This window comes from Passer domesticus, chromosome 6 (genome assembly GCF_036417665.1).
Source record: "Passer domesticus isolate bPasDom1 chromosome 6, bPasDom1.hap1, whole genome shotgun sequence".
Classification (NCBI taxonomy): Eukaryota; Metazoa; Chordata; class Aves; order Passeriformes; family Passeridae; genus Passer; species Passer domesticus.
In genome coordinates, this window is record NC_087479.1 from 13,045,051 (window position 1) to 13,189,229 (window position 144,179).

The following is a 144,179-nucleotide window of genomic DNA, read 5'->3' on the forward strand; positions in this document are numbered from 1 at the left end:
GGTGGAGTGGCTGCTGTCAAGCCCTCAAATGTTTAACTGATTGCACTTGTCAAAGAGCTGTAGGATAGATCTGAGGGGAGAGTTTGGCCTTTAGTGTTGCTGCTTTTCATCCCATAATTTTGAGAGTGTTCTTTGTGCCTTGTTTACTGCAGAATATGATTAGATTTTAATTTAACAGGCAAGGAATGTGTCTTTCATGTGGCAAGTCAGAACGGCCTTGGAGCTTTATAGTTGGGAATGGGGGGATGGGGCTGGCGCTCATTGTGAAGCACTGGAGAGTCCTGCTATATTGCTCATCTTAAGATGCTGTTTATAAATAGGTCCCACTTGTCTGGACCATAATGATTTCAATCATTTGTGCTGTATAAATAAACAGGGCATTGTGAGCTTACTTGTTCAGGAATTGTCCCTGGCTTTAGTTTTGGCCACAGACTCCCAGAGGCCTGCAATCAATCTAAGCTGGAGGATTGAAAAAAAAGTCCATTTGTGATCTGAAGCCACCAGGGGAGAAGGGAGGGCCAGTGGGTCTGGAAGGGGAAGCAGAAGAGCAGGAACGAAGGATCTTCCATGGGGTTCTGTGAAAGGACAGCCTGGGAGAGCCTGTGGCCAGCCTGCCGTGAGCATGAGGCTGTCCAAGGGATGCAAAATGGGCTCTTCATGGTCTGGTGGAACACAGGCAGGCCGGCAGGGAAGAACACCGCTCCCACCCAATGTGGTGTGATAGCACTAGAGGACAAGCAAGGACTGTGGCATGTCCTGTCTGGAAGGGATTGAGTGTGCCAGCCAAGAGGCAGATTGGAAAGGGCAGCACTGACTCCCTGCAGGCTGTGCCTACCCACCCTGTGCTCCGTTTGCTTCCATGGGTTCCTCCATGTGCATGAACTACTCAGCCAAGCTCCCCTCTCAGTCCCTCAGCCTTGCAGCCTAGTTTTCTTGCTTTGGACATTCAGACTTCCAAGAAGTAAGGCTTGTCTTAGGAAACATAGGAAATAAAACAGTAGAGTTTTCCTTGATGACAGTCAATACTTTGCAGGTTTCTGCTGATGGACAATGTACTTCTATTTTCTTACACAGCACTAGAGATGCGCAATCAATTTAGTAGTCCTGTCAGCAAATCCTGCCCTTCCTGTGTAAGCATTGCATATTTGAGGAGGAGCTGTGGTAGTTCCATGTTCAGAACTGCTCATGAGGAGACAGACATGAGGTTCTCCTGAATTTACCAGTTCTTTCCTAAATTTTTGGCTTTTTGAACCTCCAGTCCTTGAGTATCAACTTCCTACAGCCTTTGGTATTTGCCTGTTTGCACCTTGACTATCACCTTCCTGTCTTTAAACATCCAATGCAGCATGATGGAGAAGGAATGGAGAGGACCCAGCAGAGCATGGAACTCCAGTCCTCATGCTCCTCATTCCTCCAAGTCCTACATGGGTTTTCTCGGTTGATTCCACAGCCCTGCCAAAAGCAGGGGGATGAACTTACCAATTAAGAAAAGCAGAAAAATAATTGAGAAAATAAGTAAAAATTGTTCTAGGACCAGGCAGGAAGCTGGAATTGATGCCATCTGGTCTATACAGTTATCATGTCTAGCAGACAAAATTTAATAGCTGATTAAGAATTCATTAGAAATCGTTTCTTTATCTTCCTGATATAAAAATAAAAATCCTCACAACTAAGTGAAGTTTTCTTAGTTTTTTCCCCATATTGTTTTCAATATCACTAAGTACCTGGAAACTTGAAGAAAAGTACAGAGTAGGAGAAACAAAGCCTTGTTTTTGAATGTTCCAGGTATAGCAATCTTCAATTTACCTTCCAAATTCTGCATACTTTATATTGAGAATAAGATTGTCTTTCTTTCCCCTCTTAACTCAGTTCAGAAAATATTAAATGCCCTGCATCTCCTTTTGAATTCCTGTCTTGACAAGGATGAACCTCTAAATACTTCATTTGCATTGGTATGTCTTAAGATTTCCTTTTGTCCTGAATATGGTTGCTTGAAAGGTTAATGAATTATAACTAAAAGGTTGTCATTTGGAAAATTTTGTTTTAAATTAGCAAAATTAAAGAAATGGGTCCTTTTTTTGTGTGTGTATAAAGCAATTATTGCTCTTTCCATTTAACAATTTGGCTTTCATTTTCAGAATCATAAAAAATGATTGAAGTGATGGTTTCTTTTTAACATGTAAACTGTTTAATGCCAGAAGTTCTGAGAAATTAGATTTGCTTTTCCTATTCACAGGTATAAAAGGAATTATGTCTGCTTATGTTATTTTGCGTTTTTTTTTCTATTTTTTCCAACTCCATTTTATTCTACTTTTCAAATGTTATGTTTCCTCTACTGTTTACAAGTGAGAAAGAAAATCACTACAATTATTTTTAGTGAAACAAATAGAGGGAGTGAAGAAGTTCAGATGAAAAGTTATATTTGTAAAGGCAGAATAGAAAAACAATTCACATTAATTCAAAGCAGAGTCTCTTTATTGGATTATAGGCTGATTGTGTTTACAAATACACTGCCAAGAGGGTTTTAATTTTGGGGCAATTTCATTGTTCATAGATATATATCTATATATAGATATATATCTATGAAATTATGTGGTTATGTGTTTTAAATGAGATACAGCTCCTTACTGCTTAATGTAATATATGCTTCTATTTTATGACATAGTGCAAAAGCAGAGCAATTTCAGAACAACTTAGTTGAAATACCATCATAAATGAAAGATGTAAACAATGTTATGTTTATAGACACAGTTTAAATTCAAATTCATTCGAACTTGGTGATCTCTTTATTTAACAAGGATGGACTTTATTATGAAAGTACAATCAAGCCATAATACTTCCCCTTTGATTTCAGGCTTTGCAGCATTTACTACAGCAAGGTAAACACAAGAGTTTACATCCTCAGGCAGACCAGAGCTTCATCTAGTTCAATATTCTTTCCCAAAGAGGAGTCAATAGCAGATGTCCAGAGGAAAACACAAGGAAACTAGTAAATATAAAATTATTTTATTCCCAGTCTCTACCTTCCCATGTGATTATTTTCTCTCAGTCTACCCTGCATCATGAATGAGTGTAGGTATTATATATATAAAAATGTGGGGTTATTCCCATTTTATGGAGCGATAATTTGATGTATGGAATGGTATCTGCAACTTTCAAGTTTCAGTGTTGCAATAGAAACATCTGACCTGGCTTTTAACAAATCTGTGGTTGTTGGAAAAGTCTATGGCACTGTTTCTCCCCACACAATATTTGGTGGGTTTTATCCAGACTTGCAAAAACAAGATTGTTTTGTTTAAATGACCATGTTTACCTTGAGCCAAGTTGCCCTGGATCAGGAAGTAGATTTCAGAGAAGTGTACCCTTGGAGGAATCAGATCAACTGTAGGGAACATTAAAAGCAATGATCCCTTGTAACTTAGTAAATTTTATCAAATGGTAAGAGAATAGACATGTATGAAAATCTTAGCCTGCAGGAAAAATGAATGTGTTGAGAACTTTTACAGACAGCATCTAAAGGCATTTAATATGTTCATGGACTGGAGTAAAAACCTTGCATGTAAATATATTATTGGGATTGTTTAAAACCATATGTGGATAAAATCATTCTCTAAATAAAGCTGAACTGAAATCTTGGGTCTGAGTGCCTGGAACCCTACAATGGGGAAAAACACCAAATCCACATCTATGTTTTTCATGTGTATATCCATTACTCTCATTAGTTCAAGTTTCACTGTTGATAAAGTCAATTTTTAAAAAAATTTCTACATAGGTTATGATAAAATGGAATTGATATTATATAGAGCTTTTTTTTTTGGCTGTGCTATGGTCTTTGCTAATGTTTCCTATTATTTCTGATATAATAACAATAATAATAATAATAGTGGTTAACACAACTGTAAAGCTTACTGACAAGGTAAGTTAAAAAAATCATTGCAATTACTCTGAGTCTGTTTTCAACTTCTTTTGAATTCTAAATTTGAAAAGTGCTTATGCAGTTTAGCACCTTTCCTACTTCTTCCTTCAAATCTAACTTGGGTACTTTTTGACCTAATACTCTGGTCATGCATGACATCACAATCTGTTACCATGGAAAGGACTATACTATCAAACAAGTAAGGTGGCCAAAGAAGAAAGATAGAGATTTCATAGGAAAAATCCATTAATACTTAAATACAGTTCAATGGGAAATATCATACTATCTTCACCCAAATCAATTACATAATTTAAAAAGGAGCCACTCAAGTCGGCTGAGCTCTTATCTCCTCTCAGAATCCTCCAGTTCCAGAGGTAATTTAAGTTTTAAAAAAGATGTTTATATATATAAACAAACCGCAAACTGTGCTTGCTATGCAATCCAGTGCAATCCACTGAGTCTCTTTGTATTCAGATTGAAATGTGAGAATTTGATACTTTTGCAACAATCCTAAACCTACCATAGATTTCCTGAGTGATGTAAGCGCTCTGTAAAATGGTAGGCTTGCTGATAGCAAAGACTAAAGTTGGTGCTTAAGAATTATTTGCTGCGTACAGAGCTGGGTTTAGGCTTGCAGCACTGCACCCCTCCAGAGGAAGTTGTGGGACCAAAAATAGGTCAGTTCTGCAGTGAAGAAAAAGAGAGAAATGAGGCACCAAGAGGAGTCACACAAGGTCAGATCCACCGCTCCTTCTGCTGCCAGGGGATCAGATGTCTTGGGGCAATGATTTGTGCCTCTGGGAGAGCTCCCACCTGCCCCCCTCACCTGTGTACCATGAACCTTGAGGCAGCTGCAGCAGTGTGTCTGGTTTTCTGAGGCTGTGGTATAAACAAAAGAAATAGCAGAGCCATAGCTGGATTTCCTTTCTTAAAATTTGCTGTCCAAGTTAGTTGCTTGTTTTGGTTATGCCTAGAGCTGATCCTGTCTGCATAGCAATTACCCTTTATTATGCCTTTGAAATTAGGCAATGGTAGGATACAGCAGAAAGTAACGCTGCTTTAATGGTTGAAAAGCTTTTATGGACCATAGGTGTGGCTGTTTGTTTGTGTTTATGTTCCTAATTTGTAGTTTGCAACCTCACTGAGGTACTAGACCTCAATGAGCACTGAGCCGTAAAGAAAGGTTTTCTTTCCCATTTGTTGAAGTTCTATAACAAAAAAAAAAAGGTGAAAATTCTTTAAAGAGAAAAAATACTTTATCTTCTTTGATTTTATCACACTCAGAATGGTTATCTTTGAACACTATCAAACAACATGCATCAGGCCTGCAAATGGCTGACAGGATTTTCTTCAGGCTTTCAGAGAATTCTTTCTCATGAAGCATAAGAATGAGAAGATTTCAGCATCAAAGACTCAAAAAAAATAAGGTCTCCCTGAAGGCCAAGTATTGTTACTAATTTTTTTTTTCAGTAGCATTAATGAAGCTCAGTTTATCAAGATTTGGACACTCTGTTAGGCAACTGCCCCTTACACATTAAATTAGCAATCCCCTATATTTTCTTTATGTAATCATTTGTGCAGCTGGTGTAACTAGACCCTGCCTGCTGTTGGCAAGGATGAAAAATACATCACTACTTCTATCTCCAAGGTAAATTATTCTTCAGGGAAGTGTGCCTCTAGGGAATATTTTCTTAGGAGACCCATGAACAATGAGAGATTTTCCACAGGGAATGCCTTCAGGGTAAAGTGTACTTCAAAGGGAGAGATCCAAGATGAAATGAGACTCTTCAAAGGCCAGCTCCACTTCCCCTCTCAACAAGACAAATGACTTCAAAGGGGAACCCACCAAGGTTGTAAATAACTTTTCCCCATAATACAAAAACTTCATTGAAGGCAAGTTCTCCCAGTAATGTGATATTTTTAAAGAAATCACCCAAAGCCAGGTGAGGTCTAAATGCATCCAATGACCATCAGTATAAAACATTTCTATTCTTCAAGTGAATGTATGACCATCTAGAGATCTTAGGGAATTGAAATGTTCACTATTTGTTTCCTTCACACTTATATAAAGTTATAGCAGGCTTTAAAGCTTATAGGTCTGATGGCCCAAGGAACCATGGAAGTCTAACAACAGCATGAGGGACCCTAGGGACCATTTCTATTCAGTGCAATTTTTCAAGTTAGTAACAGTTACCAAAAGTTAGTGAGGAACAATACCCTTTTTTTACACAGGACATTGCATTTCACAGGAACTGACTGAAGTGTCTCAGACTCAAAACTATACTAAAGCAGAATCAATTAAAGGTAAATTTTCTTTGATCTTTCACTCAACTGATATCTTATGGCGAGGCAATGTCTTCAGGTGCCTTTGTACAGAAAGTGAATTTAAAATGTCATCAGAATCATAGCAAGATTGAATAATTCTGATTGGAAGGTAGTCTCTAGTCCTGCTAAAAAGAGGGCCATTGAATTCAGACCAGTTTTCTCAGGACTTTGTCCATCTTATCCATGAAAACCTCGAGGGATGGAGCTGTGTTTCAATCTCTGTTGACTCTTTTTCATTCTGCTGTGCCCTGCTGTGAAGAATCTGGCTCCATCTTCCAACAACCTTCACAGTGGGATTAGTTCCCTCTTACATCATCGTTTCTCCAGGCTACACAGCAGCACTGGTGGAAGAAGAAGAGAAAACAACAGCAACAGAGACCCAAAATAACCCTTGTCATTAGCATTACAGAGAGTCCTGAGAGAAGAAAACAGCTACTGAACCCATTGCCAGTGAGAAAAAAGGTAGAGGAGGTCCAGCTAAAGAATCTCTCAGGGTAAAATCCAGTTAAATGTCATAATAAACCTGAAAATAATCCTCTGATCAAGCCACAGAAAGATAAATAAAACCCTACTAATGTTTGTCTACCCCTAGAGATCTACTGTACAAGAAGTTAATGCTGACTTCACCAGATATATCATGGAGAAACAATCCCCTACTACTCACAGCCACACACATATATATGCACTCTAATGGAAAGGAGCCATACACAGTGGCACCAGACTATTGATATTTCTACCCTATTGTTTAAGTAATGTACAACATTTAATATGTCAAATGGCATGACCGTTAAAAAAACAACTAATTACTAGGTACTCTTCTCACAAATCAATGATGTCATTTAGAATTGGCCTGGACAAAACAATGGCTGTTGTATACATTAAGAGGCAATGCTGCACTTAATGCTCGAGGTCTGGAAGAGTCTCAGAGGCTGTCCTTCTGTGATCCCTAGCCTGCCTGACTAGCTTGAGGAAAAGAAATAATTATGATTGCACCATGTGCATGTATGATCAGTATATCAGGACATTTAAATCATGCTGGCTAAACTCAAGCAAGGGCAGGAGAAAAGATCTCAAGTATACCAAAGGTTCTTTTGGATTTTATGAAAACTGATAGATGTGCAGAGTAGAAAAGTTACTAACATTCTCAAACCTCCCTGAGGAAAGAACCACTGTGTGGATTAACCACTGGCTGAGTTCAGAGAGTCCACTCTGGATCTCCAGATCTAGCTACAGATTTGGAGATATGTTCTGTGGCTCACATGAAGGAAGTTGTTAATTCATTGACTCCAGTCTGTATACTTATTCAGCTGAAAAAGTTCTGGCTGGAAGGACAATGCATTGTGATGCAGTAAGTATCTGTCACAAATGTTTGAATCCAAATATTGTCTATTTTTACAAAAGCTCATCAGTTCTCTGACACAATTAGCTTTTAATCCTTTGTGTGGCTCTTTATGAAACCATCCATAAAAATACCACTCCAGAGCCAAACTTCAAGTCCCTTCCTCCCTTCCCTAAATAGGAAGGTTGACTTTTGGAAGGAAAAGCTTCAGTGCAGTTTAATCATGAAGCTCTCCAAGTCTTGCTCTTAAATGCAGCTGAACTGTCAAACAGACGTTTTCCCATAAATTGTCTGTGCCCAACAAACTTGATCACACAAACAGGTAAAGTGGAGCAATGTTATGACTGAATACAAAATAGTTCTCATCAAAGGCTTCATGCTGATTTTAATGAGGGGTGTATGGTGTGTGCCCAATCCCAGATGACAGTGCACCCTGCAAAACTTTGCAAGGTGGGCGTGGCTTTTCCTACATGTGCCTTTTGGTACCATTTAATCAGAGAGAGTGATAAGCAAATATTAATCAGAAATAAGGAGACAGAACAACAACAACAAAAAAACCATGAGGAACATGGCTGTACTTTAGTCATGTATCCCCTACTGGATTTTGCTTTGTGTCTGGAACAGAGTGTGGTGCCCATGAAAAAGCATAATGGCTTCCTTCATCTAATCCAAAACCTAAGACTTGGGTTTTGGATTTGGCCATTAGGTCATTTCAGGCACCAGTTGTGAGGTGAGGGTGTGAAGTGACCCAGGGTCCCCAGGCAGGTGCAAAGGAGAGCTGCTTTATTCCAAAAACCAGCCTTTTAAAGCCATTAGCCAGTTATCAGTTACATACTTTCAAATAATAACAAATATAATTAAACCAACACGCAATGGTTATGTACCATGTTCTACCCCTAATTTAGCTGAGTCTCTCTCCCATAGTCCTCTTCTTACCAAGCTGAAATAACAGGCCTGAACCATGATTTTACAAGGCCTCTTTTTTATAAAGCCTTACTTATCTGTAACAGTTCATACAGAAAATTTCACTTTTCAGAATTGTGAGCTCTCCTACCACACCCTGGAATGGTAAGTAAGCAGTAAACTCAGCTGGACTTTCTCAGGTTCACCAAGCAATAAATTCTGTGCATGTATAAATATACATTTCATTTAAATATCATGGTGTCAAATCTTTGAGAAAACTCTTACTGAAATTATCAAAAAAGGGTTGGTTTTTAAAAATTTTTAAAATCAGTTTTTCAAATTTTTTGTCCAGCACAAGGTTTTATTTAGACATCCAGGTTAAAACTGCCTTTTTTTTTTTTTCAGCATGGCTGGAATTATTATCATGAATCTTAATTTAGAAAGCACTTAGTACTTACTGTTGTAATGAAACAAAATAATCACAAGAATCAGAATTTATAATAATGGGTCAAGATACCTAAATTAGAATATGAATAGCTTTATTGCTTATGGATTTCCTTAAAATTTCATCGGCTGTTTATGGACATTAAATGGAACAATTGTTAATAAACAGAATGCTAAAACCTGAAAGCTTTGCCTGAACTTTATTTATGGCATGCATTGTAAAAATTGAAAAATATTCACAGCAATAATAAATCTAAGAGGAAACTTTGACTATTATGTTTTCATCATTACTCTCGCTCCTCTGAAGTTTTATACCCAAAAGGTATCTAACTAATAATCAGGTATTATTTTTCACATTCAGACACTTATAAAAGACAGAAAATAAATGAAATTAGCTCAAAAATGGGAAAAAACCCTACTGCTGCAATACCAGCAGTGAATTACCATTACAATCTGTCCAGCAAGTTGAAAGCTGTGAAATTACCTCCAGAAAACTTGTGAGTTTGATGCAAAGGCCTCTGGCAAAACCCCCCATATTTTGTGTAGTTTATTACAATTGTGACCACATCTGGTGGACTTCATCTCCCTGTGCACCTGAAACCTCCTGCTGTGTGTCACCACCAGCTTAGAGCACACAGGTTTCATCCCCCATGGGGCACCTCTGGGCAATCCACACTCTGCTGGCACACAGCACTCAGCTGCGCAGTTCATAGCCTGCCTGATGGATTCAGGATCTGGGGTTGCACAAAGGTCTGAGAGCAACCCGTCAGAGGGATCCCTGTCTGAAATCATGGAGATTTTACTTTCTGAGCCCTGTAGAGAGTTTCAAAGTACTAAAGAGCTTTTGCTGTATGTTACTCGAATACAGAACGCTTTGGCAGTGTTACAGAGAGTTTTGGCTGAGTGGGTTCTGAGCTTGTGACAAACTGGGTACCAAGAAAAGACTTTATGCTATGTAATGCATTTTCTGCTAGAATCCAATTTTTTTTTTCCATACAGCAGCAGAGTGACTGTCACGTGGCTGAACAGAGGTCGAACACATCACTTACATACTGTTTAAAAATTATGTTTATTCCCTACTGGTACTCACTTCTATTTCCTCAAAATAAATCCCTTGAAAAATCAAACCTCTAAACTGATTTAAAAATAATAAGAGTAGCTATTAATGAACACATTATTTATTTTTAATTTCTTACCTTGTTTTTTTAATTTTGCATAATAAGTGGGTAATATTTTCAAGTTTTCAAAATAATGAAAACAGATTCTCACCTGATGTCTTGATTAAATGCAGCAAACTCCTAAGGAAAACATATAAAAATCTGATATTGTACAGCTTGTGATGTGATAATGACCTTGTGATTGCTTGAGTGTGTGGAGGACGCAAAAGGGGATTCAGAAAGGTTGCAGGAACTATTGTGTACTTCACAGTTTTAGTATGCATACTACTTCCTTGGTACTGAAGTACCACAAGATGACCTTTACCACATGCAAGAGGAACAAAAGAAAAGTATTTGTTGCTGAGAATTCATGCTGGGGCCAACTGCAAGCAAAAAAAGCATACATGTAGTATTAATAATAAAAAGCATATTTTAGTGATAAATAATATTTAGTGACTCCTAAGATGCACTGTCAGAAAACTATACCTATCACTGAAGTGCAGGTGAACCTATGTGAGCATGGTAGCCTCTGAGTAACAAATTCCCGCATTAAGTTCAGGAAGATGTGAAAGATACACCCGGATTAAATAATTGCATCTTTGTTCACTCATTTCCCATGCTAATTTGGCTGCAAGGCTGAGTGGGGTGGGAAAGCTATAAAATGTAAACCAGCAATGAAGAATGTCCAATGCCCCGCCGTGGTCAGGATGAAGGAACCGCAGATCGTGGACACATTGCCAGGGCCCTCAGAGAAACATCTTGCCCATCTCAGCATGAAGGTATAAACCACCACGAACTGAAAAGCAGCCAAACATTTTGCAGTGCTTTGGCTTCTCCTTGGATTCTCCTCTCCACTTACAGGCCAAGCCCTAGCCTACTTAGTTTCCAAAACCTCACATTATCAAAGCCCGAGGCTGTAGGGCTGCAGTGGATCCTGGGAAACTTGTTTCAGCAAATCTAAAGTCAAAAGCTGACCACATCTTGGACAGGACAGAGCACTGCCTGGCTAACAGATGTAGTCCATGAACATTGGCTGAGGTTTTGGTATAACCATGTGTAATATCTGACATGTTCCTGTTTTCTGTTTCACAGAGTGTCTGTGGAACTGGAATATTTAGTGTGAAAGGTTTTGCTATGTTTCTTTTTGTTGCCTGTGTCTGAAAAATGTTTAGATTAATTTGAGTGTTCATAGGAGTTGGTTTGTCTGTTCTAGAAGCAGCAAGGGACATGAAAATTCCTAAGCTCTTGTGTCTAACTGGGATTTTTGTACCAGGTAAATCAGGTGACAGTATTTTAGTTACACAACTGAATTAAATGGAAGACATTTGGTTTTTTGCATAGATGTACATGCAAATACACCAAAGTATATTTTGGCAAATCTGTATCAACTGACCTGTATATACAAGTAAAAAAGGCTTCTCCTTCCATTTTTGATTCCTCTGTCTATCAATTTACCTCAGAATAGCTTTCATTGTTTTGCAAAAATTATGTTTTAACAAAGCATTTTCACAGATGCTTAACTTGAAAGATGTAGGACTTGGTCACTAAATCAAAGCTGTAGCGTTCAAGTATTTCACTAAATTGATGGATGAAGAAGGAGATTTGAGCAGGCCTGCCTCAGTCCAACAATTTTTTTGTTTCCCAGAGATGAGTGTGGAGATGGTAATCAAAGAGCAGCAGTGTAAGTTTATATATATATATATATATATATATATATATATATATATATATATATATATATAAAACCTAAACAACAGGAGGTCTCAAGTGAAACAATATCAAATACTAATATTCAATTGTGCTAATATACAATACATAGAATTATGTAAGGTCCCAATCAACTCACTGGAAGGGCTTACAAGTGATTCATGCACTCTGGGTTAAATGTGTGGTAGTAATACCAACAAGATATCCTCAAGAGGTCAAAACAAGACCAAAGTTTACTGGCACACTTTAGAAAAATTATGGAACTTAGGCAAAAGGTTTAGTACAACATCCAATCAACATAAAACACTTTTCACAGCATTAACTCAGACCATTTAACTTAGCAAATTTTAAACTCATTTGATCTTAAGTTACATCTTAAAATGTTCAAAGAAGAGGGAATTAGAAAAAGAAGAAAGATGTAAAAGATATAGAAAACCACACATATAGTTACCAGCTCCTGGGTTCCAGCACTACCCAGCCAAGAATTCCAAGAGGAGATTGGGTTAAGAGGGATGCTGACTGCTGCTCAACCCTAAATACCCCTAAGCCTCCATGGGCCCTCCTCCCAGGTGGGACTTCCAGTCATTTGGCCACTCAGGAGCTGCATAAGGAACTCCAGAGAGGGAGTGTGGGGCATTTCCTGAGATTTGCCAATGATTGGCAGCACTGCCAGGCTGGCATACTGGCTCTAGAGGGGTGTGGGGCAGTTCGCTGGCTTTGCAGGGCAAGGTATGACCTCAGCACTCTCCCACAAGTATCCCAAAATGTCTCAAGACCTTAATCCTTCCAGACTTTGACAACATATTTATACAAGGCATACCTTTGAATGTTAAGTCAGTGAGAGATTGGTTCCATTCTTACAACCAGCAAAAAAGGAAGAGTATTGCTCTCAGTAATATCATACAATCTATTGTAATCTAAGTCAGGTAAACATTCAAAAATGTCCTGCCTCATAGCTTGTCAAACAATTCCATTTGTTTTTTGAACATACTGCCTTGAAATCCAACAAAAGCATGATTTTCAGGGCACTACTTCAGGGACTTACATGGGGTAACTCTAGATTAATTCCTTTGAGAACGAAATAGATTAGAGAAAATACAGTTTGTCTAAAAATTGTATTTACATGTTTTCCTTTTGTGTTAGGATAGACTGTGTTTTCCATGGAATAGTATCGTGGCCCCACTAAAAGTCATTAAGGACTTGAGGTTAGGAGAGGTCAGCAAGCATGCTCAGTACTGTAATTGACTTGCTGGTGAGTGAGCAGAGGATATCAGATTATTAAAGTACTGGGGTATCTCTCTCATGAGGAAAGGCTGAGGGAGCTGTTCAGGCTCGAGTTGGCTGAGAGGGGACTCATCAATGTCTATAAGTAAGTGGAGGGAGGGTGCCAAGAAGACAGAGCCAGGCTCTTCTTGGTGGTGCCAGGCAGTAGGACAAGAAGCAGCGGGCAGAAACTGATGCTGGGAAATTCCACCTGAACATGAGGAAGAACATCTTTACTGTGCAAAGATCACGCACTGGAACAGAATGTCCAGAGAAATTGTGGAGTCTCCCTCACTGGAGATACTCCAGAAGTGTCTGGATGTAATCCTGTGCCATGTGCTCTATGATGACTGCTTGAGCAGGGAGCTTGGACCAGATGACCCAATGTGCTCTCTTCCAACCTGATCCATTCTGTCATTCTGTAAAGCAATAAATATGAAAGTATAAAATTATATATTTTTTAATAATTTCATTTGAAGCATTCTGGCCCTGATTCTGGTAGGATAGACACTGGTGTATCAGTCTGTGAGTGTAAATCTCTTGGCTTCAGATACTGATTGAAATGAGTACTTGAAGAAGTCTTTTGACTGGAATTTTGCATGGGGGTATATATGACAGGCTGAAAACCTTTCTTAAAACTACAGAAAACAGAGAATTAGAAAAATAGACAAAGACAGAGAAATAAAGCAGAAAAGGCACAGGAAAAATGTATGTGAGAAAGGAGGAAAAGTGAGCTAACTGTGGTGTGTAAAACAAAAGAGAAAAGATCAGAATGTACCAGAGTCAATGGAAAAGGGAATAAGTCTGGATAGATGGCAGGAAGCCTGAGGGAGGCCTGAAGAAAAAAAACTACAAGAAAAGAATATAAAAAAAAAAAAAGGAGGGGCTGAAAGAGAGGAGAAATGTAGGACTAGAGATGATAAAGCTTATGAACTCAACAAAGAGAAAATTTTTATTTTGTTTTTTGCGTTTGGGTATTTTCATATATTCATGCCTCTACTTAACAGAGGCAAAATGTTTTTTAACGTATGGGTGTGACGTTTTTAACATTTGTTATTCTCTGTTTGAAAACCCATGAGTCTGGCTCTTGGTAAAAGACTCTCCAAGTACTTTTGGAACTAAATTTTGCTTTCAAGACCTGTACTTTCCAGGGTAGAAAAACAGTTGGGAATCTTTGTAATCTGGCTTCATGAAAACATGATCTGCAAAAAAATGGACAGAGAACTGCATCAACACATGAATACCCATGCATGTACACAGTTGTTTTCTTCAGACAGCAAGAATACAGTGCTTAAGTGGTCTTGGTAACAATTGAAATTAATTTAGCCAGGTTTAATAAGGTACTGACAACTGATTTTGTTACAAATAAATATTTAAAGAACAATTTTCATAGACAATCAAAGCTTAGGCAAAACATCATTTCAATATGCCAAAATTCCTTTCATTTCTCTATCTCTCGTTTCCCCCCTTGGCCTTCCATCAGTGGCTACCTATTAAAGATAAAATGGTTGTAATCTTTATTATAATAGATCCCTCTGCATGTTCATTGTAAGTGGGCCTAATCCTCTGCTTTTCTTATTGCATTGCAATATCCTACTATAGGAATGGAAGAGATGATACAAAGGATTATGAGTCCTGAGTATGAAAAAGGAAGACCAGAGTGAAAGTTACTCTTTCCACACAAGTACTTAATAAACATTCAGGTTTCATACATGGGCTGATAGGGAAGAAAAAAAGCCACATGAAATGAGCCTCTTTAGCACAATGTTTTCTATTGCACTTTTACTGGAATCAAAAGTTAATTAAAATACATACACACAAAATAGCCTACTTTTGAGTTCTAACTATGAGACAAGGCCATACTGTATGCATACAAACTGCAAGAAATAATTTATAGGACAAATTCCCCACAAGACCATTCAGGGAAGGGAAAAAAAAAACTAAAAGAAAGAGGGAGAAAAAAAGACCTGGCTCTTGACACTAAAGGCTTAACATCAAATGCGGCCAGAAATCCATTTTCACAGTTTTATTGCCCATTCTGGACGCTTCATTTCAAAGGGAAAGAATTTGAATTCAGACACATAAAATTCCCTTTGTTCTCTTGCCCTCCAGCCTTTGGTGCCAGTGTGGACGGTCCTATAGGGAGAGGTTGAGATCAAAAAAAAATTTGCAGCTCAGATACCTGGCCCCAAATGATGCCCCTTGGCATTCTTAATTAAATCAGCTTTGCAATAGATTGACAATGCACTGTCAATTGTAATCATTTATATTAGCAAACTGAATATTTTTAACACTTTGAAAATAACAGAAGTTCCACAGACCTGGGGAAAAAAATGTTATAAAATTGTACCACATGATGATTACATATAGTGCATTGGATTGTAGGTCACATAACACCTTATCTTAACATTGAATAAAGCTGGTGTGATTTTCCATATCTTTCCCCATCTGAAAGGGCACTCCCACTTAGGTTAATCTGTGTTGTTTTTCTGTGAGATTCAAAACAGAACTTGAGTGTAGTCTAAGGGGGTAGGAGAAGGGGACAATGCTGCCAATGGAGGGAACCTTTGTTATAGAGAAAGGGCCTGATCCAGAGTCCTCTGCACTGGAGGGAGTTATTCCTGCTGATCTCTGTAGGCTTTGGACCAGTACCTGCAGAGATTATTTTCACTGAGAGTTCTGAGGTACTTTTGATATTAAAATCGACACAGGCATATTTTTAAAAGGAAGATATCTCCTTTGCTAGCAAATGGCATCCCTTCTTGTACGGATGAATAAGGTACTTTCTGCTTTCTACAGTGTTATTTCTTTATGTTTTAGCCTCATGGTTCTTTCAATTCCACTTAATTTGGAATAGATACACATCAGCTCTCAGTCTTCAGAGTATAAATTGATCACTTGGAGAGGTCAGGAAGGCATTTTTTCCTCTCCACATATAGCGCTGCACAAGAGATTAGAGGTCTGTGTAACAATGCCTGCATTTCCACTTTCTGTGGAGTTTATAGCTACTTTTTTCTTTCTTCTCTTTGGAACCCACTGACTCTGATATTCATTTCACTACAGTGGATTAGGCATGACTTTTGCTTCAAACATTCATGTAAGTTGATTCTGATTTTCCTGTATGAAATACATTTCTACAATTGGATGTTAGCATTGGATAGCAGTGGACTTGCATTTTAGCAATGTTTGGTGACAGTTAATGGACATTTCTCCACCAAACCTACAGACACAGAAAATTTGTAATTGCTTATTGGACTGACTTATAGAGACACTGTTGCTGTAGCAGTTAAATAGAAGCTTTTTGCTAACCTTGAAAAACATTATTTACCATAAACTGTCCATGGAGTAAGGAAGTTTAATTTTTTATGAGATTAAAAAAAGTTGTTCTAACTCAGATATACTGATCAAGTGTTAGAAATTTCACCATAATTAGAACACTTTTCTAAGCCTTACATCTTTGAATTTCAAACTCAGTTGGGAGATTTTGATATTTCTCTCAAGTGAACCATTCTCAAGTTCTTGAGCATTAAGGACCTCACAGACATTCTAATAATTCATTTGTCCAGAAAGAGGAGGTAATCTTAAAAGACAAGAAAGAAGCTGAAAAAAAATAATTCTGAACTGACCTGAATTGTGGAAGAACCAGGACCTGAAACTTGAGAACTGGCCTTCAGAATGACCTGCCATAGGTCCCTCAGAAAGTATTCTTGTGAACTGAGATCAAGAGTTTTCAAGTAAGGATCTATTCACCAAGCATTATACAGAAAAGAAAGTGGCATCTCATTTGGTGAGGTCCCTTTTGAAGCATGTCTTGAATGTCAGATTGAACTGCAGCTGGAAGTGAACAGGGGGAGATTTTAAATTCATATATTCTGCAATATTTTATGTCACCATGGTTCCAAGAAGGTGGAACATGCTGGCATTTGCAACAGATTCCAAATAAATTCAAAATTTACCTCAATACAGTAGTTGATCACTAGTAGACATCTCCTGACATGATTTAGACATTACCATAATATCAAGTACAGATCTGTGATTTTATTTCTGTGCTCATAAAAACATTCTGAAATTCTTCTCCTTCACATTTTCTTTTCCAATTCTATTTTTATCATAAAATGTTCTTATCTTTCACTTCTCTTTCTTTATACTACATTTTTTCTTCTTCTTCCTAAGAATCTATATATTCAATATAGAATATTGAATATATACATGATATGATATGATTGATATGATATGATATGATGATATAGAGCTAGCTGTTCCCTCTAAACATTCTTTGTGAGGGCAGTGGTTGATCTCTGCAGAGTATTCCCCCTCTGTTCTTTCACCAGCCTTAAATCCCTGAGCAATACCAAGCTTGTATGTTGGGCTGCCCTCTGATTTTAGTATCAGTGGACATTGCCAGGATTTTGCTTTTAGAAGTTCTTTCTGGTTCTTAGATAATTTTTATTTCCCTATTCTAGAATTTCTTCAACCAGAATATACCCTTCTTCCAAATCAGCAGTGTTTGCCAATAGAGAACTTCTGTTTAGCTCTGGGAACTTGCTGAAGTGAGAACTAGTCTCCTTTTATATTTAAACAATAACTTTCCAGCTACAAGAAAACTGAGGAGCCCATTATGTGTCTGGTAGTCCAAACAGCCATTAACTTTGTGACACATACCAAAGTGGAGGAGATGGCAAATCCTCAATGGCATCTGGTCTCTTTCCCCAGGTTACACAAGGCAGAAATCAAGCAGGTTTTGGTTAATTTCTTGGTACCTTTTGAAATCCAATTAAAATTATTCGTGAATTTATAATTCATTATTTGTAGATAATTTTTATGCTTATTTTTGCGCACTCTGTGAAGGATTAGTGACTGTTGACATAATTAAGCCCAGTGAATAATCAATACCTGTAACTTCTAAGTGTCAAGAAATCAGGCTGCTGCAATGAATTAAAAGTATTGTACCCTGGAATCATACTAAATACACTTAATTTGGGCAGATGTTTTCAACTGGGAAAGTTAAGGACAGATTTTTGTAGATAATTTCATTGTAGAATAAAAAAAAATCTAACATCTGAAAACTTAAAATATTTTTACATTTATGGTTCAATATTTGCAAATCCTTGAATTTCAGGTAAAAATATTGAGATTTTGGCTGACCCCATTTGGAAAAAAATACCAAAACCACAAAAACCAAAGTACAATAAAACCCCCAGTAACAAACTATAAAAATATCTGCCATCATCCACTACCCATTGCAAGCAAAATCTTTATTAAAGTCTATACAACAAAAAATGCTAAAATACATCCTGGAACAGGACAGCTAACTTTATTTTAATTTTTTTTCTTTCCTGTTCCAAGTGGATATCTGTGAAGATTTATTTCCTATGTAGATCCCAAGGTAATTTAGAATGATAAATTTCTCAGAGACGACTCTCTGCAGCCTTAGTGAAAATGTATGCCTGCAGCTAATTTTCTCCAACAAGTCTGACTTTTCCTTTTCCAGTTGTATTGGCTTTTGAATAGTCCAGTTCCTTGTTTTCCTGGGAACCCAACAGGAATATTTCTTCTCAGGAAAGACACAGGGTCTTATTTGTCAGGATATCCATGAAAATTATTCCATCAAGGGATTCCTGTGAATATGATTTCAGATGGGTGAATGTTCTCATTTAAGCTCTTTCTATCATAACTGTAATAGAATTTCAATGTACAATTCTATGAAATAAGTTGGAAAGAGAACTAAAAAGCTCAGATCTCTCTTTGTCTCCCAGGACAGAATGAACTGTACCTAAACTGGACGTGGATTGGAATTTCCAACCATCTCTTTAGATAACCAAATTTACAGTTAATTTTTTCCGGCTCAATATTTTTTTGCCTTGTAGCAAACAGGTGGCAAACAAGTGATTCCATTCTGCTTTGTAATGTCCTTCTCTGACTCTCCACTGTTTTGTACTGCCCTGTCCCACAGTCTCCTCAATGACTTTTCATCTTTTTCAAGCTGAGGGGACAACTGGACACAATACTCCATTTTTGCTTGTATATATTACCTATGTGCCTTGTAGATAACACTTTTTTGTATATATTGTTTGCATTTTGCCACAACATGTCATATCTTACTCCAGGTGAGTATTCCTAAAGTGACTTTACCCTTGTCCTTGTAGCTTACTTTTTAAGGCCTTATTTCATCCAATTTTGAAGTCTAATCCAACATGTCTGAAGTGTGGTTTAGCTGCATGTCATCTGTTCATTTACTGCAAGTACACTTTATTCCATCTTCAAGTCAAAAGAAATACAAATTAGTGCCAAACATATGACAGACCCCACAGAACATTTAATGAACCCATTCAGGATGAGAAGAAATCACTAAATACATCTGCTTTAGTTAAGTTTCACTGATATTTTATTTGCCTGCTTTTCATCCCGTGCTGTAAGTATTTGGTAAAACATAGCTGTTGTAAGTTGTAATTAAGAACTCAGATGCAGAAAAAGGGAGATGGGTCAATTCATATCAGCAAAGATCAGTTGGTTTTAAACTTAATTTTGGTCTGAAGGACAAATATTATACAAATTTCATTTAAATGAAAATTGGACTTTATTATGACAGCTGATCTACATTTAATTATGTTGGTTGTAATTTATAAGCATATTCAGCTTGTTGGCTTACATGAATTCCTTTTCTCTTGCCCTTACTCTCCATCACTCTTGTTTTCCCTTACTAGCCTAGAGTAGAAGAAGTGAATCTCTTAGCAAAATAACTGAATAATTGAAAAGTGGCATAAAAAAGAGCACATCTTATGACTTAAGCTGCATTTGTTTAGGAAGAGAAATTAGGTCTGGATGTCTATTTCTGTTCCAGATAAACATTATAAAAACCTGAACTCTACCTATGAATATAATCCCCTATTTAATATCATTAGTATCTAAACTACTTCATGGGGCCTTGCTGTTTAGTATTCTCAGTATATATACATTTTATCTCAATTCAGCCTTATGTTCCTTTTAGCTCTTTCTGCTTGTTTTTTTCAAATAGAACATCGGACAGCCCAGCTTACAACTCAGCACTGAGAGAACTCCACATTGTTCACAGTTTCTCAAAAAAGACTGCAGTGAGCTCTGTTAAAAACAACATTTACCATGGCATGGTGCAAATATGGAAAACAGACCAAGCAAGGAAATATTGTGGTAAAATCAATAGCCCGGAACACTATTATGCTTTCTAATGGCACCCACTGTTTGAGCAGGGCACATATACACATATTTCCACATTTCTCATGTCCTATTCATGACTACTGGAATCAAATTACAGTTAGGTCTGCAACAAATACATAGATTTATATCCTAGACTCCAGGCTCCTCTGAAGCAAAACTTGTCTGGGGTCTGGAATCCAAACTAAAATCCACTGAATTTGGGGTAGATTTTCCCTCTGGCTCAACCAGCTCTTAGACAGGTCTGAAGGGAGCAGCATCCAGCTCAATGTAGGTAGTGAGGTTTCTTCAAAGAGGGCTGGCTCTGGGTCCTGCACAGTGCTCCTCCTTGGGACGAGAGGGAAGGAGAAACAGGGGTCCTGGATGTGGCTGGGCACTGGGAGCAGAGGGGAATAAGGCCCCAGGGATGACTAGTGGAAGTGCAAAACCCCCGTCCCATAGGATGTGGATCCCCACTCCTCGGAGGACGTGCCTCGTTCCTGTTGAAGCAGGGAGTGTTTTAGCCAGGAGGAGGAATACACTGAACCCATTAAACATCCCCCTAAGCTGCAGTCTGTGTGGACATGCAGATCTGGTCATATTCTGCCTTTGGTGATTCATGGCAAACCTCCACACCCTCCAGCCAGTGGGTGTCAGAGGGATCCCTGTCCTGGAAATGCTGGGCTGTGGCAATCAGGAGTGCAGTGCAATCACAGCTGGGATGGCAACTCCTGCTAATCTTTCAGAACCATTCTGTTTGGGACAGCACAGAGAGAGATGCTGCTAATGGTGCTGAGGTGAAACTACAAAGTTGGTAATTTTTTAGATTTTGAAGAGGAAAAAAAAGATGCATGGGTATGAGAGCATATACACATTCTAAGAATTAAATTTGCTCTTATTTTCAATATATCATACTTTTGAACATAAACTGGATGCATATCTTCTGTAAATATTATATTTTGGGGGATTTTCCTAGACACACATATGAATAATTCTTTACTCCCTAAGAAGTGTAAAATTGTTCCATATGTTTAGCACAAGTCCCATTGTACAAGACAAATTAACTTTTGTCTATTGGAAGGGAAAGTGATTGAAACCAATCTCCTGTGTTTTATCATTTCCTTGGCATTGTGATTTCTAAGAACTGAGCCTGGAATATGGCACATAAAACAACAAAATGCTTTGTTAACAGCATTTTTGTGTATTTTATATGGAATATTCTTATATATATATTATTCTTTGATTTTGTGGATGGTATTTAATGAATAACCTGTATATTAAATACCTGTATATTTCTAAATAGTCCATCTTTATGTGCATGTGCAAGCAAAAACATTGTAATTGGACAAAATAATGAAACATTGCATAGTTTAAATCTTTAGCATGTGGTCAAAAAATTTAGCAAGTGGGCAGCTAATGACCCAAATTACAAATAAACCTGTCTTTGAATTCAAGAATAGTACAGATTCATTATTATAGAGACTATATTTGTGTATATATATATGTGTGTGTGTGTGTGTGTCTGTCTGTCTGCCTGTGTAAGTGCGTGTGTGTGTTTATGTTGCATGCTTAAATGCATTTTAGAATCAGTATTTTTAACAACTGGTCAAGGGTGAGGAGAGGCGGAAACAGGTAAAAAAAGGGTCCCAAGGGATGGGATTAAATTTCCCTACACTTAGATTTTTGTCCTTTTCATATTATATTATTTGTAAGCTTGACTGAAGTACTTTATACAAGACTCAGAGGCAAACCCCCACATTGTACATATTCTGTATTTAAATAATTGAATGCTGGTAGAAAGGTGTAGTTTTGATGAGCTTGCAGTTTTGCATTGAAATCAAATATATTGTAAGCACAGAGAAACACAGCTCGGTGCCCTATGAAGGTCTGGTGTCATGGTCAACACTCAAAATTTGCATAAGAGGTTATTCAAAAGAGAGGCAGGAGACTTCCCTATTGTATTAGCACGGTAATGCAATTCTTTGTGGCTATTTTCCTGACCCACATCAGCTCTGCTATGCACAGGGTCTGAGTTTTTATGAGCTATAGGCTTTTATGCTGAGAGATTTTATTAACCTAATTAAAAGTTTTATAAAAGTAAATTATATTTATGTTTGTGTGTCTTACTTGCAATCATTAGGGAACCCAGACCACCTCCGGTGACTTCAGAGAGGGCTGGTCAGGTCCCATCTGTGTAAATCTTGTGAGTTGTCATGGAGTCATTGCATTTGATTTACATGTGAAACCTGCGGACTGAGCACAAATGCTAACCAGACAGCTGATAAATAACACAATGCTAAAGCAACACTTTTGCATTTCTTTAACTCCTTTCTTACAGGGACCTCCAAGTGTTTTTCAGACCTTAATGAATAACCCTCCCAAGTAAAAAAAGAATTTGTTACAATTATATCCACAACACCAGAATACTAATGTATTATAGACCTTATAATGTTTATCAGTTTGGTGCCTGGTAACATCAGTAATGGACTGAGGCTCATCACACAAGTTTTTTAAACACAAACCTGTCCCAAACATCTCGCATTTGCATCGATTGACAAAGGTAGTCCCTTAAACTCACCACCTCTCTGCTGAGCCTGTGTAGGTCTGATGCATGTGAAAACCAAATATGCTCAAGTTACCCAGGAAGTGGCTTAAATACACCGTGAATTTGCTTTCAGGCAACCAGTTTCATTTCTTCTTTGCAACAGTCTAGAAGCATGTATACACTCAGTTATCAAGTCTGAGCTGAGGGCTGTGCCCCAGCTACTTGTGGTTGACTTGCCCATACCCTAAATCTTGTACCGCTTCGGGTGACGAGCCTTAAAATGAGGTAGCAATTCCAGCTTTACAACCATAAACAAAGAGATGTTGTACAGCAAAATGACTGGATCAGATGTCAAATCCAAAAATAAAGGTTCATTTCCCACTGTGTAGCCATCAGTGCTAGGAGACCTGCAGCATGACCCAAAAGCAATTTACGTGGATATTTGGGAAGAAAGTCTCAAGTTATACAGAAATGGGTCAAAGTTTGCATGTAAAAATCACCTGACTCAGCTGCTTCTCATCTGTGTGAGAGCCTGATCCACTGTCCAGTAATGCCATGGGGAAGTTTGGCAAGATCTTCCTCCAGAGATACATTGGGATGAAGTAAGGTTTCTCTCTGAGAGCAAGAAGGGAATAATGTGGTTAGTGATGGCACAGAGGAGAGAAACCACAGAGGCTGTAACAACCTGCTGCTTGCTGTGATGCAAACAGCAAACAGGCACACAGATTTACACAACTGATAGCCCTGGTCCTTCTGTCTCTGTGCTTCTTGATGCACTTCTGACAGTCGCTAGAAAAACCTGTCAGTATGACCTGTCTGTCTTCCTTATATCCTTTACTTTGGCTTGTTTAGCCCTACTGAACTCTATTAAGACTTCAGGGGCTGCTGGATCTGGCCTTGGATTCTCTATAAAACAGTGTTATGCACCAGGTTAAGCAGCATCTATGGGGGAAGAAACAGATGCCAGGAGTGTAACAGAAAGGAGCTTTTGAAGAAAAAGTTGTGAAACGGACCTATTAGCAACCATAGAGGGCTGAAAGCCACCTTGATGGTGAGGGGACAGGGACAGCACTTAGGGTGACATCAGCCATGTGCTGCACTGGTTGTTATTCATGGCTGGGCAAGGGAAACACATGCCAAATTCCTCTCTGTTTTTCAGCATGTGATGTGTATCTTGATATAGTTACGGTTGATTATTTGGAAATATTTACTTTACAGGACCTAATGGTTGCTGTAGCAATTCTAGGAGCAGGAGATGGTCACTGCTGCAAAGAAAGTAACCTCTAGATAGTGCTACAATAAATAAAATTAAACCAATATTCATTTAGTATTGTTACTATTATTATAGCATTATTTAATTACTGAAAAGTAAACCAATCAGATTTAGGCATTTTCAGAATTAAAGTTGACTGTTCAGCTTTAATTTTAACCCACTTATGAATATGGTTTATATTAATATTCATTATGCAATTGCCTTTTTGTTTTCCTGTAAGATCCAGGGCTTATTCTGAACAGATAATGAGCGGTGTTTATTGAGAAAGCTGCTGTTTCATAGATTTTTCTATTTCCATTATTTTATCTGTGCAATTTTAATGTATTTTGACCAATAGGATAGATTATGACTGCATTTACCATACAAAAACTTGCCAGTTCTACCTGAAAGTGCTATTTAATTTTGTTAAGGTATTTCTTGAATATTTCTATAATTAGGACATGTGCAGAATGAATAATTCTGCAAATCCCATAGAGGTGCTCCATAAACACTAAGAATTGTCAAGTTTCCTGTAACACCCATTAGGGTGCTGTCAACACCATATTAATCAATCAAGACCAAATTTTGCCAGGTTTTATTTCCATCACTGTTGGATAAAATGAAGCCTGAGTCATCATTAAACAGAACTTTTTACAGTCTTCTGGTTGCTTTGAGCTATGATGTGAAGTTAGGTGGTTTTCAGCCCAAGTCTTAGGCTGTGCAGGCTTACATCCCAGAATCCTATTGTTCTGGCTCTAGAAGTGTGTGTCCCCTGCTTGATGAGTGCAGTGCAGAGATACTGCCTGGCAGCAAAAGGATACTGGTGTTATCACAGCCAGGGCAAAGTCTGATCAAATTAAATGCTGAGTAACAGGATACATCAGCTTAGCGGAGTTGTGTGCTAACCTGATTGATCTGCCTGTGATCCCGACTCAGCTCACTTGGGTGTCCCCCCCCACGACATTGCCTGGTGGTAAATAACATGTATCAGCTAACAACAGGACTGGCAATCCCAGGAAGGAAGGCAGGGCCGAGCAGTGACATGGTGCACTGGAAATACGGGGCAGAGTTGCTCTCCAGGCTGTACTTTCATCATGGCTGTAGACTGTGGTACCTTTTAACAGTACAACTTCTTTTGGTTTTGTTGTTAACTGAAGTAGGAGATGACTTTCAGAGTGAAAACAGAGCCGTTCTTCTAGGCAAGAGAAAGAAGTGGAGAATACTGACTGCATTTGGGAAAGGCAAAACTTTTAAGTGCTGTCTAATACCTTAGGGGAAATGCCTTTGATGCAAGAGATGCTGTGTTTTGCAGATCATTTCCCTTCCCCTGCTTTATCATACAAGGTGACATCGTCAATTGCACTTTCTGGGTTTCAAATTTTTGGGCAGTTATGAACAATTATATACCCCTTTTTAAAAATTATTTTTAATTTTTTCCTGCTGGAATGGAAAAAAGGCTGAAAACCAAGGTAAAGACTACCTGAAGATGTGTCAGGAATGTTCTGTGTTTTACTGGCAACCTGTGGAAGAATGGGAGCAGTTACTAAACCACAGCTTTACCTTGTGATATTAAAATAAAATAAATCAAAAAACCTCCTCTGGTGCATAAAGCTGGAATCAAAGTGCGACTTAGAATCACTTAGGTTTTTCACCCACAGGGAAGTTTCAGCTCTGCCACCAAAACAGGCCTTATGGAATACAGATATGTTAAAAAATTTAAAAACAAGATGTTTAGGAATTTTGAATTTTTCCTTGCAAATTCAATAGAGTTGTACCTACTTTTTAAATGGAAAAATAAAGAAAACTTTAAAAGACAGAACAGGAACATAGTAATGAAAAAAAAATCTATTGTACATAAATGGTTGCTTTTTTTTGTGAGAATTGGTGACAACACATTCACCAAGAGCTGCTGGTACTTCACCATTAGGTCATTCTGATTTATGGGTAATTTACATTCCTCTCACAGTGCTTTTCAATAAACAGCTAACTCTGATCTATATTATAGTTAATTCTAACAAGTCAGATTTCTAAAGGTTTATCCATCTAGCTAAAATGAACTTCAGTAATCTTTGTGCACAAAACACCCACATGGGTTATTTGTCTTGGATTTGACTGTTTGACAGAAAGCCTGACTTAAGGCTTGAGCATGAGAGCTTAGTGGAAAATGCTGCCATTCCTAGGGTGGGGGTTGAGGTCCAGGGCTGACCCCACCCTCTGCCCTTAGCTCTGAGCTCTTTGCAAAAGCAGAGAAACCACAACATTTGTCATCTGGCAAACCTGTTGTTTGAAAAAGAAAATCACTTCAGTAAAATACTTCAACAATTATAGTACATTTTAATTAGATGTTTATCACATAATTGCAGCTCAGTTTTTATTAGTATATAAAGTCTCCAAAAGAAACTCAAACCAAAATCCTAACCCAATGCCATTCACTGTAAGACTTTCAGTGATAGTAGTGGTCTGTCCTCCTACACTATTGGTGAGTTTTGGGTTTTGGAGCATACTCTGATTTGGTCACCAGAGAGTTGGGTTGGCAGCTAGATGACAGGCAAAAATGAACACCTCATTGTATCCCACTGTCACATCAGAATAAAAGAGAACGGATTTAGACTGTGAAAGAGGAGCAAGACAGCAAAACAGGCAACCTGGAATAGCAGAACATGTTGCCAGTTCAGGAATGGGACAGTACTAACATACAGATGCAGTGAAAGAAACTTTTAAAGCAGAGGGAAATGCCAAGCCTGGTGAGCTGTACCTGCTTCAGACGATTATCTGATGAGTCTGCTTTTTTTCTTGTATTTTGGCAAGACTTACTTAGCTAGTCTTGCCAGTAAATTCTCATCTAATTGAATTGACAAGCATGGACATTTTTTAAATGAAAGTTTCCAATCTGCCACAAATTCAACTGGTTATATTTTATTGTAGTATAGTGTCTGCCATATGAGTTAATATATTGAGTCACTTAGAGCTGCTGAAGAAGAAGGCTGATAAAATATCTTTGCACTGACAGAGAGTAGACCTGTGATCTTTTTAGGTCATTCTTTCTGGTACTGTGCTGGCTTTAAACCCCTTGCGTTTGGTTTGGCATGAATGTCTCCTTTCATTATTATTCTCATCCCTAATTCTTTCCTCAGCTTTAGGCAGTGAGTTCTTGGCTGCGAGTTCCTCCCACCCATTTCATTGTCTTATTTGCTGATCATGAAGCACCAAGAGTGTGTGTTCAAAGAGGTCAGTCCTACCAATTTTGAGAAGTCCAATTTTGAGAAGACTTATGACCAGCCTCAACTCCCATTAAATTTAACAGTGAAGACTTCTCAGTACTTCTGCAGTTGGCAAGATGAAACTATAAATTGGTAATTATAATTAAGTATTTGTTAGGTATTATGAAGTATCTTGAAACACCTCTATCTTTCCCTCCCTTTCCCCCCTTGTTGTTGAGACATTTCCAAAAAGCCTAATTTTCTACAATTTCTATTATATGTGGAATTGTAAATTTACCTTTTATGCTTCTATTTCCATATTTCTGAAGTGTGTGCTTTCAAAATGTGTGCCTATGTGAATATTAGTTATTAGGACTCCTTTTGGAGGGATTAGAGATTATTATGCCAGTGAATATAAAATACTAAGTAATCTTTTGTATGGAGGGCATTTCCAAAATCACAGAAAATGCTGAGTTGAAAGGGAGGCACAAGGACCATTGAGTCCACCTCCTGGCCCTGCACAGCACTATCCCCAAGAGTTGCACCATGTGCCCAAGAGCATTGTCCAAATGCTTCTTGAATTCTGTCAGGATTGGGGCTGTGACCACTGCCCTGGGGAGCCTGTTCCAGCCCAGCCATGTTCTGGGTGAAGAACCTTTTTCTAGTATCCACCCTAAACCTCCCCTGACACAGCTTCAGGCCATTCCCTTGGGTCCTGTCACTGTCACCACAGAGCAGAGATCAGTGCCAGCCCCTCCTCTTCCCCCCACAAGGAAGTTGTAACTGCAGTGGGGTCTGCCCTCAGTCTCCTCCAGGCTGAACAGACCAAGTGACCTCAAACACTCCTCACATGGCTTCCCCTCATGGCTCTTTATCTTCATTGCTGTCCTTTGGAAGCCTTGTAATAGCTGTACCTCTTTCTTATATTGTGGCACCCAAAACTGCCCTCAGCTCTCAAGGTGAGACTGCCCCAGTGCAGAGCAGAGCAGGACAATCCCCTCCCTTGCCAGGCTGGTGATGCTGTGCCTGATCCCCCCAGGGCACAGTTGCCCCTCCTGCCTGCCAGGGCACTGCTGGCTCATGTTCAGCTTGCCATCGACCAGAACCACAGGTCCTTTTCCATGGCACTGCTTTCCAGCACCTCGCTCCCCACTCTGTCCATACAGCCAGGGTTGCCCCATCCCTTGTGCAGAACCATCACTTTCCCTTGATGAACTTGACATGGTTGGTGATTGCCCAGTCCTGTAATTTGTCTCTCTGCAGGGCCTCCCTATTTCCAAGGGAGACAACAACTCCTCCCAGTTTTGTATCATCTGTCAACTTGCTTAGTATCTGTCTAATGTTAGATATTCTGAAGATTTCCTATATGTGCTGGGAAATTATATTTGTGTATTTTGTATGTTAGCACACACATGTATGGGAGTGTGTTTTGCCAGTGTGCATACCCAGTGCATTAATACTTGCAAATAGAGCTGCTGTATATACAGTTTTAGAACAGTTTGCCAAGTTTTACTCAACTGAACCATGATTTTTAAATGACAAATATTTGCTTGGAGGCTGCGTCTATGCCAAGATTCAATCCTAATTGCCACTGCAATATCTGAGTTAGGGAGCCATGAAAAATGAAATACATACTGAAAAGTAAAAAGGAAAAAAGTTAGCTTTTGCAGTTTTGCCAGGTGAGTACTTAAATAGTTGATTCTAAGCTTGCTACAGTAATTTACAATTACAATTACCTGCTACAATCTGTATATTGAATGATGCTGTTTAGGAAAGAGTTTTATCTGATTGCAAGGAGCACTTAAAAAAAGCTCCAGATATATCACACCATTTGGAGTTGTGATTGTCAGGATCTGATCCAAAACCTACTGAAGGCAAGGGAAAGAGACCTGTTAACTTTAAGAACTTTGAATTGGACCTGACTGACAGCATTAGATAGATCTTTTTTCTCGTCTTAAAAGTAATGCGGACTCACCTTTTAAGTTTTGAAGGTTAAATTCTATCCGGATTATCATGAGCTAAGAGCTAAGGATCTTTCGTGTGCCATGAGCTATATGATATTAAACCTCTTCATAACATTAATTCCTCATTGAAAATTCTTCTGTTCTTCAGTGGCCACAGGAAGTTGAGTTAGAAATAGAGTCCACAGTCTTTCAGATTCTTTGCCTACATACATATATTGTAGAAAAGTTCACTTCTTGTCTCAGTCAAACCTGTGCTTGGATAAAACAACCCTGTAATTGTATTGTTGTAACCCTAGTCTTTTACCCCATATGGCTCATATCAGAATTTTTTTCCACGATAGCAAAAATACAGAATGAGTCTCACTTGATTATACCATTGCACCACAATTATCTCCTTGCAGTACAGAAGGCACTGCCAATCACCCCTCTTGGTAGCAACATTTAAAGGTTAGGTTTGGAGCACTTAGAAACCAGGGACTGAATGTCCTCTGCCTGCCATGGCACCTGCAGTGAATTGATCATACTTGATTACAATACATGAAATCCCAGCCTGCAATACAGCGGTTCTATTGCAAAGCTTGTATGTAATCAGAGGAAAAATCCAAGAGTCTTGCTGTGTCACAGTAGGGTTGGAAGGTAGAATAGAAAATATGGGTTGTCTGGAGGTACAAAGGGAAGCTCAGGGGTTATGCTAAGCTGGAGAAGTGTCTTTTTCTGTGTCTGTCCTAGCAGAAATCCCTAGAGAAGCCAACAGCTTGAATCTGTGCAATATCTTCCACGAAAGGAAGTGCCCAAGGAAAGTCATGATGTGAGGCAGCAATATACCACACCTGAAAAGGAAACTCATGGTGATACAGTGAGGAGGATGACCGTGGTGCAACAGTTGTAGAATATGAAATACATACACCATGAGACAGTTCTGTTTTGCAGTGGGGTCTTTAGTCCTACTCAAAAAACAATGAGAAATTAACTTACGCAACAGATTACCTTAAACCCTTTTAAAGACATTGGCAATGTCTGCTTTCACAACAAAATCCCAGAAATCCTTATTGCCATTTCATCTCCAGGTTTATTGCTCTTCTTGACACTAGTCAGCAGCAGGGATGGCTCACTAGATCCATACCATGTCCACAACCTGGCTGTGAACTGCTTGTGCAACAGGTGTGTCCTAGATGTTGGAGTAATTGCTCAAGCACTGCAAAGGTGAGCCAAACATACCATAGGGTATTTGGTCCTGAATGCCATGAGATGCAACTCCTCTTGGGCTGACTGATGTTAGAAAATGCTGAGAATCTCAGTCTTCAGAAAGCTCTGATGGAGTTTCCTCAAATATGCTCCTGGAGATAAATCACAACTCAATTCAGCTTAAGGCCAATCAGTGCCTGTCTTCATCACCTGCTATTATATTTCCACTTTTCTCCCTGTTAGGGCCCTTTTCTTGTACCTTACCCAGTAAACTACACAGCCCAGGTAAAACAACTGTTTCTCTAGCTGAAAAATTATGGTAACATGATTTTAATTCTTTTCTTCAAATATGTGCCAGAATCTTACTGTATGAGGAATCTGTGCAAATATTTTTGTGATAATCAGTATTTTTTCTATTCTAAACCAGATCCTTCATAATGATAATGGCTACACAAAGAACACAAAATGCATACATTTTAGTCCACGTAATTCTTGTCTTTTTCAGTTTTGCTCACTGAATTTCCTGGTATGATGAAACTCCTGTGCTAACTGTAGAAAAATACCTGTCAGATTAAATACAATTAAATGTGAATGTAAGCCATATTAATTAAAAAAGCTAAGTTGTGTATGCAATACAATACTGTTATTTTCAGTTTGCCATTATTTAGAAGTTAATCCTTGACTATATAGCAAAAAGCAGACAGTCATACAAAACCCAGTGCAGTAAGTTGCAGGATGAATCCTTCATTATTCTGGGCATTGGTGTTTGTAGGGACTGAAGCTGCTAAACATCTCTCAAGACAAGCCCCTTGTTTTCCAGCTTCTGTCCCACACAACCTGTAACCTGGTAAAAGACATGTGAATCACAAAGCAGAAGAATGCATGTAAAGCTGGAACCACTAATTGAGAGTCCTACATCACCTGCAACCCAGCTTTGTGTCTTGTTAGAGGTCAAAGGGCGGAAGATCTGAAGGCTTTGCTGCAGAGTTGCTGGTTGACACAGAACGAGCTTAGGTGCAGTTAATAAAGTTTGCTCTGAAGCTGCACTTTCTGAGAACCTTACCTAAATACCGTATATCTACTTCATCCTGTCAAAAGCTTTGTCAGTGTCAGACTGCACAGGCGAGTGCCAAAATATGTAACCAGTTTTACAAATGAATAAGGTTAACAGGTATGTCCCTGCAGAGCAACAATTTCTCTTTTATAAACCCCACCTGAACTGGCGAGTGCTGCATGGACATACAGTTTTCAGCCTGCAGCCAACATTTAAGCAATAATCCAAAGTGACAGTTTTATGACAGATCTGAGTAACTCAGGATCTTTTGCTTCTTTCTTAAGTGAGATCCACATACAGGCAATTTACAGATGCTGAACAAAGGGAGGACTCTCCTCAAAGAGCAGTGAGGTATAAAGAAATGACCAATCCTTCAAAACGTTAAAGAGATTTAAATCAGAATGCCATTTCCAGGTTAACACTTCTGATCTTTAAAGTACTAGCGTAATAAATGTGTTAATGACAATTGACAAAGTTACCCTTCCTGGGCAGCTAATGACATCTTAACTCACAGAGCTAGTACCTCTCTACATTTCAGTCTGCAATCCTTCACAGAGCTCAGTTAAAGGGATACATGTGTTGTTACTATGTTCGGGTCAAGCTCCCCTACTATTAAATACAAAAGCAATTTTTAAAGCAATGATATGGCTGACATACAAGCCCATAAAACCATAAGAATTCCTGTTTAAATCTACAACTGGCCCCTCTGCTCAAATCTGTTGTGTCTAAACATTTCAGTCCATGGGGACCTATTAAAAGAAAGTCTGCACAGTAGATGATATTACACGATCCATGTGGTCATTTGTAAAAGCTGTAGTACATAAAATGCACCAAGGAATTCTGAGGGTTTTGTATTAGTTTCTTGTTTGGTTTGGTTTTCTCAGTTGCACAGTAATGGATCTCCATAGATTGGATTTTTATTAGATTACTATGCTGTCCTTTTAAGGAGGTGGTCCTCTCTAGAGACTGTGGTAAAACACATTATAGAAGATAATCTAGCATCTTCAGAGATCTGACTGGAAAAGAAGGACAAAGTCCTCATTTAATTCTGCATCCCTAGAACACTTTAGCTAGGTCTTTGTCAGCTAAACTATGGATTCCAAATTGTGGTAGCAATCTCACTTATGGACTTCTCCAGAATTAAGAAAAACAAAGCATAAAAGTGCATGGTGTTTGCAACAATTTATCTGCAATGCTATGAATAAAGCTGATTGCAAGTGCTCACTTATACATTTCCTGTGGAATTTTTTTTTTCCTAAATGGAAATTAGTGCCTGCTTTCCTGTAAAAAAAAAAAAAAACAACCCAAAACCCAATATATTTAAGACCCCTAGGTCTCAAACTACCATTTGAAGTATTTTGGCTGTTGTGCCTTTTGTTTTCCTTTTGACCAAATGTACAGTATTCTTCTGTGGAGAAGAAACTACAGCAAGTACTGGGTTGTGCAGGTTAACAAATATTACTGTAGAATTGCACAGTTCCCACTAAAGCCAGTGCCCTGAAGCATGTCCACAGGAACATTTCAGGTATGAAAACACTGCTTAAGTAACCATGCTTGCAGAGCTAAGAGAAAGTGGTTTTCTACAGCTACACACCAACAGAGAATTGCCCTTATACCTATTAACTTGTTTTTTCAGATGGAGCCAAAGGCCTGTACACTCCTTGCCTCATGCTGATGGCTTTTCTTTCTGTGCCTACAGCCAAAGTTCAGCAGTCCTGCCGAGGTAATACAGTTTTGCTTTTTAACTGTTCCTTTTATTTCTGTGATCACAAACATTTTAATTATGCTATAGCAATGCCTGTATTTAAGCATGTAATAGGTATATAATGTTCTCTAGAACAAAAGATTTGAAGTCATATAATGGCATTGCACAGTATGTAGCTCTCACGTTGTTACTCAGATTTGCCATCTAGAAGGTTTTTGTTCCCTGCTCTCTCTGATTCAACCTTTGTGGCACAACAGTAAAGAGGCTTTGAATACAGTGTAGGGAATAGACAGCCTGGCAGACAAGCAGGGGTCTTTTCCTGCTCAAATACATTTCAGCATGACACAAATGTGAGCTTTGTATTAGCCCTGTAAAGGTTTCACAGCCCCTGGTAGCAGGTGCAGGAGGAACATGCTCAGGACAGAGAAGAGGGCTGAGCAGAGCCCCGTGCATGTCAGGGGCAGCATCTGGGGACACACCACAGAGCTGAGCTTCACCATAGCTCTCCCCCATCCCAGCAGTGCTTTGTATGCCCTTCCCTGCCACCACGCATGCTGAAGGCAATAGCTGATGGTGCAAAATTCAGAGATAGCTTTTCTCTGCTTTCACAACCCTCAGAGATGTATAAGTAGCATGGAAAAGAGAAAAGATTTTACCAGTCGATTACTACTGTTAGTGTTGGGATGCATCAGATGATGTATTTTAACTTTCATAGCAAATTTGTTGTGACTGGTTACAATCACTTAGATGGATATAAAGTTTTTGTGTCTAGCCACATAGGAAAACTGTGAGGTATTGGAACTTTTTCTCATTCAACAGTTCCCATGGGAAGAGCTGTAGTAGAAGCTCACATCTCAGTTTGCTAACTGTTTCAATTAACTCTTTGTACATTACTGCAAACTAAACAATTAAGATAAGGGAAGCGAATCTCTGTGAAATAAGACGTTGAAGACTTTTTGGTGTGCTTTTTTAGGTTTTAAAGTATTATAGCAATTCTTGCTGTGCATTTTTGAAAAGCACATCTTTTAAATTAAAACATACTATTATTTTTGGGTAGTGAGCAATATTAGAATGATATTATGCTTTGATTATTTAATAAAGTGTTTGAGGTTTTTTTGTTTCCATTGCTGAAGTTATCCAAATTTCTCAAGTATTTTGTTTAACATAAATCTGTGAAAAAAATCTGTTAAAATTTTATTCCTTTGGCAATGAAGAGCACTCACTGTCTTCTGTAGCATCTCATGACTGGTGAACTTTTCAAACCCTTCTCCTATGTGTAAATCCTATTGATGTTATCAAGTGCTTGTAGAATGGAGCTCTAGGAGCAGGGTCATTAAGAACAGCAACATGATCAGCTCTTGGCAAATACTTTCCCTGAATGATGACCCCATAACTAAGCTGATATGATTTAATCATGAGCTCAAATTAGTAGTGATTGATGATGCTGCTCTGAAAATAGGAAATGGAAACAAGAGGCAGATAACTAGAAATAGCTGAGAGAGTTTGGTGACTACATTTGGCTCAAAAACACTGTCTTTTGCAACTTGGTCTGAGCAATGAAACTTTATAAATATAGGTTAAATTCTTCATTAGTATACAGATTTAACTCAGTCCAAACCATAGTGTCTTTGAAGTCCATTATTTAGTAGATAGGAAGACTTGGTATCGATGTTAAAATCTGAGATTTTTTGTTCTTTGTGAAAGGACATTTTTCACAAAGAAGGATCATATTTATTAAAAACACACTACTAAATGGGTTTTAAAATAAAATGCTCTGTCTTGTCTTTCATATTTTAAAAAAGACAAAAATACAGTTTCAGTGTTAGTTGTAAATGTGGCAAATCCAATCCTGCAATGAATTCAAATCTGTACATTTCATAAAAAGGCTACTTAGGGACAAGATAGTTTTAGATCTAAGAAACACATAAAAAATGACTCATTGTTAATAGGGTGAGCTCTTTGCATTTGGATTAGGGTTAACTGACAGTATCCAGTCACCTTTTATTCTCACATATTCCACCCAAGGAATGCTTTGTGCTGGTCTGAAAAAGAGAGAATTAGGTGTTCCATTTATACTATTGATCTTAATAACCTCATCTCATAAATACCTACTTTATGACATCAATAAAAAGAGAATAGCAGCAACTCCTAACAATAGAAATTGTTACTTTGTAATTCAAGTATTTCATTGAGCATCTCAAAGAGACTCCATAGTAGTGCAGTAGTGATATTTTATTACCAGTTTTTAAATATGTGCACAGAGAGACCATTTTTTTTTAAACAAGAGAAGATTCTAATTAATTGAGCACACTATAGCTTCTAGATCCCACAGTTATCAGAGTTCTTCTCTTTCAACTCTTATCTTCTTCCTGTTCTTCATCTCACACATTAAAAGGAGCATATCCCTTTAAGGGTGTTGGTGGGTGTAAGACTAATTTTTCACTGGGATCATTCAGATGAAATGAAACTGAGATCATTGTATATGGCAGTCTTACCTCCCTGCTACCCTGCATCAGCTGCAGATGGGAGTTATCTGCTCTGAGGGGATGGAACAAAGGGTGCTCCAGAGAGATAGACTTATTGTCACCGTCCAGGGACACTTTTCTGCAGCTGTGCCAGACCAGGACTGTCCCTGGAACTTTCATCCACCACAAAGCCACCAGCAGGAGGGAGTCCACTGCTGGTTTCACTGAAAAGCCCTGATACTTTCAGCTTCCACCTGAGGCAGAAGAAGGAAACAAGCAATCATAAGTCATCCTAAGGAAGAGGAACCAGAGCCTTTGCTACAACCAGCATTTGGGACAGGCTCATTATGCAGCCAGTGCCCACATCGCTACATCTGAGAAGGGACAACTTTTTTAGCACATCTGGTGGAATAGCAGCCTCAGATCAGACCCAGATGTTCCATAGATTACAACGCAGGCAGGACGTTGCCAACTACCTGAGGAATACATGTGAAACACTGCCTCTTGTTCTTTTAAAAGGTATTTTTCTCACATTACACATTGATTTATCTGTATTTTTATATATAACATTCTTCTAGCATATTCTTCCTGGTGAATCCCAGTAGTGTACTCCCTAAAGACTTGGTAATTTTTTATATCCTTTCAGAAAGTTAAGTATTTTTTTATGTTTCACGTTGGCCTCATCAGTCCCTATAGAGGATCATCACTTGATAGAATGAAGTAGAATAGAGTAGTTCCAGTTGGAAAGGACCTTCAAGGATCATTTAGTCCAACTTCTTGACCACTTCAGGGCTGACTAAAAGTTAAATCATCTTGTTAAGGGCATTGTCCAAATGCCTCTTAAAATTTGAGACACTAAATATTTGAATATTTGAAGATTATCCAAAAGCCCAGAAATGTCTAATCCCTTTTGCAGTATTAGAACCCATTAGAACTTCTCTTATTTCACAGGGCAATTTATCTCATGGTTCTTTTTCCTACGAAGAACTAAGGAGAGATGGCAAGTCTGTAAGACCTAGAAATATCATCCTTTTAAAATATTTTTTTTTTCTTCAAAATGACAGAACAAAACATGGCCCAGAGGGGAAAAATAAAGCCAAATTCTCAGTACGGAACTACTTTATCCAATGCAAGTAATTTCTCCCAGATCTAGGAGGCCGTTTTTATAACTGCCTTTGGACTTTGGAACAGACCTTTGTATTGGTAGATTTAAAGTGTAAGGTCCCTAAATTTGAGCCTTTGCTTCTCCAAATTCTACCACTATGACATGTCAGCTATTAATGTTAACATTTTAATCAATAGAAATAGCCCTAAGTTTCTCTTTTCTGTTTTGAGAATAATTATTAACAAATGGACTAAAAATATTTTATTTTCAGATCTTTATAAGAAATTGTTCACATTTTTATTTCTGTAGCTCTAAGAAGCCACTGAGTGCATGAGATGTAATGATATCACACAAGCACATCACCCTATTTTTCCTACAGCAGTGATTGAAACATATTTTACGAAGGTAATCTGGTACCTGGATATGTATCTCAAAATTTGCTTAAACATATTTCTAACACAAAAACCTTGCCTGGCATAACAACAATTCTCCAACAGGAAATTCAAGAGAACCTAGCATTGAGTTTTCAAGTACTCAGCATCTTCAGTGAGTGCCAGATTTTTAATAATAATCAGAATTCCTAATGAAGCACAGATTTTCAGAAGGGCTTGGTTCCTGTTTGTGTCCCAAAATAAACCCAATGTGTTGTAGATGGAGCTTTCAGAAAGTCTGTCCATGGTTTTGGGTGCTACTTGTTTGCAAGCTGCCTCCCAAGCACTCTTAAAATTGGTGCTGGATGGTTTTAATAGGCCAGAAGAGGTTTGTGAGCTCGATAGCTCTTTAGATTTGCAAATAAATACAAATGGAGATAATTTGTTTTTAACCTGCGGAATGCTTAATGAATCAAATCATTTCCTTTCAGGCATGAGAGCAGGACTGAAAGATGTAATAATTTAGTGTTTTATGGTCTCCAATTCTCCAGTTAGAAGTCTGTCACAGGCCCGGTATTGAACAATAAACTACTTCCTATTTTACCTTCCTGTAAAAGGCAAAAATCCATCAGTACACTCACAGAGAGATCCCTTTGGGATGAACATTGGCTTTAACAAATATTTCTATTTGCAAATGTTTATCATGATTGCTCTTTGAAGACGTGGCCCACTGAGAAGAATCAAACAAAAATGTCTTGGCACTTGTAATAAGTTTCTAGGAATTGAATTCATCTGGGAGATGACAGTATGAAACAGAGAAGTTGATTATTATTTTCTGCATTGACATAAAGGTACTGAATCATCAAGACATTTAACTAGATATCTTACTTTAAGTATGTGTCCTCTTTTTTAAAGAAATAAGTCAGTGGACGTTTTTCTACATTTTGAAAGTAAGATTGCACGTAAATATCATGTTCACACACCTACTAGGTAAAAAATTACCTTCCTGACCTTAGCAGGTGATTTGTAGAGCTAAAATTATCTGGTTAGTTTCCATGCATGGTCAATGAGAATAACCAGAAAATGAGACCAAAATTTGAGATGCTGAAGAAAGAGCCACAGACAACTAGATGGTACCAAGCAACAGCCAATGCAGTTTCTAGTTTTCTGCTGCATTCTGAACTAAGAATGGTGCTTTTTTTTTTTTTTTGAAAAGATCATGGGTCTTTTCAGTTGAAATCTGGAGCATGGATTATTCTCCTGGGAGCAAGCACCCAGTGACAGTGGCTTGAATGGAAACTTCTGCCCTACAACTCAACATGTTTTCCAAATATGTTTTGACTAAAAGCAACTGGGCTTTGGGAAGAACCCACTCTGGTAGCTCTGAGGGTAGCAAATGGATGGAAATTCTCTGGCAAAATTAACACCTAATAATTCACTGCTTTAAACTTCATCATCAGCCTTGAAAAGTCTGTAATTCGGTAGTCAACAACAACAAGGCTTAACAAGAATAGTATAGGGGCAGCAAAATCAAAGTTTATTTTGTTTGAGTCTATCTATAAAGATTGACTCTGTGATGATAAAAATCCGAGTACTTATTTTTAAGAATTTTGACATGACTGGTCTTAAATATTTTAAAATAATAAATATCTCTTAAATATATCAAAATATTTGCTTAAAATATTACTTGGAATTAATTTATATTTCTGAGCAGTGGTTACTTACAAACAGAGTCAGATCAGTAACATTATTTTCTATCTCTAGTAGGAACTCTTCCCCTGCATTAACTCATTTGCTTATTCATATTACAATTCTGCTAAAATCAGGGAACTCCTGATCCCACAGGCCATAGCAAATGAAATATTTATATTTATATAAAGAGAGTTTTGGAGGATGGAAGAGGCTTTCTCAGGTATATAAAGCATTTTATGTTGTTCTTTTAAGCAATAATTGTCTCCCTGCCTCTGTACTTTTCTAACCATTTATTTACTATATATTACACTATCTATAACTTCCAATGATTTCTACTTAAACCAATAGGTTGTATAAAGCTTTTAGTAAGCTTCCAAAAAAATCTGTTCTGAATTTTTTTTTTTTTGAAAAAAAAAAGATTTTATGGGCCAAATCTTCTAGTTTATTTTATTTTATTTATATATATATATATGTATGTATGTATATGTGTGTATATATATATATATATATATATATAAAACCGTATTATTTTATTATTGTATCATGGAATCCTTGGCAGATTTTATTTCTGAACAAGCACTGTCTTCCTGTCTTGCTGACCAGTTTTAGCAATTTATGGAGCACTTTTAACAATAATGAAAACATTCAGCAACTGGCAGCAAACATCCAGCAGTGCACAAACTGGTATCAGTTGTTAAACACAGATACCTGCCCCATAAATTAAGACTGAAAAGCCATTCTTCCAGACTAACAATCAATGCATATATTGTCAAAGTGAACAGGAGGATGTGGTTCGTGAAAGCACCCAGAATCTGTCCAGAATAATTGGAAATTCCATAGTAAAAACTGATATCCATAATTCACTTATATGTGAAAGTCTTCCACATTTTTGATCTTATTTGTGATTTTTCCGTAGGGTCTAAGGAATTAACATGCCATTTTCCAGCAGTATTTACTGAGAATTAATACCTGGTTCCTTCAGACACTTTTAAATGTTCATTTTTAGGAACCACCAAAAACCTGTGTGAAGCCATGATTTCATTCCCACTTGTTTCCATAGGCTTTCCATCAAGCCCTTGTTCCACAGCTGAGTACTATTTCCTGTTTTTAAGATTTCTCATTATTGTGTTAGATTTCCAGTTGGAAGCAGCTGCCACTAAAGTATTTATTCTTTCAAAAGACAGCATGGGGAGATGTTTAGTGGCTTACAAAGATGTGTTCATGGTATCGGGCCAGAGCCTTAGCTGATACAAATCAATGTAGTTCCATTCTAGTCAGCACAACTGTGGTGATTACAACACCAAGGACTTGGCTTTCAGGATTCTTTCCTCTCCAGATCATATTTAGTCACCTAAGTTGAAAGCAAACAGGGATTTTCTCCTTTAAATAGAAAATTCATAGATCTCATCAATCGAAACCCAGCGAGGGAGAGAAAGGGATGAAGGGATGCCCTACTGAAATACTCTCATAGTTCGCAAAATGTTTTTAGCAAGGAAGCAGAGAAATCTCCTCAGCTCTCCTCCATCACCTCTGCCTCTAATAGCAGTGGAAAATATCCTTGAGAAGGCAAAGACATTCCTCAGCTCATACAGGGTAGATTTGTTTTCCTGCTGGATGCATTTCTGTAGAAATTAAAATTGTGCCCCTTAGTTGTCCATCCTAAAAAAAAAAAAAAGGCTGCTTTGATGTGCAATTGGATCCTATTCTGTCTGGGACCCTGATGTTCTTGTTGAAAGGGGATTAAACCTCTGGGGAGCATGACAGCAGAAACTGTTCCAGAAGCAGAGTCAACACACCTATTCTCCCTTGCTGCTGCTTTTTCCAGCAGTAGCAGGGTCATTCACTGCTCAAATGTCTGATAACTCTGAATATAACAAAAGGTTTCGTTTCCTTGGGAGTCCAAATAACCAAGTATGTGGCTGCATGTGCTGTTCTTACTCATAAATGCAAATGCTAACCTATAAATCTTTCCTTTTACAGTACTGTAATAACATTCTATCTATTTAGCCTAGTACAATACAATCACAATAGCTTTTTCATTGTGCTGCATTCATATTAGACTACTATAATGAGATGCTACCACAATACCATGAAATAAAACGATGTTCTTGACGTATTTCCAAAACATTTGAACACTGTTTCCAAATCGACCTTGTGAATAAATTAAATAATAGCTTGCAAAAACGTCCTCTAGCATTTTCAGAATGTATGCAAATGCAAGCTTGAATGTTTACATGTTTCTTACAGTGTCTGGGATTATACAGCGTATTTGTGCGCATGGGTATTGTCTCTGGGTGTATTTGTCATTTGTGCTCAGTGGCTTGCACAGAATTCTAGCATGATTTGCCCTTCAAGTTGTCCAATTCTTCCTCCTCTCCCTGATGACCTGCATATTAAACTTCTCTTCTGTAAGACTTCAGATTTCGGTGGCCCTTTCCATTTGTCATATGCATTATTGTCACTCAGAAACCTTTCAGTGCTGTCTTTTCTGTACCTACCCTGACATAGCTCTCCTCTGAACCATTCGGTGTCTTTGCAGATTTCTAAAGGGTACCTTCTTCAAAGAATATAAATTATACATATATGTATAAAAATACATACACATGTACACATGTACATGTACATATACATAGGATTATCACATTGGTGGTTCAGAATAGTGAGGAAAGACTGAAAATTTAAATCAAATCCCTGGGACTCATTTTCCTGGAAGATACTTTTTGTAATTTTTATTTTGTTTTGTTTTGGGGCTATTTTTTCTTTTTTTTTTTTTTTTGTTTGTTTGTTTGTTTTGTTTTGTTTTGTTTAATTGATTTTAATGTTAAGATCACAACTGACTAAAAGACCAAAGTTTTGTTTATCTAGGAATGATTATTTGCAGGTTCCCCGTAGTTAACCTTCTGTTATTGGAGGACCCATAAATATATTCTTCTGTGATGTGATAAATATATTCTTCTGTCCTCTCCTTTAGAAACTGCCTAACCATAACATGCTGTAGAGTCAAAATGAGCTCAATTTTTGCCATCTTCTTTCCCATATCTGTAGATATCATTTATGGATGATCAGAGATGCACAGATCACGTGCTGTAAGGTGTGGTATAGATTTGTGGTTAATAAAGTCCAAGGGATCATTATGACAATAGTGTCTATTATCCTATATAAAATGGACTGAAGAATTTCATCCAGCCATTTATGCTTCTAACACATAACCTTTGGCTGAGCTGCACTGTCGTTTTTTAGAAGATCTCTGCTGATTGCAATAATTTCTGTTTCAAAAGTGAATCCCCCTAAATGGAAGGATCTCATAGAAAGGCTCAAAAGACTTCCATTGATACACTAGCACATCTCTTTTCAATACTTCCATTGAAGCATCTAATACAAACCTCAATGATTTATCTTTAGTGACTTTATTGTGCCTCACAAAGCTAGTTTAAAGCAATGGATTGTGAATTTCAACCAGTGTGTTCTTCTTTTACACCATAAAAATCCACTGCAGACAGAGACCCAGTTGTCTTTCCCCAAGATACACTAGCATCATTTCTCTAAGTAGCTGTTGGCTGGCAATAACAGGTGGGTTGCTTCTAAATGCTCCTCTTGATGCTATTTTACTTGACCTTTCTGAAGAGGAAATGGTGCATATGTTTATGAGAAACACTCTGACACTGTTTCATGGGAGAACGTGCATTGTTTGTACAATGACAATGGGAAATTTTCCACTGAGCACTTTGCCAAAAAGTAATTATTTTGGTTGGCTGTATGACTTGTTTGCCTGCTTTTCCAACACTGTGGAAATTTTCATCTTTCTGGTGGTCACGTCCAGAGCAGAAAATGAAAAATTCTTATATCATTTTAGAGAGTTTACTGCTTGAAACATGTAATAAAGCACAGCTAAGGAAGTGTTTGTAGTACATGCATTTAGATCTGGAAAAAAACCCAAAAACCAAACCCTGGCCAAAAGCAGTCATATGATTAAAACAAAATTGGGTGGTTTTGTATTCTAACTTTCTGTACATTTGCATTTTACACAAAATGAAATCAGCTAGTAAGTAGGTGCCTGTCCTGTCTTGTCTCCTACGAGAGATGCAACTGAGATCTGTTGGTATGAATACAAAGCTGAAATCTGCAAACCTTCAGTTAATTTATGATTTATGTTATAACCTTGTGCAAATCACTTGTCTACTCTTCTTCAGTTCTAAGAGAAGAATGCTTAAAGCTTATAGAACACATAAAATCAGTGGGATGAAGGCACTACATATACCTTTATTCTTATTGTTCATAATAAGACTGAGGAAAATCCATGGGATTTGATTCACCTATTATATTTGGAAAAGTGAGTAGCAAACCATTTTGTTTGCAGTAAATGTATCTGCCTGACTGGACAGCTGCTAAAAATTATCTGCTCTTGGAATGTCATCCTTGAGTCCAGTGACAAAAATTGGTTTGCTTGGACACCTGCTGTCTTTTTCTTCTCCTCCCTGCAGTTTCTGTTTGGGATCCATACCATTCAAAGACAAGTCACTGTTTCTCCTCTGTTTAGCAATTTGTCACGCACCAATGCATTAATTACAGAAACAATGGACAGTAAGATTAGATTGATTGTATCGTGGAGAGAAATGTAGGGTGGAGAATACCAGCACTGTGTGCAGGAACAGTAGAGGAGAGACTGTAAGAACTGGTCCAGCAGCAAGATAGAGATGTAGCAGAGGGGAGATGACAAAGAGACATCAGTCCTGCTACTCGGTCCTTAAAATATGATGGACTGCTCTGTGCAAGCCAAGCACCCTGGATATCAGTGATGCTTGAGTCAACTGCATTGGGCCACCCACACACATGCAAAGTGGAGAGAGGGGCTGCCAGCAGGGAATAGAGGTGATAATGTATGATATATGGGTTGACAGTGCTAAAGGCAATCATGGTGTGGGCAGCAATCCTGCTCAGTCATTGCTCCCTGCCTTGCAACAAGAAGGATTCATTCCCTGAAAAAGGGAGCACTAATGCAAGAGCTTACTGTCCAGTAAATGCATTCTTGAATGTGTGCCTGTAGACCTAAAGAAACAGAGAGCAGCAATTAGCCCAACATGCTCCAGACCACTTTATTCTGTTCACCAAAATTTCTTTGTCCCAGTAAAATCTCTTTGCCAGAATTTCTTTTTAGACAGGGACAATATTCTTTTTTTCATAAAAACAGTCAGGCCCTGATTTCTGCTTACCCTGCAGACCCTGATCTGAGAGCAATGTAGACTGCAAGATTCCTTTCAAAGAGCTGGCTTCCCATTTGAAGAAATTATGCCCCCTTATCATTGATCCAGACCAGATTGGTTTTATTAAAAACAGAAGTTACTCCCACGGCATGTGGCGATTATTTAGCACTATGCATTTTTCCTGTAAATACCATGAAGAGCTGTTAGCCATCAGTCTGCACATGAAAAATGCTGGAGATCCTGCAAAAAATAATAAAAAAGCTGGTTTTAATGTAATATCTTGAAGTCCTTTAAGTTTGAGAGGATTTTTATATAACGGTTGAAAGAAAACCTATACAATCTCTCTCCTTCCTCCATGTATACTAACATTTATTCGAATTACAGTAGCATCTGGCAGTCCCAACTGACTTCAGCACCCCAGTGAGATAGACATGGCACACACATAATAAAAGACAGTCCTGGGCTCAAAGAATGTAAGAGCAAATCTTTGCTCAGTGAAACTAATGGCAAAACTCCCATAAATCAGTGGGGCTGGGATTCAAACTTACAGACAAATTAGAGAAGACAGACAAAAAAGGTGGACGGGAAAAACCGAGACCTGCAGAGATCTGAATCTGAGACCTGCACTGAATCATCTATATCAAAACATAGCTGTAACAGAAGAGCAACCATTCCTCAGCAGAAGAACAACCTTTCAAGTATCCTGTCTCTGGCAGGGGCAGTAATGAAAGCATAGGAAAGCATAGGGAAAAAGCAACTATTGAAGATATCTTTCCTTGGTACATCCTTTCAGTTTCTGTACTGAGATTTGATGCTGTTTGAAAACCCTCAGGTCATTCAGACCGTGATGTTTAAAGTAAAGTCTCTCTGCATGAGTCAAGCCCTCTCTGGACCCATAATACACCTCTGTCCTCAGCACCTTCCATAGGGGAACTCTGGCTCCCACACTGAGAGGCTGAGCTTAAATGTGCACAAGGTCAGATGGGAATTGGTGAACTAGGCTGGAACTGAACTGCCTGAATTGTAGGAATAATTCTTTCCCTTCATCACAAAGGCATCGTTTCTTTCATCTCAGTTTCCAAAGCAATACTGGCAAATAAGATCCAGCTCTGTTACATCCTTTTAATGGTAGAACCTCCTGAATGGGTTAAAGGACTCAGTGCTTTCAATTCCCTAGTGCATCTCACATCAACAGTTGTTTACAGATGGGGCTGGGCAAACAGGAATTAACCGTTTTGCTCCAGATAAAAATAATCTTATCAAACTATTTGCATCAACACTTTCTGACATTAGCATTATCTTCTTTCCAACCTTACAAATACCCAATGAGTTTAATTTTATGGAACACTGTCTTGTTGTAGAGCAGACCATCACAGCACATTTTCTTTTTTCCTGTACACAATTCTGATTTTACACTATCCTATGCCACTGTTATTGATTTTAGCTACACATGTAGGCTACACTGCACTAGAGACTACAAATGGGAGAAGATGGGTATGGCACAGGAAGCGAAATCTGAAAAAACAGATTCACACAGCAGGCTAGTAGTAGGGCCCAGAGTAATTTGAGTATCTCTGAGTTATAATCCAGTATTTTGTCCACAAAAAACTATTTCCCTTTTTCTTGGTCTTCTCTGCTTTTCTTGATCTTTTACTGAGTGAACAGGGTGAAAAAGGTGACTCTTACTGAGACGAAGACACCACTTTGTCTAGTTGATGTTTGTTATCCAATGTGTTCCAGCTGGGTTACATTAATTATAGAATATTAGCATCATAGAATGGTTGAGGTTGGAAAGGGCCTTAAATATAATTTAATTCCAACCCCCTGCCATGGGCTAAGACAACTTTTACTAGACCAGGTTGCTCAAAGCACCATCCAGCCTGGTGTTGAACACTGCCAGGGATGGGGCATCCACAACATCTCTGGGCAACCTGTTCCAGTACCTCACCACCCTCACAGTAAAGAATTTCTTCTTAATATCTTAAGTAAACCTATTCTCTTTCAATTTCAAGCCATTCCCCATTCTTTTGTCACTACATTCCCTTGTAAAAATTTTCTCTCAGTGTTTCTTTTAGGTTCCGTTCAGGCGCTAGAAGCCCATTATTAGGACACTCCAAAGCCTTCTCTTTTCCAAGGCTTAACAATGACAATTCTCTCAACCTTTTCTCATAGAAGAGGTGCTCCAACTCTCTAATAATTTTGGTGACCTCCTCTGGACTCTCTCAAACCAACCCGTGTGTTTTCTATGCTGGGAACCCCATAGCTGGATGCAGTACTCCAGGTGGTGGAGGTGGATAGTCCAGGGAGTATTTTCACAGACTATATTTTGTTCCCATCCCCTCAAGCACAATGATTATATTGTAAATAGATCAGGCTTTACCAAGACCTAGAGCTGCCTCTTTGGAGCCCAGGGAGAATAGATTAGGTATCAGTTTTGATATTTTAGGTTTATGGTATCTTCTGCCTTTCATAAAACTATTCACTTTACACATTTATATATTTTTTTGAGGCCATTTAATCAGACATAAATTGGTGGTCTAATCTTCATGATCAGGTCTATGATGTGAATATCCTTGATATCTATGTCTTGACAGTTGTCTAGTAAGCATTTATCCTTTAAGTTATACAGTCCCCTTTTTATTTGTCTTATTAAAAGGCCTTCTTGTCTCTTGAATTGAGACAAGTGCCCAAGCACGGAGAGTTTCCCACTGCAGGAAAGGCAGTTATGCACAGAGTTGGCATTGTTTTACCATGCCACACATAAAATGATATAATATATATTTATATAATAAATGAAATCTTCTAGAGATTTATGGGGGATATAGGCTAATGTCACACAGAGCATTTGGTACTATGTTTTATATGACTGAGTTTGCTGATATTTCCATTGAATGACCCATCCTATTTAGCCGTATGACACTTAATAATCTCACTGCTTGAAATAATGTCAGAAGATTCTGTTAACGGTAGAACAGTCCCACATTGTAAGTTTGAGACAGCTCATTTGCTCACAATCCCTGCAGCACACTTCCATCCAGACATTGCCCATTATGTATAATCATCTGGGAGTAAAGCAGGCTCAGTGCAATATTTGGGATAGTGCAATGGAAAGTGAGAATCATATGGATATATTGCTAAAATGCTCATGTACTTGGACTGAATATGGAAAGCTGGCCATCATCAGAGGGGAACTATAACCAGTAATTTATACTTGGCTACCATTTCTTACTTACACTTAGAGGGAAGATCTGGTTTAAACCTTGTTTTTGTGCTCATTAATACCAGATACGTGCACACCTGGATTATCCTCTATAGAAAACATGATCTGGCTCAGGTGTGAGAATTTGACAGTATTTATGTCAAATTAATCAGAGTATACACTGTAGTGTTTATCCTGGCCTGACGACGGCTGCAGGAAGAGAAATGATAGCTGATCCAGCATAAAATCATGCTTTTGAAATATATCAAACAAGTGTGAATTGGCCAAATGAGTTTGTACTAGTTCTGCATTTTGCCTCAAGAGGTAATAACATTTTTGATCTATTAAGTATGCCCCTAAAACTGTTTTTGCTATCTTCCCAACTGTAGTTTACAAAGAAATAGATTTTTCCACTTTTAACCTGTGTATACAGAAGTGGAGCTGTGCAAAAAGAAATATGTATTTGCTGCCTTATAATTAAGTGCAAATCCAAAAATAATCTCAAGTAAGCAAAATTAAAAAAAAATATTTTTGTTCAGGCAATTACTGTTTTATCCTATAGTTACCTAGTAAATTCTAGTGAAAAAAGAAATTATGTGAGAAACAATCATACCTACCACACTCATACTGAAAAAAATGAATTATTTCATAAGTAATAGAACAAATTCAGTCTGAATTTTAATATGTAGGTGAATAAAAATCCTTTGTCCTGCAAACTTCCCCTTCCTTGGCATATGGTAGAAGGTTCTCCTTGCTTTTTTTAATATCTACTGAGCAAAATCATCACACACTGTCATTGATTAGCCTGGTGACCTTTGTCAAAGAGTTGACAAAGAACCATTTTTTTTATTTTTCTCTTCACTGGAGGCATCATTTTAATTTACTCTACCTACTGATTTTCAAAATCACATTGCAACTTTACTGTTTTATGATTTTGCATGTGATTGAAATTGGTCAATAAATTTATTCAGAGAAAAAAAATATTGAAGGGTGGGAACAGCAAGCCAACCTTCCCACATAACCCCCACAATCTTCTTTTTTCAAGGAAAAACCTTTAAAAAAGAGAAAGATGTTACAGTAGCGAGCATAATCACCTAAGTTATGAGTGGAATTAATTCCACTAATAAGTTCTATGACCCTGGGAAAGATTCACAAAAGTACTTAGCAAGGTTTTTTTCACATAACTCTGGGTGTCAAGTTCCAGTAGTCAAGTTCACACACTATACAGATTTTGCAAAGACCCAGGTGCCTCAGGACTGGACTCAGCAATCACACACTAAGGGTCTAACTAGAAATGTAACAGATATTTGATTTCAAAGCACAGCCAGTGTAGTCCTGTGTGCTCAGGGGAAAGACAAGTACAGGTGTAAAAGGCAGTTTACCTCCCAGCTGAACAAAAGTTGAATTTCCCTATGAAGACAGTAAGATTTTTCATCACTTATGTGAGAAATCTAAAGAGACTCTGCTTCTGACAATCAGTTAATTGCTTAAATGAAATAGGATGGAGCCAATACCAAATGGGACAAAAGAAAGTAGGCAGTAACATAGATTCACAAAGGAGAAAACAATGGAAGATAATTTGAAATTCCATCTATCTCCTCAGATTTTCTGCCCACCTTGCAAGCTCCCCCTTCATGAAGTTTGGATTTATGGAGCAGTACTCTTTTCTGCCCTTCCCTTCCCTGTGAGTGACGGGTTGGCTGCAATATTGCAAACTGATCTGGGAGTGGTGATAGCTTAAAGGAGTTAGAGTAATTGCTGGTGAGCAACAGAGTCTAGAGCGTTTGTGTCCTGGGGAAATTCAACCTCACACCTTCCATCAGAATTGCCTGTTTCCTTACCAAAAGCAGCCCTTTATGAAGCCCTCCTGACAAGACTTTTCCAACAGGTTGTGTAAGGCACATTTGCATAACAATTTTGGAGCCCCACAATCTGAGGTAAAAGATGATCCTTAAGAAACTGAACTGGGTTGAGATTTTGTATATGCCTGACATAATACCTGTGAGTCTTATATTACAATCTGATATGAGAGAAAATAATAAAATATTAACACTCTCTCCTATTGCCATTCTTTAAAGTGACTTGAAACTTTCTCTTGATTAATCCCATTTGTAAGACTTGTAGAGTTGGGAAAGTAAGAGAGCAAGACCAAATGTAAAGTGGGACTAGGGAAGTAAACTGTTGGGTTATTTCCTTATTTTATCTTTTCCAGATTTACCTTTTTACTTGAAGGCATGCACAGCACTGATTAAACTCACTTGTCATTTACCCTTATGAAAAAGGTACTTAAGCAGAGTTATAGCAGAGCTGCACAAATTGGGGAAGGCAGAAGATTATATATGGAGATGTTTGGAGGTAGGGCATTAGGCTGAGCTTTTTCAGGAATGATTCAGAGATACAAAAACCACAATGATACACTGTTCATAGGTCTTATTTATCTTTTCCCCGTAATTATTTTTTTTTCTGCTTCAACAAGAATTAAATGTGCTCTTTCTTTTTTGTCCTCTGTTTCTGTCAGTTTGAATTGTTGAAAGGTGCCAGATTGACTGTGTTGGAGTTTAAAATCCTTTAATTACCCACCAAACAGGTTATGTGTGGACAGCAGAAGTGTAAGCTTCCTCATGCCACCCTCACAGTGCATGCAACCAAGCTCCTGGGGATGGAGAGAATCTGCTAGTGAAAGCAAAACACAGGACCAGGTCTGCACCTTGTGGAAACCAGCACCGCTCCAAAAACCTGAGCAGCTGTAAGCTCTGTATCTTTGATTTGATCTAGCTATTCGGGTGAGAAATAATCAGTGGAAATTAGCTCTCTGTAAAAATGATTGGTTATTTGCAAGTAGAAAACTGACTGATACCACTTAACTGCATTAGGTTGCAGATAGTCTTACTGCATTTGCTTAAATATTAATGCAGCATGTCTCTAACATTTGAATATGAAGTACCTTCCATCTTTTTATCAGTCTCTGTAAAATAGTACTTCCTTAAATTCTTCTTATACATATTCCCACTTTACTTAAACCTAAATCCTCAAGTTCTGGTATCTTCAACAAACTCAAATAGATCATCAAGCTTAATTTTATAATAATCTTCGACTAGTTTTAATACCTCAGTCCTGTCACCTCTTAATCATCTTTATTATTCTTCTAAGACTAAGTAATTCTCTTATCTACAAACTCTTCCATTCTATTTATCACCTCAGTTTCTCTGCATTCTGCTGCCTTGATTTCTGTTTTCATTCATATATATTGACCTTATTTAAACAGCATGGGCCACACTCTAATCTCAGTCATGGCATTCTAAATCCAGAGTAACTGACTTCAGTGACTGCAGATTTGATTTTATATCAATGGATTTACTTCAGATATTCTCTGCTATAACTAAGCTCATGATCTAGCATTCTGGTGTTTAAAACTCAAATCTCACAATACCCTTGCGTTTTTTGTTATTTGTTCTCTTTTGAGTTCAATTATCATTCTCTTGACCTCCTTAAAAAAGAAAATCACATGAGAAATTTAAGTGGAGGTACCACCCGGCCTTATTTAATTCTTATTCACTTCTAGAACTCTCTGCCGGTGTATGACCAGCTTGTCATGTGAGTATATAAAATTATGTGGAAGTTAATGTCTTTTCAGGTGTTGTGAGGGTTTTACTCCAAGCCTGCAGTATAAACTCTTGGGAATGAGGGATCAGCACAAATTCTAATACCTCCTCTTTTACCTGCACAGATTTTCTGGGACTTGTTTCCTTACATACAGGTATATGCCAGCTCCCTTTCTCCCAGAATGGCCAAAGCTTGAGAAAGCAATACAAGACAGATTAGTTCTCATGTAACATTCAGGTGTTATGCTGGCAAGTGAGTTTAGAAAATAGAGACTAAAATAGATTGATAAGAAATCTAGTTTTTGAAGACTACAGGTGTTCCAGGACTTCTTTCTTTTTTCTTTATGCTCTGATTTTCCTAATTTATGATTCATGTTTAATGTAAAAATGAAGAACCTGTTTTCAGTCCATCCTATTTTAACAACCATAACTACTATGCAAATCACCATAACCTCAACAGAGGGGTGAAGTGACTTTACATGTTTATATGATCATTTTTTAAATGGGAAAAGAATTTAAAGGAAATTGAAATTATGACATGCAGAAAGGTTTGTCCAAAGCAGATTCTCTGATGAAAAAAAAAAACAAACAACCAAACCCAGAAGAGCAGCAATCCTTGGTTATGCAAGAAGACTTACTCATTCTCTGGAGGGAAATAATAGCTTTCATTTTTTTCTAAGAAGAAACAATTTTTAAAATATTTTCCACAGTGCTGTCTTCCCACCTAACTATTTAATGGTAGCAGTCAGTTGAAGGAACTCCTTGTTTGGTTGGCAGTCCTGCTCTTTTTGCTCAGTTCCTCATATTCAATAAGCTGTGAATTTGCTTCATGTCAGTTTGTGCCCTAAAGATAAGCAGAGCATTTCATTCATAGATCTGTGTGTTGAGATACAGCATAACCTCTAGAATAAGTTCAGAATAAAACCAGTAACTGCTTATAGTAGAATTAAAGGATTCCCCATATGCCTGCAGATTTCTAAGAGAGACATAGAGCTTGTGAGGGTCCTGAAAATGCTCACTCTTTAGATATGGGGTTCCTTTACAAATGGCTGAAATGGATTCAAGCATTCCTTCCTGATTTCTCTCCAGATGATTCACTGTGGACCCTCTCAAGAGCTTACCTCTTATAGGACAGTATTGGTAGCAGAAACTGTGGAAAAGACCTTACTGATCTGAAGGCACAAGCAGCTGCTCTATCTGAGCCAAACTCACAGATTTGGGTGCTGACAAATCCATGTGATTGTCTGTTCTACCAAGGAAATAATCAGGGCAGTCTCTGGCAGGTAGTGTGAACCAGTGTGATGGCACTGCTGGGCTTGAGATCTCCCACAAGAAACCAGGTCCTGCTGCTCCCTTCCATGGAAAACTTCCTACAAAATCAGGCCTTTTCAGGTATGGCTGATTTTCCATCTATATATTTCACCTCAGAGAGCCACAAAGTGTTTTATGTGCTAAAGGGAATCACTTTGCCAATGTTTAAGGAGAAACATGGCAACTCGTTAACAATGCACAGCAATGTAGCACAACACCTGCTGTCCTCTAATGAAAGGGAAAAAAATCTAGATCCAATTGAAGCTTCAGGGAGTTATTTTTTAAGTAAGGAGAATGCAATTACTCATCACTGTTCTACCCAATGATTTTTAATTACCTTACTTTTATGTCTCTTGTGCAACCACTCATCTTCAGGATCATTGCTTCTCCTTTTCTGCTGAGCAGGAGGACAAATTGCTGAAGGTACAACTGGTTCTGCAAGCCCCTTTCAGGGGCAGGTCATTATCTCAACCTGTCCATCCTCTAACCACCCACGTGAAAATGGGTGGCTATTGCCCCCGTATTACAGCTGGGAAAATTGACATTCAATGACTCGTCAAAAGTTACCCAGGAAGACTAAGGCAGAATATGCACTCTGTTTCTTTTCTTGACATCTTTGAAAGTGCTGCTAACCCTCATTCATTTGTTTTCTCTGAATCACTAAAAGAGATCTGTTACAGTTTTATCTGAAATCAATTATGTGTATACATTTTATTCTAATGAACCCAAAGCCTCACCTTAGATAAACAGATATAATTAGTTATTTCCTTAAGAACCTATATTTAAAAATTCAAAATTTAACATGAGAGAAAATATTATTCTCTTTTTATAATAGTTTTATTTTTTTTTAATCTGTCGCATTCAGCCATTAACCATAATTTATGCCCCAGCACATGGAAAAGGAACATATACCCTGTGTTTTCATAGAACATTCCTTGTTTAATTGTAGAGGCTCCTGAACATGCAGCATACTTCTGTTTTTCAGAGGTCAGGAAATATTTGTGAACCAATTAACTTATATTCTGCTCTTCCCTCCTTGTGGATGTGTTGTGAACTCTCCTTTGTCTGACCATTTTTTAAATCAGGACGATGATTGTATTTGTTATTCTATAGAAAATGTAGGCATTAATCACTGTACTGCATGAGGCTTTCTCCATACAGACTGATTTCATCAGAGTTTTGTTCCTCCTGTACATAGTTATCTATTTGATAGTCTTCAAAAGTCTTCAAAAAAACAACAAAAGAGAAACTGAGAATCTGAGTCCATGTACTCTTGAAATATATTAAGAAAGAAAGTTACTGAAAGAAAATACTGTGATGTGTTCATAAGAAAAACCAAAACAAAACAAAACCAAAAAAACAAACCAAAATTCAAAAATCACAGAAAAATACCATGGCACTTTTTTAGCAGGAATACTCTGCAACAACATCTAAAACATTTCTCCAAGCCATTACATATGATAAAGAGGATTTAGTTCTGAGCAGTCTGAGTGCTTGTGTTTCACCAAGTACAACAGCAGTTAGAGTGAAAGGAGCACATAGCAAGGGGATATTCCTTGATTATGCTACCTAGTAGTTCATAGGGAAAGATGCTTGGCAGGTCAGTATGCCCACAGACCTTGCACGAGGCTGGCCAGCTGGGACAGGCAGTTCTGAAGGGATGCTGGCAGGTTGACATCTCAAAGCAGGACACTCAGGGGCTGAGCTGTGTAGTCATGCTCACACCTAGGATGGATGTCTAGAAAGACAGATTTTCAGCGTGGCCACACTTTTGCACAGGACAATTCAGAGAGCCCAACCATGGAATAAAACTGCATTAAATCTTCCCTGCTAGGGTTGTCATCAGTTATTGTGAGAACATTTCCCCTGGGTTAGAACACTTTCAGGATTTTCCCCTCTATCAGGGAATCTCCATATCCCAGCTCCTGTAATTCAAGCTTCCTTCAAAGGAAGAACCTTTGAGGATCCCAGGGTTATTGATGCTTTTGGCTTTTCAGTCCTGTGACTCACAGAAGATGTAATAGCCAAAGAATGTATATAATAATAATTACTGAAGTAGCACAGTTTTTATTTTCTCAATTAAATTTTCCTTTCTACTGTATGTCATTTGGTATGGACTGTATTTCAGGACTTCTGATCAGAGAAGAACAAGAAGAATAGAGAATTACCAAACCAACTCTGCTGGCCAGCCAAGAAAATGACTACCCAGAGGGAAGAGGGGTGGATTGAGGAACAAGGGTGGAGAAAAGAGATTCTACAATGGTAATATGCTGGCAGAGCCCTTTCCTGGAAGCTGAGTAACAAAGGATTTTGTGATCTTTTGTCACTTGCATAAAAAGAAGCACATGTACAGAGTGACAGCTGCTTGGGCCTAAGGTCCCTTTCCCATTACCAGGCAATGGACACCACTTTCTTCCTTGGTTACAGTTGTATTAAAGTCTTATTCCATATTGTTTACATCTGATGTCTTTTCAGCACAGACCATTCTTTTAGTCTCACAACGTCCCCTTATTTCATGTTCTTTTGTTACGTGATGAGTGGAGACATGTAATACAAACTTTTCATTTTATCCATCTTTATAGCTGTATTCAGTAACCAAGCTTGATTATTAAATTTGAGCCTTATTCTGCATCAATCTACTCCTGTGCTATGTTCTCAGGCCAAGTTGCCTAAACAGACCATAAACCAGATGTGTTTCTTAACTTTTTCAGGACTTAATTTTGCCACTTGGTTTGGATCGCAGAGGAGTTTTTAGCCAGCAGTCTTTGATGCCTTATGTTTGCCTTCATAAAAATTATATAGAAAGTTATAAAAGAGTGATAAGGCCTTCCAGTTTTACCACCAAATGGAAAAGTTGTCCACACAAAGAATTTATAACCATCTTGTAGCAATTTCAAGGATCTAAAATCATTTTAGATGATTATGCATTAGAGATGTTGAAAAGAATGTAAACCTACCAGTTTCTATGCAAGAATCATGAGAACCAACTCTGTTTCCCACTTTTATATGCCAAAGGCCTCTCTTCAAACCCCACTTACATGCTCAGATACACTGACTTCAATAGGACAACTTATGTGAGTAAGAAAGATTTGAATGAATGAGGGTTTCAGGCATGGGATATAAGATCAAGAAGCATGAAAGCCTTTTAGTTAATTCACTTCAGCATCACTAATACTGAGTGACTGAAAAACTTTAGTTATGATTAATGACATCGAGATATTTTTAAAAGATAAAGTCAGGAGCCTTTGTAAGTCTTTTTGCCTGTTTTTAAAATGCAATGGATACATTTTAAACATATTAATATTTTAAAAATATTACTCATCTAAAAAAGCTTGTACATTGAAAAAAAATGGTGAAAGACAGTCTTTAAGCCAGCTTTCTAGTCATTGAGTGCTGTATGAGAGGCTTCCTTTTAGAAATGGATGTATTTAAAACCATGAATGCTTCCAGAGTCTTTTTTGTACTTGAATTTTGTGACAAGATAATTATTTTGTTATATTTTTATCCTGTAAGGGTTAGCAAAAATGTACTTTGTAGAAAAATGCAATGATTTTAAAAGGAAAACTTAGAAACATTTTTGCTGTCCAGGATTAGAGGGACAAATAGCCTCATGTTAGGCATCTGCACCATCCTCTCATCTTTCACTAATATCCTTTTGGTAGAAAATACAATTTTTGTTTTAGCCACTTAAATCCACCCAAATAAATTATATATGGACATAAATTAATAAAATTAATGTGCAGAAGGAGAAATTGCACTAACCTCTGTCTTTCACATGGTAGTGCTATCACTTGGAGGTTGCATATAGTTAATTCACAATAATAAACTCTTTGCACAATAACTGCTGTTGCAACATCCTGTGATTAACAAGGCTGTTTCATACTCTTAATGATAGCTAAGCAATGGAAATAATAAGACAATTGACAAATATCAAAACAAAAAGAAGCTGTATTTCCTCACATATGTGTGGTGTGTTCTGATCCATTTATGCTTCTGCTGAGTTCTGCTGAAGCATGAAAAAGGTTGTAAATCATATTTGACATACATCCCATGGGTCAGCCACCACTCTTCTAAGAGCACTGAATGGAATGGGAATAACCACTTTTGGAAGCAGAATATGAAAAAGAAATTGTGATGTACTGTATAAGGCAGAAAACCATCACTTAAAAATGATCGTCAGCTTAAACTCTAGTTGCTTGCACTTCTTTTTTTCTGTCCAGGCAAGGAAATGGTAGAGCAGAATGGCAAGATGGCAATCCTTCATGAACTTTTTTCATGAACTTGACGTGGGATGAGCCCCAGTAGGGTGAGAGACTGCTTCAGAAGTGCAGGGATTGTGTCAGGGTGTTCATGGAATGGTGATCTAAAAGAGAGGCAACTGGTCCCATCAGTTCTTATTTTTGAGAAAAAAGCAACATCTTCCACCATTTCGAATTCAGGACCCTATTGCTCACAGCATGGAAGTACAGGTATTTTGTATGTTCATGTGAGCAGAAGCCCCTTGAGGAAGTACTGTAGAAGGGGTGAGACATAGCAGCTAATCAGTTCTATTGCTGGTGATTGTGCTCTATAAATTTAGTGATGCAGACGCAGTTCTGCCCCTGAGGAAGATGATGACCCAGTCCAGTGGGACTAGGGCCAAGCCATGAAGGTGCTTGGTATGTCACCCTCTCAACCCCATAAGCATATGACGAAGATTCTCTCACGTACCCAGGCAGAAATGTTATGACATTCAGCAAATCTGCAAATGGAATGGCTGTGTTTGCACCTGCTCTTTTGTCTAGGCTGCCTTTTCCTATTTCAATCAAGTTTCACCCATGTCCTTTCCTTTCTCTGCCTCATAGGCATTTGAGAAATGGAAAAAAGAGCAGCCTGATTTTTGTTTCCTCAGTAGGACTGTAATACCTATGTTGGTATCTGTTGAAGTGGTCAAAAGTAATGGCAGCAAGAAAAGGCAGCACCCACAGCTTGCAAAAGTCATCCACCCTCTCCTGTTGGTCAGATTGGCACTGTCCATGACAGGAGTAAGGAACACAAGTTCCTGTGAGATGCAGCATCTATCCCCCATTGCCTTTGTGTCCTGCTGCCCCTCAAACACAGATACAGAATAACAGATCAAGATACAGAAAACAACAGAGACTTGCATGCATGCATGCTTGCACATATGTGTATGTGTAACCGTGTATATGTATATTAATGCATTAACTCATTTGTAGATGAAGAGCAATCAGCAATGTCATGACATCATGGGGGCCTGTAATTGCACATCAATCTGGACTCTGTGCCTTGATCTGCAGGCTCACATTACTGGCAATAATATTTCTGGTGTAATCATGCATATACTTCGTATTCCTCTGGCCAGGATGAAGCTGTAGGAGCTAATGTATTCTGAGTCAGACCAACTGCCGCTCATGAAGGGAAAAAAAGACTTGCTTGAGTAACCGTAATAATTGGAAAATTATTTTGATAGCCTGAAACAATCTAATATATTACAGAATTTTATTAAAATAATATCAAATCAAATTAACTGCTATTCCATAATGAATTAGGTAACAAGGTAGGCAGATATTAATCGGCCTTGGCTCCCAGGCAGGGGAGCCAGGAATTTATTAGCTCTTGCAGCTTGTGTGAGGGTGAAGACAGAAATCAGTATCACAGGCTGCAAGGGAAGCCCCTGAGACAGCTGAGCTTTTACTTTTTTCTCACTTTCACTTTATAATCCATCATTAAACACTTGTATTTCTTTTATGTGAGGTCTTATGAAATTTTTAATTTTTTAATTGCTTTGTGATTTAATAATGAGGATTTTTGTGCATGTGTGTGTGTGCATAGCATGCGTAACTCAGCTGCCAATATTAGAATTAACTCACCTTTGTCCACCTATGGCTAACCTTTATGGAAGAAAAAAGTAATTTAACAACTTGTCTATTTACCAGCAGAAAGATTGCCAAATTCATAGGCATTATGGCATAAACAACAGGGTTTAATTTGCTATGACACCAGTCTTGTTCTGTCCTGTCCTGCCCAGAAAAAGGAATGGAGGAACACTGGACGGAAAACATGGAATAAGAGGCAAAACAGTGTATAATATCCTCCAGTGAGATCTGAGTGGTAGCTAGCACTGCTCACCCAGGGAGTGATGAGGGTATGCCCTGTTCATTACTTTTTGTTGGCATCGGAATTTGCTGTGATCAGCACTAACTTTACTTCCTGCTGTTTTGTGCAGTCTGCTGCTAATTCCTGTCTGGGTGATGGTCCTAGCAGCTGCACAAGTTGCAGAGGGCTGGAACCTGAGGTTTTTTTGCTAGGTTTCTGTTTGTGCAGAGAGATAGATGCCCCTTAGTCTGAACTATGACAGGTGAAGTTACAAATCACACCAGCACTAGCAGGAAAGAAGACACTTATTTGATTCAAAAAAAATCTCATGAGAAAATCACCTTTAGGAGCTGGAGCTTATTAAGTCATGACAGTAAGTGAATCTGGAGTGGTGTGTTCTTGGGAGGCTGGCTGTTTGGGTGTTTGATTGAAAAACAGGAATGGATACAATAACAGAAATAGCAGCAGCAGGTAAATTGAGTAAGAGAAAACTGTCAGTAAAATCAGAACTCTGTTTCCTTGGAATAAGCTGATTTAGAGTCCCAGATTTGGAAAACAGATGAAAAAATTAAGGTGAGAGGAGAAAATTGGGGTTTTTGAAATATCTTCTGGATATTTGAAAAAAATGCTGGAGGGCTGTATCTGTCTCTGTATCCTGTCCCAGAAGAGAACTGAGTCTGGTTCATGGGACCTCTCAGCAAAAATGAGGGTAAGAAGCTGATGTTGCACTTCCACTCAACATTTTAAAAAATATCTCTGGTTTTTGAGAGAAAAGCTAGAAGAACAGAAGCCTCCAACACCCTTTCTAGACACAGCAAAAACTTGTGCAATAATTAATGGGGTATATGAACTCTGTATTGCAGAGCAGAACCAGATCAATCTATTACACCTCTCCCAGCCTCACTGCCCAGACACTGATCAGATGCCTTCAGTTTTTGTCACATTTTCTCTTTGGATTATTTCCTACCTTCTTTTCTCACTTGGCACTTTCACTTGGACATTGAATTTCTTGAGCATTTCAGAGAATGTCAGGGAGACACCAAAGAAGAGAAGTAAGGAAGCACCTGTCCTTCTGCTAGGAGCTGGGCAGTAGGAAGTAATTTATTGTCTATGTGCATTAACCATTCAACATGGCTATTTATTTTAAGCAGCCACCTCAGCTTGATCTTTTTTTTTAGTAAAAACTTGTATTGTTCTTGGGAGAAGAGTGTTCTGATGTGCAGGAAGGTGCCTGGACGAGGCTGAAATAAAATATGTCAAATTTGTGAAACACTGATGAAGTGTGTGGTGCATCTGCAGTGGTTTCACAGAGAAGGGAAAGAAAGGATAACATGGTCCTTAGAGAGCTGCATTTTGGGGGAGTTTAGTGAAATCACTGCATATTCCCTTCCAGCCTTTGAACTAAAAGCTCAGCTATTACCCCAGATAAGAAATTCAGTTTTGTCCTGGCAAAAGTAAGCAGAGTGTTTTACTCCAAAAACTGTTCCTGTTCAAATATAAAAGCAGTTCTGAAGAAAAACACTTCTTGGCATTAGGGTTGGCTTTGGACTCTCAGCATATAAAAGAAATGGAGGAAAGTACCTCTTTGATGACATGGGATGTTCAGTGTGTGGTGCAGTGATGTCATTTATGACAATGCATGCCTTTCTATTTCTGTTTGCCTGCTGGACTTTCATGATTGTAATTTTTGGACATAACAATCTACACTTACACAAAGAAGATTGCACATCTAAACATTGCTGGGAAAGTTTAAGGAGCTATGCCCTCAGCCTACCAGAATGGCTTTCTGGTAGGCTGAGGGCATAGCTCCTTAAACTTTCCCAGCCTACAGCCTGCATTTTGCAAGCCATAGCTCTAAGCTGAGAGCCATGAGGTAAAAATTGTATGGTTCAGAGGGCAGGCTGATACAGGCAATTGTAGCACTGGGGAGAAGGGCTGGGAAAGCTCCTGTGGTAGCCCTGGGATGTCTCCTTCCTCAGTTTGCCCAGCAGCCTCATGCTGGCCCCATTCAGCTCTTGGTCGTGTAGGCTGAGAAACCTCAGGAGCCACAGGATGCAGCACTGGCACTTGAAAGTACCCTCTTGTCAGGCAGCTCCCATCGTGCCTTAAAGAAATATCCAAGAATATTCCAAGGTATTAACACATACTTTGGAGGTACAGTAGTATGTGGATCTTCTGTTTTTCATATTTCGCACATAAAGAAGTCCAAATCAAAATTTCAACTCCCTGGTTGATAAGTGCACCTAAGGGAATGGGATCTGATTTATACAAGTCCACTGCTTAGGGAGATAAACAAGAGAACTTAAATTAGGAATAAGGGGAATAAAGGTCAAATGTATAATGGGTGAGATACATGTCAGGACAAATTGGCTTTTTCTCTTTGTCATTTTATAGAAATATTTAGTTTTAAAAGTTAAGTATGGTGGTATTAAATACAATATTTTTTATTAACTACCATGTCATTGACTGAAATGATGCACAAGTGGGAATAGTAGACACTGATTAAAGCCGGTTAATGTAGATTTTGTTTTTGCCATCTCCTTCCAAAAGTTAAGAGACAATTTGGGTTTGCCTGCTTTGGGAGCTACACAAAGGTGAGAAGGTTTGTTTCAGCCTGATGGAGATGAGAGAATAACAGAAGGCTTCTAGGGGATTAGTGATGGAGATTTGGGAGGCATCTGCCTGGGGATCTGAATGTGTTAGCTCTCCCAGGGCCCACAAAACTGAAGTCTGGACTGGGCTCAAATTATGTTTCACACAATTCAGTTTGAGCTCTCTGTTTCTAACCCCTTTGAGCTCTCTTTGGGGTTTAGAGTGCATTTAAATGCAATACAGCCACCAAACTCTACCTAAACAAATTATTTTCTCAATTCTTGCCTTTTGTATTTCACTCCTAACTTACCTCATTCTGTTTCTCACACAAAGCATTCAGGTCACAAATGCAACTTCTACTAAAGAATATTAAATCTCTCTTCAAATACCACCAGATGGATGACTGAAGGGTAAGGTAAAAAGCAATGAAACCCATTCATGTTGGTGTGAAATCTCATCAGTTCCAAAGTTTCTGAAGCCTCTTCCTGTTTGCTGCATAATCATTAGCCCATCCAATACAGGTAATTTCAACTTGTTTCCTATTAAGCATAATCCAAAGTCACCATCACAGCTGACAAGGCCTCTGTGCAAACTGAGCCACAGAGCACCGAGCTGCTGGTGTACAGAAGGGCATGAACAACCTCTCAGCTGTGGACCCAATTGTTAACTGCAGGATCTGCAAGTGTCAGCTCCTGTGCTGGTCCCCTTGGCTGCACAAATGCTATCCCAGCACAGCTGGACCAAGTGCAGGAGGAACACAATCTCTAAGGGTGCAGTCATGGAAAAGTCTGACCAAGCTTATATTAGCAGATGTCTTGAATCTTGGTGAGTTACACCTTCCCATGATGAAAGGGGGCCTGAAATGACCAGTGTGAGGGTGTTGAAGCAAGTGGTCAATAGAGTTAGTCAGGTGTTAAATGCCTGAGGGTTATTTAGGCGTTTTGGAAGCTGTGTGTCCCTCTGCAGTGGAACGTGCCTGTCCTGGCTGCTGTTGCTGTAATGCTGTCAGTGGCCATTTTGTTTGCCTTCTGGAAGCTTCGGGCTTCCATTAGGATAATGAGTGGAATATAATGTGCTTGACTGATGCATTGCCATAAAGGGATAGTGCTTTAAAAATAAGAGCCTGAATTCTCACTTACATTGAGGCTATTTTACATCATTCTGGCAAGCACAAGAGGTCTTTCAAGTGGGTGTAGAAGTAACTTATGGCCCATTTACACAGCCAGATCAGTGTGAAGTGACCTTCATGTAAATGACAATCAGGCCCCAAATCGTTAAGTTACTTTTTTTAAAGATCCAAGTTGGCCGAGGATGCTTTGAGAGGGGAAGTGAAGTGTTTTTCTTTCTTTTTTTTTTCTTCTCAAATTAGTCAAATGAGGTTGATCGCTTTAAAGGATGGAAGAGTTCACCACGGCTCCAGAAAAACATCAAGTATGAGAGCCTAGATTATGTCAGAAGACATGCAGCAGCCCACGCATTAGACTTGAAATCTGTGCTCGCACCTGCCCCGACTCATTTTTTTTCCCTTTGCATTTATTGAGATGACACAATGTCAACAGAATTCTGCAAACTTTATGACAAAATTGTGACAGATCTGCAATGGCAGAATGACTTATGGAAATGTTGAAGTGGCTTCTCAATCAAGCCTCAGGATAGCTTGTGACTCCATTGTCTTAGAGGTCAGAAGTCAGACTCCACCAAGGAGAGACATCACTTGATTCTGGTCCAATTTCCTGCCATATGCTGGAGGTGGGAGGGGAGAATCAAGGCTTTTAATTGCTCGATCCCTGTGTTTTCTCATCTGCATTCCCCAGCTAAAAATGCTTTCCACAGAACACTCCATTGTTTGCAATGTGGTCTGGTAAGTCCTTAAAATGCTTCAGATCCGATTCCTTGTGTTCTTCACACTATCAAATAATTTGCTGTTGCCCAGAACAAAGCAATGGACTGCCATGGACATAAGCAGGTAGGTAATATTGGGTTGGTAGCTCCATCTGCTACAGGAGCAAGTTTTAGAAGAGGGGAAGGGGATGTGAGGAAACAGAATCAATTTATTTCCCAAGTCCTACCTTACTGAGTGTGCAAGTAATATTTATCTTTTGAAAAAAGTCTGCAGCTTTCCCTCTCACTGTTCTGGTCACAAGACAAATCTGGTTATGGGCTAACAGGCATTAATTCATTTTTTCTAGAATGTTTTTCTCAATGCAGGTACCAAGTCCAAATCTTTTCAGATTTACATGCACCACCTTTTTACCCTGACTTCTCCAAAAAGAAGTAGAAAATCCTCTTGTGACTATCAGCCCTCATAACAGTGAAATAGGGATGAGATGCTTGGCAGTGCAAATGTGCTACCATGAGGGATGGGGACCAGAGAGATGGACAGCTGCCAGCAGTTCACACTGTAATAACGGGCTCAGCAAAAGAGGAAAGCAGCAAATCAGCCAAACAAAACTCCCCGCTCACCTGCCTGTTTCTGCCACTGTCTCTGGAACCTCAAAGAGGGTATTGCGTCTGAGACACATTATGTGTGGTTCCACAATGAGTGCTGAAGAACTGAAGTGTTTGGAGAGATAAAGCTACCTGGTTTTCAGGTACCATTAGGAAATGCTGCTTTATTTCCATTCCCAGCAACCTCAGTTCACCTGCAGACTTTGGTACTGAGATGCAATGAAAGGAAAAGCTGTGAGTGTAACACACTTCAGTGACTTCCCTTGATACGAACCTCTTCACAGTTCACTGGAAGAGCTAAAGGAAACTCAGATGCTTCTGCACAACTTTAGTGTGGCAGGCAGATACCATGACTGCAGCTTGTTTATATTTCATGACTGTAACATTATGGTACCATTTGTTTATTTAAAGATGAACTTCCATGCTCAGTCAAACTTTAGACACATTATTTAAACATAAGCCAATTTGCCAATCATGTATCTAAGGCTATTTTCCTCCATAAATACTTAATAATTGAAGATAAATGTTTGTAAACAAGACTTTTTTCCTCAACATTCACTTTCTTCTCCTGCTCATTCATACTAAGAGGTCATTGCAAGCTTCTAGTTTTCATATTTTGTTTTGGAATGTCATCTATTTTCTTTGGGAATTATAGAATCATAGAATGGTTTGGGTTGGAAAGAATATTAAAGGTCATCTGCTTTTAACCCTGCTGCCACAGGCAGGAACATTTTTCACTAGACCAGGTTGCTCACAGCCCCATCTAGCCTGGCACTGAACACTTCCAGGTATGGGGCATCTACAACTTTTCTGAGCAACCTGTTCCACTGCTTCACTACCCTCTGAGTAAGGACTATCTTCTAATATCTAATCTAAACCTACACTCTTTCAATTTAAAGCCATTTATGTCTATGACCAAACAACCCAATAGATGGATTACAAGCATTCTGCATGGGTCTATGGAAAGAAGAGAGAGAAGCAAAGAAGAGAGAGAAGCACAAAGGAAAAGGAAGAATACATTCACACGTGAATTCAGCCTTCTGAGACAACTCAAAAAAGAAAAAAATGAAAGAAACAATCCATCCTTGAAATGGCGTCAGAATGAGTGGTAAACAGTGCTGAACCTTTTTTTAACCCATTACCTGCTGAGGATAAACAAATGAGATTTATTTCTGCAGGCTACAATGCATTACAGCTCTATCAGGTTTTTTTTCACTGATTTTAGCTTTCATTAGAAATACACAGGTTTTCCTAGGTAAAACATATCCTGATTCAGAGGTAGGATCTCAGAGCCTTGTGTTTCTCTCTTAAACACCACTGGAGAAGTGCTATAACTCTGTCCAGCAATAAAACAGGTAGGATAAAATATAGTGCTGCAAATCTTATTCTGAAATTAGACTGAAAATCAGAAATTTTAGTATATTTTTAAAGATATTAACACATTTCTGCTAATGCAATGTGAAATGGAGGCTTTTCAAAGATTAAAGGATTTGAACCTGCAGTTCCTTCATCCCATAAAAACATCCTACCCTTGCCAATAGGGTCCTGTGTTGGCATCCACAACCTCAGCTCTCCCTTGCTATGAGCAGAAATTCTGAATATGGTTGGGCTCTTTCTCCTTTTTGGCTGTCTGTCTTTCCTGCTTTCCCCCCTCTCCTAAATAGCAGTTTCAATAACAAAGCTAAAATAAAGATGGACTTGGGTCAAAGGGAAGGAAGTGCCTGAAACATACTGTGATTTCCATAGAAATATTGAATTTTCATTCTATTTTTGACTAAGATTAAAGGTTAATATTCAAAGAATTACTAAAGTTTCCATAATTTACAATTAGTAAAGTGTCCATCATTTCATCTGGATTAAGAGGTTATCAGAATATAGAGAATAATCTAAAAGTTACTTGTTTTTGACAATATTCATGGTGTGTGGTGCCTGATAAAAGTAAAGATTTTCAACAAAAACAAAAATGTGTGTATCACGTTATTTTTAAAGGTGTTACTGCAGAGAAGACACTGTTTTAAATTGCTTGCTGTTAGGGACAGGACAATATGAGGGTGGTTTCAGTAATAATTTTCTTCTAGCATATTGCTCTCTTTAAATATGCAGTTTCCTGCTCCCTTGCTAGACCTTTCATGCCATGAGCCACAGTTGCTGGAACACTGATTTTTTTCTTGAAAGGTGCTGTGTGCCTGTGACTCTGTTACACTTTGATGTCACTGAGCACTGCCCAGCCTCTCCTTGAATGGGAACTTGAGAAAATCTTGAGTGAACCAATACCTCTGTGGAAGATGCAGGAATGAGGGAACAGCTCCTCTCTAAGCCCATGACAACTCACTGGATTCTGGAGTTTTTGAGGCTTTTCTGGTTTGCCATTTATAGGTCTACCTGTACTCTGTTAATACTGAACTGATAAGGACTGCAAACACTGAAGAGTAGTGGCCTTTTTCTTTGTTTTGCATTGCACTGTGTGCAGAATCACTTTAGAATTCACAGCATTTCAAAACACACAAAAAATAAGAATGGGAATTTCCTTCAGACTTGTAGGGTTTCAAGTCATATCCTACATGAATCACATCATACATGAATTTTCTGTTTCAATTGTTTGAAACATGTTGGAAAAGCAACTTTTCTTCAGAAGGGTTGACACTTGAACAGGACCTGCCATGCATTACAGCTGCACTTTCAGGTTGACTACATGCATCCAAAACACAAGCCTCTGTAACCTCCCTTTTCCATGTTTCCTTGGTGACAGTGGTACAACATTGGACAACTAGGCTAAACCAAAACATAGTTATTTAAACATTTATTATTTTATAACACTGTGTTAAAATTTAAACACATTTTAAAGCTATTCCAGCTGCCTCTTTACAAACTCTGTGCTATCAATGGCTGAACTGGAAGGAGTTAATCACTTCTTCCTAATTTTCTTTTATAAATATGTGATTAGCCTGAATTATTAGGAAGGCACAATAGCTTTATTCTTCCTGTCAACTATGTGCAGAGAAGTCGGGATTAGTAATCTCTAGGGATCAGGAGCTGATTTGGTGGAGGCAGGCAGGAGGACAGCTAACTTTTGAACCTAAGAGGGCTTTTCTGGGCAAGGGTGACAGCTGTAGCATCTTTAGCCTGGATTTGAATTTGAATTCTATCAACCAGTGCAGCAATGCTATGACTTGGCAATATGTTATAATAATCTTTGTGACACAAATGTCGGGGGCTTTTTGTTACATGTCCTCAAAGAGATTTAGGTAATTAATGTTAAATTGATGATATAAAACCTCCATTCTATCTCTCTTACTAATTCTGATCTACTGTAAATATACAGAAATATTCACAGGCAAATAATCTCCATGCTGTTTTGGGGTTTTTGATTTCTTTTTTATCATGAGTGTGAGGTCAATAGTTTCTATAAGATAATTGTCTCTGAATTGGAAATATTTTATATTGAAAGCATTTTAAAAATAAGGATGGGACCTGCATGCATTCTCTCGCTGAAAAGGCCATATACTACTTCATACGGTAGTCTTAAATGAGAAAATGGGCCAATGTGTCAGAATTTATCAGCTTTTCAGAACAGTTGTGGGCTATTAAATGTTTATGTAGCAGATGGGAACAGTAGAGGAATACAGTGCATAGCTGTGTCGGGCCAAGAGGAAGGGAAGTTCTCCAGCCTTCCCCCTTTGCTGTACTATGAACCTACGACCCTATTGCCCAGAGGCAAAAAAGGTACCTGCAGAGATGTCAGCTGTATGGAAAAAAGGAATTACAGTGAAGCACAAACACTCAGCTCTGCAGAGATGCTTTTCTTAGTCCTTGAGGCTTTTCGTCCATTTGGCTCAGTCTTGGCAAAAGCATTAAGGAATTATTTTAGGTAGCACTAGGGCATAGAGATCAAGTAAAATGACTGAAATTAAATGAGTGGAAAATAACTTGGGCTGAAATATTTGGAATAAACTTGCTGACAATGGAATGCAGTGGGTAGGAGAAATGATGAGAAATGCAAACTATGAAAATCCCATTTCTTGGGAAAGTTCAGGTGAAATAGTATATTCAATAGGGATAAGTAGTCCTGTGCTAAACATGAGCTCAGATCTGAAAAGAATTTCAATGGCCTTATGCTTGATATGGGTATTTTTTTAGGAACTGGGATCAATTTTTCTCAACGGGAAAGGGCTCAGAGAAAAACCTCTGCCTGGGTTTTTCAGTCAATTAGCATATTCTTTAATTAATGAATTAAATTAGAGAATTAAACTTGGGCAATTGGTGAGGATAGATAGCAGTGTTGTAAATTTTACACTTTGGGGATCCTTTTGCTCTGGCCTTTTCCTTCCTAAATGATTGGTTAATAAATCTGACTAATGAAGCATGCAGATAAAAGGTAAAAATTTCAAATGCATCTAATTGACTTAGAATCCAAAGCCAATGGGATTTATTGTCCTTAAGTCATTTAGATGCCTCTGGAAGTTTTACTCATCTATTCCATTGTTAACACTGATAAAATAATGAACACTTACAGTCCACAAGGGGGGAAAAAAATAGAAAGTACAAATAAGATTACTTATAGACTTGAGGAACTGAACTGACCACAGTAATAGCTCTACGTATCTTGTGGCTGAAGCTTGCTGAAGAGCTCTTGGCAGTTTACTCCAAACATATATCAAATAACAAATGACTAAGTGGTGTTGCACTACTACATGATGCTCTGTAACATCTCATCTCACACTGAAGCATGGGATCCTTTCCTACAAGCCCTTGTGGATAGATGCACAGTTGCTAAGTCAATGGTGTATATTGTTCTCTGTTCTTAATGTTAGGTATGGACTATCTACGCCTTTGAAATGTTAATTTTGTTTTGAAAATGTGTTTAAAGGCTGTCCTTATGACTTTTTTTTTTTTTGCAGAAAACTTTGTTGCATTTTCTTGAGAAACTGATGAAAAATCTTATATTTTGTACCTCTCTAATATCTGGAAACTCATTTATTGCTACACTATGGCAGGGCTGCACCATCTGATTCACCTCCACATGTTCTAGAGCAGAGCCCCTCTCATGCCAAACAATCTCCCACTACACCAGTCCCAAGTGACCGCCTGGATTTGTAGAAAAGCAAAAATTAAATTACTAAATGTAGAATGAGTAATTGACAGTCCAAGCTACGTGAGCCATGGAGCAGGAGGTTCCATGATAAAGAGCATGAAACAATTGTGAAATGAGGGAGCCTCCATATGCAGGACTTTGTGGTTGGGTAGCAGACCAGTTCCTTGGTTTACCATACGTAACCTCAGAAGTTATTAATAAATTGACTGGCGTTTGCAGGGGTTTTAGCCTTGTTTGCAAATTGTAGGTTTTATTGTGACCACTGGTATTGTTCACTATGCTGCCAAAAAAGCCATGTAGCAAGACGAGTTCCAGTTTGGATTGTATGTGGCAGGTTATACCCCTCCACGAATCCTCAGACGCTATTGGCATTGGATGATTGTGCTTGCTTGTTTCAGGCAGCCTTGCAAGGCTGCTTTTGACCTTAGCTGTACCTTTGTCTCAAGGTGACAACTTTGACAGAGTAGAAGAAATGCATAAGCATTGTTGTGGCATTTAGTTTTAGCAAGGTGTTAGGCTACTGGCTGGTGTTTTTTTTTTTTATTTATTTTCACCCTATTACTTTATTTTAGTGTAAAAGACCAAATTCAAGAGTCCCATACTCATTCAGTTGTCACTTCAAAATTTCCATCAGTTCACCAGACTGGGTAAAAGACTAGAAAATAAGAGCAAGATATGAAGTCTTTGGTAGACAGAAGCTTTCACATTTGTGTTAAAATGTTGTATTTTTTAAATCTTCAGCATTCAGTATTGCTGAGAGCAGTCACAGTTTACATCATAGCACCATGTCAGAAATACAGTGTGATGATTCAGCTTCTGGGATGAGTCTACTTGGTTTCCACCCTCTTTTTCAGATGAAAACACTTTTGACATTTGAGGACAATATGCATGAAAGGTTTTATCCTACAGAATGTTGAGATAAGCAGGGAAGAACTTCCTTGTGTGAACCATGGGAGTTCCTCGCATTAGTCACACTAATAAATAATAGACTGCACCTACTGAGCTTCCCTTTGAATCAGACCTCCCTGTGCTCGAGGAAAGGCTAGTATTGCATTCTTCCTTTTAAACTGCTCGCTCAGTTTTGCATCTTGCTTTGCAGACAGTTGCTATTAGTTACTAGTGTTTGTAGGAACAGAAAAGCTGGGAAAATACTGCTTTTAAAGTGTTCTGTTTCTGGAATGCCCAGCAAATTCCCAGTTGAAGAAAGCCTTATTCCACTCTCCACCCCCTCACACACCTTTCTTCTATAACCCTTTTGTGAACTGTGCTTCTAATTCTCTAAATACCTGCCAACTCACTGTTTATCTTGGTCCACCACTGCCATTCCACTGTATAGTTACCCTTTTCAGGACCTTTTACAAACAGACCTCAGTAATTGCTGTTGCTCTAGCATTCTATGGCCTCTGCTAAAAGCCCAGTGAAAATCAATGCCTTTTTTTAAAAAAAGTTTTTTACAAGTTATGATCTCCTTGTACATTTAGCTGCTGAGGACCATAACCCCTCACAGCATACCTGAACTGACCCTCCTTTGAGTTGTGCCACACAGCAGAACAGCCCTGGTTTACCTGGTCTCCCACAACAACAGACTTGATGGCAGCCAAAGAGATCGAGAGGCAGCTGAGCGTGACAGCCGACATCAAAGCGGGAACGCCACACCTTGATCCAGGCTTCACTCTACCTGCTGGGGCAAACTTATTAACGTGACCACCCTGAGAATTCAAAGCAGCAAGTGCACACAAGCACACTAAACCCAACCACTCAAATCTGAAAACGAAAATAAAAGTCTAGACAGCTTTTCTTCAGAATTCATTGCCGCTGACCTAATTATTTGGATCCTGTGCTTTATCTTGCTCTTTTCAAAGAACAAGAAGAATAGTTAATTTCACTTAATAGAATAATTGAATGTCATAATTGTGGTGGTTTTTTTTTTTTACTTCAACAATAATGTTTTAGTTAAGCTGACGTCTCATTCTGTAGAGCTGCTAATGACCAGCAGCCTGCTCACACAATGAATTAGTTAATTCTTTGTTTCCTCACTGGACCATTTGGACTAACTTAAACTGATGAAGGTTTTGTGTACGTGCATATCCTGTAATGATTGTTTTTATCTATGGTGTTCTGAGCTGTAAATCAATTTTTTTCATTCATGATTTGACACATGCAAGATCTAGAGAGAAGTAAAGGGTAATTAAGATGTGGATTTGTCTGAACAACCTGGTGTAGTTTTTTTTAGTTTCTTTGTTTTCCCTTTTTTTTTTTTAATGGTATAGCTGTATTTGACTGGGTTTAACTAACATTGCTTTCAGGGAGAGCTCAAATTCTCTACAGTTTGAAATTTGCAGAGTGTGAATAAAACTGGGGATAAACTCGGTGCAGGCATCAGTCATCCAAATTGAACAGAATTTTAGGATGGATAATGCCATTTAAATGGAGAGGGCTCATCTGGTGAGCCCTCTTTCCTAGTTGAAAGGATGGATGACATTTTGATGACTTCAGTGGTAAAGTGGCTGTGAAAAGATTTGACTAATACAAAGTGGAAGTTTTGTAATAACTTTAACAAGCTCCACAATTTCTCACATTTATAGTGTCTTCCATCTTGTAAATCCCTAAGCACTTCACAACAATATAAAGCACCAGTGAAAAGCAGCTACCTCTAGGGCAGAAAGTGGTGACCAGCTGGCTCCCTGTAGAGGCAAGAAAGTACATAGCAATGAAATGAGAAGGAAAAGTCATTTTTGCCAAGTAAACTGGATTATAAATTAAAAGTAAGTATTGTATTGTCTAAAGGAAATGCTTTGTCAGACACTGTGCCTCATTTTCATTCCCCTTTAAAGAAAGCCCTGTGAATGAAGGGCATGTTCTGGTTTTTAAATGATTTGTCTATCTCAGCCTTTCCCCAGCTGTGGTCTGGAGTACATTTATTAGTGGTTTGTGGAGATTCTCTGGTCAGAGTGGTGAGACAACTCAGTTTTCAAATGGTGTTTGTAGCTTCATGCAGCCTCACCCAGGATTTTTCTACTGCCTCAACTCCCACTGAGTATTTCTGTACTATATGGTGTAGGAAATACCAATGCTGTGGCTATGAGGTCCTTAGAAAACTCACATTTTTTGGTCAAAACCAAATCTGGAACACTTCTGTGACTTGCATGTCAAATTCTGGAGGCTGAAACAATGGCCAATGTTCAAAAACAGAAAAATATGAAACTACATAACATCCTGGTGTGGTAAGAATAGTACTGCTAAAATGGGATTGATCCCAAATTGCCTCCTAAATCTTTATTCAGTTTTATTTGGACCTGGTCTGAATGGGATTGGTCCCAAAACATGGGAAACAAAACAAGGGGGGAAACAAGAACAAGAAATGCTATAATTTATTAACTTCAACATATGTTCATTTTAAGCCCTTTTCTTCAATGTTGCTTTAAGAATATATTTCCACAAGGCACTATAAATAAAGTCTATAATAGGGATTGTGAAATTGAGACATTATATTGTTCATGAGAAATTCCCTACTTAAAGCTGTGGAACAATGTAAGTTTGTTTAGAACTGTGAAGCTGTCTAATAAATATCCTCTGGTCTAAAACTTGGCCCCAGCTAGGTCAGAATTGAATATTCTGGTCTGGAAGGCGTACTTTGACAGCTCTTAGGTAAGGTGAGACAGGACAAGCTCCTGCAAAGAAAGATCCCAAAATGTAACAAGGATATATTCATCCAGAACAAAGGGTTAAATCTGACTTCCTAACAGTGTCTGCATATCCTGCTCCATTTCTTGCCTTGTCCTCTGGAAGAACCAAAACAAAATGTGGCTACTGCAAAAGGAAATTATATTTCAGTTTTGCTAAATTTAGCTCAAATTTCAAGGCAGTCCACAGATTTTTGCATAGTCATCTCGAAACACCTTGCACTCCATCAGGTTCTAGTATGAACCTGGTAACATCAGTCAGTCTCTATGGGAGAGAAATTAGGAACCTTGTGTGTGTGTAAGCCAAATGAGTCTGACATCTTGGTCTGTGCCCTACAACAATAGTAACAACATCATTCTATTCCCCTACCCATGAAAGAAATACTATCAGTGGGGAAGTAAGATACTGATCTGGAACTTTTGGGCCTGGTTTGGTCACGTGTCTGCATTTATTTGCTTGCCATTTAGCATCTACTGCGTGCTAATTTTGCATTATGATTTCCAGGGTGATTAGCATGCCTTTTTAGCTGTGTATTCTCTCTAACTTTCATTGCACACTTCTAACATAGATAATATGTAAATATTTCCCTTCTGCAGTGGTTTCCACTGTGTGCTCTTTGGATTTAGCTACTCTGTGAAGTAAATAGTGGAGCTGGTTGAACTCTTCATAACAAATATTTCATCCAGCAAATTCAGCTCTTCTGTAAATGTAATGCACACAAGCTGATTGCGATTTTCCAAATTAGATCATTATTTGTAATTGTCTGCTGAATTATTTTTGTGAGCAAACTGTACCCTATGAATTATCTGCAATTTGAACACTATGATTATTTACTTTAAGTTATTCCTTGTGTGTGACTGTTCACCTGGTTTATTTCTGGTCCCTGATTGGATAGCATGACTTTTAGAAGTAGGTGCTTAATTTGTAATTTTCAGTCAAGAGTTTAGTGTGAAGAGGATTAAATATCTCTAGAAGTGTACTGAGGGGAAGGAAGGAAGGAAGGAAGGAAGGAAGGAAGGAAGGAAGGAAGGAAGGAAGGAAGGAAGGAAGGAAGGAAGGAAGGAAGGAAGGAAGGAAGGAAGGAAGGAAGGAAGGAAGGAAGGAAGGAAGGAAGGAAGGAAGGAAGGAAGGAAGGAAGGAAGGAAGGAAGGAAGGAAGGAAGGAAGGAAGGAAGGAAGGAAGGAAGGAAGGAAGGAAGGAAGGAAGGAAGGAAGGAAGGCTTTCTCTCATTCTTAAAATAATTTTGTATTGAGATAGATGCATACCTGAAAAATAAAATCTTCAATTAATGGGTTGCTGTGCTCAATAGAACATCATATTATTGAAATTAAGGTATTAATTTCATTAGAGTATTTTGTGAGGTCTCATTTGGTCTGATATCAAATCAATAATACCAGCTTTGCCAGGAATGAAATTAGTGAAGAGCTGTTGGGCTCACATACCTGGGTCTTCTTGTATTACACAGATCACCAGATCATTAAAACTGCCTCTTAATGGAATTAAATATCACCTTAAAAATATTTATTGTTTTTATAATGACAGTTTACTTTGAAGTGGAAAGAAAGCAGAATTATGGAGAGAACCTATTTGACTGAGGAGACAGAGGTGACCACTGGCCATATTGCAGATAGATCCCAACACCTCAGGTTCCTAAACTGGTGCCTTATCAGTAAGCCACCACTGTCCCTTTTCAGCCAGTGCACTTTCTTAGGGCCATGTGAGAAGCTGGGTGCCAGGGTCTGGCCTGTTTAATTCTTGATTCCTCTCGACAGGAGTTATTGTTGCATTTTCCAAACCCTGCACATAATGACAATCTGCACACTTTAATGTATCTGCCAAGCACATGGGTTGAATCTGTTAATCTTTGTTTTATGTAGCTTCATCATTCACCTACAACTCCTCACAGTCACCAATCAGGTGTACATGTGTGGGGCTCTGCACCGAGTGCCTTTGCCAACATACCTGCAGGAGGAAATTTAACTTCTGATCTAGATTTTACATCTGGCTGGGCTTTATGTGAGCACCTGTGGTAGAGACTGCATCAAGGGCACATTAATGAATCTTCTGTCTAACCTGGCCAAACTCTTTTTTGTGTGTGTGTGTCTCAGGCAGAATAAGGTAAAGAAAACTTCTGGCTGTACAAGTTCTTTTGCTTTCCTTGAACCAAGTTTTTCCCTTTCCTTGAACCAAGACACTCCCTAAATGAATGAAAACTCAGATAGTAATTAAATATGTATGCACACATATCTACCTCACCCCAATAATATCCTAACTGTAGCCATGCTGGGATCAGATTCACTTAGGGTGGGCACATATTTGCACCAGATTTAGACCTAAACCCATGTCCAATTCTGTGAAGTCACAGGCATATTCATTTCCTGGTTTTAACACGCTCATATGGCATGTAAAGTTTTGAAAGGTTAGGCAGGAAAGATCATAAGCCATGTTGTTAGCATGTGTGAGATTTTGTAGCTGTTTGAAAAGTGCTGAGATCCTCAGATGGCAGGTGCTATATAAGTGCCATGTATTATTATTATTATTTGCAATATTATCATTAATTATACATTAATCACTTGTATGAAAGAAATAAGATTTTACAGTGTGGACTTCCTTTTCTATACTTTTGGTTAATCTCTATAGGACACGATTTTATTTGCTTGAAGCAGATCTAAGATAATGAGTCTAAACACAGAACTTAGTTTTTAATCTGTTACTGATAATATGTTTTGTTTAAAGACAGATAGCCCTTCAGATGCGAAACGGCTGCTGAAAGTCAGCTGTCAAATATGTTCAGAGCTGTACTCTAACTCCTGAGAGTGTGCACACCCCCTTGAGACACTGGGGAAAAAGGAGTTAATCCTTAAGCTGGCTAGAAAAGGGACTACAGTTGTCTCTCCATCCTGCAGGAATTAGGCCAGCTGTGGGGAGTTAATTGCTTCCTATACACACCACTCCTGCACAACATAAAGGGGTGTGTTGGAAGGGCCCTGGCTTGGCAGGGAGAAGGGGAAAGGAAGGAAGCTGAGTCCAGTGTCAGACATCAGGTCTGGGCAAGGCGGTGTCCTGCTCTCTGGTGCTCGCCTGATGTGGGCAGTGCTTAGGCAGGGCACAAACAAGATATCATTATGTGATGGCTGCTGCTGAGAAGGGACAGTTTTGTTTGTTCTTAGCCTTTGGAACAGGGAATTTTTCCTGGCTGATTGCACTTCCCAGGGTGATACTCCTTAGGAAATGCAGAAATTCTCATCATGCCATGAACATACATGCACTTCAGGGCACCCAGGGGTGGGCAGGGCAGGAGGAATCCTGAATGATGGAAATAAAACATGCAGGTAATAGGGAGTGCTGGGGGTATGTATACAGAGAACTGCATATGTACAGAGAGAATTGGGTTCTTCAGGCTGTCCATTGCTGTCAGAAAAATTGCAATGAAGAATACTGAGGTTCTGAAAAACACCAGTCTAGTTTCCTTAAAATAAAATGTACTGCACAGCTGTAAAGTTTTAGTCTGCATTCACTCAAAAACCCCTTAGTGCAAGAGAATAGCACTTGAGTCCAGAACCTGGTGCCTTCTGTTTATCCTCTCTACAGTTTGACATTACCCATGTTAATTGGCCAGTATTCTTTGAATTTAAGCAGGGATGTTTCTAAGCAAAAGAACAATGTGTGTCAGGACCTGACTGACATAACCTAACTAGTGCCTGATCTGTTTGGTGCAGGGCTGCTGGTTGCTGTGCTGCTCTGTGTGTGGCTATGGGGGCTGACCGTGTTCTTACTCAGGACCCTGGCACACCAGTGTGAACCGAGCATCTTCTGTGCTACTGTGGAGGGCGTGCCTTGCTAATCTATCTCCTCAAAGAATAGGGTTTCTTTTACCTCTTGGGCCTTGACATGCCTGTTCAAGGGGTAGGATTTGGCCCTTAGTGAGAGGATTATCCATTCCCTTGACATAACATAAAGCTCTAGGATTTACGGCTATATAAGAAAGTAATAATCTTGCCGGGACATGTGGGGAGTTACATACAGTATGTAAATCCCATCTTGAGATAGGAATATATTCCTTTGAGAGTACAGTTGTAAGAGACCTGCATTATGAAACCTGAATCCATGCAAAATGGCCTGGTTTCATTAGAAACTTGAATCTCACTTTATATCAGTTGAAAGTTTTGCTATGGTCTGTGAACATTTCAAAGCAAACTAGGACCAGGGTTCAAAAAATTCTTTTATTCCTCTCTATCATGCAAACTTCATAGCATCATGCAATTTCAACACAGGAACAGATGAAATGCAAGGTTTTTCACTGAGTGTTTTGATACCTTTTTTCCCCCTTATTTTTGTGGTGTTTGCCCATCTCAAAGTGCAATTCAGCAGCAGCAAGCCAAGTAAAATCTTAGTGAAAGTCTTTATGAAAGCACTGTGATCTGAAACAGCCAAGTTCTGCACAGCTGCACTGCAGAGTGCAGGGCAAGCCCTTAGTTGCTAAGTTTGATGCAGCCACACTCGCTGTCAGAAACAGACTGAAGGAATGCAACTCTTCTGGTTTCCATTTCTGCCTGAAGGGGAGAGTAGCTCAGTGAACCCACAATGAAACTTGGGAAAGGGGGAAGGAAAACTAAATTACATTTAAAGAAAAAAGAGAAGCCTTTTTCTTTCTTGTTTTTTGTTTTTAATGATTGCGTGATGTTGATCTCTTCCACATAACATAGATAAGGTTACAACAATCCTTTCATTATAAGCCTAATATTGAAAGTGACCCCTACCAAACTTTGCCAAGCCAAAAATCAAGCTGTCTGAAACTTCACAGGCAGCAGTTCAGATCAGAATCCATCCTCCTGGCATATTTGCTAAGGTGTGTAAAGAGGAAAGGAGGAGGAAAACACAGAAAGTATGCAGAGGGAAATAAGTTCCTGTAAATGATGGTTTACCCTACTACACATATCATGCTGTGCTGTTAGCACTATCTGATGTTCTTAAATATAGTCTTCCAACTTCATTTCTTTACAGTGAAGTAAAGGCTGAGCCTAATGAGATGTGGTATGTTAGATTTGTTAAGCAGGTCAGACAGAGGAAACAATGTGAGAAGCGGGAGAATTTGCTCTCTGTGCTGTTCTTTGCTTAGGGTCATTTCACAACACAGGTGACTCTTGTCAAAGCCTGGAGTCAGAGCTATGCTTTGATTCTGGAGAATTGGGGTGGTGTTGTGTGCTGTTTGAAAATCTCAGATTCAAGGCTGATTTACACATGCAAATTAAAGCAAGTTATTGCTCAGATTCAAGTGAGACTCTGCTTCCCTTTTCCACTGGAAGCACATGTGCAAGAGATCAAATATTTGTTACCAGGAGCAGAGAAACTACACAAAAGAGGCTTTAGTGATAAAAGCAATGAGATATATCATCTCCTAGCAACACAAGTAATGCTGTCTTTATTGAGAATGAAAAACTTCAGTTTTCAGTTTGTCCTGAATGTGAAAATGGCAAAGGTATCAATGAGAAGTGACTGCTGTTACCTGGTACTCTGACTAGCACAGACACAGGAAAGGAAGCATGACAGTGGATTGTGGAATTCCACAGGGCAAAGTCGATTTTTTTCCCACCCTCATAGAAGAAATTCTAGGAGATTCATAACCTCAGAAATAGAGGAAAAAATTAAAACCATGCCAAGTCATTTTAAATTGGACTTCAAGATAAACTGAGATTTGATATTCCTGGATAATTACTAATGAGAACACTTTCCCTTTAATTATCTTGTGGTCACCATTTCAAAGGTGATTAAAGCTATTCTTCACTAGATGTGGTTATAGATTTAATGCAAACCTGGTCTTTCTTGTGGTTTTATCACAGCAATTAAATCTGACTTGTGCACAGACTTTGTGTGGCATGAGGGATTTCACCAAGCAAAATGATTTTACCCTTCAGGCAATGTTAAATTTAGGAAAAATATAATTAATTATATCAGACAGGTATCTATTATACATCATGCACACATTCTTAGAGACTGGGGGCCCATTTCTACTCAAAACAGAAAGAGTCATTCCTTCCAGCTCTGGTCTTAAGCACAGTAGCAACTGTTGCCAGTTCAGACATGCCTTAATATCACCATTTATATTATCTATATCAAGCAGTCATCCATTCTTTGGGAAGAAACAACAGAAAATCCCAAGTTTTGAATGCAAGTTCTCCATTCTCATCCCATTTTCACTGAGTGTTTCACGGTTCTTCGCTCTCTTCCTGATTGTGTTCAGTAGTTATGTCTTGGAAATAATACAGTGTTAGCCTATTATAGTTGCAGGCTATGCAATATGTTTCTATTTAGCTTTTATCTGCTGATTGTAAGATTACCTGATTGCATTTTACTTTTTTCCCCCTGGACTACTTGATGGGTTTGTTGCTAACTTATCTAATACTGCACAATCCCTCAGTCCACAAAAATCTTCCGATTTAATTAGGGTTTTAGGCCGCCTTCTAAAGACAAAAGGGTGCATTTTCAAAAATGCAAGTAGGCACTCAAGATGCCCATGACAATGATACTGCATGGTATTAAAATGCCTTTCATCAGTGGATCTCAAAGCCCTTTAAAAACATTTGCAAGGCATCAGGAGACAGGAAAGTATATCTAGTTTACAGATGAATGAACTGATAGGATGTGTAAGTTATAGATATGCCATGCTAAACATCAAACTGCTTCACTTTTGACTACCTGGAAAAGATAGTGTTTGAGATATATAGGTTAGATGGGCATTTTTATTGTTGTTGGGGTTCCTCCCTAATTCTTAAGATAGGTTACCTGTAGGGGAATGAGCTGGATTTAAAACGCTGCATCTATTTGCAAGCATAACATGAAAATAAGAAGATAGAGCTAACTTTTCTTGTTTTGCATTCCTCTAATGTTCCATAGAAGTTTATTCATCTGTCTGATTAAAATAAAATAAAATAGCAAATTTAAAGATGATCCTAAGGAAAAAAAAATGGCAGTAGGGAACTTATTTTACAGTTGAATTATTGAAATAGAATGCTGTTTGGGAAAATAAGCTGTGAAATCTTACAGAACTGTTACCAGATTTCATCTCTATCTTCTTTTATTGTTTCTTTTTAAATTCAAAAGCCTTAGTTCTTGAAAGAGTCTTGGAAGTATTACAGCATTCAAAGCAGTGACATTGTAAAATATAGGCTACTAATCACAGAGTAGCTGTGCAACATACAGCTTTCTCTATCTGTCATATTTAATAACTAGACTATCATATCATTTGATTCTCATGTGCCAGAATCAGAGTCCTACCTCTCAACGGTTTGGAACCATGACAAAAATAATATCACTCAGCCAATCTCATGACTCGAGTGACCTTGGCCTTTGATCCAGTCAGATCTTATCAGATCTTCAGAGGGTCAAGGTACACCTGTTTTTAGTGTTTTAGCATTTAAGCCTTAAGCATTAAAGGGCTGCAGGGGACACACAATACTCAGGGGAAAATGCAGTGCTTTGCTCTCCGAGGGTGTGTGTACCTATGTGTACACAGCCGTGTGCCTCTGCCTCAGGAAGGGGGGAGGTTTGATAACGCAGTTTGTTATTTAAAACTGAGCTTAATCCAAAGCAAAATTATTTGTTTTCCTCTTATGAATAGCATGCATGTATGAAAATGTTGTTAATGGAAAATAACTCATTAAAAATGTTCTTGCAGCATGCATAGAGAAAAAGAGGCAACTTGGCAGAGCAGGTATCATATATATGATATGCATTACCACTTAACAGCACACAAACATGCTTTGCTGTATGGGAAACAGCATGATCAGGTGCACGTCTGCCATATTAAAGGATTATGAGAAATAGGGAGAAAATAATACTTAATTTTGAATGCAAATATATTCTGTTTTTTAAAGAAGCATCTCTTGAAGCAACCATATTATAAGATATACTACTACAAAATCTTCTTCATTTAGCACAATAGAGAGTATTAATGCCTGTGTCTGTTTAATTTCTCTTTCTGAAGTATGCAAGAAAGCCATATGTTGGAATGTAGGAGGTTTGTAGCATGTCCATTTAGTCAAGAATAATGTGCAGCCAGAGGCACTGAAAATGAGTGTTTTGTTGATAAAAACATGCCAAGCATTTTATTCCCAGCTATGAAGTATGGAATGAAGTTTTGATGATCAATGTGGACATCTCTATGGAAAGTTGTGCTGTGTATACACCAGGCTAATGTGTATGCATTGTAAGCTATAGAGATATTATTATCATATAGATCATTGTTTGCAAATGGAAGCTTAGAAGGCTGTGAAGATAATTTCTCATGACAATTATTATGTACAGTAGGTGTAGAAATTGTTTGCCTATGACCCTCAGTAATTGTTAGTGAGGCATGCCTGCACATCTAGCAGGAGAAAATGAGGACCCTTCATTTACAGAAGCAGGGCAGTGTTACTGAAACATACTCTGTTCAAGTGTTCCTGAAGTTCCCTGTCCCAGCCATGCTGCAGTACAGACCCAAACAGCAAAGCAGATTTGGTTGCATGTTATGGAAAATGGTGATTATCTGCTGTAAATAAGGATCGAGGCATAATGTTTTTAATCATTAAAACGGAGAGGACATGATGCAGGCCTTCTAACCTACAACACTGCCGTGGGTTCCAATTAATCATATCTTAATTTCATGTGTGGCTTTCAGTAACAAGGAAAATGATACAAAAACTCCTTCAGAGATATGAGGCCAATATCTACCACCAGTGGCTTCCACCTGGGGTCTTTTTAAAAATCCCATTATATAGCAGGACTAATTTCACTAAACTCTTGGGGTATTTCTGCTTGCAAAAGGTCTGCTTGTGTGAGCCAGGGTTAGGGAATTAAACCTTTAATATTGCTCTAACAAAGCAGGAATGATCAAAAAAAGCTCACTGTAAAGAGGGAAAGGGCAATGATTACTTGTGCTTTTGTCCTAATTTGGCTGCAGCTTTCCTTCCAGTGCTCTCTGTCACTTACTTACTTTATTTTTCTACTTAAGAGATAGAGAGAAATGTTCAAGCTCATCATGCATAAATGTGCTTCCGGGGATGCTGAACTTGACCCAACAGGGCCTGTATCACAGGGCTGTTAAAGAGGTAAATGTTCTCATTTGCTAAGTGGTATCATGTATGAATTATCAGTTATGTTAACAGTGATATTTTTATAAGTCAAAGCAGAGGGGGCTGTATTCCCTGAGGCATCTGGGTAATTTTTTTTCCTACCTTCCTTTCCACAAATATGAAAAAGTGTCTTAAAAAGGCTTGTGCAGTTGGGTTATTTGGGTTTGCAGATAGGATGAAGCATAGCAGCCCAATGTATTCTGGCAGTCACTTTCTTCATTGCTGGCATAATGTTGTTTTTACATCCATCACAGAAAATTAGAAGGGAATGCACTGGTAGAAAATGATTTTACAACATTTTCTTTGCCTTCAAATACACTAGTGAATCAGGCGAACTGAAGACCTCTTTAAACTGTAGACTTTTTCTGTTTTTCTCTATCCATTTTAATTAATGAATATAAAACAGACATAAAGGCTGGGTCCTGACTCATCTTGGGAGGAATCCTTCCCTTAGTTGGGAAGGAATCTTGGATTTCTTCCATTTCCTAACCAGATCCAAACACCAGCTCCTCCTTACTGCATTCATATGATCCAATACTATTTCCTCTTTCTCTGCAGCTCTTGATACTTCCACCTTTTCTTTATAGAAAAATATTATTTCTTAAAGGACAGAGTGAATAAGACACCAAGTTCCTGTGGCCATTCCTCTCATCTTTCCCTCCCTCTTCCTTCCATGGTCTTGGATGTGCTGTGACCTTTCTGTGCATGGCATAGAAAATGAAGTTAAGCAAAACAATGCTCCTTTCTACAGAGCGCAATGTGAATCCCAAAACCTGAACAACAGATTCCTGTCTTGAAAGACAGACCTACAAAATTTCTCCCACGCAATTCTCAGGTGCCCAAGTACACAGTTTAAGGTGAAATTATTTGATGGAGTGGGAAACCTACATACCTTCCTTTAATATTATTCAACAGTACTTAATGGCTGAAGTTTTTGTATTAATTAATAGTTTAATATATTGTATCAATCAGGGAAAAGATGTAGCTAAACATCTGTAGGAGCATAGCCTCCATGTAGGTGAAATAGAAGGAATGATTGCCCAGCTTTTAGACTTTGTAGGTATTATTAGTTACAAAGTCAAAAGTAAACCTTGTAAACAATCATGTTCTTATCTTTAACCTTGAAAGGGCCATTTCCATCATTGGGAATGTCATATGCTTAAAATTAAAATTGTGGGCAAGACTGGGGACTTGCACTGCAAACAAATTTTCCTGTTGAGGGAATGGATCAGTAAACTATAGTTTTGTAGGTAATAGGGAATAGATGCTTGGAATTCACTGTGTTAAGCAGCACAGAGAATCAAATACTGTAAACTCAAGGACGTGAGTGACTGCCTAGTAGATAGAATACTAGAAAGTGGGAGATCTGGGTTATTTGGTTTAAGATCACTGCTCTCTTCCAGAGCTGCTTTCAACTCTTTTGGTAACTTGACTGCAGCTTCTTTATGGTGTATTATCAATATAAGTAAGCTAATCAATACTTGGATCAGATGTTCTGCAATCACATCACAACTTTTTCAGTAAGCTAAGTTTCCTCAGCAGGACCCTAGACTGTTAACATGCTTTTGGCTCTACTCCTTAAAGCAACCTGGAGGAAAGTTTTGATGGTTGTGCAGCTAATATCATGGCCTCAGTGCCATGACACACTTGGTGCAAGTACAGATATTCCTGACTTAGAATGTCATCACATACAACCTGTGGTATCTAAACCATTCAGGACCCTGATAACGGTATCCCCCAAAGCTTGTTTCACATCAGGTCAGGAAATACAAAATTGCCTTAATTTTCCTTGGTACATATGTAGGATTTGGATATAATATCTGGGGAACAGATCATCTCAAAAGATATGCAAGTAACAACAGAATGACCTGTCCAGGTTGGAGAAAATCTTATGACTCTTGGAAGACAAATAGCAGAGTCAAACCAGAAAGGAAAAGGATATGTATTTATATTCCTCTTTCTTCCCCCTGAATATGAAATCCGGACATTGGTAACCAGATTTCTTGGACTACTTAACAGATGGGTTCATATGTTACTGCCAAAGGGTACTTAGTGGTCACACAGGTAGGTTGAGTGTTGTCTCCATCCACTCTTGTGCAGCAGCACGCAGCTGTCAGATGCTATTTCCAGATCTATATATAATCTTGCATATATCATGGACAAGGCTGATACAGGAACTCATTAAAGCTGTCTGTCTGTCCTTATATGTGCGCAACGTCACTGAGGTGAAGACTTTGAGCTGAGATCAATAGAAGGATGAGGCCATAAGAAAAGATCTGAAGAGCCTTATTGATTGTTTATTACATTAGGAATGCAAAAAAATGTAGATTTTGAATGATGCCTGTAATTCTTAAAAAACCTGTAAAACAGTTGTCTCATGTCTTCAAAAAGTGTTTTTGCTGGTAGTTTAAACATTTACCTAAGACTTCTAAATTTATTTCCTAGGCTGACTAGCCAAGTGACCTTTCTGAAGTTATTTATATTGTTTTTATATTTGTATTCAATTACTCAGCATAAATCAGAATGAGAATTCAAGGCCCCCTTCTGTTGATCTTTATCAGTATGCAATGAGCCTGATCCAAAGTCTGCTGAGGGCAGCAGATGGGGCCCCATTGACATTAGTTGACTTTGACTCAGAGCATCATATACCCCACACCAAATTCTGGCCCTCTGCAAAATGTATCCCAGTTCAGCCAAGTAACAAGGCATATGACTTTCATGTTATTGTATACATGGAACAAAAGTTTTAGAGATCTTTCCACATCCTTACATAGGTATATAAAGGACCACTCATAGTATTTAAAACCAGAAAAAGATTTTCTGGTTTCTCACAGATGTATATGCTGTGTCATCTGCTTTACTCACTGCAAAAACTTTGGATTTCTTTTGGGCCTTCTATAATGCCTCCTGCAGCAGTGTCTTTAGATCTCATAAGAATCCTTTCCCATTTCTTTGGTTCACTACTGATCTGTTTTTGACCTAGTGCCAAACTACAGGAGGAATTTTCTCAGTGGAGAAAAAATTGATGTGGCATTTCTCTACTGTTCAGGTGTTGATTTTTCAAAGTACTTATGAAATCTAATTAATTTTGTGACTTCTAAACTGAACTGGGATGCAACAAGTATGTCAGAATGGGAAAACATTCATTACTGAAGGCTCAAAGCCAGTGGGTGATATAGACAAAGAAACTGGTGAATAGGTTCAAAGTTGTTATGAGGGGAAGTAGATGTTAAATAAGCAGCATGATTGCGTAAGCCTGATTTCTGCTGAATGTTTTAATTCTCTGGGCCAGCTCTGGGCCAGGTGATTATTAGTCTTTTAATGATGGAATAAATACAAACCAACTTATTTTATTATGATTATTTTTGTTCTTTAGTAATCCACATGAACACAATGGAAGCAATTACTGTCCTGCTATGTCATCCTGCTTCATGAAATGTTGCACAAAGTTGATGTCTTTATATGTTTTTATCCTTTCACAAAATGCCCTCAGAGAGTTTCATATAATGGTCTTTTGGTGCTCTTTTGGCAGATGCCACCCACCATTTGGCAGAATGGACAGGAAGATTTCTTTTTTCAAATTCATGGGTATTTTTTTCCAGAGCCGTCTGTAACAACATCATAGGCTGATCCCCTTCCGTGATGTCCATGTTAACAGACATCCATATAAAACTTTGATGCTTTAAATGGGACAAAATCCACCAAGAATTTTCACATGATTATTTACAGCCATTGGGATTAATGAAGACTTGCTCCAGTCATGATATTACAGAGGAATTTTCTGACTCTAATTCTTTTAAACTCAGTGGTCCTTGTAGAGAAAACCTGTATTCAGCACTTCTCCCTGTGTCTATCAAAGATTCAAAGCAATCTGTATTTTTGCCTTGCAGTATATGAATCCTGATGAATACAGTTTAAGATGCTCAGTTTGTTAAACTGTGCTTTTATGCCATTTAATAGATTCCTGTCTTTTTTTCCTGGGTGCACAACTTAAGAAGGAAATATGTCATCAGCCATGCTAAAACCATGGCAATATCTGGGAAAGAAATCATCCTCAAGTCTCAACAAATCATCTTTTTACAGCATTGCATGTTAAGAATTAATTTAAGAAATGATCCCCAAGAGGCCACATGTGAACACTCTGCCATCCTAATCTATCTTTTCCTGACTATTAGGTTGATAATGGGGATTCCTTTGCACACTCATTATGCATTGTTGTCAGTCTTGAGCCAGTTTTATGACCTGTGTCCAAGATGTACCGTCATTCTCATTAAAGGCTTAAAATGATCCATTAAAATCTTGCATTGCTTCTTCAATTTTTCTGTCTCTTTACAGAACTTAAAAATGTTGGTGTTTTTGAGACAGTAGGGAGCCAACCCAGCTAGAACTATGATCCATTCTTGATTCAATACCCAGAGATTGTTATCTATTTCTATTGTGAGCACCAACTTTCAAATTCAATACAATTTAACATCCAAATGACTGTGTTGAATCCCAGCAATAGCACTGATGGACTTTAACCATGAACGAGTCCTCAGTTATATTGGCACTGTAGGTGTGTAAGATGCACCCATGCAGCTTATTGTTGGTATCTGCTAACATAGGCAGTCAAAATTTAAAATCCATAGTAAAACTCTATTAAGGGTCTGACACCATTACACTGTATATGAAGAGAAACCCTAATTTTTGTGAACTTGATAATTAACAGACTATTCAGGACATCACAATCATTGTAAGAATACAGTGAAGGAAAGAAAGCCAGGGAAATAACTTACTAGTTCATATTCCCCTGTCCTGGGAGTCTAACTGTCTGGGTAAATGTAGGTAGACTCTCAACCCTTGTCTTTTCCTGCCTGATTGGGAGCCATAACCTGCTGGTACTGGAATTAGAAACTGTCTGCACACTCTGCTCTCTATTTGGCTGACAAAATGCTAACAGAGCAAATTGTAGGTTATTTTACTTTTCAACATGGGCTGTCACCCCCTAAGTTTACTGATATGGTAGCACTGATCTGCACTGTCTCTGTTAGAGTTTTTTAAATAAATAGGGGGAAAGTGGATGGGTAAGCTCTTTGCAACTCTCGTGTCAGCTGTATACTGATAGTTCTCCACTTACCTGCATTGCCTGATCATTAGTTTGATCACTACCTAATGCCTGATCATTCTTCCTGCAGAGCTTGCTGTTTTGTTAAACTGCTTCACTAGTACTGCAAGTGTCTAAAGCAGGGTTATTTTCTCTTGAGAGAAGAAAAAAAATATCAGATACACCTACCCTATCAGAAATTGCACTCTCCTTGGAAAACTTCTGTCCTTGTGTACATACTAAATTAATAAAGTTGTGACACCTGATTAAATGACTGACACACAGCTACTTTTGTTTATATATATTGCCATCAGTTTACATGGCAATAGATGAGTATTTATGGCAACCACATTTAACCCTACTCTCAATGGATCAGATGTGAACTGTGGGAGGTTGACCCACTCTCAGCATTTCTGCTTTTCACCAGTGTTTGGAAATACACCAACTTCCTGGTAAAAAAAAAAAAAAAAAAAAAAAAAAAGGCTTACAATATATTGCATGCTTCCAGGTACCAGCTGTCACCCAATGCACATCACCTGTGGATTCATGCCATGTGACCTTGTTACTTTTCTATCAGCCTATTTCTCTTTTCCTGTCTCAGGTATTTTTAATGTGTCCATCACCATGGTTTCTCATACTGCTTAGTAGAATCATAGAATAATTGAATAATTAAATTATTTGGGTTGAAAGGGATTTTAAACATCACCTAGTTCAAAAACCCCTGCCACATACAGGGATGCCATTCCCTAGATCAGGTCATTCTGGCCCCATCCGGCCTGGCCTTGAACACTTCCGTGTATGGGTTGTCCACAACTTCTCTGGCAACCTGTTCCAGTTCCTCACCACCCTCAGAGTAAAACATTTTTTGCGAATTTCAACCTGCCCTCTTTCAGTTCAAAACTATTGCCCCTTGTCCTGTCACTGTCTTCCTGTATAAAAAGCCTCTGTGTCTCCTTTATTAAGCCTTCTTAGGGTTCTGAAAGGCCACAGTGAGACCTGCCCAATGCTTTCTCTTCTCCACACTGACCAACCACAGCTCTGTCAGCCTGTTTCTGTAGGAGGGGTGCTCCACCCCTCTGATCTTCTTCATTGCCCTCCTCTGGACTCACTGTAACAGGTCCTTGTCATTCTTGTGTTGAGGAGCCCAGAGCTGGGTGCCACGTTCCAGGTAGGGTCTTATGAATTTTAAATATTTTGGAATGCATATAAGAGGTCTCAGGAACAGAACTGCCTGGTATAAATTATACCCCCCCCCCCCTCCCATTTTTAAAGACTGTTTTTTCTATCAACTTTACTGTGGAAAAAGCACTACTTAATTATATTAACTTTTCTTCACCTGGTTTATTACTAATATCTATGATGATTTGCAATCCTGATTCTCTCTTGATTCCATATTTGTCAGCATTGCTGTCCATCTTTGATTCTTTAACAGAAGTTTGATATTTACTGAATATTCTAAATGTGTGGGATTATTGATGGCATGGTTTCCATACACAGATTGGAAGTACTATATTTGTGCAGATCCTAGTCTGTTTGAGAACTTAGCAGGGCTGGAACTTTAGGTGCTATTGGATTAATAAATAACACCCACTTCCAGCTTTGTTGGTAATGAAAACCATGTACCTGTGTTAGGAAACGCACCTGTATTATAACACTATTATGATGACAGTGGTCTCTATGCTTTTAAAACTAAAAGGATATAATTGATAACTGTAACAATAGAAAGAAAACAATTTATATCCAGTTTAGTTTACAAATACAGAAGGTCCACTTTTGGCTCAACACCTTCAAGAAATTGGATCTGTTTCGATTTGAGAAGCAGATGGGAAGAGCTGGCATTTATCATACTTACAATTTTTTATTACAAACAATGCTAGATTCGTGTACCATGACATTCTCGAGAACACCGAGGTGCCACTCACTGTCATAGGCCCCATTCATATGGCTTCTTGAGAGTGAAATGTTGTGAAATTTTGCACTTCAGTGGACTATTCTCATTTCTGTGGCAAGTTAATGATGACATTACTATCCTCAAAAGATCCTGCTTCATAGAACCATCTAATAGTCAACAAGATGTACTAGAAAACTGTTTTGTGTTCTTCTAATGGAGTTTTAGCCCAGAGATTGCATTTAGAACATAGACCGTTTTCTCAGCAATGATATGGCTAGAATTGCCATTAAACAAACAAAATTAGCCCATTTAAATAAAGATTAGTGAGATTTTTATCTTAAAATTCTCTTGAATCTGTCATTGATGACTGAAAACACTGATAAGGCAAAACTTCAATCAGATCAGGAGAACTAGTACTGATGAGTTCAGTATTAGTAATGCACCATGAGACATCACCTTACCTCTGGAGATCTGTAGTCATATCTTGCATGACCATGAAAAAGTTCATGTCAAATCGTGGCTCTGAGCCCTTTTGTGGCCAAAAAAAATTATTAAAAGTGGCTTTGCTAGGGCCAAGCTTTTTTAGTTTATATTTAGAATCTGTTCCTCTGAGATGCTTTTGATTGATGGTTCTGCAGAATAATTACCTGATAATTTACTTGTGTTGCCTACAGAGGAGGCAGAAGTGGTGCTGCTTCCTGATATGCATATTTTTCACAGACGGCTCCCTGGTTCCTAGAGCTGCAGCTCGTGGTGCCACTGTGAAATGTGCCTTGGATCTGCAAAGGCAAGACTGAACCCTGTGACATGCTGCTGATGACCTTCACATGGTTCCAGTGCATGCCAAAGTGCCTTCTGCCAGGGATGGTTGGCCTGTACTGGGGGTCTATCTGTGTGTTCAGTTGGGCATCACATATCAGTGCAAAGTAGCCTCTTCATTTTTGAGTAGAACATGCATGTAGGATTTTCTTTTCTGCTCTCCTGTAAGCTTTCACAGGCTAGGATGCTCAAGCATGATAGAATACAGCACAGGATGAAAATGATTGCATCAGGTGGTCCTTCCACAGTCCTGCTGATGAACCCTTAGAAATGTAGACTGTGCTAATTTGCATGGGTAGCACTAGGAATATATTTAACAGAGCAGTCCATTGCTGTGTTTTGCATGTCCTTACTGCAGACATTCTGTCTTTCATCTCCTGTACCTGTTGCACCTTAGTTTACTGTTTAATCTCTAATCGCTTAAAGTGACCTTTCCAGTTGAGTGGACTGCCATTCTATAAGCTCCCAAATACTCAAGGTGGCTAGCTCAAAGTCTAATCTAGCCCACCAGTATCTTATTGTCTGCCCAAAGGTTTGATGTCATCCTATAAAGTAAAAATTTTATCCTATTGTGTATGGCCTTCATCTTTATGATAAAAGAATAGCAAAGTATTTACTCTTCAAACTTGCTAGAATATCAAGACTCTTTGCACTGTATTTGCCTTCATTTTTCTTAGGGCTATCATTCAAGTTTTGAATGTAAGAAAGTTGCAGAGAAGTAAAATCTACCCAATCTGTTTTTTGATCTTGTGCATAGTCCAGGTATCACTGCTAGGTATTAAAATGTATTGCACTAAATGCTGGATATTCTCAGATGGTGAATCAAGAGCTTATATAGATTGATAAATATTGCATCTTTCTGTCTTGAATGCTTGTAAAGTATTTAAAATTAAAAGTTTTCTTTAAAAAATATTATATTGTTATTGAATAATTGTTCATCTGTACCACTACCAATTGAGATGTTAAGGTGAGTAAACTGAGTTACCCTTTTAGCCATCAGCAGTCAGTAGGTTTCTAAATACTTATCTACTAAGATATTCCCCAATATGGCCATTCCATAAGTTCCCATAGGTACTGACGTGAGTTCAAGTATTTACTACACTGTTATAAAAGCTGCATGTAATGGTCCTTCTTTGATGTGTTTGACCTATATCAACATATGAGTTAACAAAATATCATGAGTGACCCTTTTTTGGTAAAAGATATTGATTCCTCAAGAATATTCTGTGCATCTAATAATTTTTTTGTCCAGTTTCCCTTTAGTTACAAACTGCAGGGGAAACAAAACAGAACATATAGTAAAAACAAACAAACAAACAAAACAAAAACCCAAAAAAACAACAGGGATCATTATTTTTTGTTGCTTCTCCTGGAATATTTCTACTTTTAATAGCATATGATGTAGATGCATCAATGAAGATTTATGAAATAAAAGTGTATTATATACTAACAGAAATTGATCAGATTTTATTTTATAAAATAAAGAACAGATTTTCTGGATCTTTTTAGTAGGACTTTTCTTGACATCCACAGAAAGAAATAGATTTTTTAGATACATTTTATTGGCAAAAATGCAGTTAGAGATTGGGCTGTTTCTTTAGAGTAGATTCAAGACCAAAACCCCTTAATTTCAAATGTAAAGTGTCTTGGCTGCATTCATAAACAGAGCTGTGAATTGTTTTCCATCTGAACTTATGTTCTTTGATTTTCACTGACTGACTGACCATTTCAGCACGCTCTCCTGATCGTATATAATTCAGTCCTCGACCATGACAAACCAATCATTCACAACTGACCCTTGAAATTAATTAATGCCAATCACTGCTATCAGTCAAAAGACATTCTGAAGGATTTCAAAAGAAGAGATTGATGTTACATGGTGCTAAAGGTAGATGTAGAAAATGCAGTCAGTCAGTGAAATTCTGAAGAACTTAAATTACATTTATAGATTGCTAACATCCCTTCTAGTACATGTAGCTACAAGATGGTAGTCGTCAATGTATAATAAAGCTGGAACAAGTGCTCAGTGTGAAAATGCTAATTTTCAGATACTTATATCTTGAAAACCATAGGTGGTCTTGGCATGGAAAATAACATACTACCTCCAAATTTGAATCTCTAAAGCATAGCAGGAGGCAGATCTAACCAGCACTGTGACCATATGTGTTTGGGATTTCATACACAATAATTAATTTCCATTCTGTAAAAATGAATAATTTAATATAACATCCCACATCAAGAGATGCAAACACAAACTGATACTTTAAACAAAAATGCCAGTGAACAAACTTTTTCCTAATCAAAACCAACTTAAATTGTTATGAATAAAAATAAAATGAAAAGAAAACAATTTAACTGCTTTTATTTCTCAACACATGAATCTTATGAAGACTGTCTCTTGGCAATTGAAGGGTGTTTAATTGAATAAAAGGCTCAGAAGAAATACATAATCTACAAATGGATGGTCTCTGCATATGTACCAAATATCCATGTTCTTTTCTGTGTTTCTACTTATGACCACAATTTTTCTTTCCCATCTGATTTGCATGTGAAGATGAACCATCATCAAAGTACTCAATATTTTTACCCATACTCAATAATCCTGAGACACTCGTGTCAGGCTAAGTCTCTTCATTGAAACAGTGATAACCAATAGGCTTTAATGTCATTCTGTGACACAGGTCAGCTCAATAAAAGTCTCTGTAAATTATCATTTGGGTGTCAGATAATCAACAACATCAGTGCTGTCATGTCATCTGGAGGGCTATCTTCCAGTGAAATGAGAGGTAAAGCATGTATTGTCACTCTCCATGTCTGCTGAGAACATAATCACACCAAACTATCCAGCACGTGGTACTTGTATAAAAACATGTTGTGCCAAATCTTCTCTCAAGTGATACTTGAAGTTTCTAAAAAAAGCCCTGTTAGCTGATGCATTTGTCTCCTGTTTATCACATTCAGCTGCCACTCCTAGCTCTGTCCAAGAGCAAAACAGCCTTTTTCTTTTTTTTTTCCAAATAAAAAACAAATCAAGTAGAGAGAGAAACAAGAACTGAAACTTTAGATTTGAATTGCTCTGCTAGCAGAAGATTGACTACAAATCAAAACCACGTGCCAGCCTGGAAGATTTTAGCCACCAAAAAACTGTTGATCAGTGCTAAAAGAGGATTTCCGAAATCCAGTTAGGCTCCTAGGCACATTTCAAAATCCCACTAGATGCCAGTCTGACTACATATCTCAGAAAAAAATGAGGTCCTTGTGAATGGCCTCTCATCTCTAATACCTGTTGGATTGTGATCCAAACTGTGGAATTAGGCCTAGATCCAGGTCCTGCTGTGCAGCTAAAGCTCCCCATGGCTGCTAATGACAGAGTAATCTTTGTTACAGAATGGTGAAGACTTCTGGGAGTTGAGTGTGCCTTTTGGGGTGCCTTGCACAGTCTATACCACAGAACTGATAGCTGTAAGTCAAGAAGATATTCTTCCTCCCTCCTCTGCTTTGGGTGTCAAGGTTGCATTACATAAATTATAACACATATTATTATACACATAGTATACTTTAAACTATATGAATCAAGTTATAAATTATATTATATATTCAAGAGCACCCATCAGCAAGCAAATAACAGCATTCATTACTTTATGAATCAAACAATCAGGGACCACACTTCCAAAGCCCAAAGCAAGAGAAGGGGCTAGCTGTGCTGTGCCACTCCTGATGTCTTGATAAATCATACTAGTTTGCAGTGCGTGTGCAGACTGTCAGGTGGAAGGATGCTGATAATGAAGACATCACTCCCATTATACATCTTTTGCTTTTCTTAAGCAATGCTTAAAAACTTGCCTCCCATGCTCTACTACTTGTATCATCACTGACATCTGTTCTTCTTAGGTTGCAACACAATCTTGCCAGATCTGCAGTCCACCAGGAACACTACTTAGAATTTATTTACATATATATATATGTGTATATATATATATATATATATATTCCCTAAATACACTGCTTCAGAAAAAGAATTAGCAATGCATTGATTTTTGGCAAAATTTTCAGTAAGGTGGTTTCTTAGGTTAAAAATTGTCTACTTTGAAAAATAAACTTTGTATATATTACATGCCAAATTTAGTTTCTTGGTTGAAGAACCCACTAGAGATGATTATGTGAGAATGACAGTGATTTCCTCCCAAGTATTCCTCTTCATCTCAGAGTATATCTGCATACCAGGAGGCAGTGTGATATAGTGGTTTTGCTACTTGTAAGCTAAGTTATGTATGAGACATTCTGGTTCAGTAGAAAGCTGTCTAGCCACAGCTGTATAATTCTCACTGGCTGGTTATGTTTCTTCCTCGCTGAGCTCTCTAATGGTCTGGCTACAGTGCCAAGAGAGGACCTGAAGAGGTTTGTGTGTCCTTTCATTGCAATAAAGTTGTTACTGTGTGTGACTTCAGTGAAGATGAACCCCTAGCCACTGATGGCTAGTGCTACCTTTGTGAGTTGAAATGGATCTGAGACAGCAGAGTGGGAAGGATTTAACTCATGGGTTTAACTAATGGCTTTCAGAAAGGCATACCTCCCCACAAGGTCTGCTGTCCTTCTGCAAGTACTGTTTTTTGCTGCTCTGACTGCTGTTAATGAAGCTGCAGCTCACTTCTGTCTACCCCTGGTTTCCGGTGTCTGGATTGGTTTGAGGTTGAGAGTGGTTTCCTGTTTCTGTGCAGCTCTTGGGTAGTCTAATTGAAACGACATGTCAGCAAATATGTGTCCAGTGTGGCTGGGGAAAGAGCCAAGGTCCGGTTTTCTGCAGCAACGTGACTGAATAGAGAAAGCTGCATGGAAAGAGAAGAAAAATCAATATGCTGATGTTTGATGTGAACAGCAAAGTTTGTGTCCTATTGGGAAAACTGGGCAAGAGCATGAATTGCAGCACTGGCATTCTGCAAGCAGGACAGGGCAACACAAGGAAAAGAACAAGAGGAAATATTAGAGACAGGGGAAAATCTGTTTAATAGCTCTCTTCTTGGTTTCTTCCAACTTGACTCTGCAAGAATAAATAAATAGAATTGATTGAGGAAAAATACTAAATCTATATATCAAGTTCTTAAGAATTAATCCATCAGAAACCGCTTTAAGTTCCTACTTTAAACAAAGGAATTCTTGTGAAAAGAAGGATGATTCCAAGTATTGCTCTGTGTTATGAAGTGTTGGTTTTGGATAGTTAAGGAAACCATGACCATTATGTGAAGAGTGTATCCATTCATATGATTTGATTGAATTTCCACCATTATTACTTTGCAACTACCACAGACAGTAGGAATCTATTGTTTCATGCAAAATGCATGTATAAAACAAACGAGAGACTTGGTCCAAAAGAGTTGAAAGTCTAAGGCACAAGAGCCTCAATTAGTTGCAAACATGCCTACTCACGCTTTCTCTTACACAGAGTACACCCTTCTGAGGAACTTTGTGTCTGTGTGCAGAAGTAAAGCACTGTCTGAATCTTAGCAGATCGTGCATCTAAATACATAAGCTAAGCAGTGGCAACGTTACTGCAGACTTACTCTTCAGTTCCTACTGATGGAGGAACAAAGCACACAGCCTCATTGCTACATATCTTCATTAAAATTCTAGTTGCCCACACTGTCTAGTGTGATCAAGAGTGCTAAATAGTACCTTCTTCCTTGGAGACAGATGTGTGGAAGAGGATAGTGATGACTGGAGATGTGGGGCTGAGATGTGTCTAGGACTGACATAATATCATAGAAACATAGAATGATACAATGGCTTGGCTTTGAAGGGACCTTAAAGATCATCTAGCTCCAAACTTTTCACTAGACCAGGTTGTTCAGAGTCCCACCCAACCTGTCCTTGAATGCTTCCTGGGATGAGGTTCCTATGACTTCTCTGGGCAATCTGTTCCAGTGCCTCATCAACCACACAGTGAATAATTTTTTCCTAATATCTTATCTAGACCTACTTGTGTTCAGTTTGAAGCCTTTCCCTCTTGTCTTGTCTCTACACACTCTGGTAAATAGTGCCTCCATTTTCCTTGTACTGCTTAGGTATTGGAAGGTCACAGTTAGGACATCCTGAAGCCTACTCTTTTCTAGTCTGAACAATCCCAATTCTACTAGAGTTGCTCTGTCCCTCAGAATTATCTTGGTGGTCTCCTCCAGACTTGCTCCAGCAGATCCAAGGCCTTCCTGTGCTGAGGACCCCAGAGCTGGATGCAGTACTTCCAGTGGGGTCTCACCAGAGCAGAGCAAAGGGTCAGTGTCCCCTTCCTCGATCTGCTGGTCACTCCTCTCTAGGTGCAGTCCAGGATACAATTGACTTTATGGGCTGCAAACTCACATTGCTGGCTCATATCCAGGCTCTGCAACTGGGCAATATTATGAAAGAGAAATCCTTTGAAGATAACTAAATATGTAGAAATCACATTCAGGTCTGGAATGCCCAGACTGAAAACAGTTGGTGCCTGGGAAAGTATTAACTGGAAGTATCTTGGATGCCTGTTTACCCTACTCTTCATCATCCTTGTCCATTTGGTAATGATTGGACTGTTTTGGTTTTTTAAGTTGAGGTTATAGGGTGATTCAGACACCTTTTCCTTTTGGCAGCATTCTTTTTCTTGTCATAAACCAGATGTTTGTGATGCTAGTCTAGATTCCTTTTTCACACCAGAGGACAGCATCACATGCTACACAGGAACTTATTCTCTATATATACTGTATTGACAATGGTGGAGTATTTCTCAGCCTTCCATTCATTCTGCTACAGATTTGAGATTCAGTGGTGCTGGAAAAGGCCCAACCTCTACAGTAGAACTTGGCCTTGTGTTTTACAAGGAAAGTCCCTTGTTCAGTGCCATCAGGCTTTTTTTTTTTCTCTCTCTTTCTTCCTTCTTATCTATGGCATCTATAGCTTCTACATTTCAGATTTTTTTTCATCCCAGGTTCTGTACCACATCATTCTGTTATCCTTCCTATTAATTCAGAGCTGGGCATTGGGGAGGAGGGCCCTGATGATTTGAAGCCTACTTGTTTCTGCTTAAATGGTCAACTCCTCTGTGGGCTGCACTGCCTGATAGGACTTTGTTCTGACCCAGCATTTGTTTATCCCTGGCTTTGTTATCCCTGGCTCAGTCTGTTTATAGGTTTATCAGGAGTTCCTATTGTGCTTTCCATCTTTTCTGTCTGGAGCATACATGGCAGTGTAAGTGGTATGGGCTATCAGAAACAATAGTGCCATTTATGTGAACATAAAAGGGGGCAAAGTATTTTGTGGTTCTGTTCAGGCCCGTATTATCCTATGCCAAGACTGAAAGAGCTGAATTCCACCTTGTTAAATTCAAATGAACTTTCAGTCGATAAATACAGCAGCTAAAAGTGCTGCTGTTAGAAAAATGAAATAGATTAGTGTTGCAAACCTTTCCATGCCACTGTGTCAGATGTTATTTTCATCTGTTTGATAAATACACTGAAAGAAGAGTCTGCTGTTTATTTTTCCTTTAGGGCCATATCACTTTTTTCCTTGTTGTGAATTTTTAAGAGCAACAAGACGTTTGATCAGTGTGGGGTCATATTCTTGTGGAACTTCTAACAGTCACAGCTCCTTCAAATCTTCCACAAACCAATTCAGGGTTTCAGTCAGGGCACAGATGCAGAAGTGGTTAAACTGGCAAATACCTCAGTAACTTAGATAGTATATTCACGTCATTGTTAGTGTGTAACAAAATGGTTTACTGACCAAAAACCTTCTGCTTTGGTGAATAAAGAATTAACTGCATGGAAAGTGGATCCTGCTTCTCCTTGAGCAGATGTGGGGTGTGGAGGAAAGATAAAAACTCTCTTTGAGATAGAGGAACACAGTATTTGGGAAATTACCTCAGTTTAAGAACACTGTCTAGTCAACCTGATCAAACCCTGGACACTGAGGGTTTTGTTAACTTTTCCCCTATTTCTCCCCAGTAATATTTTGCTTTGATTTCTGGTAATAAGGATTGACGCAGGAATTATATCTGAACTTGACTGAATCTGGTTTTTCTGCATCATTTCATCAGTATACTTTACACAAGCAAGTGTTTTGGCTGATTTGGTAACTGGTAATAAAGAAAAGAGGTTGGTTTTGAAAAAAAAAAAACAACCAACAACAGAATGGACATCAAAGAAATGAAAAAAATACAACTTCTTGTTGTGGCAGAAGTAGAATGGGAAGAAGTGGGAGACTCTTAGCAGCCTTAGTGATAAAGTTGTGGAAATTGACTTCAATTGCCAATGCACTTCTACTTTTTTTAAAACACAGATTTTCTCTTTGTTCTAGCAGATGGAATTTTGATCACTCTATTCAGCCAATCCTCACTTGTTTTCTAATGGGCTTGGGATTTATTTTTTTTAAATGTCTGGGAGATCCATCACCCTAAATAAGTGGACTTTAAAGGTCAAGGGAGCTCTTATCCTTTTAGTTCATTTCATGAGAGCTCTGAGCAGCAGGCACAGCAATCTCAGCATGGACTCAACGATATTTCCTCACAATGTAGCCAGAAACTGCATGCCTGCAGGGTAAAACAAAATTACCAGTGTTCCCCCATGAATGTCCTACACCTTGAGAGGCCACAGCCACAGAGCAGTTAGCTGCATGGCTGAGCACTAGCAGTAAATGCTTACTTCAATTGTGGCAACTGCCACTCAGAAGGGATGCATTTAATCTTGAAGGATAGATGTCTCAAGACATCTTCCCTAAGTGACACAAGGTCTGTGGATGTAGAGAGGAGTGCTGAAGGGTTCTCTATGTAGACAGTTTCTCTCTGACTGTGGGGTAAGTGAAGAAAAAGTGGTATAGCTGCTAATAAATTAGCTTTACTATTTATCTTTTAATTTAATTAAACATGTCTGATGAAAATTGCTAATTAATGCAGATAGAAAAGAAGTGCAACCAAACAACATAGAAGAATATCAATAACACAATAACAGTTTTCTCGTATGGTCTATTATTACTAATGGCAAGGGACAAATGTTAGCAGATTTTCCTAGAAACCCTTTTGATGAAACCATGAAATACAGCTGATGAGAATTCAAAATCCAAAATCTGTGGAGATTTCCTTTGGGACTATGATTCCTAAAATACATGGCCTAGGGGAAGGGAGAGTGAGTGAATTGCTGCTGCTGATGGCCTCCAGTGAAGAATTCTGGCACAGCCTGATCTGGTCAGAGACTGTTGCCATTTGTTATTAGGCATCCTGTAAAAAAATGGCAACAGCCCTTGGATTTCTGGAAGATAAGCAGCATTTAAGGCCAAGCATGAGCACAAGGAGTACAGTTTTTCAATAGCAAAGGGTCTAGTGGTCACTGTAAGGATTTAGGCTGCAAATTCATCCAGGCAATTTTGAAAACCATGTGAGAATTCTTACAGCATTTTATAAAATAGATTTTAAAAGCCTCTGCTACTGTCAGTAACTCTGTGAATTTTAAAAGTATAACCTGAAGGTGTAATAAATACTGTGCAAGCTGATCTGAAGGGAACTTTAGGTAACTTACTGTAAATGCACGCACACACACATGATTCTTTCTAAATATATTGGCCTATTTACTATGGTAGTTACCTGTTTAAGACTTGCAGTTATATTAAGTAAAATAGTGTGCCTGGGCTAATACATTTTCAGAGAGCCTATTTGTTTTACTGAAGAATTTATTGCAGCAGTAATAACTGTCAGAGTGAAAGCGTGGTTAAAGTGCTAGAGACAGGACCAACTGCAAAGGGTATCTATCAAACTATCGACTTCCTGCCAGCGGTGTTGTGAACTCTTTTGTCATAAACTCAAGCACCCAGAGTTGAAACCTCGATCAATGAAAGGGGAATCTGGTATCCAGCTCTTTTAGAGAGGGCACCTCTTCTGTTTGACCCATTAGGACACAAATAACAGTTTTTATACAGTGCAGGTTTGATTTACAGCAAGCCTTCAGGTTACCTACTGACATTTATATTTTAAACCAAGTGAACCACATTCACCATCTGAAAGAGTTAAATTCAGAGCTCCCAGATGCATTATAGTAAAAACTTTTAGCTTCATAACTGGCAAGTAAAAATTTCATCACACTGTGCAGTTATTTACCGTGCAGAATTGTACTTATTTTTCTTTCCCTTTTTTTTGTTTTTTGTCTTTATTTCATTGCAGAAGAACCACTTTTTGGTTTGTTGATAGCTAGGGCTTCACAGCTTTGCTTTCTTAAAAATATGGACAGAAGTTCAGCTCTAATTCAGTTTAAATATGTGCTTGCCAACAGCTGGGCAGCTGGGTCAAGCTGTGCCACACTTTGCCTGCCTCTGAAGAGTTCCACTGGGGTTTTAATTTTCAGATCCGCGCATTTGGTTGTTGGACATACAAATCTTTCTTGATGTCTTCTTCTCACTCTTCAGCTCTGACTGACCTGATGGGGTTGCTCAAGTTGTGGACTTAGTATATTTATCCAGTGAGTGTTCTGCTAAGTGCCTTACATGTGGCTGTCCCGTGACGGGAGAACAGGTGATGCTACCTAGGGTATTGCACTATTGTTCAGGGCTAGATTGTGTGCCTCTCAGTGTGGCAATGCGAGCCCTGAAATCAGTGCTTCCCTGATGGTTTCTGCACATTAGTAACTTTTAGCATGTTTTTGATTCATGTGGTGAAGTTCGGATATAAATATTCTTCACATTTTAGAGCTCCAGTAGGAGTGAGGGGCAAGCATCAGCTTGGTTTGTCAGTGTTTGCTGCAGTCTATTTACTTTTTGGATGCTCGGGGGAGGTGCTCAATTATATTATGCCTTTCATATGTGTTTCCTATTTTTACAAGGGAAAACTTTCATTTAAATCTGCAGTGCTGTGAGCTTGTTCATTACAGTATCATTTCAATATGTTTTGCTTCAGTGCAAACTTTAACAAATATGTTCCATTCTTCCACCAACAAGAAAAGTGGCCGTGGTAAATTGTTCTCCGTGTGGTACAACAGAATTCTACCTCAGAGAAGGAACTTGCCTTGTGCCTTAGAAACAGAATTTTTTCCTGGTAGGTGGCATTTTTTGTGCTATTTGTCTAAACCAAGGTCCTGTATTGCAAAGCAGGAATTAAAAGTTTAGTGCATTCTGAATGTTATACAAAATACATTCACAGTTTTCATCTTTGCACAAAACCATTTTCTTGCATGACATTGTTATTTTTTAATTGAAAAAGAGTTCCTTCAGACACTGATGCTACTTTTGAAACTGAGATGAATGTTTCACCTATGTGAAACATTCACACACTGACGGTGTGGTTGATAACACCTTTATGTGCCTGTTTTAGAGGAATAAAAGTTTTTGTGTGTATTGTGGAAAGTGGTTCCTACTTTCATTTTAGTAGTTTTGCACAGAATAACACATGCAATTTTATCAACAGATCTTGAGTTGTCCTGCTGTGAGGTAGGCCAGTTTATTTGGTGCAGTCTGAATCTGATTTGCTCATCCTCAGTTATGGTTGTCATCTCTGAGTACCCCATAGGATGCAACCCAGTGCTGCTTGGATTACTTATGGAAAATGACATCTTCCTCCAATATTAAACTCTACAATAACTATTGTCATCATGAGGATCAGAAAAGCTGTCTCCCTTTTGTGTTAAAGTGTTCTATCTGGCACACAAACCAAAAATGTTTGCATAAACAATTTAGGTGAATTGTTGCCTTGAAATATGTTGTAAAAGTTGAGTCATTCTTTCTCATTGAAAAGCAGGCAATATGAACTCCTGCTCTGGGATGAAACATAAAGGAGTACATCATGGGGAATCTTTCCTTTATGCTTTCGTTATCATGGTTCAGATCCTTATGAGCCACAACTGGATGCTCCTTCCAGCAAATCCAGATTTCTCTTAACAGTTGCTGATGATGTGGTTCAGTTGTGTTATTCAGTCAAAAGCAAACATCTCACCATCTCTGAACAACACCTTTTAAGGCCCCCATGCCATTAGCACAGTATTTTTGTTTTAATTAGAATGAGTAATACGCTGCTAGTAAGCATACATATCATGTTTCCTTCTGTAGACTTGAGGCTTTTATGGTTTGGCTTTTAAATTTACTCTGTTTACAATCAATAAAGTGTGCTACGGGCTCAATAAGACCAAAATTAACTTAACACAATTAGCTATAATTCAAACTTTCTGGAAAGCTGGTCCTTTATTTGCTCTTTTCACTAAATCACTGGAAAGTGACTAAAAGGCAGGGACAAATCAAACCAGACCATTTAAACATACCTGTTTTTTTTTTTTTTTCCTTCCTTCAAACAATTTTTGTTTATCTTATAAGTTGAAAAATTTATAAGATAAATGTACTTATTCTCAGTATATGCTCTGTAAGGATCTTTACTGAGGAGCTTGAGGATTGAGGGCAGGCTAATCTGAGCCTACTGAGGTAGCTGGGAGTCACCCCTGTGCCTCCTCACCTGGGGACTAGCTCTGAAATGTGCAGAGCTGGTTTAGGGTAAGGCAGGGAAAAGCACACAGCAAATTTACAGACATTTTTTTCTTTGGTAGGCCTTGTGGGCACTATGCTTTCCCCTGCAGGAGAACTGGGCTGCCAAATGAGGTGCCCCTGCCCCAGCATGATGCACTTTAAAAGCTCAGGAATGGGTGCAGAACAAGAGCCATGGTTTGTCCAGCCCTGACTGGAAGCTGGACAAGCACTGTACTGTTTGCTTGCATTAACAAAGCTTCAAAAATTGTCTTTCTCTTTCTTTAACTAGATGTTTTCATTGCCTTGGTCAGCGCTGACAAACTGTGCTGAGAATTGAGTGATAAAGTAAACAGCGTGAGTGATGTTTATTGCTGTTCTCAAATAATGATAGCAATTTTTTAAATGATTTTTCACCTAAATGGTGTTTCTCTAAAATCATGTAGGAGTTCAGGCTAATATTAAGACCTAAATTGATGTCAGGGGAGTTGTGATTTGGAACAGAGATCATATATTTTATTTCTAAACCCACAGTTTTTGGGAACTCAGTGAGTATGAAGATTGTCATTGTTAACATTCACCCACATTCAATTTTGCAGATGCTTAACAAGTCTTTTTAAACTAATGACTTCACAATTGAAAGGAAGTATGTAAATAAAACAGAATTACAATAAACATTACAGATTAATGTTAATTAAACTGCATTTATCAATGTGTCTTTAAAAACAAAACAAAACAAAACAAAAACCTAACCCTTCAATTTCATAAATAGAAAGCAAAGTTAACTAAGCAGTTAAAGAATTATACTTCCTTCTGGTATTTCTGGCCACTGTATCCAGAATTTTTTATAGCCCTTGTTACAGAGCTTCATCTGACAGAAATTGAGAAAATATGCATAGATAGAGTGTTTTGGATGCTAAATTAAATGGCGACACGTTAGAAAGCAGTGTATATATTTCCAGCCTGCAGCTCCAAGAATTATTGAACAAAATTCCACATTAATATCTTACTCAGTTTCTGTGATTATATCCTTTATATCAGTGGATGTCACGGCTGCCAGGTAAAATAAAACCATCCTATGTGTCCTCATAGCATTATGCCAAACCTAATAACGTGTGAGAGCTGGCCCGCGTTTCTCTGGAGCCGGCGATGCCAGCCCGGCCTCGCAGACTAATGTGTAATCAATACGCCTTTCAGCGGCGACCTGGGCCCCAGCGGGGCTGCCGGAGACGCCGGTCGATAAATGCCGGCCGGAGGTGGCTGCCACGGCAGCGCGGCGCCCCGGACCGGCCGCGGCTCCTCGGGCAGCCCGGCGGCCGCGGGTCGGCCAGAGGTCGAGTTTGTGCCCGGCGGGGTGCAGGCCTCTCAAACGCTGTTTGCTGTTTCTGACACTGGCCATTAATTCTCCTCTGTCGCCGCGTTTAACCCTTCCCCGCCGGCCCCCGCACAGGCTCGGTGGGGTCCCGGCGTGAGGGGGAAGGATGCCTTCCCACCAGTCAGGCCTGCTTTGACACTGCTGCTCCTACACCGGATTCTAGCTTTTTCCTCAGTCAAGAGAAAATTGATTCTCGGCATTTCTCAAGGCAGGAGGGGCTATTGTGAAAATTAAATTTGAGGTGTTTATTCTGACACCCAATATGGCCCAAGTCGGTGAGCCTGATGTCTTCAAGCTGCGTTATCTGTCCCCAGGCTGAATTGTCTCACCTTTTCTAAGCGTAACTGATGTCCCCAGATAACTTCTACAAAAGAAACTGATGTAATTTTCTCACCTTTTGTAAACATAGCTAATGTCATCAGATAACTTCTACAATAGAAGTTGCATAATAAATGAAAGAACTTTGTGTGACACAAGTATATCTGCATTAGGTAGGTGGATAATATGTATTAGATAGGCGGTTTCATGTCAAAAAGTTCACTGCATATGAGATGTAACTTTTTACCCCATAGTGTTCTTGATTTGTGGAACCTCCACCTTGCACTCTGTGCAGAATAAATGATGCCTCCTTTCTGAACTAGGCTCTGTCTGTGTTTAGGGAGCTCCTAAAATTGGCAACAAGCTCACCCCCACAGGGCGTCAGGAGTGATGTTTGCCTACAAGTATGATATGCCTTTATAGATATAGGCTTGGAAAATGAAGAGAAATATCAAGTTCCTTTAGAATAACTCATTTTTTTTGGTCTTACTCTCCAATAGCTTAAAAAAATATAGCATCTCAGAATCACAAGGATTCACCTAAAACTCATCAAGAACTAAGTATAGCATCATGAAGAATTCTTGCACTACTCTTGTCATCCTCAAGTGAGTGGGAATTACTTATCAAAGTCACTGGTAAGCCTTGCTCTCATGAGATTTGTAAAACCTGAAGCCTCATTTGTGGACCATAAAGTTCTGTACAAGCTCAGATACGCAATATGTATTTGACCTGCTGAGTACGCTGCCACAGGAGGTAACCAACTAAAATGATTTGACTTGAGTAAAAGGGGGCAGATACTTTTATGATCACTAATAACATTTTTATACCTATGAAAGCCAAGATAATAAGGATAATCAAATCTTACGTTTCAGGACATAAGCTGATCATAGTACCAGTAATGGTCAAGGAAGAATTTTACCTTTTGTCACCAGGAAAAAAAAAGAAAAGAAAAAAATGCACAGTGACTAAAATGATATTTTAAAAGAAGTTAATCATCTTAAACTTGGGCACTGACATCTGTAGCCCAAAAGACCAGGCAAAGCTGAAGGCTACTCTGATATGAAAAAAACCTTTGATTATCCAGTATCCAAAAAACACTCATCAATTGCCACATCCCTCTGCCTGTGTTCTCCCAGTGATACAAGACCTGACACCTAATTCACTTTTGTTCTCTCCAATTGTGTCTGAGCCTCAGAACTCCCAATCTAACATTACTGGATTTGTATTCTCATTAACCAAGGTTGCATTCTTACTGTTTCTTTTCTAAAACTGAAAACCAGCTACACTGGAAACTTTCAAGTGTTCAGTTACTATCACTTTTCATATCCTGCACATGATCCTGTCCTGTTTTCAGTAGACAGGAATGTCATCAGAGGCTCAGCAGGTCTGATGGGACACAGACAGAAGGTGGACATCAGGCCATTTAGGTGATGTGCTCCTGCTTCTGCCTTGGGAACTCGCTGGCCTCTCCAGGGAGTGGCATGGTTTTGCAGTACCCCTTGCTCTGCCTATTACTGGGCAGAACAACAAAGCACCACAACAATGAGGACTTAATCTGTGTGGTTATGGAAGGCATTAACCTGCAGCATTGTCTTTCAACAAGAATAATGTCTTAGTGTTCAAGTCTTGAAAGAAATATTTGCACTGTTAATTCACATATGTAAATGGCTTTTGAGAGAGATGATGCTGCTAGCAGCCAGATTGTTCTTTTCCCTATTATTTCTAACTAGAATCTATTTGCAGAAAAAGCTTCTAGGAAACTGTGTGTGGATAGACAGAATGAGGTTTCAGGACAAATGTGTGGTTACAGCAAGTTCTAGAAGAGATGTGTCTGCATAAGGTGAGCTATAAAATTGTAATTTAAAAGAACAAAAATGTGTTACTTTAGCAGTGCAAAGTTAGATATCTTCTGGTCTCTCTCCAGTGTCAGTGATAAGCCTGTGTAAGCTCCAAATTGTTGGGGTTTTTTTAACTAATGTCTGCACATACCACCTTACAGTAGGACAAATTGCTCCTCTTTCTCACCAGTTTCGGAGAAGCCTGGACAACCAGATGATACTGAAATCTAGAACTGCAGAATTAAAGTTATGTGAGAGAAATGGTAATATCAGAACATACACTCCTTTTCTGGAGTCTTGCTTCCTATCTATGCTTTGAAACACTTAAAATGACTTTACAAATCAAAGGCAATTAAGGACAATGCATGAAGAAAGCATTTCTAGAAGTTACCCTCACACTAAAGGTAGGTTGTTGCAAAAAATCCTACAAACAAACAAATAACAACCAACAAGAATCTGCACTGAAGACTAAATCAGACTAAAACATAAAAAGGAATGACAGAAAGGCTGTTGATGAGATAAAAGTTTCATCAGCAGGAATGGAGTTGGCTGGCTTGACATCTTAAGATGAATGAAAGTGATGTGTCATCTTCATCTTTCCAGTGCATTTGAGTTTCTTTGTGGGAAGCAAATGTTAAGTTACATAGGACAGCCTGTTTTTCCTGTGAATCCTAATTGTAGGCTAAGACCATTTTGCTTCCACTCTGTTTTCCCTCCTTCCACCTCCCTCCTTAACAAAAATCATTAAAAAATTGGAGTTGAAGTAAAATCTAATCTTTAAAGGATTTCGTGAATCTATGTCCAACTGAACAACACCCACTGTAATATTGAACTAATTTCTTATGCTCAGATGGTGTAGTTGAAGCAGTGTTTATAAAAAGCAGAAGTATAAATTTGTACATTGGGTATCTGCAGGCAGAATTATTCACAAATGCTTGGCACTGGTGCCAGTGATGGCTTTTGTCAGGCAATGGAAAAGAGCTGTATGCAAGTGTGCTTAGGAAAGAGGGGATGGCTTTTGATCCTTGAAGAAAAAAAATCTATTGAGGGATATTTGTCACTGATTTGAAAATAGCAATGGGAGTGACTGAATATACAGAGGAATAGAAATAGCAGGTCCCATTTGTCTTCACTGCTCTGATATGACCTAACACCCATGGCTTGAAATAAAATAAGCTGCTCAGCAGCAACTGGACACATCTGATAGTACAATTTGCTCATCACCTCTTGGTACTGGAAATAATGCAATATTTTGCCTGGGTTTCCTGTATATTTCTTGACGCTTATAAAATCTAAGTCCTTAGAACAATATATGGTCATTGTCTTGCTCTTTTTTTTTCTGTTAACATGAAATGTCATTAATAATGTAATGAAAAATGTTGCATTAGAACACAGAAATTGCTAAGATTTCTATAACATAGAAAGTTCTGATATTTTAAGACAAATTTATGTTAGTATGATTGCACAGATGCTAATGAATTAATCTAAAGTGAAATTTCTTGGTGGGTTTGAGACAGTGGATTAAAATTACAAGGAGAATTGGTATAGCAAGAAAAGAGGCATGAAAGAAAAAATGCAGTGGGAGAAATCAGGATAGGAACAAAGAAAGCATGCTTATCTTACACTTGGGTTCACCACTGTGGAAAGTGGGAGAAGTTCTAGAGAGAAGGTGCATACAAGAAGCTCCTAAAGCTATGTTAGAAGTCTGCTTGCCTGTAGGGCTAAGATAAAATATTGTACAAAGGCTTGCATGGAAATTGCTTTTTATCCTTCTCTTTTTTTCTTTTTCTTTTTTTTTTTTTTTTTTTTTTTTTTTTTACCTCCTCCCCCAAGAAAAGATGGGGACACAGAAACACGTATGCCTGTATGCCTGGAAGGTCTGGAACTAATGTGGAGAGGACACCTGGCATAGCAGGAGCTGAGATAAAGAAGAGCCCCAGAAACTGTAAAAGAGACAGAGAAGCGGTGTGGAAAAGCACAGCTAGAAGTTGGGTGGTAATACAAGCTACAGACAGCTGTTTGAAAGTGTGACCTGATAAACAACTTTAACAAAGGGTGCTGAAATGGAAATGAAACTTGTTTATGATGACATTAGTGGCTGGAAAAAATCTAGTGCAGCAAACACAGAAGTTCCCAGAGTAATTTTGAGGAAATGAATTAATTGAATAGATCTTGAAAGAAGGATATTCTTGGCCAACACAGACTATTTGGAAGTGGTAGAATGTTGCAATGCCATGGGCCCTCGATCACTCAGGACAGCTTGTTGAAATCACCCCACAACAAAGTCAGCTTGTATTTCAGAAAATGGTGGTAGGACACCATGCAGAATAGTTGAATTCCAGTGGAAGAGAGATGTATTCATAGCAGAGGTTGTAGTGGTAATGCAAGTGAACAGTGTAGTTGCACGTAAACTGTGTAAGGAGTATACAAAATACAACATTTGATGCTGGTTTCCTCCTATGGAAAAATGAGTGTTTAATCTGTTTATTGAAGCTTGAAAAAGATTTGTGGACCAAATGTTTTAAGGTTAAGAAGTAGGCTGGAGGCTGTCTATTAATCAATGAATAAACGATCAACATAGAGCACTGAATAAAGACAGCAAGAAGATACTTCCTTAACAATTGATATAAAAAAGATGTACCTTACAAAATTTCCATGTTCAAAGCACAACAGATTCTAGTTGATCAGATGATGCATATAAGCTACTAGTAGTTCTGTGTGCTGCTTGATTATCTCACTTCAGATAATGAAGAAGACTGATTGAATTCTAAAAAACTAACAGGGAAAAATTATATATCCAGACATTGTCAGAAGTAACTCCATGATGGAAGAGCAGAGGAGAAGCAATACTATAGCAGTACCACCAGAAACCTTAATGAGGAAAGATTGCTGCTTTTCCATAATCCATTCAAATATACCTCTGCAAAATAGAGAATGTTGGCAAAGAATCACCTCCACACATAATCCCTTTTAGTCCTAAATTTTATTCATTCACACTCCCGGATGAGTAACATGTTGCTAATGTCTTTTTCAACTTTGCAAATAAAGAAACCAAACTCCACAACCCCTAAAGTTCTAAAACCAAACCCCAGAAAGTCAACCAGAAAGGAACACAGCATATAAATATTAAAAGCAGTATTTGGGGAAAAAAATCCCCAAACGCAAAAAAATAGATGGAAATTTGTACATTAACCCCTGATATAGGAAATTATGTGAATTTGGATTTGTTATAGTAAATTTCTTACTCTATGTTTCTTCTTCCCACCAAAGAGCAGTGAGTTATAAACCCTGCTGTTCCTGAACCCTTCAACTGTATGAGACGACTAGGTAAAGTGGCTTTTGTAGCCTTCCATAAGGATTCTAGTGTTCTGTGATCTTTAAAAAAGCACAGAGTGGGTACAATGAAGAGAGTTAAATGAAAAGAAAAAGCATTAACAATGGACTTCATCTTAGTATTTAATTAGCTAGAGGCCATGTAGGAATAGACTAAATATCAGCAAAGGGTCCTTGATTACAATCTCAGAACAGATGGGCATTTTTATCTTGAAAGGATGACCAGCTTATCTGTAGTTTTGCAGCTATCATGGCTGATCTATATCTGCTTTATCCAGGCTAATCAAGTACAGAAAGTTTATTAAGATAATAACACTGAAAGTTATCACCAGTTATGCTCTCTAATCTTGATAGAGTTTTGCTGTGTACTGTGTTTCAAGAGGTCTGTCAGCCAACAAAGGCTAAAGTTTGAGGGGTATCATTTACAGTCTACAGTGATGTTTTTGCTGAAAAACAAGCAACTTAAAACCCAGTTTAAATTAATGACAGAAGGTTATTGTGATGACAACTCCAACAGGTTAAACACAGGCTCTGAAAACAGGGTAAAAGGTAGAAATCTTCCCCCAGGACAAGTAGGCTGATGTGTCTCCCACTGACTCCAGTTTCCTGGCACTGCCCACTAAACTGCCTTCTACAAACATGGGAGAAGGGATTCAGCTGGTAAAAATCAGTGTAGCCACAGTATTGGAATCTATGCCAGCTGATGTAATGATACACATAGCCAGTGGATGTAAGCCTGGGAGAGCTGACTGTGGGGTATGTAAAATTAGCATTTGCTTTTTTAATGCATGTACATTCTAAATATTGTCAAAATAGTCCTTCTGGGTTTTATTTTTAAGAAACCTAATTTTAAGATTAAAAAATATTCAATGTGATGTTTTAAATTTGGATTTATTTTAAAGCCGAAGAATGAGATGAGAGATTCCCTCCATCATATTAGCTGTCTGCATTTTAGGATAATCATGAAGAATCAGTTGATTTTTGTGAAGTCTTGTATCTATATAATACTGAGCCAATGATCTTGCTACTTCATGATACTTCATGTGGAGAGAAGACTGTTCACAACAAGGAGAGGGACAGAGTTTTAATAGTCTGAAAAAAAAATTGTTTTTAATATTTTATTCCCTGCCCCCCTCAAAAAAAAAAAATCAGAGTACTGAACCCCATTTTGCCTGAAGTCTGTTTGACCATCCACACATGTAGAACAAAGCACAGTCTATACTGGTTGTAGTGCTGGGCCTTGACAATTCAGAAATTCTCAAGGAGAGTTGCTATGGGGCTTTTGACTGAAAGATCAATGCTTAAATAAAATCTGTGTGCTGATTACACATCTCCACATTCAATCAATGAGTCACTGAAATTCCAGTACAAGCTAAATATTGATGGCCAGGAAACAAATGTGTACAATAGCACTTGACTGCTTTTTTCTCTTCCTCTTTCTAATTTCACCCATTTAATAAATATGAGGTTGTTACTGCCAGTTATACTACACGTAGCCAGTCATTGTGCTGTAAAGCGCTACCGTTTGCTGTTATTGATCTTACCTATCTTTTTAATTATTGAAGTGACCTGAGGCTTGGTTTGGTCAGTTTTGCAGGTCATTCTTCCACCATAATGATGTGAAAAGTTATTGTCAGGGTGAGGGAATCAGAGTGCCCATAGTTTAGTGCTCTTTTACATGCCAATTATTCCCCAGACGATAGAACAGCTGCAGTCAAATATCAAATCTGGAGGTCATCTGTCTTTCTTGACCTCTTTGTGACTATAACATAACAATATAAATCTTTGATAATCTTGGTCTTTTTTGGAAAGAAATTATGTTCTAAAATTTATCAGTGGTGCTCCAGAAAGTCAAGTAATTTTCTGCGAGAGACAAATTTGGGAAAAATAGTCACATTATTTGACACTAATTTAAATTTAAAATGAACTTGAGCAGCAATACTTAATCAGTGTTGGAGAGATTCACAGCTTTGTCATGTGCTATTTTCACTAACAAGCGGACCAGTTTTTCAATAAAAAGTTGTCAAAGATGGTAAAATTTTGGTCTGGATCAGAACATGTCCAGTGAAGGCATGATGGTGAGGATGGTGGAATGAAGGGTGATATGTCAACCATTCACCATGTTGGTACTATGGGTGAAATACTGCTGCATATAAATTAAGCACCTTTAAGGAATCTTCCACCTTTTGTATCATGGAGAGTACTCCAAGCAGTGTGTAGTAAAATCCAAAGATAAACCACATACAGAAGTTTTTCAAGGAATTTTTCAAGAACCTCAAACACCTCTTCATGACCCTGTAATGTCCTGAAAATATTTAAGATTTGTAGCCCTTTAATTTTACTGCTAAACTATCAAATAAGTCTCAATTTTATTTCTCTCCTTCTTCCTAGAGCTCACAGCAAGTGTCTTCAGCCTATAATTTGTTACAGTCTGATGTATATTTAGAGAAATATCTGGCCATTTGTTTTGTGATCATATGTAACTTTATGATAGGTAGAGGCAAGAAATATTTCTAGAAGAGGTTTTAATTTGTGTCATCACAGGGTTGTTCACCTTTCCATCTGAGCATTGTTCTTTAAGAAGGCAGCACAACCTAGCAAGCAGCAATGCCTGAGCCTTTACTCTGAGCCAACCTTCCTTTTAGGGCTGCTTGTACCAGCCACTGTAACTCTTAATTCCCGTAAAAGAGAAAGTTATATAGCCTTAGAGACTATTTGGAAACAGTAGCAAAAGTTCAGTGCAGAATTTTGGTATCTGCTTAAACACGTCTTTTCAGTGGATGTGTCCTGGCAGGCAGCAAATTTCTGGCTGGTGCACATTATTGGCATTAGTCCCTAGAGCCCTAGTGGCCTAGGATTTGCCTATTTGAGAGATATTCTCTCTTCAGCTGACAGAGCAGTGGGCAACAAATCACTCTGGGTGTGCTCCAAAGCCCAGTAAAGTCAATGGAGACATTTGTGGAAAGGGAGGTTAGCAGGACAATCTTTAGTAATGATTTCTCCAGAGCTCTCTCTTACAGTTGGTTTACCATTGATCTGATTTTTTAACCTTTGCACCAAGCTGAAAAACCCACTTCACTATTTCCACTCTACTGAGAAAGGCTGAGCTGACAGCTGGAAGGATCTTTTGTTTGTTTTCTTGACGTTAGGCTGGTGAGTATTCACCTGTCATCAGAGGGAAGCTTCTTTATTATTTATATTTTGGGAGGGATGCAGCATAAGATAGCTGGTTATTGGGGGTTTTGTAAATATAAATGAATAACCCCAATTATACTTGGATATTACAAGCCCCTCTCCTATAGTCCCTGAGATGTTTCTTTCTTGCGCTTTCTACTGCAAGAATAAACACTTGAAGCAAATATGCTTTGTTATATTGCACCAGGGCACTATGGGTTTTTAAAAAGTACCTTTTTTGCAATATGTTAAAAAAAATCTTGGCTGATTACAACTTGTTAGCTTTGCTGCTGCTCCAGTTCCGTTTAGGAAAAAAATATGGCTTTATATTCCCTCCCACTGATTTTCAACTAAAACAGAACTTAGTTGCCTGCTGATCCTGCTGGCTTTTTTAAATGAAAAACTTATTCTTCTTAAACTACTGGAAAATTATGTTTAAAAATCAGCATAATTTCATTGCCTTTTATTTCTGTCTGTCATGAAAACTGCTAGGCTGCTTTCTGGAACAACCCAATGTAATTTAATGCACAAATTTAGTTATAGTTATGAATATACTGACTGAAAAATATTTAAATGATCTAGAGATATTAGTCACTCTACAGTAAAAATGGCTGTGTGCATACAATGGGAAAAAAATCATCTATGTCTGTAGGTGCCTGTATATTCATAACAGATAATTACATAAGATTGAGAGCTGGCAGGTTTGGTAAGGAGGGACTCCACCTAACCAATGTACCAAAAGTCATGCAGCCATTTAAGTTGCAGAGGACATAGAAATTAATTCAGAATTATGACATCATATGCCACTTACTTTTAACAACGTAAAGACAGTCAGGACAACAGGGAATAAAACACTCGAATACTGAGAGAAATTGGTAATTTTTCTGACTGTGGGACCACCTGGTGTGTTTGAATAATTTTCCATGTCTCTTCAATATGGAGGATATACACTGGAAGAACCAACAGTGGTGACAAGTTCAAATCTCACCAAGGTCAAGATTCAGATACTGTTCTGAATCTCTGATTTATGAAAATTTGCAGTGCTTTATAAAGCTAGATTTATTTTTGGTGAATTTCTCACCATTTTGTTTTCATTTATTCCTTCTAGAGTGACTGACTACCCTTTTAAATTCTAATACTTTCTAGCAAATAATTGTCAAGAAGACAGGAGATAAAGATGTGAGCACCTCTACATATACAGAATGGTCAAACTCAGTCTACCCTCTAACAAACTGTACAGTGTTCAAGACACAGCATGGGTTTCAAGACAAGAATAACCTTAAAGGGCTTACATAAGCCAGAGAATTTCACTGGAAGGATTATTCTGCATCAAACCCTTATTTTTTGACTGAGTAGGAGGCAGGGAAAACACTGACTACACTGATGGAAGAAGTTCATGTGATGGAAAATCTGCTCCATCTCCCAGTTTCCAATGGTTAGTTGCATTCACTGTTCAAACCATGTGCCTGGCTGTGGCTGAAAAGATCATAAATACTTGAAGTATACAGCTCACATAGTTTAAATTCAGCCAACTGACCGTCAACTGATCCTTAATGGAAAGTTCAAAGAAAATTAGTACTCTGTACTGCAGGTTTCCCGTTCCATGAGAAACCTTTTGGCTTTTCTCCATCCCTGTCTATACTATTATTATAAGGAAGGTATCACACGGTTCCAAGTCTGGCACTCTTCAGCCAGTGTCTGAGTAAAAAATAGCCGAAGAGGCAAATGATGGACATATTTTTCTGTCTTCTAGTGATATGATATTGTCACTAAATTATGACCAACACTAAATTATGAACAACAGTGTCACCAACACTGGAGGACTTTGTCATGTGCTTACAAATGAAAGAAACTAAAGGAATTTGGCTCCCCAAGGTTTCTAGAAAAAAAATTGTTTGCTGCTGGCTCACTCAGAACCTGAACATAGTTGTTGCAGTGAGTGTATATTAATATGTCTTCAAATCATTTGAAGTAAGGTGACTGCCATAATAAGTCAGACTGGTGACCCAGCAGTCCTAGTGTCTTGTCGTTAACATCTCCTGGGACTGGATGTTCCAGAAAAAAAGAATAAAGAGTATTCTTGAATTCCATCTGTTGGCTAATTTGCACAGTCATTTTCTACTAGTAACATGATATTCATGCTTAGAGTGGTGGGAAGTCTCTTCCACCAACCCAGACTTGATCTGTTTCTTTAGCAGTAGCCTCTGAGCATCTCAAGGAAGCAGACACAGTCTTGTGAAGTTCACCCCGATGCTGCCTGTTCTCCTCAGAGACTGTTTCTCACTCATTACTGCAAGTGGGCGAGTGCCTTTTTCAAGCCCTGTAAAACTGGAAGATCTGACAGATGGTAGATATGGCCTATATGCCTGAAGTCCCTTCCTATCACTCTGTCATGTTTCCAAAACTACTTTTCAATGTGTTTTCCTTGGAAGTCATTGGAATATTCCTGTTTGATCAGATTATTATATTTTCCTTTCCCCTTTTTTTCCCCCCAACTGTAATTCAGAAATACTAAGAGGTTTTTGTCATCATGTAAACACATTTATAGTAAATTTTGAGGGAAGGGTAATTGCTCAGTCTAAGACTTATATCTCTTACAGCATACTTTAGGGAACTATAAATTATTTTTGGTGGGATCCATGTTTATATTAGACCTGTTACTTCCATTACTTCCTATGGACTATCACTATGGTCTTTAGCTTGTTTTTTCCTTCTCATTTCCTTCACTCTCTCTATATATCCTGAAGCAGAGGTTTATTGACAAGAATCCAGACCACTGAGTGGTCTAACATAACCACAACAAACATAGCCTTTACCTACCAGTGAGCATCAGTGGGCTTTCTTTGGCATGAGTCAAAAAATCATTGTAGGGACATTTGGCATGTGGGGTATAAGAGTGAGTAATGGAAAAGGCAGCTAACCTATTTGCATGAGTTTGGGTTTCTCAGTGGTGTGAGTCCTATCACCTCCTTCTTATGCTGGTGGTTGTTGCACAACAAACACATTAAGCCTAAAGAGGGTTTGTGATGAAGAAATTAGCTCCTTTCTACTCTTCTTTTATCTGCTGGGTGACTTCTATCAGTATTTACCTAAGCTTTAGGTTGTCCTTGGTGAGACCAGTTTTTTACTTGTCATACAGGGCCACAGTTGGTCCCTTACGTACAAGCCAGATAGCACAAAGATGCCTCATCAAAACAGGCCTTTAAGTTTTAGTACATTGCTTTCCCTAATTACCAAAGAAAACGTTATCTTCATCATTGCTGGTAAGTAATAAAAACTGAAACTAGTGACATCTATGCACTTCCCTGCCAATTTTAGAGATCCAAAATGCTCCATTGAATAATAAACGTAGCATTCAGTATTTTAGAGCTGATGTGGAGGGATCATACAGGAGAAGAGGGAAGCTCAGGTGGTAAATTCTAGCCCAGCTTCTGTAACAAGTGACAGCAGTAGCTAAACTGCAATATCAGGTTAGCTTTCATCATAGATGATCTCAATGACTGAATACTGTTGATTTCAAAGGAGGTGGAATTGGGTCCAGCAGTGCTTGCAGTGCATGTCTGCTGCTTGCAAATAGGCTGCAAATGTCAAGACTGGGACTTCAAGGACAGTACTGGAAGGGATGGTTGGAAAACTCTGCCTCCACTCCAAAAATAACTAAGGTCACTTTGAGAAGGTGCGCCCAGTACAACAGAGCCTTTGAGCCAGGCATCTCAATTTAAAGCAGCAAAAAACACAAGCTGTAAATTTTGTCCTGGAGCAAAGCTATAATCTGTCTGGGTCAGAGGTTTCTGATTATCTTCTTTGTGTATGATGACACCTTTCAATAGCTGCCTATGAGCCTGCATGTTTTTGTGGGCACCTAGTGTTCCTCTCCTCTTTTCTCTAAACTGGATTACTGGAGTTTAGCTGAATTCCAGAGTGTGGAAAATAGGTAGCAAAAAGGATTTCAAAATTAAGTGATCAGAATTCATTTTTTCATTATTTTAATAACCATTTCCCATTTTAAATTAGTAATTGTATATTAAATGTTGCTGATCTTCTATCATGATACAGACATATTTATGCTAGCCTTTGAAACAATAAGTAAGATGTTACCCCTCTGAAATATATATGCAAGGAATTTTGATGGGAAAATTTCTTTATGTCACACATGGAGAATCTTGTTCTCTTTAGCTAAATGTGCCTGAAGTTCAAAGAAAATAAGAGAATTCTTACAGACTTATATGGTCAGCCTGAAAACTTTTATAAGGAGTGTCTCTTTTCCTTTCTGTCAAGGTAGGTTTAATATTGTTAAAACATGTGTCAAAGTCCCATACAACAGGTCAAGACTTTTTACAGTTTTTTTCTACTGGAAATTGTGGAATAGTCAAACTACAAAATATTTGTTGAACATGGAAGCTTTCATGAATTTCCTTTTTAAAAAAATATATATATTTTTTTCTTTCCAGCTGTCAGCATTTATTTACATATGAAACCACCTTTCAGCTTCCAAAGTTTTGAACAAAACAATTAAAAATAATTTAAGCAAATCCCATCTTTCTCACTTATGCTTCTCTTTCCCCTAATTTTTCACTAGTTCACAATAATTTTCAAAATCTTCACCTCTTCTGGTACAGGAGGAGAAAAAAAATCAGTTGCAAAAGTGCTGTTGATCTACACCATATTTTCTTCAATATTTAAGGACATCTCTCACACTAGAAGATAAGGTATTAGCAGTCAGCTGAATACCAGTCCCACTTCTCAGGAGCTTAGGTGCTCATGTTCTGCTATGGAGTAAACATTTCTTTAGTCTAAATGATGGATTTCTGCAAATTCATCTCCCTCCTTGCAAGACAGTATTTTCTTACAGCTTCTTAGAACTGCGTTTTGCTGGGGAGATGTTTGGATGGCTTATGTTGCAGCCATCAAGCCTGTGTATGTGTACTAGAAAAGTACATTATCTTTGCTTCAGGGATCACCACTGCCTGCCTTTATTTATACTCCACTACTGTACCCTCCAGCCCTGTCATTCCAATGGTATTCTTGAAGAGAGCTTGATCCAAAGCACATTACAGAATTGCAAACTCTCTAAAGAGTTTTGTGGCAATGTGGCAAAAATGGTTATAACTTTTGAAATGCTGTGGAAATATTTGCTGGAAGCCAATGAATTTCCTTGTGAAAATGTCACATACAAGTGGAAGTGAATAGAAAACCTGGGAAAGAATTTCAGATTTTTACAAAGACAAAAAAAAAAAAAAGGAAAAAGAAAGTTAAACACCCCAATCCCCTTAACCTATTGGGTTTGCCCAGCTTTAAGCAATTCTTTATGACATTCTCCTCAGTCCAGACTTTAATGCCAGCGTATTGAGTCTTCTATCTCTAGAGGAGCTTTGAAAGGAAACATCATAATATGCAGTGACTGTATGGATCAAATGCATGTGTTAGTTTTACAGACTGGTGTCAGTGTTGCATTTATTTATTTGGGACAGTGGTGATAACATGTAAGCCATTTTGCTCCAAGAAAACAATGCACTGGGATCTTTTTTCTAAATATTAAATTCTGGTTTACTCAGGGCTTTCTCCACCCACTTTAGATGAGGGAGGAAAAAATCTTGGCAAGCGGATGCTCTGAGGGGGCACATGGAGGCGTGTGTAATCATCTTGCCAGTTTAATTAACAGTGCTTTTGACTGATATGTGTTAATGAGGATAATGTACAGTATGGAGGGAAAGAACCCTGTGTGCTATATTAAAGGGACAGGTGCTGGGCGTATTGGAAAGTTCACTAAAAGGAAATAAAGTGTATGAAGTGACTAAGAAAGGGAGGGAGAGGAAACATTTCTGAGAGCACTTGTAAGGGAGTAAATCTCTGCACTCAGTTCATGTCCCTTCAAAGAGGCTCAGAGGAAAATGAGGGAGTGGAGAAAGTCCATCTGTTGGCTTCAAGGTTCTGCCTAGGCTAGCCAAGGGAGAGTGGCCCCTGCCTCCCTGCGCCTGGCAGACCTCATCAAGTCATCTCACCTGTGTACATGCTCCCCTGTGCATGAATGTTTACAAGAGTGGGCCTAAAAATGTGTCACACATTTGACATTCTGCGCTGCTTCTTCTGAAATGACACCATTTATAGTTAAGAGCAATCAATGAGATTTCCTTCTGCATAAGGGCCTGATCATCTGATGCTGCAAGAGCCTCCTGCAAGGTGATGAGTGCCCTCAACTGTAAGCGAAATCAATACGATTGGGCACCAGCATTTTTAATTCTTCTTATTTATGGGATATTTTTAAACCCTTTCCTATGCTTTGAAAGTAGAACTTTACAAGATTTATTACCAGTCTGAAAAGAAATTGAAGAATTCAGTGTGGCAAGCATATTTATCTTGAAGATATCCTTGAAGATTGACAGTGTCCTATCAGGGCCTTTTAACATTTATAAAATGTATATGTTCCTATAGTCTTCAACAAAGTTGGATACAAGTGTTTCCAACACAAAATCTAAAATCTTCACTTTCAAGAAACAATGGTATTGGTGTTCCAAGAAAGCTAAGTTCTTAGTGAATATTTCAAATGGCATTGTGGTGTTATTTTTTTTTCCTTGACCTTACTTATTTTGGAAAAGGACTAATGAAGTGCAGATCTTTAAATATAAAATAATTTTCTGCCTTTGCTATTCACCATTTTCAAGGCTTTATTTATGTCTGCTTTCAAGTCTCCATCTTTCTACACGATTTATGTATTTGAAATCAAAATTAAATCTATATATTTGAAATCAAAATTAATTTATGTATTTGAAATCAAAATAAATGGGATTTGCAATTAGAGGAAATATTTACAATACTATCGCTTTGAATACTTTGAAAATTCATTACGTGTGTTCACTGTCTTAAACAAAGATCTGATTTTGCTGCATTCATAGTGCATTGAAAATTATCTACATCTGTAAGTGTATCTATATTTTTTATATATATATATATATATATATATATATATATATATATATATATGTTTATTTCTGTAATCAAAAGACAGATGATCATCTGCAGGTAGCCTGTTCAGTCTCTTTGAAAAGAAGAGGCAGAAGCCTCTTGGAAAATATTTCCTCTTCTACCCAGGGCTGTACCTATATTCTGTGAATACTCTGCCAAGGCTATAAATGACAGAAGAGCTCCACAATCTGGGAATAGGACCAATGGATAATACAGTGCCTAACTCAAGCAGGAGAAGAAGATGTTAGTGTGACTTTTCTTAAAACAAGAAAGAACCCCAAAACCCCTGAAAAAAAACCAAACCCAACTCCCCATTTTTGTCGTGAAAATCTGTTACATGAAAATTCCTGCTTCAATGATAGGAAGAAAACCCAGTGTTTGCCCTCTGAACAATGGCTTTTGTGCAAATAGCCTTAAACTGGTACAATCCAGAAACCTTGAATATTTTGGAAGCTAGTTTCCTGAGTCTTCTGTCTGTGAGAAACAAAGGCTGCCTCCAGAGACCAGTGGTTTGACCAGTGTCCTTTCAAAATAACTGCTAAATAGGGCTAGGAAGAAGATAACACAGCTACTGCTTTATCTAGGAGTGATTAATTTTTGGGATATATGTTTGGTTGTTTATTATTTAGGAGTGTCCACACTTACACGTTTATGTCCACACTTATGTGTTTTTCAAGAGAAAAAGCAAACTCTATTTTAGATTTTGATGGTTACTTCTGAAAGTGAGTAAAAGTACCCCGAAATCAGAATAGGGGAGCATTTTCTATTTTCTGTATTTTAGCACTGTCAGTGTTACAGATTTTCAACAATGTAATTCCCTTTACTCTTCTAAAATTTTGTTATGTTTCTTCAACTAGAGAGGGGTTAAAATCCAAGACAATGTTGGCATAAGATCAAATGGGTATAAATTGGTTGTAAACACATCTAGGACAGAAAGAGAAGATTTATAACTAACAGAGGACTGAAGTTCTGGAACAGTTTTCAGATAGGAGCAATGAAGGGTAAAAAAAATCTAATGGGTTTAAACAAAGAGCTTGATAAATTTATTATCAGAACTATATGACCTAGTTGTCTCCATTAGCCATAAACTGGACCTGATTACACAGGAGTTCCTTTCTATTTTTGTTTTCCCAAAGAAATTATGCAAGCACCAGTCTTTGTGCTGCAGGAATACAATGCATTGCAAAATACCCTAAGTAAATAAAAACCAAAGCAGTCTAGAATCAGCTCTTACCTGTATCTGACATCAATAACCTTTAGATAAAAGACAGAAACTGGTATTATGCCCAAGTGCAGGCCCCCCAGTTTTGACCTTTTTTACTTTTCTCAAATAAGGCAGATTTCGGACATTAATTTTATTCCATCTCTATTCAAAGCAGACATGAGCAAAAACATTGGCTGAATGTACTGTTATTCATTTTAGGGTCAGTATCTCATCCTCCCTGGACAGCTTTACACATAATAAAAGAACTAACATCCAGCAGAGTTGAAAGCCTTCAATAGATCAAGGATCAGGCTCACAGTTTTAGAATCTGTGCCTCAGCAAAGCATCTGTTTAACCCTACATATGCACTTCATTCCAGTTGAAGCATATGCCTAAATATTTATGTGATTGCAGACAGACTTCAGTGCATGCTCAAAGTTAAGATCACATCTAATTGCTTTATTAAATTGAAACACTGCTTAACCTACAGGATGCACAGGCTGTTAATGGATGATGTTATTTGAATAATCATCAATACAATGCTCTCCATTATTTTGATTTATGTATTGAAGCTTCTATTATAAGCAAGCATCTCAGAAATACTGTGCGAAGTTAACAGTACAATTATTAAGCCAGCCACTTATAAATATGAGGAAAAGAAGAATAAACTAAGAGAAAAAGGAATAAAAAATAGAGATTTTCACATTAAACATCACTATTATGTTCACTGTAACACAGCAGATATTAAACTATATCAGGTGCCCTGTCTTTTTACCACTTAAATAATGAATGAAAAGTAAAATACAATATCAGACACATTGTTCTTACCCATTATTATCTAACGATGTTCCATTCTTCTTAATTCAAGCATTTCTGGTCTTGTGTGCTTATCCATCCTACTCTCAGTTGTATCCCTGTTAGTATTGTTTTCCTACAGACAGTTTGTTACGGGATTCAACCAAAATTATATCCTCTGCTAGTAGGATCTTTTTTTTCTTCTTCTTACTATTCCATTATAAATTTCATTACACTAATTTAAATGCACCTAACATGTTCTCTTCATAATCTAGATAACTGTTTTGACTGATTTTATTTATGGGGAAGAATTATTTCAGCTTTGTTTTTTTTTTTTTAATCTTCCTACATTATTGTAGTCTCAGTCTTTTGTCTCTCATATGTACTATCTGATATATATTCTGAAACATTTGTGATCAAGTTTTGAAACAGCAGGTGTCAAATTCTCAGACTGAGTATAATAATCACAATAATTTGAAGAAAAACATTGAGCCTCATGGAACTGGTAATAAAGTCAAAGAACTAAATGTGTCATTTTTCAAGGGATGATGCTATTTACAAATAAATGCTTAATGAACCCAGATCTTGCATTTTTCTTTTGCATGAGATTATGCTTCATAGACAATCAGAATAATTTTATTTCTATTGTAAATTTTTCACTTCAACAGCATACAGTCCATCAGCAAATTAAAAAGGTATACATTGCCTTAGAGTTGTAGAAATAAGGTCTCTTAAACACCCACTGCAATAACTTCTACATTTGCCATGCACATTTTTAATACACAGAAATAATTATCAATAAAAGTACTGTGATGAGAGTTATGGATCAATTATTTGCATATATTTTAATTTTGAAAATGGATTTTGCTGTTGAAGATAACATTAGTGTTTCTGTTAGGGAACAGTTTTATAATTAGGCAAATACTGTACCATAAAATTCTCATCACCATAGCAATGGTTTTTCATGGGGCATAAGTAAGTTGATAACAGAGGCAATACATTTACTACAGAGACTATTGTGGTTGAATAGTGCAAAGTTATAACTTCGAGTAAAGCACCTACTAACGTAAGAAATCATGGCACAGTCACACTACATATTGACATTAAGAGTAATTTTAATGAAAGACATTAATATTTTATATAGCATCCTCCATACAAAGCATAATAACATCTCAGTGTCTTGCAGCGTAGTGTCTCATATACTGCATCTCATCTTGAAGGGTCATGTGTGTGCATGTGTATAGGAATCACTTCAACCACTTCTGAAATTCCTTTATTTATTTATATGTAGTGTTCTAATATTAACCATTTCAGTATCTGAATTACTACAAATCTCTGGAGAGCAGAACAAAGATTTCTTAAAAGCAGATTGCATCCCTAAAAACCATTTGAATTCTGACAGCAAAAAAGTTAGTCTATCCAACTGAGCTCCAGAACAGAAATTCAGGTTGCTGAAATGCAGTTATCCCAATTTGAAATTGGGCATAGTACTGTGGATGGTACTGTGGAAATTACTACAAGGCCTTTAATGGAGAAAAATAGCCCAAACCTTTGTATTATTTCTCCTTTTGACATTTGCTATAGCACAGTCTATAGGAAACACAGCTTTGTTTCTGACTTGAAGTAATGTTACCATGTTCTCAGACACAAACTGGCTGCTTTTTCCCAAATGGTTCTCCCATCTGAGAACATATGCCTCCTCTGCTGAACTTGTGGTAGCAGGCCCCCTGTAAGGGAAAGACAACAAAGAAATAACTGTTTGCTTTGTACAAGTGCTTAGACACTTACCTGGGCTAGAAAACAAGGGTGCATGTGAACATTTGGGGGGTCCACAAATAAGGACAGAGAGCCTCTCCCACTGATCTCAAACAGACCAGCATCATTAAATACTGAATGCAAGCAGAAATAACAGCAGCTCCAAATCAAGACTCTATCTCAAGCTTTGTGCCTGGGAGTCCTACCACTCAAGTCAACAGGACTTAACTCTTCAGGGAAAAAATTCATGGGCATATACACTTAAAAAATTGGTTTCAGGCATGGCCAGTAACAGAAGCAGAATATTTCTGGAGCTGAGAGGTTCATTTCAATGCTTCAATAAGTACTGCATATAATCATAATAAGACCTGCAATAGTTATTGTCTACACAACAATTGGATTAAATCTCTTGCTGGTGACTGGACTGTATTTGTATGAAAGTTTTCTTCTATTTTCATGAAACACAATCAATGGCGTATTTAGGAGAGGGTAAAGAGTGAAGCTTGCTGTATTGGTTAAACAGACATTTGTGATGATGTCCATTCAGCTGAATAATACTTTTTTTTTTTTTTTAAATAGCACTGGATTATATGGAGAACTCTTGAATTAAAATTTGAAAAGAAACCGTTCTGAGATTTGATAGAAGAGCTCTGATAGCAGGAGCTACAATCTGCTGTTCAAGCTATTCTATCCTTAGTTACCTGACCATGTAATAACATGATGTCTATTTTGAGACTCAAGTCACTGAGAACTGAAGTTACTTGGTAACAGGTCACTATGAGCTTTCTACCTTTCAAGTCTTCTGACACCATTTTTTTATCATGCCTTGTCTGAAAATTATTTTATACCTGTGATTTTACTGAATCCCAGAGGATGTGGACACACTCTAGTATTTTTTTATTTTTCTTATATTGTGGTACCCAAAACTGCCCCCAGCATTCGAGGTGAACATTTGGGGGGTCCCCCCAGTGCAGAGCAGAGCAGAGCAGGAAAATCTCCTCCCTGGCCCTGCTGTTGATGCTGGACCTGATGTACCCAGGACACATTTGGGTCTCCTGGCTGCCAGGGCACTGCTGACTCATTATTCAAATTTCTCTCAACAAGGAACCCCAGATTTGTGTTGTAGGTGCACAAAAACTTTAAATTATGGAGCATGGTTTCCCTTGAAATTATCCTCAAGGAGTTTGTAAGCTACTGTGTTTTAGTTTTGCTTAAGCAAATTTTAATTTTTTATCACTTGGGAGAATTTGAAGCATGTGTAGTACCTGTGTTAGTGACACACTTGCAAAATATCATCAAGAAAGGAGTGGACTTGTTATGAAAGTAGAGAACTAGTTATGTATTGCATTTTTCTTCTGGTGCATCAAAATTCCTTATATTTAAAATGAAACAAAGGATTGAACCAATTTCTCCCATGTTGGTGTTTTTAGACATTGGCAAAACAATATTGGATGCATAAGGGATTCTTGAAGCAGAATCCATATAAGGAATCCAGGCACACCATGGCTAATGGATTTTTTTTAAAAGAAACACACTAATGTAAATTATCTCAGATAATTCTTTAAGCATTCTATTTAGAAGGCAGGAAATCACACAAGAATTTTTACAGCATACCACATAAGCAGGTTGACATTCTAAAAAAGACATGGTTTGCTTCAGCTCTGTGCCTTTTTATTATCACATCTTATTGAATTATGGTTTGAGATAAAAATCACACCTTGGGCATTTGAATACACTCAGTTTCACCTCCTCCCTCACAGGTGTCCCTCGAGGTACATTGTTATGTTACAGTATCACACTCCTTGTCATATCTTATTGCTTACTTGCAGATTGCAGTAATATTTTGAATACTGACAGAGTGGGCACAGCCTCTGAGCATCAGCACCAGTTTGCACTAATGTAATGTGCCACTGCACCAGTCCCAAAGACAACAAAAGCAAAAAAATTCTGCAAAAACATACTGAAGACCTGTAGCCCACTCTGCAGTATGTATCAATTTATCTATTTTTGGTATGACTGTGAGCAACGTCCCTGTCACCTTGGCGCTACTGCTGAGAAAACAACAGGGACTGCATGAAAAACTTTTGGATTCATCAGCTGTTAGGGTTCAGTGCACTCACTGACAGACACTGAGCCTCAGCCACTCTGCTGTGTAGCTGCTGTGGCTGGAGAAACAGCAGCAATACAGCAGGGAGAAGGTGTGTTCTACCCCTATGGATATTCCCTGAGCAGCATCAGGCAAACCAAAGATTGAAACTGAGTTTTCTCTGCAGTGAGTGAGGGGGAAAGGCAATTTCCATGTCTTGCTGGGAAGGCCAAACTGAAAGGGTGCTATGGTGGAGGTGGTGTTGGGGAATGTTGCCTGTTGTTGGTTAGTAAGTTTGAAGAGGTGAGATTCCAAAAGGAAATCAGAGATTTGTTAGGTGAAGGAAAGTTCAAAAAAAGAGGAGTTATAGCAATCTCTCCTGTAATTCAGGCACTTTTCACCAAATGAAAGAATGTAGTGATACATGCAAAAAGGTCAGAAGAGTGTAAAAGAGAACTAAAATTAAGAATTTCCTAACGAAGAAATGACAGGCACCAATCTTAAAGTTTCCTCATTGGATTTGAGTATAGCAGATGCTGCAACAGTTGAAAGGAGAGGTAGGGTGGCAATATATAGTGTGGAAAGACTGGCATCAGCACCTTGGGTGGGGATATCTGGGATGTGTCCTTTGTGTTGACACTCTCCTGTGGACAAAGTCCTGATGACTGAGCTCTCAATGTCTCCAACCAGCAAAAGCCATCAGATCCAGGATAGCAAATGTAGGAGTATCCCAGGTAAGTGTAACACAGCCTTAGTGACCAATATGACAGCCTGGACATACAGTTGCAATTGAAAAGGTGATGAGGATTGCCTCGGTGATTTTAAGGGTCTTTTCAGCCTTCAGAGCAGTCTAGGAGCAAGAAGATTGCAGAAGTGCTTAAAATGGTATAGAGTCATAACCAAGATGGACTTCAAATGTGTACGTGTTGGCAGCAGAAGAGGAAGTGTGATGGAAAAGATCACTTCAAATGAGCACTTTAGGGACATGAAAAAGCAGCTTCTATGGGGCAGGAAAGAGGAAAAAAAGTCTTTCAATTAGGAAAGAAAAATAAGAGAAAAGTTGTCTGTAAAATCATAAGTACATTAATGGGCTTTAGCACTATTAAAAAAAAATCAAGTTTTGAAAATGGGCCAAATTTGCACACATTTTTCATTGAAAAATTTCAAGCTAGTCTAGTGAGACTGACAAAGTCAATAAACCTGAGCTGTTCAAACTCTAGGTAAAGCTCCTAATGCAGCTTATAAAAGGATGGTTGATTGGAGTGACCACATATCTGGGACATGTGTGATTTTTTTTCTTTCGAGCCCTTCAGAAATTGATTTCTACTTTTGATTCTACAATTGCAGTTGTTAGAAGATCCATCAGTGGGTGAGCTGTCACAGAGAAGGACATGGTCTGGTCTACAGAGCATAGCAGAGATTTAGCTATATAGCTGCCAATTAATGCTGAAGGAGTTCAGTTGGCTCTCCTGGGATAGCAAGTATAAGAATAAGAAAAATCTAGGTTTGAAAAACATGATCTGCTTTTGTCTGGCTTTACACACTTATCCACAGTTAATTTGAGTTGGATTTTGCAAAACCTTTCTTTGTTACATTGTGATTCTTTTTTTTTCATAATCAATAGAATTCAAATATATGCATTTCAAATATGTAAATTTTTCATCTCCTTGTGGTTTGATTTGTTTCAAAATAAACTTGGTACCCTTCAACCATCCTGGTTATAGTCAGGAGACGAAGTAGTGGCAGTGGTCATGGTGAAATTTGAGTAGGTGATAGAGACCCTGTAGCCATTAAGCCTCAGGTTTTATGAATACACCTCCTGACAGTTGTGGGCATGTGTATTTTACTCTACTGAGTCAGAGACCTCGTGCTCCTGTTCTTAGTGAGGAAATGTAGCTCACATGATTACACTGCTAGCTCTCTACAAATTTAGGGCAACTCTAAGTCATTGAATAGTTTGTTAACTTCAGCCAGCTTTATCCATTCATCTTGCATGAAAGACACCCATACATGCCACAGTGGTGTATTTTGGTTTGGATTTAAATGCTGTTGATGCCCATGCTAAGAGCAAGCAGCTAAGAGCCCCTATTGATCAGAGAGCAGGCTCTTGCCCAGGCCTTGGGAGGCTTCGGTAGGTAGGTGGCTCAACAGATGTGAGATGTGGGAATTCACATGGCAGACATAGCTCTTCTACCACTAACCAGAAGGCAGAAAAAATACAGGGCCCCACAAACCTGCTTGGCAACACTGCTTGGGGCAGGAACAAAGGTTCAGCTGTACTGTCGGGAACTGTCTTGACACTGTTATGTACTTCCAATTGTGGGAGGTCATTTGAGTCTATCTGAAAGGGCAGGAAGGTGGCTCAGACCCTGCCCCGCAGAAAAAGCAAAGTTGTAGTCATTGCAAAAGCCCTTTCTTTATTTATTTTAATTTTTTTTTCTCTCAATCATGCACTTTTTTTTTTTTTCCCATTTTTGGGTCACACATGTCTGCAGGCCACAGAGAGTTGAGAAGCAGCCTGGGAGATGAAGAGCTTATGGAAATGAGCTCTCCTCCTCCTCCTCCTCATGCAGACTGCTAATCCTGATTCAACAAGATTTTTAATTCCCCGTCCGTGGCTGTGCAAACAATTTGCTGATCCCCAAGAGTTGCTCCAATCCAAGGCTGGAGTAACTCTCAGGTGCAGCTGTGAACAGGATTTTGGTTAAAGTCAAGTTCATAAATATTTGCCTAATATACCAGACTCTTTAAACACCAAATAAAACAAGCCCAGGCTGGAGAGGGAATGGGGAGAGGCAGAAGGAGGAAGAGAAAAATACCCCTAAGTTTTTAAACACTCATTTAAATACTTTTCAGTACTGCTGATATTTTATGTAACACTGGCTTTATTTATGTATTTATGTATTTTGCTTTGATGGGGGATTATTTTTCTCACTGCAGTTTTCTTTTGATTGATGCAGTGTGCCTGCTCACTTTCAGATATGGTTGGAGAAGAAGCAGCATAAGTTGGGTGACTGTATTTAAAATGGGTAATACCAAATGGTTTTAAACTTTAATATTTCACATAGACATTTAGTTTTACATGTCATTTATTTTCTGAGATGCAAGTTTCTGCCTGGACAGTGTTGATTTTGAGTAACTTGATGTTCCTTTCCCACCTCTGCATATTAATATTACTTGGACAGTGAAGTCTCAAAAAACCTTACTGCTGCTGGATTCTGTAATAGTCATTAAGAAAATAAAGTGAACTCCTTCATATCAAGATATTGTTTTTTCCTTGTGATGCTTTTAACCAGCATGTTATTCAACAAGAAAAACAGCAGCCTCTATTATATGAGACAACTCTGTTAATCATGTAAAACATAAGATATAAAATGGAATAATTTGTAGAATTCTGAATGTTTTCCAGTAAAAATATATACAGCTTGTGTCAGAATGACAGTTTATATAAATGAATATTCTTCCATCAACTTTAAATCAACTTTGCTAATTTACACCCATTGAGAATCCTCCCCTTCCCTGATGTAATTTTTTTAAAATTTGGCAAACAAAAACTCTCATTTTAAATCAAATGCCTCTGCAAGCTACAATCTTAGTAAGAAGAAAAACATGCAAACAAAATTCCTCACTTCAAGTCCTTGAAGAGAGTTGACATCTCTCTTTGATTGCAGTATGTTTAATTGAACTTCTGAGTGATTCTTCAGAAAAGAACAGACCAAGCATATTTAGATTTGTCACTGAGTTACTTCTTTTTGAAGACAAATCTCAGAAGGTTTTGAACCAGGACAAAAAAAAAAAAAAGGCTGAATTCAATAATCCTTATTGTACTAGTATTTTTTTAAGAGAGATGAGGAGTATTTAAGTATAGCAAAAGTGTGACTGCAAATCAAATGTGTCCAGAACTCTATTCATCAGCATTATGCCACCAAACAGATATACCTAGAAAAGATTTATTTAAGAATATCACAGAAGTGCTGGGAGAAGAAAAATATGCTTCCTACACTTATACCTGTTACATTTAAACCTTAATTGTACATGCTTCATATTGCCAATTCTTTTGAGTTTAAATTTCAAATGTACTTAGATATAGAAATAATTGGGACGTCTGCTGTCTGAACATGGACTGGATCAGTGATTGTACTTAGCATGCATAATATTGCTTAACAAAAATTATCATTATTTTATTAGATCTGGAAATATTGAATGGTCATAAATGCATATTAGTCAACATCTGACTCTGTTACTTTTTAAAATAGAAGGAGCATTATATTTTTTATAAAATAAATAAAATAATTACTGATGATTAAACATTTATTGTGATGTGACCTTGGTATCTTTGGAAAAAAAAGTGATTCTGGGACCCGGTCTAGTAATGAAAAGTGGTTTCCATGGAAATCTAAGTAAAGAGGAGTCAGGTTACATCTGTCTAATTCCTGCCATGGCTTCTAGGAACTGGTAAAAGGTCTAGGTTAATGTAAGGTTGAGTTCATATCTTTCAACAGTATAAACTTGATCTGTAATGTTTTAATGGTCATACGATTTTCTGAAAAAACCTTCACCACTACCATATTGGTGTTTCATGGAATAAAATTATATAAAAGAGATAAAATACATGCAATACTTACATAGAGATAATATAGCTCATGATCGTAAATGGTAAAATACTTAACAGAAATCTGTAGAAATTCTAGCTTCATCATGGATTCATGTGTTTGGGGATTTTTGCAAAGGAAAACACTGTTTTTTGTTTTTTTTTTCTGAAGGAATGTGACTGTGAAAGTCACCTTCCTTGTGACTAGTGACTCTCAGTTCTCAAGCTGGTGTAATCCTAGACCAGGCTGCAGAAAGCCAAATGTAGACCTGTTGATTTCTTCTCTGGTATTTTATGAGGCCAAATTTTTCATGCAGCAATAAATAGAACAGTTCCTGCTAAGTCCATGAGCAAAATTAATGAGACTTGGCCTTCCATTAATGAAAGATGTCACATTAAGTAGTATAAAATATGTGGCAGGGAGTTTGAAATTCATAGGAGCATATGGAGCAATGGTCACATTGCAAATATCTCTTTCCAGGTTCCTACTTTGATTCTGATTCTGTATCTTTTTTATAATCTGAATTGCCACATTCTTTCTGGATAAGAGAAGGGAGAGCCCCTCTGATCACCAGGCTCGCACTGATCTTCATCCAGAAGTACTCAGCAGCTTTGTTTCTCCTACAGGGAGGTTTGTGTTTCAGAACAGGTGTTTCTCAGCTCAAATAGCACTGATGACTTCTGTGGAGAAGCGCACTTTACTTTCTTGAACTTCCACGGAGAGCTACTTACTCCTTACTGCTTTTCTTTTTTCATGAGTCTTTTTTCAGTCTGATTTCTGACCAGTGTAATCATCTCAGTAGTGAGGTTTTACCCTAAGGGCTCTGATACCAATAATACCTGTGAAGTTCATCTCATTGTGCCTTAGTGTGTTTTGCCCTGTGCATTGGGTCTGGCTGAGATAGCATTATTTTTCCCCATAGCAGCCCTCAAGTGCTGTGATTTGCATCTGTAGCTAGAAAAGTGATCAACATGAGTGTTTTGGCTACTGCTGAGGAGTGCTCCAGCAGCATCAATGCTGTCTCTCCAACATTTCAACCCCCAGCTCTGCCAGTAAACTGGGAGTGGGAAATCTAAACATATGTGCTGCAGCCCTGCTGCTTGAGAAATGGCTGGACGTCACTTGCTGATGGGACATAAAGAATAAAATCCTTGGGTTTTTTCTTTGTGGAAACACAGCCACTGACTTTTACTTTACTAAACTCCCTTGTCTCAATTTACAGTTTTCCCCATAATTGTGTCTGACCCTTTTCCAGATGAGAAAGGAAGGTAATAGAGCAGTTTGTTGGGAACCTGGAATCCAGCCAAGGCCAACCCACCTCACCCTGATCAATTTACTATGCCGCTTTTGACAGGAGTTTTGCTGCCACTGCAGTGACTTGGAAGGCTATTCTCAACTTCTCTCCCTATCCACCACCACCTATGAATGTTTTGATCTATTTTTTTTTAAACAAGTATCTGACGAGATTGGATATCCTTTTTGTTGTTTCTCTTTGCCTTACAAAATTAAAAACCTTTTTGGGATTTTCTAAGTTTCTTCATAGCTCAGGAGCTGCCATTTTTCAGCCAACATTTCTGACTTCCCCCAGAAACATCTTTATAATCAAACTGCATAAGGTTTAACTCAAATCACAGAGTAATGTTGGTTGGATGGGAGGTCATCTGATCCAATTTACTGGTCAAAGTTGAGCTAATTTTGATAGATTCTAATTCTCAGGCTATTGTTCTATCTTCTATGACCATAAGCTTTGTACATCTCATAAAGTCAGGAGACATAATTAAGATGGAGTTAAAACAGTGTAGACTCTACAAAGGTGCTTGGGAACATCGAGACAATCCTTTTTCTACCTGCATATTAGATCATTGCTGCCAAATAAACCTAACTGTTGGGTGATGAATTTATCCCATTCCCCTGCTTCTAATAATATCTCTAAATAATGGAACTCCAGTGATTGTTTTGGTCAAGAAAGTGATGTTTGAGATCCCTCATGATTCATTAATCCCTACTGGATTGATTCAAAACAAAAAAATAAACCAACAAAAAACCAAACAAACTAAAAAAGAAAACAAAGAGGCATCCTTATGCCTCTTCTGTGGTTTTGGAAATCAGGGCACTTATTTAACTGCTAACTGTAAGCACCCACATTTGAAAATACAGGTCATAACTCGATAAGAAAAGTGATACAAATCTCTTTTGCTAGAGTTATAATGTGCTAGGCAAACAGTACACCCCCAAAATGAAGCCATCTGCTTAAATAAGCCATCCATGGATTGTGTCTCTCTACACGTATTTTTGTGATCCCGCTGAGGGCAATGCATTTCCATAGCTGGCACAAATCAGTGTTTTTCTCTATGAGCCACCCAAATTTGAAAGATCTCTGTCCCAGCTTCCATTCTGATTTAAAACAATTATACAGTTTCCTGATGTTTTGGGACCTGTTAGATTTCATTATAATTTTTGTCCCCATTTCGTTACTTTCTCAGGTAATACATTAAAAATAATATTCAGGTTGTGTCACCTTGGAGAAAGCTTTAACGAAACATCACAGAGGAAATAGGCACAGATAAAACCTGTGAAGAAAATACAGTAGGATGTGCATACACTTCTCCCACTCATTGTTTGCAATTTGCACCATTTTTTGCCAGTGTTTGTAGGCAGACGTAGAAAACAAGACACTGCATAACTGCAAAACATAACCTTGGGACTGAAGCTATGGAAGAGCTTATGACTCCACCTCCTCAGCTTTACTTGCTGATGGAGACTGCATTTCTACCATTGTCCAGGAGTTTTATGCAACTTCCCTGACCATCCATGTAGAAAAGCTTCAAGCCTGCTCCAGGGAATGCTTTATCAGCTGACACAATTACAGTGGGTAGCAGGCTGGATGCTACTCCAGTCCCCAGTGGACCCAGTGTCATGTGGTGGCAATGGAGCTCAAATCCCTTAACTCTTGTTTGGGCAAAATTGGGATTTAACGTGGCTGTCCTACCTTTCAAAGGAATGTCCTTTCTCTCCCTCTGCTCTTGTCTAGACAATCGTGAAAAAAGTCCCATTCAGTTCTCGTGCTCAGAATTAAGTTATGCAGACCAGGTTATAATAAAATACGATGCTTAAACACAAACATATTCCTTTTCAACAGTACACATCTTGAGGGAATAGTTGTTTGTTGTTTTGATAAGGACAGTAATTATGTGCTGCAGTGAATTCTCCATCCAAGAAAGTTTTTGTGTTTTTATTGTTTTTTAGTATTTAATTTGAGAAAGACCTCAGTTTTTTAATGTATATTAGATGATCACAATCACTGACCTTGAGATCCAAAGTCTTGACACAATGCTAGCCTGGAACAAGAGCATTTCTATTACCTTCTCTAATCCATCTCTTGTTGGATGCACCATGACCACATGCTAGAGCATATTTTCTTTCATTTGACACTTTTGCAAATTATGGAATTACCAGCTCAACTCACAGGTTCCTGACAGCAACTGCGGGAGGAAGAAAAAAGATTGGGCTCAATTGCATATGTGATTTTTTTTTTTTATCAATCTAGCCCTGGGTGTACAGGGATCTTATGCTCATCAAGTATATTCAAGTATGCATTTTAGAACTGGCACTTTACAGAGCTAATTTTCCTTGTCAAAGCCTGCAAAAGCAATTATATAATGTAAACATTTGATTCACTTTCATTGTGCAGACTGTATTTTTCTTAACCCCACATTCTTAAAAGCACCTTAATTTCAATGGAAAGCATATGCATTTGCGTAAAGACTGTGAGGTCAATTCTCTCCATTGGTGCAGTCTTGTTGCTCCCAGTGGCACTAATGGGAGTTAAGAATGTGCATCAAGGGGTAGTATTCAATTGATGGGCTGAACTCATAAATTGTTCGGTAAGTTCCCGTCCCTGTACTCAGATTCTTTGGTATATCTATGTAAGTGTGAAGAGGTTTTTAATTAAAGAAACATATTTCTACCATTCGGTATTCAACCCTACATTTCAATCTAATGCACTATGCAAAGAGATTTATTTATGGAGCAGATGCCCTCTGACAGAAGCTAAAAATTAGTTTAAACTGACCTTATCCTGGTTCATATTACAGAAACCATTAGCTTGCATTATCACTGGTGTGCTGTGAAAAGGCTCTGGGGCTTTTACAAGAATTCCCCATGCTTCCCCTGTTCCTCTGTGTCTCTTTGACATTGTGCCACCCCATTGTTTAGAAATTAAAATATTCAGTGTTCCTTGCACTGCATGCAAACAAATGAGTGTTCATGAAACCCATACGAAATAATTGTGTTGACCTTGTTAATAGAAAAATATCCTCAATCTGAAGCTAACTTCCTACTGCAGTAGAGAGACACTAAATACTTACCTGTTTTATAGATATAAATAAAGGAATAATTTAGACAAACTTTGTCTTTTGCAAAAACTGTATTTCAGCCTACTGAATGCCAGCAGACACTTCTAATCTGTGGTAAATGCTGTATTGTGCCTGCCACCCTTGTGTTCATCCTGTATTCATGCAGAAAGAGATTCAGAAGAATTAATACCCGTGTTTGTAAAACAGACTGTGGGGTGTTGCTGAGCCACCTCACCACAGCCAGCCCTGGGTGCTCTGCTACATCCCTGCAGTGTAGAAGTGACTCCTGCATTCCTACATTAAGAAAGATCTGATTCTAGGGTTCTTCCTGGAAATATCCTGCTTTTTTGATTGCCTGTACTCTCCCACCTTGTAAGATTTATTCATGGATGGACAAGAATCTGTTTGCATTGAATACTCTTCAAGGAATCATCTATGAAAGACTGTATAGAAGGGTTGTGCTGCTTCCAACCATATGCCAACACAGTCTCTCTTCCTCACAAGATCAGACTGTAATTTGGGTTATAACATCTTTTCCTGAATGCACAATTCTTCTTTTGGGTCGAATTCAGACCAGTGCAGAGGCCTCAAGAATTTAATTGGTGCACAGGGTCTTTCCTATGTATCTTCAAGTAGTGCTGGATTTCACCCTTAATGAAGTATTGAGTGGGCTGCCTATGAGTCTCAGCGGAAAATGTATTGGTGTGCTCTGGCACTATTGCTCCCACTTTATGTAAACCCACTCCAGCTTGCTCCATGCTTCTGGCTTGGTGCCTAGCTTTGCAGACAAATGTCACCTGCCAAATATCTTCCATTTGCATTCCAGCCCATTTCAAAGACCATCCAAACTAAACAAAAAAACCCAAAAAAAACCAAACCAAAAAAAAACCCAAAAAAAACCCCAAAACAAAACATCCCCCTCCCAAAAAAAAAAAAACCAAAAAAACAAACCACAACAAAAAAACCAGGAAAAAAACACAAAAAGAAAAAGGAGAGGCAGTGACTTGTCAAATTTCCTTCCTTGATCCCTTAGGGAAAGGAGTTATTACTGAGTGTTGTTGCACAGGAGCCACCATGAAGAATACGTGAATGGGAGGGTGGGAAAGAGACAGAAAAAAATGCCTTTAAATCATAAAACTGTCAGTGAGTTTAAAAACATAGAGAACATAGAGCAACATTTCAGTCTCAAAGCTGATGTAGGAACTGTTGTACATGTTATGGTTTCTCGGGGATTTACTCAAGGCTATACCTTTTTCTTTCTGCAGTCATCAGGTAGCAGGCACAGTTTTTGGTGGACGAATTAATAGATTCAGAGGAAAGTTTATTTCTTAATATATGAACATATAGTAATGTGTAGAGTATTAATCTGTGAATATGAAAAGGTTTTTAAGCACTGAGTACTGTAAACTAGTAGCTGTACTAATTCTGCTCGAAACAGGCTCTTTAAAGTGTAATTCTCAGGAGAAACTAATTCACATGTTCTGAATAGTCCTCTTGAGCAGCTCAGCTGACTAGATAAGGAATTGAGGGAGACCAGTTTCCTAGCTGAAATAGCTAGGGTTTACCACTAGGGAAATGAGCCTAAGAGCCTTACTCAGCTTTCCAGGAGAAGGAGGAATAAATGTTACTGCAGGTTGTGGCTGCATACATTATGTCTGACACCCAAATGCAAACAAAAGACATTTGTCAGGGTTTGGAGCTGGCACAAAGCACCATGCTGGATATCTCTGAATCGGACAAACTAGAGAACTGGACAGCTGTGGGGGTGAACCACTGATATATGCTGTAGTTGCTTTCATGGCTGGGCATTTGATAAGAAACAAAACTGCTAACTCTTGAAATTACCTTTTACACCTGGCCTGTGTGTAAAGGGAACTGCTTGTGTGCAGGCAGCTGGAACTTAGGCTGTTGTGTGAAGCTGTAGCAGGCAGCAAGATAACCTGTCTTGGCTCCCTGCAATATACCCTGCTTTGCATTTACTTCCTAAGCACCAGTTCTGCCTAGATGCTTTCACTGTTCAGCTGATGGGATGGGGATCCAGTTCAAGTCCCTTTATTCTTCTGAAAACACAGTCATAACCAGGAAAGAAACTCCTGGGTGGATTTGGTCAATTCTTCTTAGTAGCTTTTAGTACACCCTGTGTAAAGCCTCAAATGATCTTCTTCTAAAGGGGAACCTCACAACTTTACCTCACAGATAGGCAGCTGAGGGCCTGTGCAAATTTATCGCTTAGCCTCTACCCACATGAAGAAGCTCCCTGTAAGTCACTGCCCTTTTTCAAACTTTACTCTGATAATTAAAATATTACCATAGGGAAAAGACTCCATCACCTCAGACCACTGCAAATAAAGATGATTATGTTATAAACTGACATCGCAGATGCTGAACAAAAGCCACATGCCACCAACAGCTAAACAAACCGACTTTCTGCTTAAAAGCATCATAACACATGCATAATTAGCTAATTAAGCTACAAATTAAATAATTATCCAGTGCAAGAGTAAGAGGAGGAAAGAGAAGAAGGGTTAAAAGGTTACACACAGACATATTTTTTTCCTTTGGAAAGATAACTAAATCTTTCCACCAGGAGCTCACTAGCTCTATTTGTGATTTTCATTTAGGACTGCCTACTGAATGGTTGCTAATTACATGTATCCACTGGAAATGGCAGTGGCTGTTAGCTGTGATCTTTCTGGGTGATGAACACTCTGCCTCGTCCACCCTCGCTGCAGATTATTTTCTTCCTTGTGAAATTGCATAGGAGCTTATAGGAGCAAAGAGATGCCTGGCTGTGCCTCAGGAGACGGCTGCTCGAGGCTCGCTCTTCCCCAGCTTCCCTGGGTGGTCTTTGGCAGGTGACCCAGGGCTAGATTCAGGCGAGGACAGGGAGATTTTGAGTCTCATGAGAGCACCTTTCCAGCCCCCACTCACCTGCCACCTCCCCAGTGTTTCTCTTGTTGGAATGAGGAGATCCCCTAGCGCCTCTAGGTCTGGGCATGCCACCAGGTGTCTTAGTCCCAGGTAGCTCAGTGCCTAATTCCTGCCTGTCTGGCTGGGGATCTGCAGATGAGGTACTAGTTCGTGTGTGGTCCCCTTAGGGGCTCAGTCTCCCAGTGACCTCAGAGCATACACAGCCACCAGAAGAGCAATGCCACCAGTCCCACAGTGACCCCAAAGCTTAGGACCAGGATTTTAGCGGGGTTTCCTGCTCTGCCTGAGAGTCTTTGATCCCTCCTCACTAAAAACAGGGGAAAGGGGGAGGTGCTTTCCCCATCTTTGCTGTGGAAGCTATTCCACTTTGCATCAAATAATTGCAGATTCATTAGAAAGAGATAGGGAGATAGCAAGACCCAGCATGACTCTGGCGGTTTGGGGCCCTCACCTGGAAGGGAAGGGCGCAGACCCAGGCTGCTATCCCTGTCCTCATAAGTATTTAAGTATCTTATCCAATGGCTGTTTAATATAAATCATGTAAACACATTGAAACAAGAGACTGGAGCCCAGGCATCCTTCCTTCCAGGTGAGTGCCCTGACTTGTTCGATAGAGATTCATGCTCAGTCTTGCTTTGGCCAAATGAATCTCTAGATGTTTCTTGCAAAATGAAACTGATTTGGAAGGAGGACTGAAGACTCCCACAACAGCTTCCAAGTCAGGAGCAGCAGGCATGCAGAGATCCTCCAAAGATGGCAGCATCTCCCAGCTGAAGTGTGGGTTCTGTGACCCTGTCTTGCACAGGAATAGCCAGCCAGGGAAAGAAAACAATGTGGGGAATCCCTGCTCTCTCCCTCTTCCCTTCAAGGGAAGTGTGCCTAATCCCAGGGGAAAGGTTGACGTTGTCCTAAATCAAGCCATGTAAAGCCCTGAAGAGGGTGAATCTGTGTTCCTAGCACTGCAGTTTCACGTGGGGACATCATACAAAGGCCATGTCATGGGATGAGCACCAAAAAATGTACCATTAAGCCACCAGATTCTGCAGAGATGATTTTGCCTTGCACAAACACTCCTTCATCTCCTTGTGCCTCAGTTTCTCATGAATATATTTCTCCCACTTTTCATACAGCCTGTTTATGTTGGTGTCTACCTCTATTACAGTGAGGATGTACATCTTCCAGTAGTGCAAAGTGTTCATTTCAATCAAAGATTTGCACATATTTTCAGAATTGATAATAATAATAATCAGTAACAAAGAATTCTCTCCTCAAAGTAAAATTCCTAGAAATAGGTAACAGAGGGCAGGTTTGGGCATTTTGTTTCAATGCAGGGCAGTACTCAAGCTTGAGCTGGATTCAGTAAAAGAAGATCTGACCCTAAAGATTAGTTCGCTGAGCCATAATCACCAGCCTGAGGCTGCTAGCCTAAATTATCTTCTTCTAGCACTTATTTTGATTTGGCCTAAATGAATTGACTCTATGGTAAATAGATGCATATGGAAACATAGGTTTCTCTTAATAAAATAAGGTACTAAAATATTATGGCAAAATGTTTGTCTGGGTAGTGAGATCATACACTTGCCTAGATTCATTCACTTGAGTACTGAATATTTTCTCAAATATCCCCTAGTGCATATCTGGCAAGATCTCAAAACATTCTTAAAGCAAATTGTCTTTGGTCAATAAATACCAGAACAGAAGTGTCCTAGAGAAGAAGATTTATGATATGAGCAATACAAACACACCCATAAATCAGAACAGGAACGCTTTCAGGTAGCACAGTCGGCATTTATGCAAATCACAGTAAAGGCAGAAATACACATATAGGACTTTTAACCAATGACTTACCCTTCAGTGTCTCACATTAACTAAATAAAAACCCAGAATTTTCTTAGGGAACAAAACCCATGATTGCAACTACCTTAACTATATTGTTTTATCTGTAGATAATAATTTGCTTTTTCCTTATTTTCCCTGGGTTGGTGAATTGGATGCCTCAGATTTGTAATTATAATATCAATAAGGTTTCAAGGTATTGCAGTCTTAATTCATTGCAAGTCTGCATTTTCTGAAGAGAAAATGAAACTATTTGTATTGACAATAAACTGCCTGTTGCCCCCTTCCTTTTCCCCCTGGGGTGCCTCAGCTCTCCTAGTCTGGCAGGTAGATTTAGAGCAGGGCAGGCAGTGTGACCAGAAAGTGTGTGGGGGTAGGAGCAGCAGAGTCATTACCAACAAAGGGAATTGGGCTGCAAGGGAAACAAGGCAATGCACGAGGTGTGCAGCAATAGGGCTGACTGTGGTGAGAAGCAATGCACAAAAACTCCAAGCAGAACTCAGCAGCCCGTCAGGACACAAGGGAGATTAAAGCAGGTGTGTATATTAATGCACGAGACATATAAGTAAAGGGACCAGATAACTGCCTTTGCAGCTCCAGCAGCTCTCACAGTCCCCTAATTCTTGTGCTATCACCATGTGATACATGGCTTTGAAGAAGAACACAGTCACATGGCAACCCTATATTTTACTGCTTGTGGGTAATTTTCTTGTCCTGTCAGAATCGAGTAACTTTGTCTTTGCTATCAATGTGTGGTCTAATGCATATATCATGTCAGTGCTGCACCAAGCTGACACACGCATTAGATGCCCTGACAGTAAACAGGAAGTAATCCAAAGTTATTAGGCAGAAAAAATATAAAGAAGCCTGTAAGCTCTTACATTGCAAAGCTATCAGCAACTCCAAGATTTTTTCCTTGTTGCTTCTCAGTGTTGAAGACTATACATATACAAATTAAAAAGCTTTCTTTTCAAAATCTGTAAAAGAAGAAACAGCTACATATCCCGCTGCTGAAAAAAGTAGGGCCTAGGTGAACTCTCCAAAACACACATTGGCTGTTCTAAATCTGTCCCTGATTAATGATTTTACTTTGGAAAAGGATTAGAATCTTTCTACAAAATTCACATTTTGTAGGCCTCCATATTGTCCCTGTCTGGTAACTTTTTACAGCTGGAAACTGCATTCTAACTCTAAAACTGGTTATAAAGTTACTGCTGTTTTATCTGTAATCAACTATTTTTCTCCCCTTTCAGACCACTATATAACTGTACAATTTTAAACAATTGTCGCTGGAAGGTGCTCCAGCCCTGTAAATATCAAATTACCTGAAAATTTGTCTCTGTACCTCCTCCAGAATTAAGTAAATAGTCTTTAATTTGCCAAGAGCCAGTCCTGGAAGGCATTTGTGAAAGCCATTGTGACAAGGTAAGGGTGGATAAGTCCTATGGCATTTGAAGGAAGAAAGATGAGACGAGGAAAAGCAGTAATCTTCAGGCAAATAAAAGGTAGAAGATTTGGCTGTCCCTGTAGGCACTTAGGTGTTGCCTGTCACCACCAGATCTTTCAAAAGGTAGCTTAAAGAAAAAGAATCGGAAATCTTTAGACTCTTATTCAGGAACACTAAAATTAAGAGAGATTATTGCCCTACAGTTCTTTGAGGACAGAAAGATATTTTTATGAGGAAAGACAGCTTTTAACTTTGACAACACCATTATTCAATGGTGTGAAATCTTGTACCACATTTTAGACAGGCCAGGAGGTTTTTGTAAAAAAAAATTCCCTTTCTTAGGATCTTGATACCTTGGTAATCAAATCAGTACAACAGTTAGACAGGAAAACATAAAAAAAGTAAATAAACAGTTTAGAAATTAGGAAACATAGACCATTTTTTCAAATATCTAAATATGCATATTCCCTTACATTACCTAAAATTCCTTCAAAAATTATTATTATTGAAAACAGACTTGCCTAGTCTGAAGTCCTGAGTTTTAAAAGTCCATTGCACGCTTATTAAAGACACATTTTTTACACTGAAAAGTCTCCTTTTTGTGTGTAAGAAGGTGTGGGAGTACATTTTGTGCTTGTGTAGTTGAGACCTGGACTGAAAAATAGTCATGTGCTGCCAGCAATCCATGTGAGTTAGGTCAGATTTTAATCTCTTTGTACAGGGGCCATGTTTTTTTATCTGGTAGTGCCTACCTCACTTCACGTGGTGGGGTAGGGTAATCAGATAGGGTATCTTTAATCTGTGATCTAATACATCTGCATGTAGGACATTTTCCATATTAGCAGCTTTTGTAAAAGACCCTTTTCCTCTCTGGAACCCCTGAAGCCTGTCTTTTATCATTCACACCATGTCTGCAGGAGAAGGTCAGGCATGGACTATGGAAAGACCATCTGATAGTGGTGAATTTGAGGCAGACTGGGCAGCAACCCAGCCAAGAAACACAAGAAAATTAAATCAGAATAAAACTTGTTTCCATTCCAGCCCTGGACAAAGCATATTGCCCATGGCTGAGATGAAGGATGCCTTCCATGCTGGAGGATGCTTGAAGCTCTTGTGGAAACATATGGAGCAGGGGCAAGTTTTAGTACCCTCCCTAATGCTATGGTAGGATTCACAACTTGCAGGTGAACTTGAGTATTAATTTGAGGGTTGTGAAGTGGGTGTCCTCTTATCTGAAGTTCAGCCAAATCATCATGAGCTGGAAATTCCAATGACTTTAAGCCCTCACAACATTCCTGCTATTAGTGTTTTACCACAGTGGACTACTTCAAAAAAACTAAAAATATCCAAACCCCCCTTCAAATCCCACTGAACTCTGTTGGAAAAAAGGCCTGAGTGAATAACAATGCTTTGGGTTCATTTTGAGTTAAGGCATGGTATGATTCTCATTACAGTTAGGTCTGGGTAAACTGGTTCAAGTAAATGATCTTGTGTTTCCAGCTTTGCAAGCTCTTGGAAATAGTTTAACTTTTTTCCCCCTTTCCCTAAATTTAGTTTAAAAAAAAAAAGAAGCGAAAAAAAAAAAGCTCTACTCATGGCTGGAGACACTTTCATGCCAACTTTCACCCTGGAGCAAATTTTTCATGCCTGAGTTATAAAAACCTCAGAGAAATAAGTGCTGATATGTTAGGTAAACATCAGAAGACCTTGAACTACAATTTTGCAAGGGGTGTTGTGAACCTGACAGGACAAAAGATTAATCAGACAAAAGCTTCTCTTCATAGCAGTTTGTCTTAACAGGGCTGTGGTGTCTTTTAGTGGGTAGATACAGACACAAGAGACAGAACACCTCTCTTCTGCTCATGTTTCAGCTTGCTGAGTGACCTTTAGCAAAATACAGTATCTGTAATACCCATTTTTGCTAAGATTCTTGGATAAAAATGCTGTGTAGTTTTTAAATATTGGCGTGCATTAGCATGCAGATTTGCTCTCCAGGCCCATTTCCTTTTCAGACTTTTATATTGTGGAATTAATTACTCGCAAAAGCATAAAATATTTTTGGTTTTTCTCTGTGTTCCTCCTCCTCTCTGCCTTTCTTAGCTCTTATAAACTTTCTAAAAATATGCTGAGAGTGTAACTCATCCTGGGTATAATTCCAGAGATGAAGCTACTTAGGAAGCAATCTTGTAGAAACATAAGGTGAGTTCTAGATATTCTGAGTGTGGGGATAGTAAAGGATTTTTGGAGAGGATTTCTTTCTCAGTTGGTTCTGCTATTTTTCATGACTAATATCTGAAGCAGAGACACAGTGGCTAATGCAGATGGCATCTACTGTATGTCCAGAACATTAACTTCTATGGTCATGTTTAGAAAAACTTATCAGAAACACAATGTTTTAATCACTGATAAAGCCTGTGGAAAATCAAAAACACAGAAGACCTTTGTAAAATGAAATTAATAATGTTTGTACAGCTACAGTTCTTTTCCAGGGGACTGGAATATTGCATAAGGATACTATACAAAAGAGAAGCTGAATGAAAATGCTTAACCTGTAAGGACCTTTCCTTCCTTTCTTCTCCTTTCCTTCTGTTTATAGACTGTCACATCTGTTTGAATGTTGCAGGGAAACTGAACATCCATCTCTTTATTATTTTTTTTTTCTGGTAAGAAAACAAACCTGAGAAATTAAAAGACTCTTGGCCTTGTCTCTTATTTTGCTCTTATTTTATAAAATGGTCCTTTCATACACCCACTTGAACAATCGACACACTCATTTAAAAGGGTGTAGGAGACATTCACCCTAAGAGTAAGGAAAAGAAAAAGAGAGATGTATCCACATCTGCTTTGTCTCATTCACAACTATTAAGCATGATAATAGTGGTTGATTTATTGTAAACATCAGTTTGCAGTTTATTAACGCTAAATTAAATTACTTTTATTTCCTTTGCTTATTTTTCACTCCAAAGAGACAAATGTATCTAGATGATTCATTGATTTGCATTGATACTTTGTAACAAAAATTAATAAAATTGCATGGATTAAATAAAATGCATTTAACATCTTTTAGAACAAAAATAATAAGACAAAATAAAAGTACACTTGGTTAAGTAAACTAATTAACCATTTTCTGGGTATACTTAAATAATGAGCCATCCTTCACATTAAACAATTGGCTTTTCACTAATTAACCAGAGCACTCAGAATGTTCTTGGTGTGTGGGTTAACCACCATGTTTTTTAATTTTTCACTCCCTGCACACCATTTCATTTTTTCGCACTGAGGCAATTTAAACAGATATATGTATATATTTTGTGATTGCCTTAGTGTTTCTCTTGCTAAAACACAAATTCACAACAATAAAAATGTTTCCTATTTTCAGCAATGGATACAGAGATAAGAAACATTGGAATATTACAATTAATTCCAATCAAGTCCATCATGTTTTAGCAGCATGATGAAATGCATTAAGATGAAATAATTGAGAAAATTATGGAGTATTTGAAGATTGATGCAACTTGGGTAACATTTAGAATTTGGTGGGGTTTTTTTAGGATAATTACTCTCTTACTTTATACTGTAATTTTTCAAAGGAAATTTAAGGTTCACATAGACATTCCCATTCCAGCATGTTCAAGTGTGGTAATAAAACTTTTCCTGCAATCTAGATGAGCGGAGGTTCATGACGGCAAGGGAGTGGTGCCAGTAGCTTAGAGCTTGAACAACATCAGAGCTAGCTGAAATCCTAACCTCACACTTTTCAAGTTTCTTTGTAAATCTGGAACCTCACATCTGTGAGATGGCAAGGGGATAGGCAGAAGACATTCCCATACTCTGGTCAGGTGTCTTAGCTTAGGCAATTATAATATTACATTTTCAAACTAAAGCTTATTCATACTTACTTCCTGACTTACTCTGTTATTTTTGCCCCAGCTTAATTGTAATTTGGAATTGTTCAATCCATAGTCTGAATGAAATTAAATAAACTTTGTAGTTATTTTCAATCACAGACCTATGAAGCATTTTTGAGTTCATGAACAAGATCTTCTGTCATTTGCCATATTGGATTTTAGCTGACTAAACCAGGACGTTTATTGTAATCACAGATTCCTCTCACATTGCCTCTTGTTGGCTAGATTTGGGCTTGCAAATGTTGCTAATCTAATGAACACTGGCCGTTCTCAATTTTTGACATTTCCAGAGCTCTTTCTCCAACTTCTGTGACATTTGATATCTGAAATGCTATCCTGTCAACATTTTTAAATCAACACCTGATGTCGACATAATTCAAATTCACTGCCTTCACTGGGCTTCCATCAGGGTTGAAGTTGGCCCATGAACTTAAACAAAGGCTTGCATTAATGTATTCCTAAGAAGTAATTTCAATTATATGTTGCAGTACCAGGCTACTTATTTATTATTTTTTTTTTTTATGCAGCTACTATTGCATGAATACAAGGATGATATGAAACCCATGGCTGTTCAACTTTTGTAGTTATTCTGAAATCCATGAAAAGTGGATAAATTGGAGAAATTATTCAGGAGCAGATATGTTATTTAGAAACATTTCTGTTGTGCTCCATCTGATTGCCTACTGTACTGATGACACAAAAATTTCAATGGGTGTTAACGCACCCAATGAGTACAAAGACAAATTCTTCCCTACCCCATGAAGTGCCAAGTTCCAGCTTTGCACAAAAACATTGCTAAATACAGCACCTTATGGTTCATTCACTAATTGTTCTTCTGCATAAGACATTAGCTCCTTCCACCACAGTCTGAGATGAAAGGTACTGCTATGATGTCTAGCCATGGGAGATCAATAAAGCACACTTTA

The 144,179-nt window shown here is 38.3% G+C and overlaps 2 long non-coding RNA genes across 5 annotated transcripts; one reads left to right on the plus strand and one right to left on the minus strand.

The window, feature by feature from the left end:
* Positions 1 to 2,388: 2,388 nt before the first annotated feature.
* LOC135302663 (uncharacterized) lies at positions 2,389 to 120,752 on the minus strand. Its single transcript, XR_010364238.1, has 6 exons — positions 120,377 to 120,752; positions 29,197 to 30,522; positions 23,270 to 23,384; positions 12,243 to 13,473; positions 10,197 to 10,225; positions 2,389 to 6,582 (listed from the first exon to the last, which is right to left on the minus strand). It is a non-coding gene; the product is annotated as an uncharacterized LOC135302663 (long non-coding RNA).
* On the plus strand, positions 102,254 to 109,901 carry LOC135302662 (uncharacterized). Of its 4 annotated transcripts, none has more exons than XR_010364235.1 (4): positions 102,254 to 102,403; positions 103,537 to 103,671; positions 104,780 to 104,876; positions 106,708 to 109,901. It is a non-coding gene; the product is annotated as an uncharacterized LOC135302662 (long non-coding RNA). The 4 variants fall into 4 exon arrangements; XR_010364234.1 differs by lacking the exon at positions 102,254 to 102,403 and adding an exon at positions 102,688 to 103,209; XR_010364236.1 differs by lacking the exon at positions 102,254 to 102,403 and adding an exon at positions 102,688 to 103,209 and having other exon boundaries at positions 103,537 to 103,641.
* Positions 120,753 to 144,179: the final 23,427 nt, after the last annotated feature.